The sequence below is a fragment of the Dendrobates tinctorius genome, unplaced genomic scaffold (assembly GCF_039654945.1).
Source record: "Dendrobates tinctorius isolate UK_male_01 unplaced genomic scaffold, ASM3965494v1 ptg000192l, whole genome shotgun sequence".
NCBI lineage: Eukaryota > Metazoa > Chordata > Amphibia > Anura > Dendrobatidae > Dendrobates > Dendrobates tinctorius.
This window is the reverse complement of record NW_027361859.1, coordinates 13107462-13231403: the sequence shown is the minus strand read 5'-3', so window position 1 is coordinate 13231403 and position 123942 is coordinate 13107462. Positions and strand designations below refer to the sequence as shown.

Below are 123942 nucleotides of genomic sequence, written 5' to 3'. Positions count from 1 at the left end.
ATTCTCACTAAATACATCATAAAAGTCCGCCAAATAGTCAGGAACATCATGCGACTGAGGAGAGGTGGAAAAAACCGGAGCCTCACTAAAGGCACACCGACAACCCCAACTCACCACAGACACAGATTTCCAATCCAAAACTGGATTATGAATTTGCAACCAGGGAAACCCCAGAACAACGGCATCATGCAGACCATGCAACACCAAAAATCTGCAATTTTCTTGATGGTCTGGGGCGACCCGCATGACCACCTGGGTCCAAAACTGAGGTTTATTTTTAGCCAAAGGAGTAGCATCAACCCCCCTCAAAGGGATAGGCGTCTGCAGAGGTGTCATCGGAAATCCACAACGTTTAGCAAAATCCAAGTCCATTAGGTTTAGCGCTGTTCCCGAATCCACAAAAGCCTTGGCGGAAAATGTGGACAGGGAGCAGATCAGAGTAATTGCCAGAAGAAACTTAGGTTGAACACCACCAACAGAAAACGTGTGTGCAAAGCGTTTCTCTCGTTTAGGACAAACAAATAATATGCGAGGCATCTCCACAGAAAAAACACAGCTTATTACGCCTTCTGAACTCCTGACGTTGCGCCTTAGACAAAACTCTATCACATTGCATAGGTTCAGACGTCTGTTCAACCGGTGGCAACACCTCTCGTGCAATCCTGCGTTCACGTAAACGCCGATCAACCTGGATGGCTAATGCCATAGAATCGTCCAGACCAGAGGGAACAGGAAATCCCACCATAGTATCTTTTACAGCTTCTGACAAACCCTTCCGAAAGAGAGCAGCCAAGGCATTATCATTCCAGGTAGTAAGGACCGCCCACTTTCGGAACTTTTGACAGTACAACTCTGTAGAATCTCGACCCTGGTTCAATGCCAACAGGGTCTTTTCAGCCTGATCAATAGCATTAGGTTCGTCATACAACAACCCCAAGGCTTGAAAGAATGCGTTCACATTAGTCAGAATAGGATCATCTGGTTTCAAAGAAAACGCCCAATCCTGGGGATCGCCACGCAGCAAAGAGATGACTATTTTAACCTGCTGCGCGGAGCTCCCTGACGAGTTAGGCTTCAAGGCAAAAAATAATTTACAATTATTTTTGAAACTCAAAAATTTAGATCGATCCCCAAAAAATACATCAGGTATAGGGATCTTTGGTTCAACAGCATGCGAACGAGCAAGATAGGCGGAAATTCCCCACACTTCCACAGCGAGCTGCTCCACATGATCAGATAATTGCCTTATCTCCATTGAGAGAAAAAAAATTCCCCCTGCGGCCTCAGAGATATAGAGGAAAGAATATACACACTTTTTTTTTTTTTTTTTTTAAACACAATTCTTTCCTGCAATTGAGTACCCTAGGATCTGCGGTATGGCGGGTGATTCTGTTATGATTGAGTCACCACAGGAGGCAAAAACAGAAATGCAAGCTAAGTCCAGAAAACCAGAGAGGTTATCAGCTATCGGATTGCAGACCCCTGAACCTATCAACACAAGTAGCAGTAGCCGTGGGGGGTTCCTACGATGCCCTAGACCCCTCGATCACAGCCGGAGAACTAGATAGCCTAAAGACAGAAAGGGAAATCTAAACTGCCCCAGAGCAGACCCCAAAGCAAAAGGCAGCCCCCGACAAATAATGACGGTGAAGCAAGAAGAAAGAACACAACACAGACAGAAAGATAGACTGAGCAAAGACGGGGCCAAAGCTAACTAGATAGGAAAGGACAGGAAGGCTGCTGTCTGCAATCCGTGAAAAACCCTATGAAAATAAGAGCCAACAGACTGACAGTGAAAAAGGCCCTGAAGACGCTAGGCTTCAAAAAGACTATGTCAGTACTCAGGAATATTCTGAAGACAGAGCAACAGGCAAAAGGAGATTCAGCTCACCCCAGCAGGGAATGGCAGAATCAGCAAAGCAAGGCAAAAAGCAAAACACAAATGCAAAAAGGCAAGGCAGCAAACTTAGCTTTAGAGGAGCAGGACTCAGACTGGTGTCCTAGAAGTCCACAGAGAAATCACCCGCAGGGCAGCAGGGCGTCGGCAGCCTTATATCCAGTCAGTGACTCCACTCAGCCAATCATCATCTTTAGGCTCAGGTGCCTGATAATCAGGCTCACTACCTTCCCTCACAAGAATAGGGAGTTCACCAGACCTCAGTGACGAAGGGGAAAATGAACTCACAACACCCTACTCCCACTTGCCTACTGGGAGAGACACAGTTCAGACTTCTGCTATCATTGGTCAAGCCGAGAGCAGGACCGGAACCAGAGTGACAGTGAATTTGCTCAGTACGTCTCCCATCCCTTTTTTTTTTTTCTTTTCAGGCTGGCTGAGGTAACAATCATGTATGCAAACAACCAAAACAGCAAGGCAGAGAGGCAACGCAGATAAGGCAGACAATGAAGGAAATCGTGACTAGGGTGTGTTTTTGGTGCTAGGACTTGTCAGATTGGTCACTATGTCCAAATCTGACAACCAACTGACCTTTATCTCAGCACGGAAACACTGGAGGGTTATAGGTAAGATGAATAATTTTCTTACCTAGTAGGAGGTGTACTTCTCCACCCTCGAGTGTTCCTGTCCAAGATTGGAGGTCTTCGCGGCTGGTCAGGTTCGAACTTTCTTCCTAGCTCCTCGTTGGACGTCAAATGTTATGGCACACAGAATGCGTGTGTTCTCATCTTAGGCCTCTTTCACACTTCAGTTTTTTACAATCAGTCACAATCCGCCATGTTTTGAAAAAAACGGATCCGCAATTTTTTTTTGAGGATCCGGTTTTTTCCCCATTGACTTGCATTATGGGCGGATTCTGACGGATTGCCGTCCGTTGCATCCGTTTTTTTTCCGGATCCGCCAAAAGTTGCTGTCCGTTATCATCCTCAAAGTTTTCAAAACGGAGCTTGCAACGTTTTTTTTTCTGGCGGATCCTCCAGACACTGTTTTAACCCGAAATTCTTTCTGGCTGCCGGACAAAAAAAAAATCTCTCTCTCTCTCTCAAGCGGTTTTCATGTTGAGAATGTTGGAAATGTTTGAATCAAAAATGTTATCTTCAAGAGGCTGTCTACTAGTAGGATAACATTTTGTCATTCCTGATGTTTGGCCTCGATAAAAAATAACACTCACCTCCTGTGGTAGGGCAGTTCCAGCGGCATTGGCACTTTCTTTCCCAGGGCACATGTGAGATGTTACATCACATGAGCCCTGCGCCCAGTTAGTGTCAGTTTCATTGTCCCCACCTTTGGAAGTATTGAACATCAACTGGAAGCCAGGCCTACAGCTGTTCTCTGATTTTCTCTTATTGTTTGTTATTTGTCGAAGGTTGGGACAGTAACACCATTAGTGATTGGGTGCAGTGCATACGTTACATAACAACCTCTCATGAGCCCCAGAAACGGAAGTGCAGACACTTCTCTAATGGCATTGGCACAGGAGGTGAGCGTACCGTATATACTTGTGTATTAGTTTTTCAGCCCCTTTTTTGGGCTGAAAAAGACCCTCTCAGCTTATACACGAGTCACACACCAGAGAGCCGGTGAGGGGAGGGGTAGCAGGAGACATGATACCTGGTGTCTAAATATCTGGCTCTGCTACATCTCAGTCCTGGCGTCTGCATCTCTTTTCCTGTCTTCTTTATGTGCTGGTCACATGGTACCGCTCATTAAAGTCATGAATATGGATGTGTATCCACTCCCATAAGGGTGGAGAGCATATTCATGACTTTAATGAGCGATACCATGTGACCAGCACAGGAAGAAGACTGGAAGAGAGTTGCAGATGCCGGGACTGAAATGTAGCAGAGCTAATTATGCAGACACCAGGAGAGTGAGTAGCACTGGGGGGAGGGTGAGCCATGCCATATTCACCTGTTCCACCACTGCACTCAGTCTCCCAAGTCCTCTGGCTGTGATGTTCAAGTCAGAGGGTGCCATGACATGTTCAGTACGCATCCTCTACCTGAACAGTCACTGCAGAGTCAGCAACGCTGAGGAGCAGCTGGCAGCGACAAGAGATGAGTGTGTAATTTAAAAAAAAATTGCAGCAGCATTATATGGGGTATATATTACTATGGAACATGTTATTGGCCACCATTAACCTTTCTGCAGCATTATATGGGGCCTATATTAATATGGAGCATGTTATGGAGCGACCATTAACCTTTGTGCAGCATTATATGGGGCCTATATTAATATGGAGCATGTTATGGGCCACCATTAACCTTTGTGCAGCATTATATGGGGTGTATATTAATATGGAGCATGTTATGGGCCACCCTTAACCTTTCTGCAGCAGTATATGGGGTGTATATTAATATGGAGCATGTTATGGGCCACCATTAACCTTTGTGAAGCATTATACGGGGCCTATATTAATATGGAGCATGTTACGAGCCACCATTAACCTTTATGCAGCATTCTATGGGGCCTATATTAATATGAAGCATGTTATGGGGCCACTATTAACCTTTGTGCTGCATTATATGGGGCATATATTAACCCCTTAATGACAGCCAATGTCTTTTTACTGACCTTAGATATAATAGAATATCCTCCCCATCCAGGTGACAATCCAGCAGTAGTGATGAGCGAATATACTTGCTGCTTGGGCGATCTCCGAGTATTTTGGCATGCTCTGAGATTTAGTTTCTGTCGCCTCAGCTGCATGATTTATGGCTGCTGGCCAGCCTGAATACATGAGGGAATTCCCTAACAAACAGGCATTCCTCACATGTATTCAGGCTGGCTAGCAGCTGTAAATCATCGACAGAAATTAAATCTCTGAGCACGCTACAGTACTCAGAGGCCACTCGAGCATGCTCGGGGAAACCCGAGCAATGAGTATACTCGCTCATCACTATACAGCAGCTGTCAACTGTACACTATAACTGACAACTTGCTGTATCACAAACTATCAGTGTTGGCACCATCCATATCTATTTAACCCCTTAGTTGTTGCTGTCAAAAGTGACTAAATCAAATAAGCAGTTAATAGATTGTGAAGGCTTCCGCTTTAATCTAATTGACACGAGATCATGATTGCGTGGTCCTGATGCTTGCCATATCAGTTCATGGCCAAATAGCTGCCTTAGAGTCTCCTGCCTATAGCGGTCAGTTCAGAAGTTAGTGACATTTAGGTGGTAAACAAACACTTTTTGATTCCTGCTATTCAACTTTGCATTAATTCCTGAAAATCACCTGAAGGGTTAATAAAGTACCTGACAGCAATTTTCAATATGTCAGGGGTGCTGTTTTTAAAATTGTATCACTTTTGGGGTTTCTCAATATATAGTACCCTAAAAGTCACTTTGAACCTGGATAGGTCCCTCAAAAATATATGTTTTGTAAATTTCCTTGAAAAAATGAAAAACTACATAAAGGCTAACAAAATAACTTAGTGTTTATAAATGGAGCTGATGTAAGGCAAACATGTGGGAAATGTTATTTTTGTGTGGTATGACTATCTGGATTAAAGGGATAATCATTCAAAGTTTGAAAATTGCAATTTTTTTACATTTTTCTTAAGTTTCTGATTTTTTTTTATAAATAAACTCAAAAGATATCAAGTTTCTGATATTTTTTTATAAATAAACTCAAAAGATATCAACCTAAATTTACCATTTTCATAAATTATAATGTGCCATGAAAAAATAATCTCAAAATCACTGGGATTTGTTGAATTCTTCCACAGTTATCACCACATAAAGTGACATTGGTCAGAATTTAAAAAATTGGCCCCATCACTAAGGAGCATGTTATGGACCACCATTAACTTTTGTGCAGCATTATATGGAGCGTATATTAATATGGAGCATATTATGGGGCCAACATTAACCTTTGTGCAGCATTATATGGGGCATATGTTAATATGGAGCATCTTATGGGCCACCATTAACCTTTGTGCAGCATTATATGGGGCGTATATTAATAAGGAGCATGTTACGCGGCCACCATTAACCTTTGTGCATCATTATATGATGCATATATTAATATTGAGCATCTTGTGGGCCACCATTAAACTTTGTACAGCATTATATGGGGCATATATATTAATATGGAGCATGTTATGGGCCACCATTAATTAACCTTTGTGCAGCATTATATGGGGCATATATATGTTTTCCCAGGTTTTTTTGTAGCAAAATTAGGGGCCTCGACTTATACTCGGGTCGGCTTATACTCTAGTATATACAGTGTTTATATTTTACCATGACCAAACATGAGGAATGAGAAGGAGTTGTCCAAGTAATGGACAACCCCTTTAAAGATCAAAAATCCCACATGAAAAAGCCATTATTATACCTAGAGTATGAAAAAATAATTGCTGGAAAATCATATTGTGTTGACCATCAAAAATAACTCATGGGGAGAAACGATATATGTTATTGACGGATTGTACAAAAACATAAGTCAGATAATTAAATGAGAAAGAGAAATTATTTTAGTACTTAATGTACGTTTAGCATGAAGAAAAAACTTGCTAATAGGTGAGTGTGTCTTATAGACTGGAGGCAGCTACAGATGAGAACGTTGAGGCAGCAAAGCCGTGTGTGTATGAGCGAGGTGTACGGAGCGGAGCCGTGTGTGTACGAGGTGTACAGAGCGGAGCCGTGTGTGTACGAGGTGTACAGAGCGGAGCCGTGTGTGTACGAGGTGTACAGAGCGGAGCCGTGTGTGTACGAGGTGTACAGAGCGGAGCCGTGTGTGTACGAGGTGTACAGAGCGGAGCCGTGTGTTTATGAGTGAGGTGTGCTGAATGGAGTGGAGCCGTGTGTGTATGAGGTGTACGGAGCAGAGCCGTGTGTGTACTAGGTGTTCGGAGGAGAGCCGTGTGTATATGAGCGAGGTGTACAGAGCGGAGCTGTGTGTGTACGAAGGCTACGGAGCTGAGCCGTGTGTGTACATGGTGTATGGAGCGGAGATGTGTACGAGGTGTACGGAGCGGAACCGTGTGTTTACGAGATGTACGGAGTGGAGCCGTGTGTGTACGGAGCGGAGCCGTGTGTGTACGAGGTGTACGGAATGGAGCCCTGTGTGTACAAAGTGTACGGCGCTGAGCTGAGTGTGTATGGAGTGGAGCCACATGTGTATGGAGCGGAGCCGTGTGTGTACCGGGTGTACGGAGCGGAGCCATGTGTATTGGGTGTACAGAGCGGAGCCGCGTGTGTATGGGGTGTACAAAACGGATCCCTGTGTGTACGGATCTGAGCCATGTGTGTACAGAGCAGAGCCATGTGTGTACGATGTGTATGGAGTTGAGCCGCGTGTGTACGAGGTGTATGGAGTAAAGCCACATGTGTACAAGGTTTACAGAGTGGATCCATGTGCGTACAAGGTGTACAGAGCGTGGCTGCGTGTGTACAAGGTGTACGGAGCAGAGCCACATGTGTACGAGGTTTACGGAGTGAAGCCATGTGTGTACTGAGTGGAGCTGTGTGTGTGCAAGGTGTACGGAGTGGAGCCGTGTGTGTACGAGGCATAGAAAGCGGAACTGTGTGTGTATGAGGTGTGCAGAGCCATGATTATACAAGGTGTATGGTGGGGAGCATTCATGCCTCCCAACCGTTCCGGATCCAGCAGGACAGCCCCAATTTTGATAGAGTCTGCCCCACTGCCCCAGCCGGGAGCTTACTTTTCCCGCGGACACAGGAGTACACGGCGAAGTCCCAAGGAGCACCTTAAAATTCGCACAAGACCTTCCACCGGAAGTGACGTGCTAGAAGCTGACCGGAAAGGAGGTAATTTCTGGAGGAGATTGTGATGGAACCATGGAGGCACTTCAGGGAACGCTTCAGATCCATCACCGTGTCCTCCTCCTCCAGCGTGGACAGCGGGATCGCCTTGGACTCGAGGATGTCGGCCATGTGAGCGGATCATGATATGTCCTGCACTACGAAGCTCAGGTGGGCACTACAATGGGAGCTGGGCTGCTATAGTATCTTTATAGAACCTTTCTCTCTCTCTGTTCTTTTTCTTTCTGTTCTTTCTCTCTCTAATCTATCTTTTCTTTCTCTCTCTCTTTCTTTCTGTTCTTTCTTTCCCCTCTTCCTTTCTCTGTTCTTTTTTTTTGCTCTGTATTTTTTTTCTTTCTTTCCCCTCTTTCTTTCTTTCTCTAATCTTTCGTTCTCTCTCTCTGTTCTATCTTTCTCTCTCTGTTCTCTTTCTTTCCCCTCTTTCTTTCTCTGTTCTTTCTTTCTCTCTTTCTTTCTCTCTGTTCTTTCCTCTTTCTTCTTTCTTTCCTCTCTTTCTCTCTCTGTCCTTTGTTTCTTTCTCTCTGTTCTTTCTTTTTCTATACTGTAGCCCCCTTCATATGGTATAATACAGCCCCAACAAAGAATATAATGTAGCCCCTTCAGAATATAATGCTACCCCCTCATAGGGTATCATGCTGCCCTCCCTTATATGGGGTATCATTCTGCTACCCTTATACGGAGTATCATGCTGCCCCCTCCTCATACGGGGTATATCATGCTGCACCCTCATACGGGTATCATGCTGTCACCCACCCATATGGGGTATCATAATCATGTAATCAGGGCTCACTATATAAATAATAAAAAACTATACTCACCTCTCCTCCTCGCTCCCACGCTGATTTCGGCGGCAACTCTGCTCTGAAGTCAGGAGCTGCGCTGCAGTCAGACCGGCACACAGCGGTGGCGTAATATCAATATTGGTATTTTTATATATAGATTATTTTTGGCAACAGGGCGGTCATCTGCTTAGGTTCTCTGGCTAGGGGCCCACTCAGAAGTTTCGTCCCCCCTGAACCAAAACCCTAGCTACGCCTCTGAGCAGAACTGTGTGTATATAAATGTGTGCATATGTAGCTGAGCTGTGTGCATGTAAATGTCCATATGTAGTAGAGCTGATTCCATGCTCTGTCCATGCCGCAGTGTTGTGTGTGTGTATATATGTGCGCTGTAGAGTGTTTATTACTGTCCATACTGTGAAGCTGTATTTAAATAAAACACATGATACAGAGAAACACTAACAATAAATTTAATTCTTCCATATTCTACCATAGTGCATTAAAATTTGTAATATTCAATCCAATAGTCTACAACATCATAGAAGATTTAATTAGTAGAGAAAATGTTTTTCCTTTTTTTCTGCTGTCTAAAATTAAAAATATATGCAGTTACTAATATCTATAATCTAAAAATCAATATTCAATGCACAGTTAATATTTCACATTGTTATACAGTGGGTGAAATAATTATTTTCATCGCCACATAATGTGGGATATTGTGAGACCTTGTGCCGGCACCAAATTAAATTGTAAATTCCAAATACGTGCCTGGAAGAGCCACAATGATACATTGAGCATCAAGGCAGATCTCTCTTTATTACAAAATCACTCATACATATAGACATTTCTAGGACATTCATTGTAGCAATATAATTGCCTCAGCTTATGTCTAAATATGTGCATACATACAGCTCATTGGCTAAGGATATACTGTATATAGTTTTGCCATGTGTAAATCCATGGCTGATGATATTCAACTGACAGATGAGATCAGTATATAATTTTTTTCCTCTTTGCTTACTGGTCTCATCTGTCAGTTGAATATCATCAGCCATGGATTTACACATGGCAAAACTAGCCCAGGTGTTCAATGATGATGTGGATACTATTCCTGATACACAAGGATTAAAATAACTTTTTTGGAAACTGGATAAGCTTTCTTGTTAGGAATTGAAAACTTGGTGGGACAACAATAATACTCTCAAGAAATATCTGGAGAAGGAAATGATTCCACGTGGACTACAGACAGGGCCGTATTTAGAGTTTATGCTGCCCTAGGCACTTTTAGTGCTGCCTTCCCCATTGGTGAGTATGACTAATCCAGACACTTTGGCAAAAATCGCTGATATGAAAGTAGCCATTCTCCCCAGTGCAGCCGCTTCCCCAGTGCAGCCATCTCCCCAGTGCAGACTCCACTCATTCTCCACCCGACTCATTCCCCACCAGCGCTCATTCTCCAAACCGGCGCTCATTCTCCACCCCCTCGGCGCTCATTGCCCCCCAGGCGCTCATCCCCCCCGGCACTCATTCTCCCCCACACCGCTCATTCTCCCACTGGCCCCCATTCTTCACCTGGCTCATTCCCCCCCCGGCCCCCATTCTCCACCTGGCTCATTCTCCCCCCGCCGTTCATTCTCCATCCGGTTCACCTGTGTCGTGGTTTGGTCCGTTCCCTGCTGCATGTGCATGTCTCTCTTTAGTTCTTCCTGTTTGTGTGCGTCAGCACGCAGTCACGTGGTACCGCTCCTTAAGGTCAAGAATATGGGCGCCATGCCTATGAGAGTGGAGTGGCGTCCATATTCATGATCTTAATGAGCGGTACCACGTGCACTCACACAGGAAGAACAGATATCGGCGCAGGACCATCGGAGCTCCAGCAGGCATCGCTGGAGGAGGTGAGTATGATGGGGCCGACCCCAGACTTAGAAAAAAAAAATAAAAAAAACTTGGTCAGGTGTCACCCTCCTGCAGAGTCCCGCCCTAGGCACGTGCCCATGAGTGCTTAATGGCAAATACGGCCCTGCGGATTTAAAAAATCCCCACATACATCTTATCAGATGAGTTCCTATCATCATGGAACAAAATTCTGTCAGAATTTTCATTTAAATTGATAGAGAGCAACTAAGACTACAAACCTTGAAAATGGACATTGACAAATTTAACGATGAGATTAATAAATTTAAAGGAGTCCTCTAAACTTAAACTAAAGAAGAAATTGGATGATAATCCCAATAACATGCAAAAGGCGATTTATTATGATCAAAAAGTCCAAACTTCTCAGAGATACCTGTGATTTCAAAAACAATAAAGTCTACAATTGGTCCACCAAGCCTACTGACTCACCTGGCGTAAAATCTATTTTTGAAGAATCGCACACCGAAACGCACTGATACAACTGACAGAAAAAGATACGTCTCATTCTCATCGTATTTCAACTCTACGGATTATGATGCTGATACTTCTGGGCATAGTGCTCGTACTACCAATGACCAAAAAACATTACAGGAGGAGGAGATGCATCAGGCTCAAGAGAAGATGCATAGAGAAGATATCCTCAACAAACAGAAAAGAATGCAACGGTTTTAGAAATGCCTTATGCAGTGTCATTGTACTTACTCCAACCGTTAACTGGTAAAAAGTATTTTTTCCATGACAAACAAACCACCAATGTTTTTCATGCATGTGATGTTGAAACCTTGGAAGCTAATGCAATGGTCACTTTATCTTCCCTGCAAAGTTCTTATGATACATTGGATTTAATCCAGGACCACAAAATCTCTGTCACTCCAAGAAATCTCGATGGTCACATTCAGCCACTAGTTATCAGGACTCCGGGGTACCTTTGTGATACTAATACTGTTTTACATGTGTTTGAATCATTTATGTGGCAACCTGATTATATTTTCACTACACTTGATGTGACTAATCTTTATTCATCTATTTCCGTGCAGCACCACATCAATAATTTCAGTACCGTATATACTCGTGTATAAGCCGAGATTTTAAGCCCATATTTTGGGGCTGAAAGTCCCCCTCTCGGCTTATACGCGAGTCATATACCGGGTGGGGGAGGGGGGGTGGGGGTGTCAGAGACCATACTCACCCCTCCTGGCATGTCTCTGGAGCTCCTGCTTCTCCCTCGGTCATCTGATTCCTGCGTTCAGCGGTCACGTGGTACCGCTTATTAAACTCATGAATATGCGCATATTTATGAGTTTAATGAGTGGTACCACGAGACTGCTGAACGCAGGAAGCAGACAACCGACGGAGAAGGAGGGGCTGCAGAGAAAACCGGGAGGGGGTGAGTATGACGGGGGCAGAGCAATATTCACCTTTCCCCTTCCATCGCCATGCACCGCAGTGTCTCCGGATCCTCTTACTGTGACATTCAGGTCAAAAGGCGCAATGACGTAGTCAATGCGCGCCCACTGCTGTCACTGCAGGGACCTGGGAGACACAGCGGTGGTTGGCGATGGAACGGGGACCGGTAAATATTGCCGGTGCCGGGGGCTCAGAACACCGGTACCTGGCCCCCCAGCGACGGAGAGGTATGTCATTTTTTTTTTAAATTGCGGCAGCAGCAAACAAGGGGTATTTATGGAGCATCTTATGGAGCAGCATTAACCCTTGTGCAGCAGCATATGAGGGGTATTTATGGAGCAGCATTAACCCTTGTGCAGCAGCATATTATGGGAGTATTCATGGAGCATCTTACGGGGCAGCATTAACCCTTGTGCAGCAGCATATCATGGGGGGTATTTATGGAGCATCTTATGGAGCAGCATTAACCCTTGTGCAGCAGCATATTATGGGGGTATTCATGGAGCATCTTATGGGGCAGCAATGACCCTTGTGCAGCAGCATATTATGGGGGGTATTTATGGAGCATCTTACGGGGCAGCATTAACCCTTGTGCAGCAGCATATTATGGGGGTATTTATGGAGCATCTTACGGGGCAGCATTAACCCTTGTGCAGCAGCATATTATGGGGGATATTTATGGAGCATCTTATGGGGCAGCATTAACCCTTGTGCAGCAGCATATGAGGGGTATTTATGGAGCAGCATTAACCCTTGTGCAGCAGCATATTATGGGAGTATTCATGGAGCATCTTACGGGGCAGCATTAACCCTTGTGCAGCAGCATATCATGGGGGGTATTTATGGAGCATCTTATGGAGCAGCATTAACCCTTGTGCAGCAGCATATTATGGGGGTATTCATGGAGCATCTTATGGGGCAGCAATGACCCTTGTGCAGCAGCATATTATGGGGGGTATTTATGGAGCATCTTACGGGGCAGCATTAACCCTTGTGCAGCAGCATATTATGGGGGTATTTATGGAGCATCTTACGGGGCAGCATTAACCCTTGTGCAGCAGCATATTATGGGGGATATTTATGGAGCATCTTATGGGGCAGCATTAACCCTTGTGCAGCAGCATATGAGGGGTATTTATGGAGCATATTATGGGGCAGCATTAACCCTTGTGCAGCAGCATATGGGGGGTATTTATGAAGCATCTTATCGGGCTGCATTAACCCTTGTGCAGCAGCATATGGGGGGTATTTATGGAGCATCTTATGGGGCAGCATTAACCCTTGTGCAGCAGCATATTATGGGGGTATTTATGGAGCATCTAATGGAGCAGCATTAACCCTTGAGCAGCAGCATATTATGGGGGTATTTATGGAGCATCTTATTGGGCAGCATTAACTCTTGTGCAGCAGCATATGGGGGTATCTATGGAGCATCTTCTTGGACCACCATTAACCCTAGGCTTATACATGAGTCAATAAGTTTTCCCAGCTTTTTGTGGCAAAATTAGGGGGGTCGGCTTATACACGGGTATATACGGTAAATATTCTATGAATTTGAGAGAATTCACTTTTTTGTCCTTGGATTATTTACTTAAAAATATTTTTTTTATGTTTGACCGTTAATTTTACTTATAGGTACTGGGAGCCCCAATGGCCTTGAAATTTTCCCCAATCCTCGCCATTCTCTTTATGGCATGTGGGGAAGAAATACATATCTTTACTATTGATAATCCTTGTTTTCATAATATCATCTGGTATGGTCGTTATGTGGATGACCTCCTCCTTGTTTGGCGTGGGGGGGCACACAATCTGTATTAGGATTTTTGGATTATTTAAATAACAATTGCTATCATTTAAAATTTACTCTTAATCAAGCATCTGAACAGGTAAATTTTCTGGATTTGCTACTGCACGGCAATTTAACCCCACAAAGGGTTAACACTTCTCTGTTCAGAAAGGAGAATGCAGGCAATACCACTCTTTTAGCCTCCAGTTCACACCCAGCGCACACCATTAAAGCGATTCCACATGGTGAATTCATCAGAAAGTCTCATCATCAAAGACAGATAGGCCTCTTTCACACATCAGTTTTTCGCCGTCAGGCGCGATCCGGCTTTTTTTGTAAAACCGGATCCGGCAAAATGCAATGCCGGATACAGTTTTTCCCCATTGACTTGCATTAGCGCCGGATCACGCCGGATGGCATTGCGTTTCATCCGTTTTTTGCTGGATCTGGCTACTTGTCTCATTCCGGCTTCTGGAAAAAACGGCTACTGTAACGTTTTTTGTATCCGGCGAAAAAGCCGGAAGCTCCGGATCCGACGCTTCCGGCTTTTTGCCACAATGAAAGTCTATGGGCGCCGGAATGCACCGGATCCGTTTTTTTAAGTCTGCGCATGCTCAGATCCAATTGGCCAGCCCCCAGGAAACAGATATAACCTGCTAGACGGATTCGGCATAAAAACGGATCCATTTCTACAGTTCTCCAAAATTTATGCCGGATCCGTTTTTTCTAAAAATAGCCGGATCCTGCCTGACGGCAAAAAACTGATGTGTGAAAGTAGCCTATGAGAAAGAGGTTACAAAATCTTCAATATCATTCCAGCCTTTAATGAAGTTTATAATAAAACACGCAAAGCTGTACTTCATGAAAACAAAATAAAATCCTCATCTACTAACATTAAAAGAACTGAATCTGTGATTACCTTCTTCACTCCTTACAGTGCTCAGTTTAATGAAATTCAAAAAATTATATTAAAATATTTCCCAATAGTAAATCACGCTGATACCCTGCGACAGATCCTTAATAATGGAGTCAGATGTGTGGCTTGGAGAGGTATGTCGCTTGCCAATATACTCTTCCCCAAGGTTCCTTCACACACCATTGATTCATTTATTAATTGCGACATCGTTCACTTAGTTTATTGTATAGAATGCAGCATCTGCAAGATGAGATACACTGCTCAAAAAATAAAGGGAACACTGAACACATCCTAGATGTGAATGATTGAAATATTCTCATTGAATACTTTGTTCTGCACAAAGTTGAATGCGCTGACAACAAAATCACACAAAAATCATCAATGGAAATCAAATTTATTAACCAATGGAGGCCTGGATTTGGAGTCACGCACAAAATTAAAGTGGAATATAATGTCCTTAAAACAAGTCAAAATGAGGCTCAGTAGTGTGTGTGGCCTCCATGTGCCTGGATGACCTCCCTACAACGCCTGAGCATGCTCCTGATGAGTTTGCGGTTGGTCTCCTGAGGGATCTCCTCCCAAACCTGGACTAAAGCATCCGCCAACTCTTGAACAGTCTGTGGTGCAACGTGACGTTGGTGGATGGAGCGAGACATGATGTCCCAGATGTGCTCAATCGGATTCAGGTCTGGAGGACGGACGGACCAATCCATAGCTTCAATGCCTTTATCTTGCAGGAACTGCTGACACACTCCAGCCACATGAGGTCTGGCATTGTCCTAAATTAGGAGGAACCAAGGGCCAACTGCACCAGCATATGGTCTCATAAGGGGTCTGATGATCTCATCTCGGTACCAAATGGCAGTCAGGCTACCTCTGGCAAGCACATGGAGGGCTGTGTGGCCCTCCAAAGAAATGCCACCCCACACCATTACTGACCCACTGCTAAACTAGTCATGCTGAAGGATGTTGCAGGCAGCAGATTGCTTTTCATGACATCTCTACACTCTCACATGTGCTCAGTGTGAACCTGCTTTCATCTGTGAAGATCACAGGGCACCAGTGGCGAATTTGCCAATCCTGGTGTTCTGTGGCAAATGCCAAGCATCCTGCATGGTGTTGGGCTGTGAGCACAACCCCCATATGTGGCCATCAGGCCCTCATACTGTACCATCCTCATGGAGTCGGTTTCTAATGTAACCATTTGTGCAGGCGCATGCAGATTTGTGGCCTACTGGAGGTCATTTTGCAGGGCTCTGGCAGTGCTCCTCCTGTTCCTCCTTGCACAAAGGCAGAGGTAGTGGTCCTACTGCTGGGTTGTTGCCCTCCTATGGCCCCCTCCAGGATTCCTTGTGTACTGGCCTGTCTCCTGGTAGCGCCTCCAGCCTCTGGACACTACGCTGACAGACATAGCAAGCCTTCTTGCCACAGATCGCATTGATGTGCCATCCTGGATGAGCTGCACTACCTGAGCCACTTTTGTGGGTTGTAGAGGCCGTCTCATGCTACCACGAGTGTGAAAGCACAACCAACATTCAAAAGTAACTAAAACATCAGCCAGAAAGCATTGGTACTGAGATGTGGTCTGTGGTCCCCACCTGCAGAACCACTCCTTTATTGAGTGTGTCTTGATAATTGCCAATAATTTCCATCTGTTGTCTATTCCATTTGCACAACAGCATGTGAAATTGATTGTCAATCAGTGTTGCTTCCTAAGTGGACAGTTTGATTTCACAGAAGTTTGATTTACTTGGAGTTTATATTCTGTTGTTTAAGTGTTCCCTTTATTTTTTTGAGCGGTGTATTTGGCAGTGTCATATCTCCCGACTCTGCAGATTGCATGCTGTCTTTGTAGGTCAGGACCAGATGGTATGGAGATGAATGAGGGAGACCGAAGTTCAAAAACAGACTTTCCTTTACTTAACAAGAACTTGATGAGAGGTACATACAGTGGGGAAAAAAAGTATTTAGTCAGTCAGCAATAGTGCAAGTTCCACCACTTAAAAAGATGAGCGGCGTCTGTAATTTACATCATAGGTAGACCTCAACTATGGGAGACAAACTGAGAAAAAAAAATCCAGAAAATCACATTGTCTGTTTTTTTTTCATTTTATTTGCATATTATGGTGGAAAATAAGTATTTGGTCAGAAACAAGCAATCAAGATTTCTGGCTCTCACAGACCTGTAACTTCTTCTTTAAGAGTCTCCTCTTTCCTCCACTCATTACTTGTAGTAATGGCACCTGTTTAAACTTGTTATGAGTATAAAAAGACACCTGTGCACACCCTCAAACAGTCTGACTCCAAACTCCACTATGGTGAAGACCAAAGAGCTGTCAAAGGACACCAGAAACAAAATTGTAGCCCTGCACCAGGCTGGGAAGACTGAATCTGCAATAGCCAACCAGCTTGGAGTGAAGAAATCAACTGTGGGAGCAATAACTAGAAAATGGAAGACATACAAGACCACTGATAATCTCCCTCGATCTGGTGCTCCACGCAAAATCCCACCCCGTGGGGTCAGAATGATCACAAGAACGGTGAGCAAAAATCCCAGAACCACGCGGGGGGACCTAGTGAATGAACTGCAGAGAGCTGGGACCAATGTAACAAGGCCTACCATAAGTAACACACTACGCCACCATGGACTCAGATCCTGCAGTGCCAGACGTGTCCCACTGCTTAAGCCTGTACATGTCCGGGCCCGTCTGAAGTTTGCTAGAGAGCATTTGGATGATCCAGAGGAGTTTTGGGAGAATGTCCTATGGTCTGATGAAACCAAACTGGAACTGTTTGGTAGAAACACAACTTGTCGTGTTTGGAGGAAAAAAAATACTGAGTTGCATCCATCAAACACCATACCTACTGTAAAGCATGGTGGTGGAAACATCATGCTTTGGGGCTGTTTCTCTGCAAAGGGGCCAGGACGACTGATCCGGGTACATGAAAGAATGAATGGGGCCATGTATCGTGAGATTTTGAGTGCAAACCTCCTTCCATCAGCAAGGGCATTGAAGATGAAACGTGGCTGGGTCTTTCAACATGACAATGATCCAAAGCACACCGCCAGGGCAACGAAGGAGTGGCTTCGTAAGAAGCATTTCAAGGTCCTGGAGTGGCCTAGCCAGTCTCCAGATCTCAACCCTATAGAAAACCTTTGGAGGGAGTTGAAAGTCCGTGTTGCCAAGCGAAAAGCCAAAAACATCACTGCTCTAGAGGAGATCTGCATGGAGGAATGGGCCAACATACCAACAACAGTGTGTGGCAACCTTGTGAAGACTTACAGAAAACGTTTGACCTCTGCAATTGCCAACAAAGGATATATCACAAAGTATTGAGATGAAATTTTGTTTCTGACCAAATACTTATTTTCCACCATAATATGCAAATAAAATGAAAAAAAAAACAGACAATGTGATTTTCTGGATTTTTTTTTCTCAGTTTGTCTCCCATAGTTGAGGTCTACCTATGATGTAAATTACAGACGCCTCTCATCTTTTTAAGTGGTGGAACTTGCACTATTGCTGACTGACTAAATACTTTTTTTCCCACTGTATATCAGTTAAGAGGCACTACACTTTATGAATGCTTCTTCTGCATTATGCAGAGTCAGGAACTTTCCGGTTACATTACATAACTTTTGTTATCAGCCACAATAGTTCAGCAAATCTGAGCTATTGACATCTTCCTGCTCTTTGTCTCTGCTATACTCCCTGCCTGGAATCTGAGTTCTCACTGCCAGTATATCTTTGCATTCCTTCAGAACGTACTATCTGATGTCTCCCTTCTGGCACACAACACCATATCAATTCAGGAGGACTGCAATCAGATAGACCAAAGGTCTGTATTTCTCACTTTCTATCTGACTCATCACAAGGAAATTGTTCTCCTGTGTGCCCATGTAGCTCAGAATGAGGTCTCCCACACAGTATGATGGCCCCCACACAGTATGATGGCCTCCACAGCACCTCACACAGTATTATGGCCACCACAACCTGCTACACAAAATAAGAACCCCCACTCAGTATGGAGGCATTTACAGTCCACCACAACCAGTATAATGGCACCTAGTAGGCACACATTTAGTATGAGAGTCCCAACAGCTCTTTTCTTAATATGATGCTCCCAAAATTCCTGATATTTGAAAAAAACAAAACAAAACACTACTCACCCAACCTGATGTGCTACTTTGGTCTGTGCAGTGTGAGTACTGAGGCTCCATACTACAGGTGTGATGTAGTGACGTCATTGTACCTGCAGTGCACGGAGTAGACTCAGAAGTGAAGGCTGAATGGTGGATCAGTAGCTTCTGAATCCCTGATTCACTATTCTATTCAATGGTATCACCATCATGAGAGTGTGGATATTGCTGAAATTGTGATGATGGGAAGGAGAGGGTGACCAGTACCGAGCCAGACCGAGCCCTGTCAATTCATAAGCATCATAGCAACCGAGTGGGCTACCATTTTGCATGATACACTATTGCCTATCCAACTATCGTATCGTAAATGGTAAATACCTCATAGATCCTGGGTTTATTAGTATCTGTGCCAAGAATGAGGCAGTGAGTATTTATTAATTAACTGTTCTTGGTCGGAAGTAGTCAGTGACGTGGATGGTACCATATTGTGCATGTAGGGGGCAGTACTGTTGGAACATTAGAAAGTGAGGGGATGCCAGTCCTGTGCAAACATCCTGTGTGTGTGTGGGAAGCCACTATTGTGGGAACAAAATATTGTGTGTGGGAGAAGATTATACTGTGTGTGTGGGGGGGTATGGTGGTGCTATGAGAAGACTGTGTATGGTGAGATGGAGGTACTGTAGGAACATTATACTGTGTGTAGGGGTATGGCGGCAGTGTGGAAATATCTTTTGTGTGAGAAATGCCAGTACTGTGGAAACATTATACTGTGTGAGCGGCATCTTATCTACTGCAAAAGGGGTGTAAAAAGGTGTGTCTTAAGAATCCCCAGAGCTATGCGGCATTTGTACAAAAAGACTGCCATCTGTTTTCCACACGGGATCCTGTGGGATCAATGGGAAGAGGGAGAGTTTCAGGAAGAGTCTAGATGGTACACAGGTCAGGTGACCTTGATGACGCAGTTTCCTGATATTATAAAGGCCATAGCCCCAAAGGCAGAACAGAGTTGGAGCCAAGCTAAGGAACAGGGTACCGGGGAAGAATCTGAGGTACTAAGCCATGGTAACGTGCCCGAGGCAGCTGGCTGTGGCGGCAGAACCCTGCTTAAAGGGTCATAATGGGGGCATTACACTGTGTGGGGCCAAGAAAGGGTCACTGTACTATGAGAACACTCCGTTTCCTCCCTTCCTGTCTCCCATAGTTGGGCCGTATGTATCTATTACAGGAAACAGAACAGAAACGTTATGATTCTTATAAAGTGGCAACAAAATCCCCAAACGAGTCTCCTCAGTGCTGAAGGGGTTAATATCCCCCGCGCCCAGTAATAAGGAATCTCCAGCACCTACCTCCACCCTCAGAGCTGCACAACACATACAGCTCTAGGAAAAATTAAGAAACCACTTTCAAATGTTCAGTTTGTCTGATTTTTCTCTTTATAGGTATATTTTTGAGTAAAATGTAAATTGTTCCTATAGTCTACAAACTTCTGACATCATGTTTCCGAATTTCCAAGCAATAAATTTAGGGTTTTTCTTCTGAAAAAGAGAAATGGCCAAAATTTAAAAAAACAAACAAACAAACAGTGCTTTCAGACCTCAAATAATGCAAAGAAAACAAGTTCATAATCATTTAGAAACAACAATCCTAAAGTTTTAACTCAGGAAGAGTTCAGAAATCAATATTTTGTGGCATAACCATGATTTTTAATCACAGCTTTCACGCGTCTTGGCATGCTTGCCACCAGTCTTTCACACTGCTTCTGGTGCAAAAATGTAAGCAGTTCTTCTTTGTTTGATGGCTTGTGACTATCCATCATCCTCTTGATTACATTCCAGAGGTTTTCAATGGGGTTCAGGTCTGGAGAATGGGCTGCCCATGAAAGGGATTTGATGTGGTGGTTTCTTAATGTTTGCCAGAGCTGTATATGGCTGTTCTGTGCACACAGGACCTGTGATTAGGTCACAGGAGGGGAGGAGTCAGGGGTCACATGATATCCGGAGGGCAGACGCTACATGGAGACTTCTCCTCAGTGGCATTCCCACCATTATTTCCCCTCACTACTGGCACAATTACACCGCGCTGACTTTTCTACACAGTGTTATGTGTGGAATGTAATGTGTGATTTCTCTGGAGACAAATAGACCCCACACGTGAGGGAATTATCACCAGTTACCAGATGGCTACTATATGGCTGCATATGATTGTGCTATCGACTCCATACCAGGAGTGAAAATGCCAAAATCCTGTTTATCTAACCACTTCCAGAGTTCGGCTAAGACTCCTATATGGCCATCCACCTCTCCAGTTACTGTGGGGATTTTTTGTTAAAAGGATGGAGGGTTTGTGTCTGTGAATCATGGTTCACCTTCCCTATCCTTTCCCCCTATACCTGACCTGTTTAACTAATTATCTGGAGCTAAATAGTTTTACAAACTCAACGTGAGATTGGATTATAATCTTATGAACATACCTCAGGGTGACGAATGGAAGACCGCATTCAATACACCTGAGGGTCATATGGAAAATTCGGTGATGCCATTCAGGGTAACCAATGCTCCGGCAGTCTTTGAAAACTTCATTAATTATATTTTTTGCTCACTGGTTGGTGGATTTGTGGTAATTTTCCTGGCTGATATATTGAGTTGCTCATGTACTCTGGAGGAGCATCGTGAGCATGTCAGACAGGTTCTCCAGGTTCTACGTGACAACTATTTATTTGCTGACTGGAGAAATGTCAATTTGTGGTACAGCAGGTCCAGTTCTCAGGACATTTGAGTTCTGCATTGAGGGTTTCGGATAGACCCCGTTAAGGTCCAAGAAATCCTTGATTGGTTTTAACCAAGTAACTTGAAAGCGCTACAGATATTTCTTGTAGTCGAGATATTGGGGGGCAAACAAGTGCAAAATAGGGTCTTAATCGATAACAAGATATAATGAAAATAGGGGGAGTATTATGATTACCTGATGGAGTTGCAACATGTCCAAACCATAAGACTGCTGCTGCAGGACACGGGTTGAAAGACCGAGCAGAATAGTTGATCCAGCTATAATGTGTCTGTACCTGCACTGCTGATGAAGACTATCGGATATGGAGATTTTCCTCAATAACGTTTATTTAAATAGGTTTTCAAAGTCAACGCATTTCAAAGTCACACAGGACCTCTTCCTCAGGACAAAACCAGATAACAGATAAACATGTCAAGCTTGGAACGTTTTATAGGCAGACTTTTTAAAAAAAAAAAAAAACACCAAACAAAGCACGACATGTCAAAGTTCATGAAAAAGTCCGTCAAACAAAGATAAATTATGGTTCATGAAAAAGCAAAACACAATTACTTACATACTTGAATTATATTAAAAAATACCTATCAACTAAGAGAGGTCACCTAAAAGAATGAATAAAAATGGTACCGGATTTTTCGGACTATAAGACGCACCTCAAGTTTTCATAAGGAAAATAGGGAAAAAATTATGTGTCAAATGGGGGTCCGTTCTGCAGTCCAAATTCATCTTACTGGGGGGGATTGGCAGTGCTGGTAGAGCCGGGTCACAGGAGGTATTCGGTGGTCCAGAGATGATCTGACTCTCATCCCAGGCTGGTGCGACAGGTTCGGTGGTGTGGGGGCTCCGCCGACATTTTGTGAAAGCCCAGAGCCCCTGCACATCCATTTCTACAATGAAGTGTCCTCTGGGAAAATGGCCGCCAGAAGCGGTGCATGCGCAGAATGAGATATTGGCACCGAGATCTCGTCTCCCGGCGCCCATTTTCCTGGATGCCACTGCATTGCAGCAATGGAAGTGCGGGGGCTCAGGGCTTTCACAAAATTTCGACGGAGCCCCCGCCGCACCAGCCTAGGATGGGAGTCAGATCATCACCCTGCAGCGTCGGACAACCGAACACCTCCTCTTCCCAGTCCAAGGCCGGCAGAATCGCCTGACTCCTGCTGCTGCCGTCACACTCCAGGTAAGTACATCTGGACTATAAGATGCACCCCCATTTTCCATCAAAATTTTATGGGGAAAAAGTGTGTCTTATAGTCTGAAAAATACGGTAAATTTGTGAAATTAATAAAAAAAAGTTCTTGCTATTAAATAAATCATTTATAAATGGTTTTGTTTTATGTAGGTAGTGAACTTAATGGAGTGTAGGTAACAGCAGGTTCGCAGGATGCAGTGATGAGACGCGAGACTGGATGAACTTTGAAAAGGAAACTCTTTATAGTTTAAAGCCGCTAGGGCAATATTAAGCAGCCAAAAAGGGGTAACAACAGTTGTCGACGCAGGGACTCAGTACAACCAAACACTATTTGGAAAGAACACGGCTAACCCGGCCGAGGCCGGTTACTATGGGGCCACGGTATGGCCGTCTACGAGTCCTTATACTCTATAATGTCACTTATCCGTCCTGACGTCCCTCGGCGTCTCTGTCGAAGCTGCGTTGCTGATGAAGCTGCTTTGGCGTCTTTGATGAGGCTGCTGTGGCGTCTTTGATGAGGCTGCCTTGGCGTCGCAGCCGCTGGGCCCATCTGCTGAAGATTTGGAGTAAGTAGTAGAGATGGTTAGCACTCGACTAAGAGGTGTGGATATACGGTGCTAGTGAGAAGGGAACTGGTAGTCCCGCTAGCATAAGTCAAATATAAAGTCACTGCACACGTGGATTTTTGCAAAAGTGGAAAATCTTTATTTCTATTGGACGGTGAAGAAGCGACAGCTTTTTTTGACGTTTCGGCCTCACAATGGCCTTTATCATATAGTCGCCCTTCGAGAAGAAAGATTGTAGTCATCGGTTAGATAGTTTCACTGTTAGACAATGTTTTTAGAGTAAATGGATTGTCCTTTGTAGCAAGTGGTCCTGGTTCAAGGGGATCCACAACTGTGTGAATGTGCCAAAAGCTAATTGCCTTTAAGATAAGTGATTCTAGAGGATACACAATTATGCCAGTGTGCCCAAGGTACATCGCAATCGTTGGTGGCAGTGGTGGATGCAGGCACGGCGGATCCACGACGGATCCACTGCACAGGCACGGCGATGCCTGCATCCACCACTGCCACCACCAGCCCAGACACTCTGCGGGGGGGTCCTCCTCCCTACAGGAGCAGCATCGGACTGAAAAAAAGAGGATTATTAGAAAATAATTTATTGAACCAGAAGGCGAATATGTAACCCAATGGTTAATAAGTAATAAGAATGAATGATAGCCTAGGGTGTTCCATTTCTCACTATGTAAGTGCGGACAAAACAAGAAAGTGATCAAATCTTTTATGTTTGTATGTGAAGATTATTCGAAGAGTGTGCGTTGGTTCCTGATCACGGCTGTTCTGGTAACAGGAGACATAAACCTAGTGAGCATGTATTGGTGTCAATCTACTATGGTGAAAGCTGATAGAATGTGTAGTGAATGGCAGCAAGGGACAATGAGGGAGGTGTTGAGGAGGTGAATCATGATATACAAAGAGCGTTGGCTACAGAACGGAGGATCTATTGGAGGAGCGCTCTGGATGCCGGAGACAACAAAAAACGGGGAATGAACTACACAAACAGGAATTGGTGGCAGGTGTGTAATATGTAATTTAGTATATATCGGGATATAAAAAAATAATTACACAATTTGATAAACAAATTATGTGTTATTATAGTAGAAATGTATTAAAACTGTATTATAAAGGTGACAATTGAATTTATGAATATATTAGAAGTATGTTAAAAATATTAAAATAATTAAGATCCCCAATGAATAGACCAATAAAATTTATGATGAAAATGAAAACAAAATGTTATAATAAATAATACAATTTATGAAGTCAAAAAGGTGGTCACAAAAATACATCAGTAATTTCACTGAGTTCATGTGGAGTAAGGGTGTTTACTTTATAAATCCAAAAGATTTATTTCCGATTTACTTGTCCAATGCGATTCTGAACCTGTGGGGGAATCTCCTCTATGGGGGATATTTTCAGTTGTTTGATATCTTTATTGTGGTGGTGCAGTGGCGTGAAAGCCCATGTTTGAGGAAACCCTTCTGAATATTGGAAGGATGTGAGTTCAGCCTTTTTGTGGAGGGGTTGGGTAATCCTTCCCACATATAAATTCTGGCATGAGCATAAAATCAAGTATATAAGAAACTGGTGGAACATGACATGGGACTTTTGATCGGGAAAATTTCACCTGTAGAATTAAGGGTAAATTTAGAGAAGCCATGGCAGATCACGTGACAACATAGGTAATTTTTCAGATCGCATTTAATGATTTTATTCAAAAGACACGCCACTATTAGCGAATCTTCCTTCTTCTTTTTTATATTTCTTGGTGTTAGGACATTTTTCAATGATGGAGCTCTTTGAAATGTCAAAAAGAGATGGCTAGGTAATGTTTTCCCCACTCCAGCTGTCTGACATGCTCATGATGCTCTTGCAGAGTACGTGAGTATGTCAATATATCATCCAGGTAAACTATCGCAAATCTACCCACCAGTGAGAAAAAAAAATATGAAATTTTCAAAGACTGCAGGAGCATAGGTTAATCTGAATCGGATCATGAAATTTTCAATATGACCCTCAGGTGTATTGAATGCAGTCTTCCATTCATCACCATTGCGTATACATATAAAAGTAATCATAAAAAATTAAAATAATTATAGTCACCCAGATCCTTTTTGATGTGCAATTTTATTCCATGGTAAAATGTGACATCAAACCATATTAGAGTGCAACATGCAGGTAGCAGAGGAGCTATGCGCGTCTACTGGTCAGGGTGTTACACCACTTCCTTTTAACAAGGATTAGGGAGTGATTAACTGAGCAGTGCAAAACATTTAAAGTGAATACAGTGAAAATAATGAATATAAAAAAATGAAAAGAAAAATAACAGATCATAGCCACACAGACAAATCCAATTTATCGTTGAGGCCAAGGAGACCTTGTGCATCACAATCCAAAATCCATTTTGCTTCTCTTTTTAGTAGTAATCTATTATGGTTACCACCTTGCACAGGATAATCAATGTGCTCAAATCCTGCAAATCTCAACACATTGGGGTCTGCCTTATGGATATCTCTTATATGTTTAATTAATTTCAAAGATCCTTTTCCTGTGCTAAGGCTGGATTCACACTTGCATTTTTTTTCGCTGCGTTTTTGCTTGTGCGCATGCGTTTTTTTCCTATACTTAACATGGGTGCGCATTGTCATGCGCTTGTACGCGTTTGTATGTGCATGCGTTTTTTTGTAGTGTGCGCCCGGGCGGACAAAATGCATCCTGTTGCATTTTTTTGTGCGTCCGACCCGTCTCAAAAAAACGCATGCGCACGAAATTCACCCAAAAACCCATTAAAGTCTATGGGAGCGCTGACTTGCGCATAGTCATGCGCACATCAGCACAAAAAAAGCATGTTTTTTTGCAAAAACCATGCCCAAAAAAACAAGAAAACGCATAAAAACGCATGATGCATTTTTTATGCGCGTTTGCACTGCGCACGCAGCGCAGCGCAAAAAAACGCAAGTGTGAAAGTAGCCTAACTGAACGGAAATGTTCTCTGAACCTGATGTGCATCGGTCTAATAGTCTTGTCAATATAAACAAATTGAGCCAGGGCAGTATATGACATAAAGCACTTGTTTTGAGCAGCACGTAATTAGTTTATCTTCCGTAATTGCACCTAGCCTCAGATTTTTCCTGTATGATGGAGATGACAGAAGGACCAATTCCCACAATGGAAATTGCCTCTTGGACTTCTTTCATTTAACCAGGTGATTTTATTTTTCTTATCCTGAAATCTTTTATGTGCCAACAAGTCATCCAGCGATCAGCCTAACTATGTCCCAGCGATCCCATCCATGTCGGATCGTTGGTGGGATCGCTGGGACATCGTTATGCGTAACGGGGCCTTAAGTCACAGCTTCTTCTATAAGCAATCAAGCGTTTGTTCTTTGCTACTACAGCTAAATCTTTATCTCCTTCTAACAAATGCCAATTCCTTTTTAGTGCTGATTTTATTACATTCATTTTGGGATTATGTTTAAAAGTAAAAATAAACCTTTTAATATCCATTTATTTTTTCCTTCCATTCCTCCGGGATCTTTTAACTAGATCCACATGGCTTTCCCCCTTAGCTCTTTCTCTAGCATAGTTTAATAATAATAATAATCTTTATTTATATAGCGCCAACATATTCTGCAGCGTTTTACAGTTTAACAGTTTCAAAACACAAGTCATAAGTAACAACGTTAACAATACAATAATTAAAGCAAAATAAGACGAAATAAGATGACCCTTCTCGTGAGAGCTTACAATCTACCATGAGGTGAGGGAGATACAAAGTACAGGGGTGTATTTACAATTGTATATTTACAATGAAGGTCCAGCCATCTTGAGGGAGTGAAGGATAGATGGAGATAGTGAATGGGCTACACACGCACACTCACACATAGAATGACTTTGATTAGTGAACGTGATAAGCCGCTCTGAACAAGTGTGTTTTGAGGGAGCGCCTAAAACTATGCAAATTGTGGTTAGCCCTAATTTCTTGGGGTAGAGCATTCCAGAGGATAGGAGCAGCACGGGAGAAGTCTTGGAGTCGGGAGTGGGAGGTACAGATTAGTGCAGAGATTAGTCGAAAGTCGTTTGCAGAGCGCAGCGATCAGTTAGGCCGATAGACAGAAATGAGGGAGGAGATGTAGGGGGGTGCCGCACCATGGAGAGCTTTGTGGGTGAGAATAAGTACTTTGAATTGGATCCTATAATGAATGGGCAGCCAGTGTATTGACTGACAAAGAGCGGACACGCCCGAGTACCGATTAGCCAGATGGACGACAATGGCTGCTGCATTAAGTATGGACTGGAGAGGGGATAGTCAAGTGACGGGGAGGCCAATTAATAGAGTGTTGCAGCAATCCAGGTGGGAGTGGATCAATGCTATAGTGAGGGTTTTTGTTGTTTCCATGGTGAGAAAAGGGCGGATTCTAGAGATGTTCTTTAGGTGTAAGCGGCAAGAGTGGGTAAGAGATTGTATATGGGATGTGAAGGAGAGATTGGTGTCAAACATAACACCCAGACAGCACGCCTGCTGCCGGGGAGTTATTGTGGTACCATGCATGGAGAGGGAAATGTCAGATTTAGGGAGGTTAGTAGATGGCAGGAGCAGAAGAAGTTCAGTTTTGGAGAGGTTGAGTTTCAGATAGAGAGTGGACATGATATTGGAGACTGCGGACAGTCACTGGCTTTCTGTAGTACAGCGGGGGTAAGGTCGGGGGAAGACGTATTAAGTTGTGTGTCATCAGCATAAAGATGGTACTGAAAGCCAAATCTGGTGATGGTCTGTCCAATTGGGGCTGTGTAGAGATTGAAGAGAAGGGGGCTAAGGATTGAGCCCTGAGGTACCCCAACAGCGAGAGGAAGAGGAGATGACGTGGAGCCAGAGAACAAAACACTGAAGGAGCGGTCAGATAGATAGGAAGAGAACCAGGAGAGAGCAGTGTCCTTAATGCCCAGTGACTGGATCCTAGAGAGTAGGAGATGGTGGTCAACAGTATCGAAAACTGCAGATAGGTCAAGAAGAATGAGCAGAGAGTGGTCACCGTTACGTTTTGCTGTCAGAAGGTCATTGGTCACTTTGAGTGCAGTTTCAGTCGAATGTAGGGGGCGGAAGCCGGACTGTGAAGGGTCTAGAAGGGAGTGAGTGGAGAGGTAACTGGTAAGGCGGGAGTAAATTAGGCGCTCCAAAAGTTTAGAGATGAAGGGGAGATAGGAGACTGGTCTGTAGTTGTTTGTGCAGGATGGGTCGAGAGCGGGTTTCTTTAGTAATGGAGTAACGATGGCGTGTTTGAAGGAGGATGGGAAAATGCCCGACGAGAGGGAGAGATTAAAGATTGTAGTTAGGTGGGTTGTGACGACTGGAGAGAGACTGGAGGAGATGTGAGGGAATGGGGCCGGTAGTGCATGTAGTCGGACGAGAAGAGAGGAGTCTGGAGACGACGACTTCTGTGATGGGATCAAATGTGGAAAGTGAGCCAGGAGAGATGCAGGAAGGGATGGGAGTCGCAGCACTTGGTGGTTGGGAGCAGATTTCCTGATGGATATTATCTATTTTTTCTGTAAAGTGGGAGGCCAGGTCATCAGCACAAATGTCTGTGATAGGGGCTTGTGCTTTTGGCCTGAGGAGGGAGTGAAAAGTGTCAAAAAGTTTCTTGGGGTTGTTGGCTAGTGAGATCAGGATGGTGAAGTAGGTCTGTTTGAGGTGAAGGGCAGCGTTATAGGTTCTTAACATAAATTTGAAGTGGATGAAGTCTTCTGGTGTGCGGGTTTTTCTCCATAGGCGTTCAGCACTCCTAGAGCATCACTGGAGAATTTGAGTTTGCGATGTGAGCCAGGGCTGTTTTACTCTGTGCTTGGAGGTTCTGAGGGTGAGGGGAGCTACTTGGTCAAGGATGCTTCTAAGAGTGTCATTGTAGTGATGAACAGCCAGATTAGGACAAGAAAAAGAGGAGAGTTTAATAATGGTGGCGGATAACCTCTTTTTAATAAGTCATCTGTCAGTTCATTCGCTTGTTTTATGAAACCTTCTTCAGTACTATTCATTTTCTCAGCCTCAGATACTGGCTGTATAGTAGACCTTTTTTGGTATGTTCCGGGTGTGCACTATTATAATGGAGCGACATATTAATGGCTTTGGATTTTTTATAGGTGCTGGTTATTATTCTACCTTCTACTATTTTAATATTCACATCGAAGAAATCTAAATTATTCTGTCCAAATTGTGAAGTAAATTTCATATTAGGCCGGGGTCACACTGCGTTTAGGCAGTCCATTAGACGGACTGCGATACACTGCGGCATAACGCAGTGTAACACAGTCCATTAACGCTGCCATTGCCCTCCATTGTCGGGCGCATCGCGACGCATGCCGTAAAGCGGCACGCGTTCGTGATGCAACGTAATTCCGTGACAGAGCCTCGGACGCGAGCTGCAGCGTCATGCATTATGCTATAGCGTTAACGCAGCCCGTCAACGCTATGCGTTGAACAGGCTGCCTTAACGCAGTATGAACCTGGCCTTATCCTTATTTTCCTCGTTCAAATATTTAATCAAATCATTAAACTCCCTTTCTGCACCAGCCCACACCAGAAATACATCATCGACGTACCGGTGGTACGCACGGAGGTATGTCAGGTGGGGGTTTTGCACTATAAATATATTTATTTAAAAAAAGTCTTGCAAGAACAAATTAATGAAACTGCAAGCATCTGGAGTCCCCATCGCTGTCCCAGTCATCTGGATGTACCAGCTACTCCCGAAAGAGAAGGCGTTATGGGATAATATAAAATTCACGCTTTCAAGGATGAATTCAATATAGTCATCTGTTTCAACATTTTTTTTAAAGAGATTTTTTTATTGCATCTATTCCTGCGAGTTGTGGAATTCGTGCGTACAAGCTCTCAACGTCAAATCAATCAAAGCCAATTTATAATCCTCTTGCCAATCTATATCGGACACAATTCTCAAAAACTCTCCAGTATCCTTGATGTAAGCAGGTACTATTTTCAGTAATGGTTTCAGATGCCAGCTTATAAATTTAGATAAAAGATTCGGTTATTGATCCAATCCCGGATACCATCAGGCGACCTGGTAGTAGCGTTGAGTCTTTGTGTATTTTAGGAATATAATACCAATGTGGCTTGAGTGGAAATTCAGGGAAGAGTTTCTCTGATTTTTTTAGACAATCGTACCTTCTCAATCTGAAATCTCATAAAAAATCTTTACATGTATTTGTGGGATCAGCACTTCACTTTTTATATGTGCTGCTATCTGATCGCTGTCTTTCTGCTTCCTTAATATATCGTTCCATTGGCATTAACACTACATTATTGCCTTTATCGGCTTTTCTAATAACAGTATCTTGACAGTTTTTTTTTTATCTCCTTCAGTGCTTGCTGCTCTTTTTTTGTTAAAATATCTGTTGTTTTTTTGTACAACACTGCCTGGGTGTCTTACCACTCTGTGAAAAAAAACATAAAAACAATTAACCCGATCAGTAAACACTGCAAATAGAAAAAAGTCAAGAACGCCAAAATTTTGTTTTTTTGGCTGGCACAATTCCACAAAAAATGCTGTAATGAGCGATCACAATTGTACTAATAAAAACATAATCTCATCCTACAAAAAATAAGGTATCATACAGCTCCATCAGACAAGAAATAAAAATGTTACGGGTCTCGAAAAATGGTGAAACTCGAAAAAATTTTCTTTGCAAACCTGATTTTTTTTTCTCCACTAAAATAAAAAAACTGGACATGTTTGGTATTTCCGCAATTGTTATGATGAGGAGAATCATATTGCAAGGTCATTTTTACCACAAAATGTACAACGTAAAAAAATTTACAAAAAGCAAAGTCAGAACTGTTTTTTCACAATTTCACCACACTTGGAATTTTTTCCTCATTTTCGAGTAAGCTGTGTTGTAAAATTAATGGTGTCATTCAAAAGTACAACTTGTCCCACAAAAAACATATGTCTATGTGGACAGAAAGATAAAAGTTATGGCTGTGGGAGGAAGGGAAGAAAAAATAGAAACAAAAAAACGAAAATGGGCTGCAGCGTGAAGGAGTTAAAGGGGTTGTCCGGGCTTTTCACATAATCTCAGTGCATATCTGGGCTGCAGAATGCTGACAATAAGTAATTTACCTTCTGTGGCCAGTTTGCAGGGTTTGCTAGATATCAGCTCTTGCTTGTAAGAAAAACGTCCAGGGGGGTGTGTTCTGGCATTGAAATGAGAACTGGTTGTTTCCTCCTACTAAAAACATGCCCTCTATAGCAACAACCCCACCCTCCATAGCAACAGGCCCTCCCCGACAACATGAACAAGCCTATCCCTCCTCAAACAGTAACAAATCCTCCCCCTCTAGCAGCCTCAGTGCAGAGAGCAGGACCACCCAGCTGCTCCTCCCCCAGACACACACTGAACAGTAATCTATGGAAAGTGAAACTAGTGAGGAGAAAACGACCAGTTCTCATTTCAATGCCAGAACACCCCCCCCGGACGTTTTTCTTACAAGCAAGAGATGATATCTAGCAAACGCTGCAAACTGGCCACAGAAGGTAAATTACTTATTGTCAGCATTCTGCAGCCCAGATATGCACTGAGATTATGTGAAAAGCCCGGACAACCCCTTTAATTGCGTATTTCTGCCACTTAAAGGGAAAGTTAGAAATTAGTTCTTGTGTCAGTTTAGTATTAAAATTTGTGTTCATGGCTTCTATTTGATGGGAGTTGACTTAACTTTAAAATTGCTAGTATGGCCAAATTCTCTGAATTTGTTTATTGTGGAGGAAAATAAGATCATTGGGTCTGAAACAAAGAGCAACAGGTCATCTGCGTATAGTGATAATAATCTTTATTTATACAGCGCCAACATATTCCGCAACACTTTACAATTCAACAGTTCATATACAAGTCATAAGTAACAACATTAAAGATAATACAATGATTAAATTAAAGATAATGATGACCCTGCTCGTGAAAGCTTACAATCTAATGAGGTGGGGAGACACAAAATACAGGGGCTTATTTACAATGATGGTCCAGCCATCTTGAAGGAATGGGGAAAAAGGATGCATCAGGTTGTCATCAGCCAGTATGTGTGGTGCTTTTGGGTGCAGTGGAATTTGATTGAACGTGATAGGCTGCTGCAAACAGATGTTTTTAGGGAGCGCCTAAAACTGTATAAGTTGTGGTAAGTCCTGATTTCTTGGGGTTGAGCATTCTAGAGGATTGGTGCAACTCGTGAGAAGTCTTGGAGCCGGGAGTGGGATGTACGGATTAGTGCGGATTTTAGTCGAAAGTCGCTTCCAGAGCGTAATAAACAGAAATGAAGGAGGAAATGTAGGGGGGTGCCGCACTGTGGAGAGCTTTTTGGGTAAGAACAAGTAGTTTAAATTGGATCCTGTAATGTACGGGAAGCCAGTGCAATGACTGGCACAGAGCAGAGGCGTTTGCGTACCGATTAGCGTAAGGTCAGGGGATAACGTGTATAGTTGTGTGTCATCAGCATAAAGATGGTATTGAGCTAATTTATAGTGGTGTGAGCCTACAGTAACTCCACTAATTTCTGGATTTTTACATCATGTTACCACAAAATGTTCCATCACTAATGTGTATAGGATAGATAACACTGTGTTACCAAGGTTTTGTCCCGCTGAAAATTTTGAATGTTCCTGATCGATTTTTTCATGCCGATTTCAGAAATGACTTCAGATTTTTTATATCACGTAAGGTTTTTGAGAAATAATACGAAATATTATAATATTCTGTTATAATTCTAAAAACTCATATATGAACTTTTTCTGAAACATTTATATTCTGAATTTTCCACTGAAATAACAAATCCTTTACGAATAGTTTTCGGTTAAAACATTTCCAACATTCTGAACATGAGAAAGGCTTCTCCCCTGTGTGACTTCTCTGAAGATTATTAAGAATTGATTTCTATGTAAATCATTTCCCACATTAAGAACATGAAAAAGTTTTCTCCCCTGTGTGAATTCTTTGGTGACTAAGAAGAGATGATTTCTTGACAAAACATTTCCAACATTCTGAACATGAAAAAGGCTTCTCCCCTGTGTGAATTCTCTGATGAGTATTAAGATCTGATTTCTGAACAAAACATTTCCCACATTCTGAACATGAAAAAGGCTTCTCCCCTGTGTGAATTCTCTGGTGGCCATCAAGGTGCGTTTTCCGTTTAAAACATTTCCCACATTCTGAACATGAAAAAGGCTTCTCCCCTGTGTGACTTCTCTGGTGGTTATTAAGAGCCGATTTATGATTAAAACATTTTTCACATTCTGAACATGAAAAAGGTTTATCCCCTGTGTGAGTTCTCCGATGATTATTAAGATTTGATTTATGAACAAAACATTTCCCACATTCTGAACAGGAAAAAGGCTTCTCCCCTGTGTGAGTTTTCCTATGATTATTAAGATGTGATTTCTGAACAAAACATTTCCCACATTCTGAACAGAAAAAAGGCTTCTCCCCTGTGTGGGTTCTCTGGTGGATATAAAGGAGCGTTTTCCTGTTAAAACATTTCTCACATTCTGAACATGAAAAAGGTTTCTCCCCTGTGTGCATTCTTTGGTGTATAACAACATCTGATTTCCGGTTAAATCGTTTCCCACATTCTGAACATAAAAATGGCTTTTCTCCTGTGTGAATTCTCTCATGCCTAACAAGATCTGATTTCTGGTTAAAACATTTCCCACACTTGGAACAAGAAAATCTATTCTTCACTTCAATTGTATCCTGTGGGATCTCAAGATCATCCAATATAAAAACTGAAGATATCAGCTGTCCCTCTGATCTCCTGGTACAGTCATCTGCCAAGAAAAAAAACAATTATTATTTTTGAATAAAATATCTTTGAACTTTTTATTTTTTGATAATTTTTACTTAAACTGTTTGTAAAAAGGGCAAGTGATGTAAAAAAAAATAATTACTCCCCAATACAATGACAGTTCACAATCTAATAGAAAACCTCATAGGGTGAACCAGTTGAGCGTGATGTTCAACCGTTTGTTCATTCTTTCAAAAATTGGAATAAAAAGCCAACAAACAATGTAATGTTGGCAGAAATAATACCAATAAAAATGTCTACTTATCTCACAAAAAACAAATTCCCACTCGATATTATATGTCAGAGGAAAAACAGCGGTTTCCACATTCTTAGTGCCTCATAGAATCGTAGAGTTGGAAGGGACCTCCTGGGCCATCTGGTCCAACCCCCTGCTCAAAGCAGGATTCGCTAAATCATCCCAATCAGATGTCTGTCCAGCCTTTGTTTGAAGACTTCCATTGAAGGAGAACTCACCACTTCTCATGGCAGCCTGTTCCACTCATTGATCACTCTGTCAAAAAGTTTTTTCTAATATCTAATCTGTGTCTCCTCCCATTCAGTTTCATCCCATTGCTTCTAGTCTTTCCTTGTGCAAATGAGAATAAAGTTGATCCTTCTACAATGTGACAGCCCTTTAGATATTTGTAGACAGCTATTAAGTCTCCTCTCAGTCTTCTCTTTTGCAAACTAAACATTCCCAAATCCTGCAACCTTTCCTCATAAGACAGGGTTTGCAGACCGGTCACCATTCTGGTCGCTCTTTTCTGAACTTGCTCCAGTTTGTTGATGTCTTGAGATTCAACTTGACTTCTACAAACCAATCCAGCAATATCCTCACTCCCAAAGTTCATTCTGCAGGTGGCTCTGGTGATGGAGGAGACTTCAGAACCAGAAGCTCTGGGCAGGCAAGCTCTATCCATCTATCCACCGGGCTTCTGTTTGTGTCTCCTGTTGTGACTCAGGCCCGCTTACAGACTATTCTTTTGTCTTCTGATTTTGTATTTTTTCTGTCCTCATGGTTCTGACCCTGCTACCTGACTATTGTTCTTGCCATATAACACCATAGAACAACAGATAACACCATCGTCCAAGCCCTGGATCTCTGTGTAAGTCCATATCTACAGTTCTGCTCAAAAGTTTACATACCCCCACAGAATTTTTGCTTTCTTGGCCTTTTTTCAGAGAATATGAATGATAACACCAAAACTTTTTCTTCACTCATGGTTAGTGGTTGGGTGAAGCCATTTATTGTCAAACTACTGTGTTATGATTGAGTCACCGTAGGAGGCAGACACAAAAATAGAAGCCACGTCCAGAAAACCAGAGAAGTTGGCAACTATCAGATTGCAGACCCCTGAACCTATCAACACAACTAGCAGTAGCCGTGGGGGGTTCCTATGGTGCCCTAGACCCCTCGATCACAGCCGGAGAGCTAAATAGCCTAAAGACAGAAAAGGAAATCTAAACTGCCCCAGAGCAGACCCCAAAGTAAAAGGCAGCCCCCAACATATAATGACGGTGAAGCAAGATGAAAAAACACTCACACAGATAGAAAGATAGGCTGAGCAAACGATGGGGCCCAAGCTAACTAAACAGAACAGGAAAGGAAGGTTGCTGTCTGCAATCTGCCAAAACCCTATCAAAGACATAAGCCAACAAGCTGATATGGAAAAAGACCCTGAAGCAGCTAGGCTTCAAAAACTAAATCAGCACTCAGGTATTTTCAGAAGACAGAGCTAAAGGAATTCAGCTCACCCCAGCAGGGAATGGCAGAAATCCAGAAAAACAAAGCAAAACAAAGTCAAAGCACAAATGCAAAAAGCCGAGCAGAAAACTTAGCTTTAGAAGAGCAGGAATTCAGACTGGTCTCAAAGGATCCCACAGAGAAATCACCCGCAGGGCAGAAGGGCGTTGGCAGCCTTATATCCAGTCAGTAACTCCACTCAGCCAGTCATCATCATTAGGCTCAGGTGTTTGATAATCAGGCTCACCACCCCTCTTTACCAGAAGAGGGAGTTCCTCGGGCCTCAGTAGTGAAGGGGAAAATGAGCTCACAACACTACTGTGTTTTCTCTTTTAAATCATAATGACAGCCCAAAACATCCAAATGACCCTGATCAAAAGTTCACATACCCTTTTGATTTTGGCCTGAAAACATGCACAGAAGTTGACACAAATGGGTTTGAATGGCTACTAAAGGTAATATCCTCACCTGTGACCTGTTTGCTTGTAATCAGTGTGTGTGCATAAAAGCTGAGTGAGTTTCTGGGATCCAGACAGACTCTTGCTTCTTACATCCAGCCACTGACGTTTCTGGATTGTGAGTCAAGGGGAAAGGAAAAGAATAATCTGGGTCTACGGGAAAAGGTAGTTGACCTGTATAAAACAGGAAAATGATATATAAAGATATCCAAGGAATTGATAATACCAGTCAGCAGTGCTCAAACTGATTAACAAATGGAAAATCAGGGGCTCTGCAAAATAATACCACGGTCCGGTAGACCAACAAAAATGTCGTCCACAACTGCCAGGAAAATTGTTCAAGATGCAAAGAAAAACTCACAAAGAATATCAGCTGAAATACAGTACTCTCTGATAACTAGCAGTGTGGCTGTTTCAAGATGCACAATAAGGAGGCACGTGAAGAAAAATGAGCTGCTTGGGCAAATCGCCAGAAGAAAGCCATTACTGCGCAAATGCCACAAAGGATCTGACCTACAATACGCAAAATAGCACAGAGATAAGCCTCAAATCTTCTGGAACAAGGTAATTTTGAGTGATGAGACCAAAATTTTACTTTTTGGCCACAACCATAAAGGTTAAATTTGGAGAGAGGTCAACAAGGCCTATGATGAAAAGAACACCATTCCTACTGTAAAGCATGGAGGTGGATCGCTGATGTTTTGGGGATGTGTGACCTATAAAAGGCACAGGATACTTGGTCAGAGTTGAAGGAAAGATGAATGCAGCACGTTATCAGCAATTACTGGAGGCAAATTTGCACTCATCAGCCCAGAAGCTGCTTATGGGACATACTTGGACGTTCCAACATGACAATGATCCAAAACACAAGGCCAAGTCGACCTGTCATTGTCTACAGCAGAACAAATTGAAGGTTCTGCAGTGGCTCCTGACCTCAATTTCATTGAGCCACTCTGGGGAGATCTCAAGCGCGCTGCTCATGCTAGACAGCCCAGGAATTTATAGGAGCTGGAGGCTTTTTGCCAAGAAGAGTGGGCAGCTTTACCATCTGAGAAAATAAAGAACATCATCCACAACTACCACAAAAGACTTCAAGCTATCAAGAAATGGGGTATGTGAACTATTGCTCAGGGTCTTTTGGATGTTCTGGGTTGTCATTAAGATTTAAAAATAGAAAACACAGTAGTTTGACAATAAATGGCTTCGCCCAACCACTAACCATAAGTAGAGAAAAAGTTTTGGTGTTACCATTCATATTCTCTACACAACTGTTTGTAGAGAGGGTTAAAGGATGATGAGCCAGGCAATACATGGGACCTGGAAAGCATAGTAGAGAGTGCCAAACCTGTTTGTGGAAGCCATCTTTTGAGCTGTCAGTGACTACGAACAGTGGCCCAAATACATTGTGCTTACAAACTATTCCAGGAAGATCTGCATTCAAATAGCTAAATGGCGCTCCTTCCCCTCTTAACCCTGCCATGTTGCCAGACAGTAGTGTATAACCGTATACAGGGTATTGTCTGAAGCTGAAAAATAATTTGTAAAGTCAAGTTGTTTCCTATTATCCTTTGTGAAGAATTCCAAAGTTAACACCACATAAAGTGACATGTCAGTTTTGAAAAAATTAGGAACACAAAACTGGCAGCGGAAAGTAGTTAAATCAGAGTATTTTGAGCCGTAACTACTGTAGTGAAAAACAGTGACAATAGACAATAACACATCTACTGAAATGATCAAACTCAACAGTCTTCATTAGTAAAAAAAAAAAAAAAAAGTAGCTAGTGGAAAAACCTCTCTGGAGTAATTAGCGTATGGGGCTCGGTGGCTCTTGGCAATCTAAACTATCGTAAAGGGCCAATATTTTCTATCACATGAGTCTCAAGAAGAAAACAAGGGCGGGGGCGCAGACATAGGGCTTCACCTGGTATAAATCAATTAAAATATAAAAGTACTCTGGAGTACTCACCCTTTATGGGTTGTGTTCAGACACAACCACTCTCAACGTTTGTTGCAGTCATATAGCTGCAGAGCTCGTGCAGGTGGACAGCGTCCACTAGGTATCATAAGTTGAGGATCCAAGAAAAGCACTTCTGAGTACTTCTGTACTGTAACCTGAAGAAGAGGTGCGGTTTGTCACCTCGAAACGCGTAGTTTCTGTAGTACATATAATAAAGAACTTGAAAGATTTATATGGATTTCTGGAGAATTCTTATCACTAAAGCAGCGCGGATGCTCAGAAGTGCTTTTCTTGGATCCTCAACTTATGAGTCTCAAGAAGAAATATTAAACATTTAAAGAGAACTTTTTATAATAGTGCAGAGCTGATGTATCTTTCATTTAGATCTCAGGCACTTGGAAGAGGCAATGGAGACCTTTTTATAAAGACACCAGGGAGTTACAGACTCACATAAGTGAGGCAGACCAATCTCACAATAATCAAACTATCATACCAATGTATATTATTGTCACGGGTATGTCACGGGAAAACAGGAGATGAGGAAACTGGGCTCCTGCACTGCCTCTAGGACGAAAGGGGGGCCCTATCTGTCCTTAACTTGGGGGTACACTTGAAGATAGGGAGGCCCAAGTGACCGACCTGTCCCCATCTCCTGTTTAACCCTGAGCTAAACCCCCAACTCCCACCCAAGGAGGTCTACAGCAAAGGATATAATAAAATAGAAAACAACAGGGGTTAAAGTAGACAACTGCACACAGATAACTTAATAGACAATACACGTGTAGGATAAACACAACACTAATAACAAAGTAAACAACACGGTATACTTCACCAAACTCCTAGGTGAAGTCACGAGTAACAACAAATACTCCAACAATGGACCGGTTTGCAAGAGTTAATCAAATGCTATAATCGGCACCCAGGAACATTCTGGGCCATACTAAAAGGAAGAAGGCGTTCCCAGCAACCTCAGCCAGAAATCAAAAAGTTTACTCCTGCCAAGCTGGACATCAGTGAATGAAACAACGTCGACGCCCAACCTCAGGCTCAGCAACAGAAAAGTCTAAGACTGCACAACAGACTCCCCAGTGTGAACAGAGTCTGAAGCCGGCATGACAGTTCCCCGCCCTCTACGACAGACCCCAGGGCCCTCAGGATGCCATGGACCTGGTCTATCAGGTTGACGACGGTGAAAACCAGAAACTAGTCCATCATGATGAATATCCGTCGCAGGCACCCAAGTCCTTTCCTCCGGACCATAGCCACGCCAATGCACCAGATATTGTAGTGAACGGCGAACGATACGCGAGTCAACAATCCTGGATACCTCAAACTCTAAAGAGCCATCCACTAAAACTGGTGGCGGAGGAGTGGGAGTCACGCCCCCCCGAACCCACAAACTTCTTCAGAAGCGACTTCTGGAAAACATTATGAATCCTTTAAACTGCAGATAAGTCCAACCAGAAGGCCAGAGGGTTGACAACAGCCGAAATTCTGAACGGACCGATAAAACTGGGACCCAACTAAGTGATGGTAACTTGAGTTTGATGTTCCTAGTGGATAATCACACCAAATCACCCACATTTAGGTCCGGACCAGGCACACGTCTACAATCAAAGTAAATGCTGCTTAACTTCCCTCCACGTAGACGATAACGACGCACCCACCCGATCCTCCTCAGGAACCCGAGAAGAATACCCTTGACGAAGAATACAGAATTGAGAATGTAGGCCATAGACACAGAAAAAAGGGGACTCCCCAGAGGACTTATGACGATTGTCAGAGACAAAACAGCGCAAATTCTGTTCTAGATTTTGATTCATGCGCTCTGTTTGTCCATTCGACTGAGGATGAAAAGCAGACGAATGAAACAACTTGATCCCTAAGCAAAAACAGAAAGCTTTCCAGAACCTAGCAACAAACTGAGTACCCCTATCAGACACAATGTCAGACGGAACTCCATGGAGTCTGACTACTTCACGTATAAATATCTGAGCTAGAGTTTTGGCATTGGGTAAAGATGGTAGCACCAAAAAATGTGTCATTTTAGAAAAACGGTCAACCACCACCAAAATAACAGAGTTACCAGCAGAGGAAGGTAGAGTCATAATAAAATCCATGGAAATATCTGTCCACAGTTTGCTAGGCACACTAAGTGGAAACAACGTATAAGGAGAAAGAGAGTGCAAAGACTTGAAACAAGCACAAGAGGAACAGGCTGCTACATAGGAAGCGACGTCCCTCCGAATTTTTGGCCACCAAAACCGACGTGACAAAAGCTCCAAGTGCCCTTAAACCCTGGATGACCAGCCAAAACCACATCATGATGCTCCCCCAACACTTTAAGAAGGTAGGTGCAAAGGAACAAAAGACTTGTTAACCGGAAGATCTGGCGGTATGTCCTCCTGAGCCTCAGCTATCTCAACTTCTACCTCAGTGCTGAGGGCAGACTGCTGAGGGCAGACACTACCACACCCTTCTGGAAGATGGGAACCGGGTCCTCACGTAGTTCTCCACCATGGAAAATTTCTGGACAACGCATCAGCCTTAGTGTTTTTTGAATCGGGTCGGTAAGTAACAATAAAATTGAACCTGTTAAAGAACAGAGACCAGGGAGCCTGTCTAGGTGAAATAAGTAAAGAAGGATTGAGGTACGTATGATATACATGTGGCCAAAAAGATGGTCAAATAGATGACGAAATGTCACTCCAGGCCACATATACCTGCAGGACTAAATCGCGGACAACTGTACTGTATACAGAATATACAAGAAGGAAGGCACAACAGTCATAAATGTCCATTACAAAGAAATACTTTATTAATATAAATAAATAAAACATAGACCAAGAGTTGAACAAGGGGGGGGAGGGAAAACCAAAGATTATGGCATACAAATGGCACATACGGCCAGATACGTCACCTAAATGCTCCAGGAAACAGAAGTAATTAAATATATATAGGGGAAATATCCCATAAACACCTTAATGCAACGATGTTCCCCTGGCAGAGATATAATATGGATATGCATTGAATATACTGTCAAACTAAATAACCGTAAACATGGGATACCAGAACAAAGCAAAATAACGCATTAATAGCACAGATTATCCCTTGTGGGGACTGATGGAACGACATGTGAACATGAATGCAAGGTAATTAGTTGAATGTGCTGACAGTATCAGTAGCCATCTACATAACTTGGGGAATCATCAGCCTTGGCATAAAAAATGCAAACAAGGTCGCCATATAGGCGGTAGCATACGTTACCTGGAGAAGACAAGGAAACGTGAAGTGGCCGGACCCCGACGCGCGTTTCGGAGCGCTCGGCTCCTTCCTGAGGAACTTCCACTTCACGTTTCCTTGTCTTCTCCAGGTAACTTATGCTACCGCCTATATGGCGACCTTGTTTGCATTTTTTATGCCAAGGCTGATGATTCCCCAAGTTATGTAGATGGCTACTGATACTGTCAGCACATTCAACTAATTACCTTGCATTCATGTTCACATGTCGTTCCATCAGTCCCCACAAGGGATAATCTGTGCTATTAATGCGTTATTTTGCTTTGTTCTGGTATCCCATGTTTACGGTTATTTAGTTTGACAGTATTTTCAATGCATATCCATATTATATCTCTGCCAGGGGAACATCGTTGCATTAAGGTGTTTATGGGATATTTCCCCTATATATATTTAATTACTTCTGTTTCCTGGAGCATTTAGGTGACGTATCTGGCCGTATGTGCCATTTGTATGCCATAATCTTTGGTTTTCCCTCCCCCCCTTGTTCAACTCTTGGTCTATGTTTTATTTATTTATATTAATAAAGTATTTCTTTGTAATGGACATTTATGACTGTTGTGCCTTCCTTCTTGTATATTCTAGGTGAAATAAGGTTGCACTCTATCATGCTAAAGCATGTCAATATAGGATATATGAAACTTGAAAAGCAATACAGCTATAAAGTATTAGGAAAAAATATGAGACGCTTAGCATATAACTTGGCCAAATTATATCTTCCCATCAACAAATGTCAAGGTGGCCACTAGTCTGGATGTGCCAGTCAGTTTTTTGTCTCTTGTATATTAGCTTACTGACCGAGCACTCCTCCCTCCACCAGGTGGTGATTTTAACTGCAGCAGGTCCCTACTTACCCATAAATGCAGGCATTGCTGACAGAGGTGTCCACATTCACCCAGGAATTCAGATATTCTCCCTGAGCAGTTGCAACACCTGTTTAACATGCTCCAAGTGTGAATCGCGGTCAGGCGAATAAATGAGTATGTCATCCAAATACACACACAAACCTCAGGCTCAGCAACAAAAAAGTCTAAGACTGCACAACAGACTCCATACTGTGAACAGAGACTGAAGCCGGCATGACGGTTACATCCACAAAAACAAAGTACGTATGAGAGGAGAACTCCAACACTAAATAGGAGTTGCCCTCATTTATGGTGGACCATTGGGGCTAGTATGAGTCCTGACCAAAAGACTAGGGAAAGTATTAGCGCTCCTCATTTCAGAAAAGATTGTGCAGTAATCTGAATTCCTTAGGATAAAAAACAATGAAATTTATCACGTGGATTGAACCCATGAAACCAGTGCTGGAGCCATGCCAACACATCTCCTGTAGGCGGGAGTTAATGTATATCACAGCCATCAGCCATTCACATTTTAGAGATATATCATGGCTCAGATGTAATGTTTTTTTCCTGTAGTTTATCACAATCCTCCTTGAAGTTAGTTGGTTTTAACAAAAACAGAAAGTTAGGATAAAGGGACACTCTGCTGTTATTGCACAAAAATTCACACTTGTCCCTCACTGCACATTTACTGTTGTTTTTCAAAAAAGTGAAGTTTGATCATGAAAACTGGACTTGGTCTTGTAGGGACCATATAAGGACATTCATCAGCACAGAAGGGAGAGAAGGGAGATTCATCCAGTAAGATATCAGGGCTCAACAGCATCATTACCCTCCACTTTCTCTTACAGGCCCATCAAAATATTTTTCTTCAAGTGATTTTCTAACTTGTCAGCACATTCTACGTAAACTGTCATTTGGCTTTGTAGTTTACAGATCTGGGCAGGTAACGGTCAGCATCTTCTAATCGCAGGAGGTAGGTGGATCCTTCAGGATGCAAGTTCTATAGAAACGGGCTTTCAAAACCCAAAATCATTTTAACAGTTTTGGGTGGAGGAGAATGTTGTGGTCAAGAGGTAAAATGGTGATCACATGATTGTGGTATGGCCAGACTACACCAACGATAAAGTAGCCACAGCCGGTGACTGAGAAGAATCTGTGACTTCTCTGCATTTAGTGGTTACTACTCACCTGGGTAGTCATATGTAGGAATCTCCTCTTTACACCGCTCATCACCCCTCACATATGTCTCTGTAGTATTAATATGGATCAGATCTTCACCCTGAAACAAATATTGTAAAAGTCACAGACAGATGGAGAAGTCACATCTATGATCAGCTCTAATCCTGCCGTCTCCACCGCTCTCATTACACAAGTATAAACCATATAATACTGGTGGATAAAACAAGACTGAGCACAAGACCTTCACAGCCATCTACACATCATAGGGGAGATCTCATGACTAGAGATGAGTGAATGTGTTTGGAAAACGTTCACCATTCTTAAATTCGGCACGTACGCAGCACATTCGGATTCGTGTTCACTTTCACAAGCCTTTTTACTCAATGTCGGCAAAAGTCGGTCACGGTTCGTTAAATCTTCTCTTTTCCACTAATGCTTTTGTTATTACTTTGGCTAGGATAGTGGTGCTGTATGATGACCGGGGGGGGGGGGGGGGACGAGTGTGAATAGAGGAAGGGGTGTGTCTAGGTCAGAGGAGCATGTGGAGAGGTTACAGGAGCGGTGTGTACTTTTCTTTCTTCCCTTAACGGTGTTGATTCTGGCAACCAATCTGGGTGCAGAAACAATCCACAGCGTCATGATACAAGGTCTTCTGTGATTGGTTGCCGAAATCAAATGTCCCTGGCCATATAAAAAGTGGACATCTTGTTTTGCTGGTGCCATTTGCTCAGTGTCACTGTGCAGAGAGGTTGCTCCTGCGCTAGTGCTGGTGAAAGTTAACTTATCCTATGTGAAATTGATCTTTCAGCATTGAAGTAGATTGTGCAAAAACTGTGTGGCAGTCTCCGGAAGCCCCTTTAGCTACTCCAAATCGTTTGTGCTAAAACTGTGTTTCAGTGCAAATCAGAAGGTCAAATTTCCACTTAAAAACTGTTAGGGATAACAGTGTTGTTCAGGCACACTCTCTAAGAAAATAAATAGTGATTTTTAATTTAGTGACAGGTGACCGACAGCTGTGGGCCAAAGGTTGTGAAACAGCAGGGTACAAGTGAGGAAGGGTACTTACAACATAAGTGGGAAATAGCGAGGTCATGGTGGAAGGAGGAATAGACTTGGTGTTCAACGTGTACTTTGGTTAGGTGCTAATGTGAATGAAAACTCAAATGAACAAACACCATCAAGTCCTATCCAAAGACCACTGACAACATCTGTTACTACCTGGCCTACCCGACTCCCTTTCTTTGGCAGCCATACAGTGATACTGTTAGGCGTCGGTATCCTGCAGCGGCTCAACAGGAATCCAGAGCCTCACATTCTGCGGTCTCCCATTATCTATCGACCGCAGAGGAGTTTGCTCAGCATTCCCGGCGTTCTAGATGCTCTGCCCAGACCTGCTCTGTGGGTCTGGCTGTTGCTTCCACCTTTGGGTCAGCAATAGCAATGCAGGCTGCTCAGCAGCAAATCGCTCCAGAGGTTAAGTCCTTCTGTGGCTCCACTGAGCATGCTCACGAGACGATCTCCCATTGGAGATCGGGAGTCACATGTCCAGGCCCTGCTCCAGATCTGATTGGTCCATCTCAGGGATCTGGAAGCTTCCGGAAGGTCCTGGCTATAAAAAGGTTTGTATGGTCGCTCGGCCATGTGCTAGTATAGACTCTAGTGGCTATCTGTGTGAATGATGATGGATGCAAGAATCTGCAAATGACTCATTAACATCCCCTCCCTCTGATATTACGTGTGTGGATAGGGACTTAGTCTTAGAGTCAGCGCCAGTCAGTGGCACGCTACAGGCCACATTGCACATCTACACTAGTACTAGTGTCCGACAGTGCGCCCCCTCTTGGGCATTGTCGTACAGCGGCTGGTTCAGTCGCCGCACTACAGTCAGCAGCACTTGTGGGCGTCCGCGGTAGCGACGCTGCACACACAGTAGGTCTAGACGGACTCTGACCCTCTGCCTAGGGCCCAGCTCCTGTGACCCAGACCTGTGAGTCCAACAGGCTCAGCATTTATGTTAATGCCTGTGAAGCTAACAGAGAACGCCAAGTGCACACCGGGTGACGTTTAACCAGTGTGCGATATACCGCCATATTGTGCGTCTGCCATTATATAGCAGCAGTTTAACACCTCTGCACGGTGGACCCCGGGCGGCGATCGCACTTTCTAATATTTTATATTTAGTGCGTTCCGCCGTCCCTAACAAATACACCTGGTAGATGATGCTCAGAAAAAGCATATGCTCGAGTGGATGGCAAGCACTGCATCATGCGGACTCTCGTCCTCTTGATCCACCTTAGCATCACACAGTGTACAGTGCCTTGCAAAAGTATTCGGCCCCCTGGAACTTTTCAACCTTTTCCCGCATATCATGCTTCAAACATAAAGATGTAAATTTTTGGTGAAAAATCAACAAGTGGAACACAATTGTGAACTTGAACGAAATTTATTGGTTATTTTAAATTTTTGTGGAAATTCAAAAACTAAAAAGTGGGGCGTGCAATATTATTCGGCCCCTTTAACTTAATATTTTGTTGCGCCACCTTTTTTCTGTGATTACAGCTGCAAGTCGCTTGGGGTATGTCTCTATCAGTTTTGTACATTGATAGACAGAAATTCTTGCCCAATCTTCCTTGGCAAAAAGCTCGAGCTCAGTGAGGTTTGATGGAGATCGTTTGTGAACAGCAGTTTTCAGCTCTTTCCACAGATTCTTGATTGGATTCAAGTCTGGACTTTGACTTGGCCATTCTAACACCTTTACATTTGGTATCTATGTTTGAAGCGTGATATGTGGGAAAAGGTTGAAAAGTTCCAGGGGGCCAAATACTTTCGCAAGGCACGCCAATCACCATTGTTTCCCTCCGCGTCAAAAATTTCCAAACACCCAACTGACTGTGGGGAACCTCAGATGGGCTATTCCGAAAAGCTGTTCACACATTGTATTCCATGGGCATCAGATGTCTGCTCATAAGAATCACAGAATCCAGAGGAGGAAAGCATCTGCACCAATGCCCAAAATTTTTCCATGCTGGATCTAGGGCCATATGAAGTAGGGTCAGAGCAGAATCCAGACCCTCGTCACCAGACATTAACCGCCAAGTGTGGAGGTGATCCTGATGAGATACCAGAGGTGCATGTGGACTGTACTGTGGCGTCAGGGCAGGAAGAGGTGGAGGGTGACTCTCAGGGTGAGGAGTGAGAGAACAGAGAGGATGACAATGAGGTTGTAGATCCCACTTGGTGTGAACCCAGAGTTATGCAGCTGAGTAGGTCAGCAGAGGAGGTGGAGGAATATGAGGTTACATTGAGGCTTCCCACACAGACATGAAGTGACTTAACCATGACAAGCACTGCATCCTCAGCCCCAACTCTGCCTGTGGCCAGCATCGGTCGTGAGTGTGCAGTTGGCAGGGGCGGCAAGTTTCCTAGCCTGGTTGTTAAGTGATACCACATAGGATGACCCAACACATGTTATCTGTCAAATTTGCAAAAACAAAAATTCAGTAGAGGCTAAAACTGCAATAATTTGACAATTACAAGCATGAACCAGCACATTCACAATCAATAAGCCTTAGTGTGGGAATCTCACTGCGCTAAAATGCAGACTAGCAGGCCTCACCAATCACTGGTCATCCCATCAACCCCATCTGCTGATTCTTCCTCTTCCAACAACATTTCAAATGTTTGCACACAGATCCCAGGCTGCAAAAACTGCAATTGAATACCCACTACAGTCGGTGTGAGTGAGAGTTGAGCCGGTCAGCTGTTATGGAAGTAAATATGACTGCTGCTTTTGTGTCACCTATCAAAACACATGTTTCTCAGTCCACCATAACATCTCCATGTCATGATCCAGACCAGGTTTTGCGTCGTTTTTCGATGTTCCCGGTCTGGTCATTTCAGGGGTTAATATTTCTCAGCCTCTGTCTGGGTTCAGGTTTGCTATTTATTGCCACTGCTTCCTGCAGGCGATGTCAGTTATAGTTCTGCCTACGGTGTGAGCAGCTGACTCTGTTACACCCTGATTTGTCCTGCAGTTATTCTTGACTTGACCCGTGTCTGTGTTATTTCCTGCTCCCTATCCCGACTCTGTGTCCCTTTTGTGTCTGGACTTCTTGGTACTTAAACTCGGCTTGGACCCTGACCTGCTTTTGTCTCTTGTCTCTGGCATATCTGCTCTTGACCGTTACCAATCCCCTGGCTTGTCTCTGACCCGGAGTTTGCTTATTTCTTTGATACTGCACTACAGTCTAGGATTTGACCTGGTTTGTTTGACATTTCTGCTGCCACCTGGTGGTAGTTTCGCTCGTGCACGTCAGGTCTGCTTCATCTGTGTGCTGGACCTCTCTCCACTCTTTCGCCCCTAGCGGAGCTTCTACCTGCATTTGCAGCAGCATGATGTTATAACTGACCACTGACAGTTTTTTTTTTCTTTGCTTCGCTCCTTATGGATCCGCTGCACACTATTGCAGGTCAGATGTCAAATCTGACCCAAATGATGCAGGATTTGTCTGTGGAACATAGGGCTCTTGCTTCTTCTAACAACTAACTGGAGAGGGAGGTTTATGAGATGGTTAAATCTTTTCAGGGTTCTGTTTCCCAATCTGTTTGTAAGCACTCTGACATTATTGATGTTTCGCTGCACTCTCCTGAACCTACGGTCAGGCTCCCAGATACCTTCTCTGAGAAAAGGAGAAGTTCTGTACGTTCAGGGAGAGTTGTAATCTGCTGTTCTCTCTTAGACCCCGATCTTCTGGAGATGTGAGTCAGCAGGTGGGGATAATTATTTCCTTACTTCGGGAGGGACCTCAATCGTGGGCTCTCTCTTTAACTGCTACTGCCCCTGAACGTGTGTCTGTGGATAGGTTCTTTATGGTCCTAGGACTTATTTTTGACGAACCACACAGGGTCAGGATGGCAGAGGACGTGGTCTTGGGTCTCTCTCAGAGTAAACTCACTGCTGAACGGTATTGTTCTGAGTTTAGACGGTGGTCCACTGAGGTGTCTTGGGATGACTCGGCTTTGAGAGCTCAGTTCAGGAGAGGACTTTTGGATCATCTCAAGATTACTCTGGCCCTCCATCCGCCACGCAGTTCCCTGTAGGAGGCCATGAACCAGGCCATTCGTATGGAACGAAGATTACGGGAAAGAGTTATCCATCGAAAGATTCCAGTTATTACCCAAGTCAGAGGTCATGCCGTTTACGGAGACTATGGAGGTTGGTGCCACCAAACTCAAGGAGAACGAGAGGAAGCGACGACGTGATGGGAAATTATGTTTTATTTGACGAGATCTGGGACATTGGAAGAATGACTGCCCCTCTTGTCCATTGATTAACAAGCTTCCGAGTCTGGATGATTGTCAAGGAAGTCACCCAGACTCTCAGGTACCATTTTCATAATTTCAAAATATTTTGTTAAAAGTGGAACTGTGCTATGGAGGTGGTTACGCATCCACTTCAGCATTTGTGGACTGTGGATCTTCCATGAACTTCATTGACTCTACTCTGGTGTTCAAGTTAAAGTTAGGGACAGTTAGGCTAGAGACTCCCATCCATATCATTGCCATTGATAATAACATTTTGAGCCAACTGTGTCTTAAGTTTGTCTCTGAGGAGTTCCTCCTCAAGGTGGGTTCCTTGCACCAGGAACAAATTTCATGTTATGTTATGAATAATTTTTCTGCGGGACTGGTGTTGAGGTTCCCCTGGTTTCAGAGGCATAATCCTGTTTTAGACTGGGGATCTCATGATATTGTTAAATGGGGTCTTAATTGTTCCAAGGCTTGTCTTTCTACTGTGTTTATGTCTGCCATTAATCTCAAGGGTATTCCGGAGTACCTGAAAGATTTTGAGATGTTCTCTGAAAAAGAGGCTGAGGTCTTGCCACCACATCGTCCTTAGGATTGCACAAATAATCTTATTCCGGGTTCTAAATTGCCCCAAGCCCGTTTGTACAAACTTTCTGGCCCAGAACATACCGCTAAGAAAAACTATATCTCTGATAGACTACGTAAAGGCCACATCCATCCCTCTCTCTCATCTGTGGTCGCTGGATTCTTTTTTGTTAAGAAAAAAGATGGTGGTTTACGCCCTTGCCTCGATTTCCAGGAACTAAATAAAATTACGGTGAGAAATGTGTTATGAATCGGTCACCGAGGAGAAAAAGGCAAAACAAGCTAAGCCACAGAAAACCAGAGTGGTTAGTAACTATGCAGATTGCAGATCCCTGATCTTACCACACAACTAGCAGTAGCCGTGGAGCGTGCCTACGATGTTCCTAGACGCCTCGTCACGGCCGGAGGACTACATAAGCTTAAAGCAAGAAAAGGGAAAACTAACTGCCCCAGAGCAGACCCCAAAGGAATAGATAGCCCCCACACATGTATTGACGGTGAAACAAGATGAAGGCACAAACACAGGCAGGAAAATAGGCTGAGCAAATGATGGGGCCCAAACTAACTAGACAGGAAAGGAAAGGGAAGACACTGTCTGCAACCTGCAAAAAACCCTACAAAAATAATGTCCAACACTTCTGATAGCAAAATTAACCCTGAAGTCACTAGACTTCTCCCACTATATCAGCACTCTGAAATATTCTGAGACAGAGCAAAAAGAGACCGAACTAGTAAGGGACAAAAAGCCAATTGGCAAAATACTGATAAATAAGAGTGGAAATTCAGCTCAGCCCCCAGCCGGGCCTGGCAGACCACACAAAAACTGAATAGACCAACAAAATCAAGTGTGAACATTAGCAGAAAAACTTAGCTTTAGATGACTGGAACAGAGCTGAAAACCAAGAGCTGACAAGCCAGAAGGAATCACCAGCAACCGAATAGGGCATCGGCTGTCTTAAATCCAATCTGAGAATCCTGAGATCCAATCATCATCCTCATTCTCAGGTGGCAGATCTCCACCGATCAAACCAGCCGCACCACCTCCCGACACCACCAGAGGGAGTCCAGAAGGGGAACCAGAGAATGAACTCAACAGAAATGCCTACCCTCTCCCATTCATTCCAGATCTTTATAATCAATTTTCTGGGGCTAAGTGATTTTCCAAACTTAATCTCAGGGGAGCATACAACCTGATCCGCATTTGGGAAGGAGACGAGTGGAAAACAGCATTTCTCAACCCTGAGGGTCTGTTTGAAGATTTGGTCATGCCCTTCGGGCTCACAAACACGCCTGCAGTGTTTCAGAACTTCATGACTGATGTTTTTTCTGATTTTATCGGGCGCTTTATGGTTGTATACCTGGACAATATCCTGGTTTTCTCTCCCGACAATGAATCCCACATTGGTCATTTACTTGCTGTTCTTCATAGGTTATGGAGAAATTCTCTGTCTGCTAAACCCGAGAAATGTTCGTTTTGTGTTGAGGAGCTTTCCTTTCTGGGGTTCATCCTTTCTGCAAACGGGTTTCGGATGGATCCCGGAAAGATACAGGCCATTGTTGACTGGGTGCAGCCCAGAGACCTCAAGGGTCTGCAGCGTTTTCTGGGCTTTGCCAATTATTACCGAAAATTCATCAAGGGGTTTTTCTAAGGTGGTCAAGCCACTCACCGATCTCACTCACAAGGGGGCTGATCTCAAAGTCTGGTTACCCCAGGCTGTTGAAGCATTTATTACATTAAAGTGTTTTATGTCTGCTCCTGTATTGGTTCAGCCCAATCTGTCAGAACCATTCATCGTAGAGGTGGATGCATTGAAGGTGGGAGTGGGGGCATTGTCTCAGGGACCCGTTCCTTTGACGAATTTAAGACCATGTGCCTTTTTCTCCAGGAAGATTTCTTCTGCAGAGAGGAATTATGATGTTGGTAACCGGGAGTTATTGGCAATAAAATTGGCTGCTGAAGAATGGAGGCGCTTGGAGGGGGCAGTTCATCGGATCACGGTGATTACGAACCACAATAACCTGTCCTATGTAAGGAGGTCGACGAGATCGCGGGGAACCTGCATGTCGGGTCCGGAACCAAAAAGGCTGCATCCTCTGTTTCCGGGGGGAAGCCTGAGAGGGGTGAACCTTCCCCTGCTGCCTGGGGGAAGCCTGAGTGAGGCGGAGCTTCCTGCTGTCCCAGGAGGGCGGAGAGAGCTGGAAAAGGGCATGTAGCGTCGGAAGGGTAAGAGGAAAAAGCACGCAAAGGAGAGCGGTCTGGTGCCGGCACAGAGCAGTACAGAGGGCAGTGCAGAGAGCAGCGCACAGAGTGGTGAGCGGCGCGCTCTGCTTCCCCCACCTGAGAGGACTGACTTGGTGATGAGCCATATACAGTGGGGCAAAAAAGTATTTAGTCAGTCAGCAATAGTGCAAGTTCCACCACTTAAAAAGATGAGAGGCGTCTGTAATTTACATCATAGGTAGACCTCAACTATGGGAGACAAACTGAGAAAAAAAAAAATCCAGAAAATCACATTGTCTGTTTTGTTTTCATTTTATTTGCATATTATGGTGGAAAATAAGTATTTGGTCAGAAACAAGCAATCAAGATTTCTGGCTCTCACAGACCTGTAACTTCTTCTTTAAGAGTCTCCTCTTTCCTCCACTCATTACCTGTAGTAATGGCACTTGTTTAAACTTGTTATCAGTATAAAAAGACACCTGTGCACACCCTCAAACAGTCTGACTCCAAACTCCACTATGGTGAAGACCAAAGAGCTGTCAAAGGACACCAGAAACAAAATTGTAGCCCTGCACCAGGCTGGGAAGACTGAATCTGCAATAGCCAACCAGCTTGGAGTGAAGAAATCAACTGTGGGAGCAATAATTAGAAAATTGAAGACATACAAGACCACTGATAATCTCCCTCGATCTGGTGCTCCACGCAAAATCCCACCCCGTGGGGTCAGAATGATCACAAGAACGGTGAGCAAAAATCCCAGAACCACGCGGGGGGACCTAGTGAATGAACTGCAGAGAGCTGGGACCAATGTAACAAGGCCTACCATAAGTAACACACTACGCCACCATGGACTCAGATCCTGCAGTGCCAGACGTGTCCCACTGCTTAAGCCTGTACATGTCCGGGCCCGTCTGAAGTTTGCTAGAGAGGTAATTTGGATGATCCAGAGGAGTTTTGGGAGAATGTCCTATGGTCTGATGAAACCAAACTGGAACTGTTTGGTAGAAACACAACTTGTCGTGTTTGGAGGAAAAAGAATACTGAGTTGCATCCATCAAACACCATACCTACTGTAAAGCATGGTGGTGGAAACATCATGCTTTGGGGCTGTTTCTCTGCAAAGGGGCCAGGACGACTGATCCGGGTACATGAAAGAATGAATGGGGCCATGTATCGTGAGATTTTGAGTGCAAACCTCCTTCCATCAGCAAGGGCATTGAAGATGAAACGTGGCTGGGTCTTTCAACATGACAATGATCCAAAGCACACCGCCAGGGCAACGAAGGAGTGGCTTCGTAAGAAGCATTTCAAGGTCCTGGAGTGGCCTAGCCAGTCTCCAGATCTCAACCCTATAGAAAACCTTTGGAGGGAGTTGAAAGTCCGTGTTGCCAAGCGAAAAGCCAAAAACATCACTGCTCTAGAGGAGATCTGCATGGAGGAATGGGCCAACATACCAACAACAGTGTGTGGCAACCTTGTGAAGACTTACAGAAAACGTTTGACCTCTGTCATTGCCAACAAAGGATATATCACAAAGTATTGAGATGAAATTTTGTTTCTGACCAAATACTTATTTTCCACCATAATATGCAAATAAAATGAAAAAAAAACAGACAATGTGATTTTCTGGATTTTTTTTTCTGTTTGTCTCCCATAGTTGAGGTCTACCTATGATGTAAATTACAGACGCCTCTCATCTTTTTAAGTGGTGGAACTTGCACTATTGCTGACTGACTAAATACTTTTTTGCCCCACTGTAGAAGAAGCCCCCATTATCAACAGAAAGAGCCGTGAAGAGCAGAGCCATGTCAGCAGAGCAAAGCCGTGCCAGCAGAGAGCCGTGCAGAGCAGAGCCATGAGGAGCCGAGCCGGGTGTCACAGCAATCAGAGAGGAGTGCTCCGGCCGGGAGTACCAGCGCCAAGCAGACCAGCGTCGCCCGCCGCCAACAGCGGAGACCAGGGAGAGAGACATGCGAGATGTGTCCGGTGACAGCAAGAGAGTACCAGGTGCCATACACGACATGACAGTCAGTACCACACATGTGCTGCCCAAGAGAGAGACTACATATAGGACTGACACTTGCACTATGACGTGGACACACAATAGTTGTCCTGACCTTTGTGACCTTACTATGTCAGTTAAGACAGTTTTAGGAGCCAAGTTGGGCTCGTACAGGTCTGTGACCCGTGCCTTTAATAGCCACATCAGTATATGGACAAGAAGGGGCAGTGGAATGTACCGGAGACCCACCACTGCCGCCAGAAGACGGACCAATGACTACAGTACCACCCAGGAGGAGGCACTGCGCCCGCCGTTGCTATTGAGTGCGCAGCAGGAGCTGCAGTGTTAGGACTTCCTGATACTCGTTCTACCTAATTGTCGTGATTTGAACCATTGTATTGTACTGTGCCTTTAATACTGTTTAACTCTTTATCTACCTGCGTGGAGTATTTCCCCTGTAAATAAACCTGCTAACTAGTGATGAGCGAGTATATTCATTACTTGGGTTTTCCCGAGCATGCTCGGGTGTCCTCCGAGTATTTTGCGCTTCCTTGGAGATTTAGATTTCGCCGTCTCATCTGCATGATTTGCGACTGCTAGACAGCTTGAATACATATGTGGAATGCCTGTTTGTTAGGGAATTCCCACATGTATTCAGCCTGTCTACAAGTCGCAAATCATGCAGATTAGACGACGAAAACTAAATCTCCGAGCATGCCAAAATACTCGGAGGACACCCGAGCATGCTCGGGAAAACCCGAGCAATTAGTATACTCGCTCATCACTACTGTTAACTCTTGCTCTGCTTCCTGCGCATTGCTGCATACTGCGTTCATGCGATTTCTACACCTACATTGAGTCTGCCAAGCGGATAACTCCTAGACAGGCGAGGTGGTTGCTTTTTTTTTTTTTTTCACGTTTTCATTTTTCTATTACCTTTTGGCCTGGTTCCAAGAATTTCAAGGTGGATGCCTTATCTCGCAGTTTTGATCCGATATCACTCCCCGAACCTCCTTCCTCCATTCTTCAGCACAGGGTGGTTGTTGCTGGGGTATCCTCTGAATTGGAGCATGAAATTCAGGAGGCTCTGTCTCTTGCTCCTCTGTCTTTGCCTGATAATAAGCTCTTTGTCCCAGTCCAGTACCCGTGGAGGGTTCTCCTAGAGTTCCAAGACTCTGCTCTCAGTGGGCAGCCGGGGATCTCGGCCACCCGAAGAGCTAGTGCTAGACTGTTTTGGTGGTCCTCCATGACCTCTGATGTCATTAGGTTTGTGTCTACTTGTGATACCTGTGCTAAGAGCTCCCATAATCGGCCGGGAATTGGTGCCATTGCCAATTCCGGATAGACCTTGGACTCATTTCTCCATGGATACTATCACTGATCTCCATCCTTCCAATGGCAAAACTGTGATCTGGGTAGTGCTTGACAGATTTAGTAAACAGGTGCATTTTGTACCTTTGGCAGGACTGACTAATGCAGGAACACAATCTAAGTTGTTTGTTAAGCATGTTGTGTGGTTGCATGGCATGCCTTTGAGTGTGGTTTCTGATAGAGGGGTGCAATTTGTGTCCAAATTTTGGTGGGCATTTTGTAAAAGATTGGGTGTTTGCTTGTCCTTTTCATCGGTCTACCATCCCAAGACCAACGGTCAGACGGAGAGGTCCAGTCAGTCAGTTGAGCAGATTTTGCGGTGTCTTGCTACGTCTCAGCAGGATGATTGGTGTTCTTCGTTGCCAGTGGCTGAGTTTGTATTTAATAATCGGGTCAATCAGTCCACTGGCACCTCTCCATTCTTCTCTAACTATGGTTTTCACCCCCATTTTAGTGAACTTTCCAGGTTGGATTCAGGATATCCAGGGGCTGATTCGGCAGTTCATCGGTTGGGGGAGGGGTGGAGGGAGGTCCAGAAGAACGTTGGGGAGGCTCAGGGCAAACAAACATTTTGCTCATAAGCGACGGTCTGTAGGACCTATTTTCCTGGTAGGAGATAAAGTGTGGCTGTCTACCAAGAGCATACATCTGAAAGTTCCTTCTGCTAAGCCAAGTCCCAGGTTTATTGGTCCTCACTCTGTGTGTCCCCTTTGTGTCTGGACTTCTTGGTACTTGAAATCACCTTGGACTCTGACCTGCTTTTGTCTCTGGCATATCCGCTCATGACTGTTACTGATCCCCTGGCTTGTCTCTGACCCGGAGTTTGCTTATTCCTTTGGTACTGTGCTACAATCTAGGATATGACCTGGCTTGTTTAACTTCTCTGCTGCCACCTGGTGGTAGCTTCGCTCCTGCACAGAAGGTCTGCGTCATTTGTGTGCTGGACCTCTCTCCACTCTTTCGCCCCCTAGTAGAGCTAGCTTCTACCTGCATTTGCAGCAGCGTGATACTTCACTTGCACCTCACTCACAGTCCAGAAGTTTGTCCTGTTCTCTGTACTACGCCCTCTCTCAGCACAGCAGCCAGCTCTCGGTCCTGCAGTTGTGGTTACGTAAAAGAATGTTTCCTCCTACACATGACAAAGCTAAGAGCTTGAACTCCACCATCTCCAATATGTTGGCCACGGAAATGCTGCCTTTCCGCCTGGTGGAAACAGACGGTTTACAAAATTTGATGTCCGTCACAATCCCCCAGTACCAGTCACCATGACTTCTCAAAAAAAGCTGTGCCTGCGCTACACTAGCATGTTGCCGACAACATCACCCTTTCCCTGAAAAAAAATCTATATCTGCCAGAGTGCATTTCATCACTGACACCTTGACAAGAAACATGACACGGGGGTTACATCTCGCTGACTGGGCACTGGGTGACTCTGGTGGCTGTGGGAGCTTGCGTTCAAGGGGCTGCTCCACAAGTCTTTGAATCCCCAAGGCTTGCGGGACAGACCTCTGTATCTGTTCTAACATTTCCTCCACTGCTTCTGCCTCCGCCACCTCCTCTAGGGCCTCTACCTGTGCCCTCAATCTCTCCCTTAAACAGACACGTATTCCAACAGTGCAGATAGAATCTTCCCCACCTCTGTAGTGCGGAGCAATGGCTCAACGAAATCAGGCAGTATTTAAATTAATATGCCTAAGAGATCACAGTCACACAGCTCAAGAGTTGTGGACAGGTATACAAACTGAGTTAGAGCAATGGCTGTCTCCACTAAACCTGTAGTGAGGGAAGGCCGTTTGCGATAACGGTGCAAACCTGGTGGCGGTCCTACGCCGTGGAAAGCTCACACATGTGCCTTGCATGGCACACATCCTCAACCTGATGGTACAGCAATTTCTCCACCACTATCCCAGCCTGGATGCAATACTGCAGAAAGCACGGTCACTGTGTGCTCACTTACGACGACTGCACCCCGCAGGTCAACAACTTACATAGCTACAGAGGTCTTTCGGCTTACTGGTTAACCATTTGATTAGCGATGGTCTGACACTGTGGAATTCCACACTACATATGTTGCAATGGCTGTGGCAGCAGTGACAAGCCCTGGTGCAGTAAGTCCTTTTGCATAGCCTGGGCCAATGCAGTCCAGACATGGTGCAAATCACGCTTGTGGAGTGGGCACAGCTGAAGGACCCCTGCACCCTTCTGCACAGTTTTGAAATTTCTACGAAGATGGTTAGCACTGACGATGCCATTTTCAGCATCACTATTCCGAACACACTTTAAATAGTCTGGATGAGGAGGTGATGGTCCCAGAGGAAGAGTTGGAAGCAGAAGAGGATGCGGAAGGGATAACAATATCTCAAATCAAATGTCACACAGGCAGGTGCCATGGAAGGGCTGTTTACAGCAATCAAGGGGTCTCATGCTACCAAACTGTTAGTGAAGATGCAGAAACAGAGGAACAAATTGAGGAGGATGAGTTGATGGACGTGCAACAGTCAGGAGATGAAGAGGATAATGAGGATACGCTCTCTTTTCCATGGTTGGCGAGAGGGGACGGAGGAAGCAACTTTGAGTGTGGACCTCAGGGAAGCGACACAAAAGCGCCTTCTTGCTGTGTTATATTCAACACGATGCCTGTATTCTTAAGGGTTAGAAATAGTGCTGATTACTGGGTTGCCATTCTGTTAGATTCACGGTACAAGAGTAAATTTAGCCAGATGCTTTCCCCCCTGCAAAAGGATGCGCGCTTGCTCGAGTAATGAAATACGCTTGTAGACAATCTTAAGAGGGGTTTTCCCCAAGACAGCAGTAAAATATTCGTGGAGGGTAGGGGAAAAAGTAGGAAAAAAAGTCAGCTCACCAGTCTCATAAGAAATCCAATGTTTATCCATGCACGGAGCCGCCCTAATTAGAGATGTTATCCATAGCAAAGTCTGAAAAGAGAATGATCTCCAGCGTAGATTTTCATGGAATTAAAATAAGACCTGAATGGTCAAAACATGTCGAAACACATTCTCTTTTCACACTTTGCTAAAGACAGCAGTGAGGCACACAGTGTGCATCGCAGTTCTAGACCTAATCCCGAGAACCTTCAATGAGTCATACCGAAAACATTAGCATCAGCAGCAGCACTGTAAATGGCATAAGCACTTTCTGTGAGTTATTTAACACATTTTTTAGAGCAACCCCTGCACTAGCAGAACAACGTACAAGTCTGACACGTTGTGAATGACTGGAGAGGATGGTGCAGGAGTATCTGGACCTCAATATGAATGCCATCAGGGGGATTGGAATCTTTTACATTTTGTCTACAAAAATAGAATAGTGGCCTGCGCTTGACTGTCACACCTTGGAGGTTTTGTCATGCTTGGCAGCCAGCGCTCTCTCAGAACGTGTCTTTAGTGCTGCTGGTGGTGTACTGACGGATAAGCGCATCCGTCTGTCCCCTCAAACTGTCGACTGCCTAACTTTCATTTAAATGAAAAAGTCATCGATCTCCGATGACTTCTGAATCCCAGTTGCAGGTTGGGAAGACTAGGCGATGGTGTCATTTTTGCTGTCGTACATTGATTTCGTGTTATTGCAGTCTATGCCATCTCTGCGCTGTCTTCTGTGCCTGCTGTTGCTATTGCTGCTGATGTTACAAACAACTTTTTGAAATGTGGAGATTCCAAGTTAGGTCTCCATAAGGTGAGTTGCCTGTGGTTGAAAGTGTGTCAGAGACCCATTATACTATTTCTACTCTTTGGAAATTGATGCCACTTTCGTGCTGTGTGACAATTATTTTTTGAAATGCGAAGACTCCAAGGTGGGTCTCCATCTGGTGGGTTGCTTGTGTTAGTAGGTCTCCCAGACAGACAGGCCTGCACTTACTTTCAGTCAACTACGTATGTTACTTTCCTAAAATTTTACTAGCAATAGTGGTCTATAAAACTGATGTTTGTGCCATAAGAAAAAAATTGGAGATGTTGCATGAGGTGTGAGGTCTCCCAGTTAAGAAGGATTACACTGCTCTCTTATCCAACAGGTCCTCATTAAAACTTCAATTCCATGCTGTAATTCTGTGCCAGACCCTGATACCTCATGAATGGCCCATGGCTGACTGCTGCTGTGCCATTTGCAAATTCCTACTGTGAGTCAATTAATCCCACTTTTCCTAGCGTCTGCCCCTAATTTTAGCTGTTTGGGAAGCTTTTTGGCACCCCTTACGGTGTTGTTTATGCATGTATTTTTGTCTCCCATTGAATCTATTGGAGTTTGAGTACGTACAGCAAACTGTTCTGCGAACTGAGGTCCGTTCGGTGAAAGGTTCGCTCATCTCTACTCATGACAGCTTCTCTACATCTACCTGATGATCTTGAGAAACATTGGTATCTTCTTGTTTACAGTCCTGTGGAAGAAGAGGATGAGGACATCTCTCTGGTGTTGTCCTCTTACTGGATAGATCTGGAGGAAACACATACAGGGACTGAATTCATTCTTTAGATATATATAATTATAATCCATGTGTATTTAGTCCTGTCTATTACCTGTTGATGTGAGGGGCTGGGGAACCTCCATCATGACGTCCTTGTACACATCTTTGTGTCCTTCTAAATACTCCCACTCCATCGTCGAGAAATACACAGCGACATCCTGACACCTTATAGGAAACTAACACATACAATGATAAAGTCATCCCTCCAATCCCTTAAATAGCATTACTGTATAATGTCCCAGCTTTCCCAGCAGTGTCACCTCTCCAGTCAGCAGTTCAATCATCTTGTAGGTGAGTTCTAGGATCTTCTGGTCATTGATGTCCTTATGTATCAGGGGGTGAGGTGTAGGAGCTGTGATTGGTCTTAGGGGTCTTTCCCATCCCTCAGACACAGGGTCCTGACAGCGCTCACTAGAGGTCTTCTTCACTACTATGTAATCCTGGTTATGGAGAGACACATTAGTAAATCTCACTACAGACATTTCCAGAGTCCTCACCTCTCCAGTTCTGTCCATCTGTTATTCCCATAGATAAGAATGATGTAATGTGACGTCATCATAATCTCTCACCTCTCCAGTAAGCAGGAAGATTATCTCTAGGGTGAACTGTATTATCCTCTCCGCCATCTTGTCTCTGTCCATATCCATCTTTGATGGGTATATCAGGAAAACTCTCTTATATAGAAGATCTTCAATGAGAGGATCTGATATTGTAGAGACCTGAATGAGAAGATGAGCCGATGTAACATCATAAAAATCCTGTGTAATAATACAATTACTAGAGATAATAAGGGAAACGTATGAGACTTACTATTTTACAGTATTTAGTTTTCTTCTTTACATCTACTAATAAAACCTATATATTATAGGCCATAGACAACAAGCAGTTTCTTCCTCGGAGTCGGCAGCTGAATACGTTCCTCATAGACTCATCTTCCATAACACTAATTCTCGTCTCATTTACCGACACTGGAATCGGCATTAGCAATACTGCAGGAGATATTCATTACACGTGACAGGAGAAATAACTACTTCATGATGAGGACGACGACATCTTCATCTTCTACTACGGCTCTAGAAACATATTTGGCCAGAGTCCATCACTTATTCCATCACCATCGGCCGGTCCATATGAATGTTTCCCGTCTTCCCCGCACTGTAATCTTCTATCACGTTAGATCTCATGACTGATTCACACACAGAAGTTTGAGGCTTATATAAAAAAAATTTTGTTTGCACAAACACCATCCACAGAAATGATCTGATACCAAGTTCTCCATGTACAGTGATTTATGGGGTTTATTTCTGGACTTAGGTTTTTATACACTGCTCAAAAAAATAAAGGGAACACTTAAACAACAGAATATAATTCCAAGTGGATCAAACTTCTGTGAAATCAAACTGTCCACTTAGGAAGCAACAATGATTGACAATCAATTTCCCATGCTGTTGGAAACGCGATGACGTGGTTAATGCGCGCCGCACCCTCTGCTGCCTGAACGTCACTGACAGAGGACGCAGCAGACAGCGGCAAGCAGCGATGGAATGAGGACAGGTGAATATCTCAGGTGCCGGATAATGAGCCAGTGGCGACCCTGGCACCTGGCCCCCAGCGACGGAGAGGTGAGTATGTCTTTTTTTTTTTTATTTGCAGCAGCAGCATATGGGGCATAATCTATGGAGCATCTTATGGAGGCAGCATATGGGAGCATAATCTATGGAGCATCTTATGGGGCAGCATATGGGGCATATTCTATAGAGCAGCATATGGGGACAATCTATGGAGCATCTTATGGGGCCATAACCTTTATGGAGCAGCATATGGGGCATATTCTATGGAGCATCTTATGAGGCCATAACTTTATGAAGCAGCATATGGGGCATATTATTCTATGGAACATCTTATGGGGCCATCATTAACTTTATGGAGCATTATATGGGGTGTATTTTGTATGGAGCATCTTATGGGGCCATCATGAACTGTATGGAGCATAATATGGGCTCCTGATTCAATATGGATATTCAAAAACATTTAACCTACTGATGTCTCAATTAATTTTACTTTTATTGGTATCTATTTTTATTTTTTGAAATTTACCAGTAGCTGCTGCATTTTCCACCCTAGGCTTATATGCGAGTCCATAAGTTTTCCCAGTTTTTTGTGTCAAAATTGGGGGGGGGGTCGGCTTATACACAAATATATACGGTATATGTATTTTAAAGAAACAGACTCTAAAGGTTCAAATGGAGGACCTGTCAGGGCATCAAGGACCAGGTTTAGGTCCCAAGGAGGTAAATGAGCAATGTGTACAGTGTCGCTATGCTCACATGCTGGAATAAACCGTGAAACGAATTTATGACTGGCAATATTATAACTATATAGGGCTCCCAAAACTGATATCTGAACCTTTAATGTGCTAACCGAAAGGCCCAACTCCCGACCCCGCTGCAGAAACTCAAGGATTGCAGAAATTGGTACCTCATTAGAGAAGGGGCCAGTATGGAAATCAAGGAATTTGCACTACACCCTACTGTATATCTTATTTGTGGATTCCTTTCTACTTTGAAGAAGAGTGTTAATCAGGTTGTCAGAAAACCCCCTTAACTTCAACAGCTGCCTCTCAAGTTCCATGCCCCGGCTTGTCCCACTCCTTCCTGACCAAATCCTTCACCGCTGTGATGACTGGAAATGCTCATCTCTTTTTTTGCGAGAGGCCCGCAAACATGATCTCCTGCGTAGTCCTGGCCTCTTTTGCATCTGAAATCCCCATGGTATTTCTGATTTTACCAGGTTGTCAATGCTCTCTCTGGGGAAACAGGATCTTCCTTCCTCATCAGATGATGATGTTGAATAAGAACAAGCGGACCTAACCTGGTCACTATAGGAAGAGGAGCTAGAGACTGGAGGCGGAGGTACAGCATGAGCTGTAGGTGGCACAGATTTCTTGCTCCATACACTCTTCTCAGTGGAGTCACCCTCTCGGGAGTGCCCACTTCTGCTCTTGGACTTGCTGTGGATCTGCACTTCCACCACCTGTGGGTGCACCTCGGAATCTCCTGGAGAGGACACCTTGTGGGCACTACAGCAGCACGCCGCCGCCGGATTTTATACATACCATCCGCCCATCCAGCTCTCCACGCCGAGATACACCTTCCCTGGATCCGCAGACGTGAATCCTTAGCACTTCTGGTTCAGGAATGCTAACTGGCCATTGCGCATTCACGGGGATCGAAACCCGGAAGTACAGCTAATGCCCGCACCCTGTCCCCCCAGGATGAGTGTCGGCTGTTCCAGACCGCACCATGTGCCATGTGAGCCAGGGCGGCCTCTCCCGGACCCTGGCCTCACGCCATTCATCGCTAGACAAGGGGGAAGTCTGACAGGCAGGGCTCCCCCGACGCTGCTTCTGGTGCCAGAGACCCTGCCATTCCCGCAGAGACTGCACAGGCAGCTGCAAAAAGGACCAAGTAACCTCTTTTTTTGGAGGTTCCCATAAGAACAGGAAACCAACTGAGGAGGCAAGGAGGACCGCCCCTTTTTTATCTGTACGTTTCCTGTTCCTATGGGCGGATCCCCTCTCTCAAGTGGGTACTGTCATGGCGAGAAGAAAATAAACTTTTCTCTACATAGGAAGAACTTGATAAGAAGCATATAAATCAGCAGGCACATCACTTTATGAATGCTTCTTCTGCATTATGTAGAGTCAGAAACATTTCAGTTACATGTGGCGGAACATAACTTTTGCTACAACCTACAACAGTCCAGCAAACCATTATGGGAAGACCCATCATCCCCTGTGGGGACCATACCGACTGAGATGTGTTGCCCCTCAGAGGTACACTCAGCTTCCAGTTGATCTGTCAGGACCTCACTGGCTGAGATGCTTCTTTACGCAGGGTCGGACTTGCACGGTGAACCCAGAGTGCAGGGTGGACCCATGCATTGAAACCTGCTAGCATACAGGGCCAGCAGCTGCCTAGGGCCCCCGCTGCTCCAGGGGCCCCCAGCCAGTGGCGTGTCGCTAATAGCGGCACACCACTCAGCTGCTATGGGGCCCCCGGTGCCAGAGGAGCAGCAGCGGGTGACAGGAAGCCAGCTGCTGCGGCAAAACCCTGTCCCTGCTGCTAAAGAGAAATTAATATTTACCCTTCCCCATGCACATGGAGAGGGGTGAATATTCATTTCACTTTAATAGTGGGAAGTGTTAGCCGCAGACTGCAGCTAACACTGCCCGCTATCAAGTCTGACAGAACAGGGCCCCCGCTCCCCCAGTCCATGCAGCCGCTATGGGGCCAAAAGTCAGGGGGGCCCAGCGCCAACGTCCCCCCAGTGCTGGCCGCATTCAACTGTATCGGCATCATAGAAAGCAATAATAGAGGAGAGAGAGTCAGCTGACGCTCCCTCTCTCATCATCCCCCTCTGCCTCTGACAAAGCAGGTGCACGATAACGTCACCTCATCGCGTACTCGCTGCCAGGTAAGACGCCTGATTATTTTCTGCAGTGATGCTGTCTCTGCGTTAGCGTTCACCCTATCCTCAGGCCCCTGTATCTCTGTGCTCTCGTTCTGTTCTGTCTGCGCTGCCTCCGGTAGCCTCCCTGCTCCGTGTCCACCTCCTGCCTTGCCCTGTGTCTCGGTCTTGTCCTGTGTGCCTCTCTGGCTCATCACCCCCGACTACCTGTCTGGTCGCTCTGTGTTCTCTTAGCCCCTGTCTGTACTGTGCTCATCTTCCTCTCTCTCTCCTGCAGCCTCCAGCCTCCGTTAGTCTCCAGTGCTCCTGGTCCCACTTGCCTCTATTGCTCCTTGGTTCCTGAAGTCCTCTGTGCATCTGGGTTCCGTATTCCTCGCCACTGTCTCTCTGATACCTAGCCCTGGTCGCCCCTTTGGCTCCGGTTCCATCTCTCGTGGGCCTGCCCCTACCGCTCCCTGTATAGGGGGTGGTTCCACCTGGCCCGCTTGCCCTCGGGGGCTCTGGAGCCGTGACCCAGAGGGTCCACTTCTAGGTTCCACCGTATTCCCACACCGTAACTGCATAATCAGGCCATGGATCCCGCTGGAGCCGCAGCTGCTCAGAAAGTTAGTGTTTCTACGGGAGAATCAAATGCGCATAATGTCCTTTATGAAATCTATGGACTCGCGCCTTTCTGCCCTCCAATCCTCTGATCTGGGGAACGCTTCTCAGCTGGAGGGCTTACAACAGGAGCTGGCCCAGCAGCGAGACACCCAGACGCAAATTCTTAGCTACATGGCTTCAGTGGACGCTCAATTTCTCTCCTTGCAGTCGGCTACCTCGGCGTCTTCTCCCGTCGCGGTTTCTCACCCTCCACCGCGCTTGGCCAAACTGCCCCGGTATAACGGTGACGCCAAACTGCATCGGGGTTTCCTGAACCAGTGTCATCTCCATTTTGAATTGTTGCCCCAACAATACCCCACTGACCGGGCTAAGGTGGCCTTCATAATTTCTCATTTAGAGGGGGACGCTTTGGCGTGGGTAAATCCCTTTTGGGAGCGTGATGATCCCGTGGTTACCCAGCTGGCCGTTTTCTGGACACCTTTCGGCGGGTGTTCGACGAACCAGGTCGTCTAGCCTCCACTACGGAGTCCCTGTTCAGTCTTTGTCAGGGTTCGCAAACCGTGGGCCAGTATGCCATCCAGTTTCGGACTCTGTCGTCCGACTTAGGTTGGAACAATGAGGCGTTGGTAGGAGCCTTTTGTCGGGGTCTTTTGGGTCGTATAAAGGACGAGCTTGCTGGTTGCGACACCCCCACCGCTCTGGAGGATCTAATTTCTCTGGCCACCCGGATTGATCTCCGGTTCCAAGAACGGGCCCGTGAGAGAAGACTTTCTCGCCCAATGCCATCTGCTCGCAGACCACCCAGTCCTCGACCCAGGGCTTCTACTTCTGCCCCCGCACTGGAGCCGATGCAAGTGGACCGTATGAAGCTCTCAGAACAGTGCCGTAGGGAAAGAAGTACCCAGGGCCTCTGTTTCTATTGCGGCAGTGGGTCCCATTTGCTTCGCTCCTGTCCGGAACGTCCGGAAAACTTCTCCGCCTAGGTCAGGTAAGAGAGGCCTCCCTAGGTGCGTGTGATACCTCTCAATCCCTCACTTTGTCTGTATTCCTGCATGTCGGTGGTAAGCGAGTTTCTTTGGCGGCCTATGTGGATTCGGGTGCCACTGGAAATTTTATTAGGCTCGATGAGGTCACCAAATTGTCAGTCCCCGTTAGGACCCTTGAAAATCCTCAGGTCCTCGCGTCCATGGATGGCAGACCTTTGCTAGAGACCGTTACGTTAGTAACACAAGAAGTAGAGTTGCAGATGGAGGCCCTGCACAAGGAGAGAATTACGCTCTATGTCTTGGCTGGTATCTCTCATTCCGTCCTTCTCGGCCTTCCTTGGCTGCGGCTCCACGAGCCTACCTTGGATTGGCATAATGGCAATGTTTTGCGCTGGGGGGGGGGGGGGGGGGGGAGTTCTGTCGGGCTCGGTGTCTGCTGTCGGTGCGTCCTGTAGGTATTTCCCGTCCTCTCCCTGTCCTCTCTGGTCTGCCGTCTGCGTACAGTTCCTTCTCAGATGTCTTCGACAAGAAAGAAGCTGAAGTCCTTCCTCCACACCGTCCCTACGATTGCCCCACTGAGCTCGTCCCTGGTACCACGCCTCCTCATGGAAGGATTTACCCTCTCTCCCTGGCGGAGTCCCAGGCCATGTCCGAATATGTCCAAGACAACCTAGCCCGAGGCTTCATTCGGAAATCTTCCTACTCTGCTGGAGCAGGCTTCTTCTTTGTAAAAAAGGATGGGTCCCTTCGTCCGTGTATTGACTATTGTGGCCTAAACCGTATCACGGTGAAGAACAAATATCCACTGCCACTTATCTCTGAGCTTTTTGACCGCTTGAGGGGAGCAAGAGTCTTTACCAAGGTCGATCTGCGAGGAGCCTATAACCTTGTTCGCATACGTTCAGGAGATGAGTGGAACACCGCATTCAACACACGAGACGGCCACTATGAGTATTTAGTCATGCCGTTTGGCCTCTGCAACGCGCCTGCGGTTTTCCAGGAGCTCATTAACGATATCTTCCGAGATCTCCTATACTCCTGTGTCGTATTCTACTTAGACAACATCTTGATCTTCTCTCCAGACCTGTCCACTCATCGCCGAGACGTCCGCCAAGTCCTCCAACGCCTCAGGGAGAATCACCTCTTTGTCAAGTTGGAGAAATGAATCTTTGAGCAATCTTTGTTGCCCTTTCTTGGTTAGAAATGGATCCTGAGAAGGTCTCTGCTGTCCTTGATTGGCCACGTCCCCTTGGAGTGAAAGCGATCCAGCGTTTTTTGGGATTTGCCAATTATTATAGGCAATTTATTCCCCATTTCTCTACTCTGACTAACCCAATTTCTGCTCTCGTCCGCAAGGGGGTCAATCCTAACCACTGGCCCATGGACGCTGAGGTCGCTTTCGAGGCTCTGAAACAAGAATTCGCAAAATCTCCTGTGCTCCACCGTCCTGATGCCAATAGGCCGTTCGTCCTCGAGGTGGACGCATCTTCAGTTGGAGCAGGAGCAGTCCTTCTGCAGAAATCCTCCTCTGGTCGCCTAGTCACCTGCGGATTCTTTTCTAAAGCCTTCTCCGCCCCTGAACGAAATTATTCCATTGGAGATAGAGAGCTGCTAGCAATAAAGCTAGCCCTCAAGGAGTGGCGCCATCTCCTCGAAGGGGACGTCCATCCGTTCATCATATTCACGGATCATAAAAATTTGGAGTATATTCAGTCCACCCAAAGGCTCAACCCACGGCAGGCCAGGTGGTCTTTGTTCTTTGGGCGTTTCGATTTTGAACTCCACTTCCGACCAGGGAATAAGAACATTAAGGCTGACGCCCTATCCCGGTCATTTTTGCCTATGGACAGCGAAGATGGACCTACGCATATTATCAACCCGGCCAAAATTCTTACCGTGGCTCCACTAAGCCTATTCACTCCACCACCGGGTAAAACCTTTGTTCCAAGTGGGGACAGACTGAAAGTCTTACATTGGAGTCATTCCTCGAAGTTTTCCGGGCATGCTGGAACCAAGAAGACCCTCTATCTTGTCTCCCGCCATTATTGGTGGCCCTCACTTCACCGAGATGTGCTGGAATTCATCGCCTCCCGTCCCTCCTGTGCCAGAAACAAAGTCCCTAGACAATGTCCTTCAGGTCTCCTACACCCGTTGCCTGTGCCTTCGGCCCCATGGACCCACATTGCTATGGACTTTATCACCGATTTACCTCCTTCCTCTAAATGCTCTGTGATCTTGGTGGTCGTAGATCGGTTTTCCAAAATGGCCCACTTCGTTCCTTTACCAAGTCTTCCTACTGCCCCTGAGTTGGCGAAGATTTTCTTGCTCCACATCTTCCGACTCCATGGCTTTCCTCAGCATGTTGTCTCGGACTGATGAGTTGAGTTCACTTCCCGTTTTTGGTGAGCTCTCTGCGGATTGATGAAGATCACTCTAGATTTCTCCTCAGCTTATCATCCTCCGTCGAACGGACAAGTAGAGCGAGTCAACCAAGCTCTAACATCCTATCTCCGGCATTTTTCCAATGCCCACCAGGATGACTGGGTCCCTCTTCTTCCATGGGCTGAATTCGCCTACAACAATCATCCCAGTGAAGCCTCCTCCAAGTCTCCCTTTTTCGTAGTTTTTGGACAACATCCCGGCATTCCCCTTCCCGTTTCCCCCACCTCGGGTGTACCGGCAGCGGACTCCATGTCCGCGGACTTCTCTCAGATTTGGAGAGAGACCAAGGAGGCTCTTGAAAGAGCCAGTTGCAGAATGAAGCGGTATGCAGATAAAAAACGTTTGGAAGCTCCTCCATACCGTCCGGGAGATAAAGACTGGCTGTCCTCACAATACATCAGGCAAAAAATCCCCTCCTATAAGTTAGGTCCGCGTTACATTGGCCCCTTTGAAGTCGTAAATCGCATCAACAACGTGGCCTACAAGTTGAAATTGCCCGCCTCGCTTCGAAACCCTAACGTCTTTCACGTATCACTCCTCAAACCGGCAGTATTTAATCGCTTCCACTCAGCTCCTTCCCTAACCCCCCAACCAGGTAGTGCTGACAATACCTTTGAGGTGAAGGATATACTTGCTATGTAGACAGTTAGAGGGCAAACCTTGTTCTTGGTCGATTGGAGAGGTTTTGGTCCAGAAGAGAGGTCTTGGGAACCCCGAGAGAATATTAATGCTCCTCGTACTATGAAAAGATTTCTCTCCAGCGTTAGAAAGAGGGAGAGTAAAGGGGGGGGGGGGTACTGTCACGCTCCCCGCCTCTAATACTTACCGGCGTGGCCCCGCTGATCTGCGCACCTCCCGGCGCGCTCCTGCTCCATGTCGCATCCCCACTCCAGACATCCGGGGTCTCCGTCGTCGGCCCTGCGCCTGTCATCTCCCCTGGCGCTCGGACCTCTGGGAGCTGTGACGCAGTGGCTCTGCCCCCAACATGGCAGCGCCCACCGACTATTTCAGCAAGGCATCTTGCCAGGTAAGATGCCTGATTATCTTCTGCGGTGATGCTGTCTCTGCGTTAGCGTTCACCCTATCCTCAAGCCCCTGTATCTCTGTGCTCTCGTTCTGTTCTGTCTGCGCTGCCTCCGGTAGCTTCCCTGCTCCGTGTCCACCTCCTGCCTTGCCCTGTGTCTCTGTCTTGTCCTGTGCGCCTCTCTGGCTCATCATCCCCAGCTACCTGTCTGGTCGCTCTGTGTTCTCTTAGCCCCTGTCTGTACTGTGCTCATCTTCCTCTCTCTCTCCTGCAGCCTCCAGCCTCTGTTAGTCTCCAGTGCTCCCGGTCCCGCTTGCCTCTATTGCTCCTTGGTTCCTGAAGTCCTCTGTGCATCTGGGTTCCATATTCCTCGCCACTGTCTCTCTGATACCTAGCCCTGGTCGCCCCTTTGGCTCCGGCTGTTGCGGTTCCATCCCTCGTGGGCCTGCCCCTAATGCTCCCTGTATAGGGGGTGGTTTCATCTGGCCCGCTCACCCTCGGGGGCTCTGAAGCCATGACCCAGAGGGTCCACTTCTAGGTTTCACCGTATTCCCACACCGTAACAGGTGCCTTTGTGTGCATGCGTACTCAACCCATAATCCCCGCATTGATGAAGGCCTCTCTTCAGTATCGGCGTGTGCCGATGATGCCATGGAGACATTTCCTCCCCTGACACACGCCAGAGATGAGTGCCTGAATCGATTCAGTACGAATCCTCACTAGTACTCTGAAGTAGACCATTCAATGAGGGCCACACACTCCTTGCTGTTGCACTGCATCTTCAGCTCTCTGTAGAACTCATGTCCCAGTATGGTGACACTGTAGCCAAATGTTTCCTTAAATTCTATTTGTCTATGATAAGGAATCTTTCCTTAACTTAATCCCGTTTATTTAGGCCTTCTGCTTTCCCTTGGAAAATTTCTACACCAAGTAGGCCTCCTGGCCTGAGCTAAGGACCTAGTCCTGTTCTTGTCTCCACCATGCTTCCTGCCTGGAATCCGGATTCCCACTGCCATTATATATTTGCTTTCCCTCAGAACATACTATCTGATGTCTCCCTCCTGGCACACAACACCATATCAATATCAATTCAAGTCTGCAACCAGATAGACCAATGGTCTGTATTTAAACCAGGGGAAGAGTCTTGAGGAGATCATTTGCATATTCCCAGTGCCTTCTGGGATAAGTGAAGAGTCTCCGCGAGCTCAACGATCACTGGGTTTTGGCCGTTGCAGCTGAAAAGAGGAAATCGGAAAACCAGGGGAAGAGTCTTGAGGAGATCATTTGCATATTCCCAGTGCCTTCTGGGATAAGTGAAGAGTCTCCGCGAGCTCAACGATCACTGGGTTTTGGCCGTTGCAGCTGAAAAGAGGAAATCGGAAAACCAGGGGAAGAGTCTTGAGGAGATCATTTGCATATTCCCAGTGCCTTCTGGGATAAGTGAAGAGTCTCCGCGAGCTCAACGATCACTGGGTTTTGGCCGTTGCAGCTGAAAAGAGGAAATCGGAAAACCAGGGGAAGAGTCTTGAGGAGATCATTTGCATATTCCCAGTGCCTTCTGGGATAAGTGAAGAGTCTCCGCGAGCTCAACGATCACTGGGTTTTGGCCGTTGCAGCTGAAAAGAGGAAATCGGAAAACCAGGGGAAGAGTCTTGAGGAGATCATTTGCATATTCCCAGTGCCTTCTGGGATAAGTGAAGAGTCTCCGCGAGCTCAACGATCACTGGGTTTTGGCCGTTGCAGCTGAAAAGAGGAAATCGGAAAACCAGGGGAAGAGTCTTGAGGAGATCATTTGCATATTCCCAGTGCCTTCTGGGATAAGTGAAGAGTCTCCGCGAGCTCAACGATCACTGGGTTTTGGCCGTTGCAGCTGAAAAGAGGAAATCGGAAAACCAGGGGAAGAGTCTTGAGGAGATCATTTGCATATTCCCAGTGCCTTCTGGGATAAGTGAAGAGTCTCCGCGAGCTCAACGATCACTGGGTTTTGGCCGTTGCAGCTGAAAAGAGGAAATCGGAAAACCAGGGGAAGAGTCTTGAGGAGATCATTTGCATATTCCCAGTGCCTTCTGGGATAAGTGAAGAGTCTCCGCGAGCTCAACGATCACTGGGTTTTGGCCGTTGCAGCTGAAAAGAGGAAATCGGAAAACCAGGGGAAGAGTCTTGAGGAGATCATTTGCATATTCCCAGTGCCTTCTGGGATAAGTGAAGAGTCTCCGCGAGCTCAACGATCACTGGGTTTTGGCCGTTGCAGCTGAAAAGAGGAAATCGGAAAACCAGGGGAAGAGTCTTGAGGAGATCATTTGCATATTCCCAGTGCCTTCTGGGATAAGTGAAGAGTCTCCGCGAGCTCAACGATCACTGGGTTTTGGCCGTTGCAGCTGAAAAGAGGAAATCGGAAAACCAGGGGAAGAGTCTTGAGGAGATCATTTGCATATTCCCAGTGCCTTCTGGGATAAGTGAAGAGTCTCCGCGAGCTCAACGATCACTGGGTTTTGGCCGTTGCAGCTGAAAAGAGGAAATCGGAAAACCAGGGGAAGAGTCTTGAGGAGATCATTTGCATATTCCCAGTGCCTTCTGGGATAAGTGAAGAGTCTCCGCGAGCTCAACGATCACGGCGCGCGAATTTGGGCTCATCTTTCATCGTTTTTAAGAAATCTCAAGATGGAAGAGGCCAGGAGCCATTTGGTGAGCTGCATTTCTTGCTACATGTTCACAGACTTACCAGTGGAAAAGCCAAACTTCACATGCCACAAATGCAAGCTTGTGTCCCTGTTGGAGGAAAAGTTGCAAAATCTCGAAGAGAGGTTAGCTACGTTGAAGATCATTAAGGAAGGTGAAGAGTTCTTGGACAGAGCAGAATTATCTCTTCATGTTACAGAAAGAGAAGAAATTCGAAGTGCACCTGAAGAAACAGAGGAATGGAGACATGTGACCCAGAGAAGCAGGAGGATCAGGAGGCAGTCAGCACCCATACTGCTCAGAAACCAGTACCAGGCTCTCACGCAGGAAAACAATGAAGAAATACATCAGGATAAGACTTTGCCAACAAGCAGCAACCTTGTACGCCTTCAGAGTCCTCCTGGATGGAGAAAGAAAAATGTTGTGAAGAAGAAACGGAGAGTGGTGGTCATGGGGGATTCCCTGTTGAGAGGAACTGAGGCCGCTATCTGCAGACCGGATATAACTTCAAGAGAAATGTGTTGTCTTCCAGGTGCAAAAATTAAAGATGTGTCTGACAGGATATCAGGACTCTTCAGACCTAGAGATGACTACCCATTCCTGCTACTACATGTGGGGACAAATGACACTGCAAGAAACGACCTGGAAACCATCTGCAGAGACTTTGAAGACTTAGGCAAGAAAGTGAAAGAACTGGGAGCGCAGGTGGTCTTCTCTTCCATCCTCCCAGTGGATGGCCATGGAACAAGGAGGTGGAATAAGATTCTGCAGGTGAACAACTGGCTACGTCGATGGTGCCGTCAGCAACGATTTGGATTTCTGGATCACGGAGTGAACTACTTATACGATGGACTACTTGCTAGAGATGGGGTGCACCTTACGAAGACTGGAAAGCATGTATTTGGAAGTCGCCTTGCTACACTTGTAAGGAGAGCTTTAAACTAGAACAACATGGGAAGGGAAGCAAAAGACCAGAAAAAGCCATACACCTGACAAATGCTATTGAGAACTCTATTAGAAGTGGAAAGGAAGAACAAAGACGAAAGAATCTAATTAATAAAAATATTGGAGAAAGAGAAACCAATCACAAACTAAAATGTTTCTATACTAATGCACAAAGCATGGGCAACAAACAAGGAGAATTGGAACTACTAACACAGGAAAAGAAATATGATGTCATTGGAATCACTGAAACTTGGTGGGACAATACACATGATTGGAATACAAGACTAGAAGGATACAACTTATTTGCAAGAAACAGACTTGATAAACGAGGAGGGGGTGTCGCATTGTATGTTAGTAACGCGTATATCTGCACAGAGATTGAAGCTTCAGAGACTGGGAGTTCTGTGGAAACTGTTTGGGTAAGAATACAAGGACAGAACAATGGAAAGGACACCATTGTAGGCATTTACTACAGGCCGCCTGTGCAAGCTGAAGCTATGGATGAACTCTTTATGCATCAAATGGCCAAGTTCTCCAAAAAATATGACATAGTTGTCATGGGAGATTTCAACTATCCAGACATTTGTTGGGAATCTCTCTCAGGCAAAACTAACAGGTCAAGGAAATTCTTATCCTCTCTTGCTGACAACTTTATCTTCCAAAAGGTAAGGGAGAAAACAAGGGGAACTGCTACCTTGGATCTAATCCTTATAAACAGGGAGGAAATGGTTGAGGAGGTAAAAGTGGCTGGGACCCTAGGAGGTAGCGACCATGCTATTTTAGAATTTTGGATAACTAGAGGCGGAAGACCTGTGAAGACTCAGACGTCAAGGTTAGATTTCAGAAAGGCAGATTTTAAGGGATTCAGAAAGAGAATTGGAGGGATCCAATGGCTGGATATCCTTAAAGACAAAAATGTCCAGGAAGGATGGGAAATCTTGAAAAATGAAATTCTCAAAGCACAGTTGTTAACAATTCCGAAAAGAGGGAAGAATAGGAAGCAGTTAAGGAAACCAGGATGGATGAACACAGAACTTAAGCACATGCTAAAAAGGAAGAAAAAAATGTTTATAAAATGGAAAGAGGGAGGCATATCTAAAGAAGAATATAATGCTGTCTGCAGAACCTGCAGGGCACAAATCAGATTATCTAAAGCTGAAAATGAATTGAGGCTTGCAAGAGATGTCAAAAGCAATAATAAAGGATTTTGGGGATATGTCAAAAGTAAAAGAAAAGTCAAAGATGCTATAGGATTTTTACAGGATGAAAATGATGAATTGGTAAGACAGGATGTTGAGAAGGCTGAACTTTTAAATTCCTATTTTGCATCTGTTTTCTCTCAGAAAGGAAATGTAACATCAACTGTTATTCACTGTCCTATTAAGGGAATAGAAGAATCCAGGATATCTATAAACAGAAAGATAGTGAGGAAACACTTAGCTAGCCTAAATGAATTCAAGTCTCCAGGTCCAGATGAATTACACCCCAGAGTACTGAAGGAGATAGCAGAAGAAATTTTTGAACCCCTCTCTATAATCTTTGAAAATTCTTGGAGAACAGGAGAAGTGCCAGAAGACTGGAGAAGAGCAAATGTTGTTCCTATCTTCAAAAAGGGGAAGAAGGTGGACCCAGGTAACTATAGGCCGGTGAGTCTGACTTCTATACCAGGAAAGATCTTTGAACAAATTATTAAACAACATGTATGTCAATACCTGGATAAGAATGAAGTGATTAAACAGAGTCAGCATGGGTTTGTAACTAATAAGTCATGTCAGACTAACTTAATTTCCTTCTATGACGGTATCACTGATTGGGTGGATCAAGGAAATGCTGTAGATATAGTATATCTTGACTTCAGCAAAGCATTTGACAAAGTCTCTCATACAATCCTTATTGAAAAAATGATTAAGTATGGAATGGACAAGGCAACTGTTAGGTGGATTCATAACTGGCTTAGTGATCGGACCCAAAGAGTGGTCGTAAATGGCTGCACATCCAGTTGGAAGAATGTCTCAAGTGGGGTACCACAGGGCTCTGTCCTGGGCCCTGTATTGTTCAACATCTTTATCAACGATTTAGATGAAGGAATTGAGGGTAAACTGATTAAATTTGCTGATGACACAAAGCTAGGAGGGATAGCTAATACTAGAGAAGAGAGAGAGAGGATTCAAAAAGATTTAAATAAACTGGAGAAGTGGGCAGCAACTAACAGAATGGTTTTTAACAGGGAGAAATGCAAAGTACTACATCTGGGCAATAAAAATGGAAAAAGCATATATAGAATGGGAGGAATAGGGCTAAGTGACAGCACATGTGAAAAAGACTTGGGTATACTAATAGATCACAGACTGAATATGAGTCAACAGTGTGATGCAGCAGCAAAAAAGGCAAATGCAATTCTAGGATGTATTAACAGAAGCATACAGTCTAGATCACGTGAAGTCATTATTTCCCTCTACTCCTCTTTGGTCAGACCTCATCTGGAATATTGTGTCCAGTTTTGGGCACCACATTTTAAAAAAGACATCAACAAACTGGAGCAAGTTCAGAAAAGAGCGACCAGAATGGTGACCGGTCGCAAACCCTGTCTTATGAGGAAAGGTTGCAGGATTTGGGAATGTTTAGTTTGCAAAAGAGAAGACTGAGAGGAGACTTAATAGCTGTCTACAAATATCTAAAGGGCTGTCACATTGTAGAAGGATCAACTTTATTCTCATTTGCACAAGGAAAGACTAGAAGCAATGGGATGAAACTGAATGGGAGGAGACACAGATTAGATATTAGAAAAAACTTTTTGACAGTTAGAGTGATCAATGAGTGGAACAGGCTGCCACGAGAAGTGGTGAGTTCTCCTTCAATGGAAGTCTTCAAACAGAGGCTGGACAGACATCTGACTGGGATGATTTAGCGAATCCTGCTTTGAGCAGGGGGTTGGACCAGATGGCCCAGGAGGTCCCTTCCAACTCTACGATTCTATGATTCTTATCATTTACTTATCCCTATCTGACTCATCACTGATATAGAAGGGTTAATGTTTTGCCTTTAACCCCTTTCCTACAATGAACGTAATATTCCGTCCATGTGACCAGGGACCTAATTCCCATGGACGGAATATTACGTCATAGTGATCAGCGGTGCCCACGTGGTGAGCGCCGCTGATCGCGGCCTTCTGGGATAAGTGAAGAGTCTCCGCGAGCTCAACGATCACTGGGTTTTGGCCGTTGCAGCTGAAAAGAGGAAATCGGAAAACCAGGGGAAGAGTCTTGAGGAGATCATTTGCATATTCCCAGTGCCTTCTGGGATAAGTGAAGAGTCTCCGCGAGCTCAACGATCACTGGGTTTTGGCCGTTGCAGCTGAAAAGAGGAAATCGGAAAACCAGGGGAAGAGTCTTGAGGAGATCATTTGCATATTCCCAGTGCCTTCTGGGATAAGTGAAGAGTCTCCGCGAGCTCAACGATCACTGGGTTTTGGCCGTTGCAGCTGAAAAGAGGAAATCGGAAAACCAGGGGAAGAGTCTTGAGGAGATCATTTGCATATTCCCAGTGCCTTCTGGGATAAGTGAAGAGTCTCCGCGAGCTCAACGATCACTGGGTTTTGGCCGTTGCAGCTGAAAAGAGGAAATCGGAAAACCAGGGGAAGAGTCTTGAGGAGATCATTTGCATATTCCCAGTGCCTTCTGGGATAAGTGAAGAGTCTCCGCGAGCTCAACGATCACTGGGTTTTGGCCGTTGCAGCTGAAAAGAGGAAATCGGAAAACCAGGGGAAGAGTCTTGAGGAGATCATTTGCATATTCCCAGTGCCTTCTGGGATAAGTGAAGAGTCTCCGCGAGCTCAACGATCACTGGGTTTTGGCCGTTGCAGCTGAAAAGAGGAAATCGGAAAACCAGGGGAAGAGTCTTGAGGAGATCATTTGCATATTCCCAGTGCCTTCTGGGATAAGTGAAGAGTCTCCGCGAGCTCAACGATCACTGGGTTTTGGCCGTTGCAGCTGAAAAGAGGAAATCGGAAAACCAGGGGAAGAGTCTTGAGGAGATCATTTGCATATTCCCAGTGCCTTCTGGGATAAGTGAAGAGTCTCCGCGAGCTCAACGATCACTGGGTTTTGGCCGTTGCAGCTGAAAAGAGGAAATCGGAAAACCAGGGGAAGAGTCTTGAGGAGATCATTTGCATATTCCCAGTGCCTTCTGGGATAAGTGAAGAGTCTCCGCGAGCTCAACGATCACTGGGTTTTGGCCGTTGCAGCTGAAAAGAGGAAATCGGAAAACCAGGGGAAGAGTCTTGAGGAGATCATTTGCATATTCCCAGTGCCTTCTGGGATAAGTGAAGAGTCTCCGCGAGCTCAACGATCACGGCGCGCGAATTTGGGCTCATCTTTCATCGTTTTTAAGAAATCTCAAGATGGAAGAGGCCAGGAGCCATTTGGTGAGCTGCATTTCTTGCTACATGTTCACAGACTTACCAGTGGAAAAGCCAAACTTCACATGCCACAAATGCAAGCTTGTGTCCCTGTTGGAGGAAAAGTTGCAAAATCTCGAAGAGAGGTTAGCTACGTTGAAGATCATTAAGGAAGGTGAAGAGTTCTTGGACAGAGCAGAATTATCTCTTCATGTTACAGAAAGAGAAGAAATTCGAAGTGCACCTGAAGAAACAGAGGAATGGAGACATGTGACCCAGAGAAGCAGGAGGATCAGGAGGCAGTCAGCACCCATACTGCTCAGAAACCAGTACCAGGCTCTCACGCAGGAAAACAATGAAGAAATACATCAGGATAAGACTTTGCCAACAAGCAGCAACCTTGTACGCCTTCAGAGTCCTCCTGGATGGAGAAAGAAAAATGTTGTGAAGAAGAAACGGAGAGTGGTGGTCATGGGGGATTCCCTGTTGAGAGGAACTGAGGCCGCTATCTGCAGACCGGATATAACTTCAAGAGAAATGTGTTGTCTTCCAGGTGCAAAAATTAAAGATGTGTCTGACAGGATATCAGGACTCTTCAGACCTACAGATGACTACCCATTCCTGCTACTACATGTGGGGACAAATGACACTGCAAGAAACGACCTGGAAACCATCTGCAGAGACTTTGAAGACTTAGGCAAGAAAGTGAAAGAACTGGGAGCGCAGGTGGTCTTCTCTTCCATCCTCCCAGTGGATGGCCATGGAACAAGGAGGTGGAATAAGATTCTGCAGGTGAACAACTGGCTACGTCGATGGTGCCGTCAGCAACGATTTGGATTTCTGGATCACGGAGTGAACTACTTATACGATGGACTACTTGCTAGAGATGGGGTGCACCTTACGAAGACTGGAAAGCATGTATTTGGAAGTCGCCTTGCTACACTTGTAAGGAGAGCTTTAAACTAGAACAACATGGGAAGGGAAGCAAAAGACCAGAAAAAGCCATACACCTGACAAATGCTATTGAGAACTCTATTAGAAGTGGAAAGGAAGAACAAAGACGAAAGAATCTAATTAATAAAAATATTGGAGAAAGAGAAACCAATCACAAACTAAAATGTTTCTATACTAATGCACAAAGCATGGGCAACAAACAAGGAGAATTGGAACTACTAACACAGGAAAAGAAATATGATGTCATTGGAATCACTGAAACTTGGTGGGACAATACACATGATTGGAATACAAGACTAGAAGGATACAACTTATTTGCAAGAAACAGACTTGATAAACGAGGAGGGGGTGTCGCATTGTATGTTAGTAACGCGTATATCTGCACAGAGATTGAAGCTTCAGAGACTGGGAGTTCTGTGGAAACTGTTTGGGTAAGAATACAAGGACAGAACAATGGAAAGGACACCATTGTAGGCATTTACTACAGGCCGCCTGTGCAAGCTGAAGCTATGGATGAACTCTTTATGCATCAAATGGCCAAGTTCTCCAAAAAATATGACATAGTTGTCATGGGAGATTTCAACTATCCAGACATTTGTTGGGAATCTCTCTCAGGCAAAACTAACAGGTCAAGGAAATTCTTATCCTCTCTTGCTGACAACTTTATCTTCCAAAAGGTAAGGGAGAAAACAAGGGGAACTGCTACCTTGGATCTAATCCTTATAAACAGGGAGGAAATGGTTGAGGAGGTAAAAGTGGCTGGGACCCTAGGAGGTAGCGACCATGCTATTTTAGAATTTTGGATAACTAGAGGCGGAAGACCTGTGAAGACTCAGACGTCAAGGTTAGATTTCAGAAAGGCAGATTTTAAGGGATTCAGAAAGAGAATTGGAGGGATCCAATGGCTGGATATCCTTAAAGACAAAAATGTCCAGGAAGGATGGGAAATCTTGAAAAATGAAATTCTCAAAGCACAGTTGTTAACAATTCCGAAAAGAGGGAAGAATAGGAAGCAGTTAAGGAAACCAGGATGGATGAACACAGAACTTAAGCACATGCTAAAAAGGAAGAAAAAAATGTTTATAAAATGGAAAGAGGGAGGCATATCTAAAGAAGAATATAATGCTGTCTGCAGAACCTGCAGGGCACAAATCAGATTATCTAAAGCTGAAAATGAATTGAGGCTTGCAAGAGATGTCAAAAGCAATAATAAAGGATTTTGGGGATATGTCAAAAGTAAAAGAAAAGTCAAAGATGCTATAGGATTTTTACAGGATGAAAATGATGAATTGGTAAGACAGGATGTTGAGAAGGCTGAACTTTTAAATTCCTATTTTGCATCTGTTTTCTCTCAGAAAGGAAATGTAACATCAACTGTTATTCACTGTCCTATTAAGGGAATAGAAGAATCCAGGATATCTATAAACAGAAAGATAGTGAGGAAACACTTAGCTAGCCTAAATGAATTCAAGTCTCCAGGTCCAGATGAATTACACCCCAGAGTACTGAAGGAGATAGCAGAAGAAATTTTTGAACCCCTCTCTATAATCTTTGAAAATTCTTGGAGAACAGGAGAAGTGCCAGAAGACTGGAGAAGAGCAAATGTTGTTCCTATCTTCAAAAAGGGGAAGAAGGTGGACCCAGGTAACTATAGGCCGGTGAGTCTGACTTCTATACCAGGAAAGATCTTTGAACAAATTATTAAACAACATGTATGTCAATACCTGGATAAGAATGAAGTGATTAAACAGAGTCAGCATGGGTTTGTAACTAATAAGTCATGTCAGACTAACTTAATTTCCTTCTATGACGGTATCACTGATTGGGTGGATCAAGGAAATGCTGTAGATATAGTATATCTTGACTTCAGCAAAGCATTTGACAAAGTCTCTCATACAATCCTTATTGAAAAAATGATTAAGTATGGAATGGACAAGGCAACTGTTAGGTGGATTCATAACTGGCTTAGTGATCGGACCCAAAGAGTGGTCGTAAATGGCTGCACATCCAGTTGGAAGAATGTCTCAAGTGGGGTACCACAGGGCTCTGTCCTGGGCCCTGTATTGTTCAACATCTTTATCAACGATTTAGATGAAGGAATTGAGGGTAAACTGATTAAATTTGCTGATGACACAAAGCTAGGAGGGATAGCTAATACTAGAGAAGAGAGAGAGAGGATTCAAAAAGATTTAAATAAACTGGAGAAGTGGGCAGCAACTAACAGAATGGTTTTTAACAGGGAGAAATGCAAAGTACTACATCTGGGCAATAAAAATGGAAAAAGCATATATAGAATGGGAGGAATAGGGCTAAGTGACAGCACATGTGAAAAAGACTTGGGTATACTAATAGATCACAGACTGAATATGAGTCAACAGTGTGATGCAGCAGCAAAAAAGGCAAATGCAATTCTAGGATGTATTAACAGAAGCATACAGTCTAGATCACGTGAAGTCATTATTTCCCTCTACTCCTCTTTGGTCAGACCTCATCTGGAATATTGTGTCCAGTTTTGGGCACCACATTTTAAAAAAGACATCAACAAACTGGAGCAAGTTCAGAAAAGAGCGACCAGAATGGTGACCGGTCGCAAACCCTGTCTTATGAGGAAAGGTTGCAGGATTTGGGAATGTTTAGTTTGCAAAAGAGAAGACTGAGAGGAGACTTAATAGCTGTCTACAAATATCTAAAGGGCTGTCACATTGTAGAAGGATCAACTTTATTCTCATTTGCACAAGGAAAGACTAGAAGCAATGGGATGAAACTGAATGGGAGGAGACACAGATTAGATATTAGAAAAAACTTTTTGACAGTTAGAGTGATCAATGAGTGGAACAGGCTGCCACGAGAAGTGGTGAGTTCTCCTTCAATGGAAGTCTTCAAACAGAGGCTGGACAGACATCTGACTGGGATGATTTAGCGAATCCTGCTTTGAGCAGGGGGTTGGACCAGATGGCCCAGGAGGTCCCTTCCAACTCTACGATTCTATGATTCTTATCATTTACTTATCCCTATCTGACTCATCACTGATATAGAAGGGTTAATGTTTTGCCTTTAACCCCTTTCCTACAATGAACGTAATATTCCGTCCATGTGACCAGGGACCTAATTCCCATGGACGGAATATTACGTCATAGTGATCAGCGGTGCCCACGTGGTGAGCGCCGCTGATCGCGGCCGGGTGTCAGCTGATTATCACAGCTGACACCTGGCACAATGTGTCAGGGGCGGTCACGGACCGCCCCCGACACATTAACCCCTGGCACACCGCGATCAAACACGATCGCGGTGTACCGGGGGTTAAAGGGAAGCATCGGCGGGGAGGGGGCTCCCTCCGTGCTTCCCTGAGCCCCCCACAGCAGTGCAATGTGCAGCGCTGCTGCGGGTGTCTCCTTCCCTGCAGGTCACCGGATCCAAAATGGCGACGGGGGACCTTCGGGGGCCTGCAGGGAGCTGGCTTCCTCATGCCTGCAAAGCTCAGGCAAGGAGGAAGCCTGTGTAGTGCCTGTGACAGATTGCTGATCTGTCACAGTGATCTGTGATGTGACAGATCAGCGATCTGTCACGGGACAGTGATGTCCCACCTGGGACAATGTAATAAAGTTAAAAAAAAAAAAAAGTAAAAATAATTTATTTTTTTTAAAAAAAAAAAAATAAAAAAAAAAAATCGCTAAATAAATTTAAAAAAAAATTCCCAAATAAATTTTTTTTAAAAAAAAAAAAACCACAGTAAAAGTACACATATTTGGTATCGACGCATCCGTAACGACCCACCCTATAAAACTGTCCCATTAGTTAACCCCTTTAGCGAACCCCTTAAAAAATAAAAACGAAGCAAAAAATAATGATTTATTATCATACCGCCAAACAAAAAGTGCAATGACGCGCGATCAAAAAGACGCATATAAATATCCATGGTACCGCTGAAAACGTCATCTTGTCCCGCAAAAAATGAGCTGCAACACAGCATCATCAGCGAAAAAATAAAAAAGTTATAGCTCGCAGAATAAAGAGATGCAAAAATAATTATTTTTTATATAAAATAGTTTTAATTGCATAAAAGCGCCAAAACATAAAAAAAGACATAAATGAGGCATCGCTGTAACCGGACTGACCCGAAGAATAAAACCGCCTTATCAAATTTACTGCACGCGGAACGGTGTAAACGCACCCCCCAAAATAAATTCATGAAATGCTGGTTTTTGTTCATTCCGCGTCCCAAAAATCGGAATAAAAAGCGATCAAAAGATGTCACGTGCCTGAAAATGATACTAATAAAAACGTCAACTCGTCCCGCAAAAAATTAGACCTCACATGACTCGGTGTGTCAAAATATGGAAAAATTATAGCTCTCAATATGTGGTGATGCAAAAACTATTTTTACAATAAAAAGCGTCTTTTAGCGCGTGACAGCTGCCAAACATAAAAACCCGCCATAAATAGTAAATCAAACCCCCCTTAGTTAGGGAAAAATAATAAAATTAAAAAAAAATGTATTTATTTCCATTTTCCCATTAGGGTTAGGGCTGAGATTAGGGTTAGGGGTGTGTTGGGGTTAGGGTTGGAGTTATAATTGGGGGGTTTCCACTGTTTGTGCACATCAGGTGCTCTACAAACGCGACATGGCATCTGATCTCAATTCCAGCCAATTCTGCGTTGAAAAAAGTCAAATGGTGCTCCTTCCCTTCCAAGCTCTGCCATGCGTCCAAACAGTGTTTTACCCCCACATATGGGGTATCAGCCTACTCAGGACAAATTTCAAAACAACTTTTGGGGTCCAATTTCTCCTGTTACCCTTAAGAAAATAAAAAATTGGGGGCAAAAATATCATTTTTGTGGAAAAAAATATGATTTTTTTATTTTCATGCCCGGGCGTTATAAAATTCTCTGAAGCACTTGGGGTTTCAAAGTGCTCACCACACATCTAGATAAGTTCCGTGGGGGTCTAGTTTCCAAAATGGGGTCACTTGTGGGGGGTTTGAATAGTTTAGGCACATCAGAGGCTCTCCAAACGCACATGACACCCGCAGACCATTCCATCAAAGTCTGCATTCCAAAACGTCACTACTTCCCTTCCGAGCCCCGACGTGTGCCCATACAGTAGTTTTCTCCCACATATGGGGTGTCAGCGTACTCAGGACAAATTGGACAACGACTTTTGGGGTCCAATTTCTCCCGGTACCCTTGGGAAAATAAAAAGATTGGGGACTAAAAGATCATGTTTGTGGAAAAAATACGATCTTTTTTATTTTCACGCCCGGGCGTTATAAACTTCTGTGAAGCCCTTGGGGGTTCAAAGTGCTCACCCGGGGGGGGCATGGCCTGGACTCTGAGCATGTAGGAGGCAAGAGCTCTAAGCTCCCACAGTCACACACTAAAGCAACAAAAAAGCGTGCAAAGGGTTAACAAAAAAAAACCCATACTGGACCCTATTCTATTCCTGAAACTCTGGTGCACATTCTGAGGCTAAAACTAGGACCCTGGTCCAAAGGAGACGGAAGATATGAACTTTTAAAAGTTTGGGACAGTAGTGGTGTAGGGGAAACAGAGGGACATCACCCTCCCACCATCTGCCTTCCTGGAAGTGACTGGAGTGCTACTGTGGGCTGTATATAAGCCAGGACTGATCTGGAGGCTCATCGCCAGTACTAAGGACAATAAGGACTTTATTTGGAATCCTCCCGGTAAGGCACAACTTGATTCTAACTGACTGCAATGTTTTTTGCCTGCGGGGTGTAGAGGATAATGGCACTGCTGTGGCGGAGGGATACGGAACTATGCACAATCTGCCCTCTGGATTTCTGACTGAGTGCCGCCGAAATCAGGAAGTTCCACGGCCAGGGTGAGGAGAGCGGGGGCAGAGGAGATGATCTGGACCGACACACCGAGGATATAAGCAGAGGACAGTGGCGGGGACTACTTTCTTGTCACAGAGCAGAGAGGCGGAGGGGTACCACTGGACCCATTGAACAGACATCAGAACGGCTAAGAACAGCGTTCCACAGCCACAATGAGGACCGGACAGGGGGCGCCTCTGAAGACAGCAGAGGTGAGGCACATCCGAGTTTGGGCCACTAGATCCGGCTGCTGATTAGTGCTCACAGCCGCAATAGACTTCAATGGGAAGTAGATCCGACCGCTCCCAGCTTCCAGCCTGTCAGCACTGAGCAGACCTGACGTCACAGGCCCTGCAGCGTTCAGTCAGCGGTCTCCCCTGTGACAGGCACAGATACTCCCACGAACTGTACAACACAGCAGAGACCTAACCACAGGGGTACTGGGGAAAGGACACAAGCATCTGGGAGGCACTCTTTATCCCCATATAGCGTCCCTAGGGATTGTTCACTGGCTGCTTTCAGCATATGACCGGCGCAGGCATACAATATAACAGAGTCTGCAGTTCATGGCTGGTGGTCCTGGTGCCTGGTATCCATCTGACCAGTGAATTATAACAGATTACCTTTATTTCAACTGAGGATCAGAGATACAGTGGGCTGCTGATATTGATACTGCAGAATTGTGTGACTTTAGTCGCTCTCACTGAGGGTCTCTCAGTTAACTCCTTTGGGAAACTTGCTTTTTGACCATTTTTCTTAACTTGTTTGATTGAATAATTTAAAGGGGTCATAGATCTGATGTCTGGGAAGGGTTTGTGGCAAACCAAGATGCAGTCAGGTAGGGGCAGAGCTTCCAATAGCCCACACAGGGTCACGAGGCACAATTTTGGGGCACACTCTAAATCATACAACGATATCTCTAACTTGTTAAGCCCGATAAAATCTAGGTCACCCCTGAAAGGAGACGAGCCAAAAACGCCTTATCTAAAAAAATCTCAGAACCCTGCATCTGCCAAAGTTGCAAAAGGGGGATCAGGTACTAATAGCTCATTGACCAAAACCCTATCTAAAACACAACCTGAAACGCCTCAAAAATATAAAAAAAATTTAGGGGGCAACATTAAACCCCCCCCTCCAATTGAGACTCTTACGGAGGAAATGGACACTTCCAAATCAAACAAAAGGAAGGGACCAGGCGATCAGGGAAACACTGGGAGTCTCTCATCTGAGGACTCCGACAGTGTCTCAGCTGACTATACTCCAAACACAAACCCTGAAAGGCAGAAGCCTAGGAGGGATAATGGAGGTCCATTCCCTTCGTTTGAGGTTCCTCCTCCATCCATTAACCTGGGGGAATACAAGGGGTCCAACAAACAAGCCACTGAAGGATTCATGGCGGATCTCTTCCAGTCCTTCAGTGATGCCCTAAAAATAGGGTTTGAGACTCAGGCCAAGGCCCTACAGGAAACTTGCAGAAATCTTAGCCAAAAGGTTGAGAAATATGAGGTAAAGATGGTACAGGCGGAGAGGGATATAGTTTACCTCTCAAAGGAGAATTCACTCCTCAAAAAGGAGGTTATTTCCCTTAAAAACAAATTGACGGATCTGGAAGACCGAAGCAGGAGAAATAACTTAAAGATACGAGGTATCCCTGAGTCGGTCTCCCAGCCAGATCTCTCTGATTACACCAAAAATTTGTTTAAAAAATTATCGCCAAAATTGACAGAATTAGAAGTCAATATCGATCATATACACCGCCTCCTACGTCCCAAAGGGGTCCCACAGGAAAAGCCCAGGGACACTATCCTCAGGGTCCATTTCTTTGAAACCAAGGAGAAGGTTTTAAAATCTTTGCGAGAGAGAGGTTCACCTCCTGAGCCTTATAAGGATCTTAAGATTTTCCAAGACTTTTCCAAAGAGACTATGGACGCACGACGCTCCTTCAGAGATCTGACCTCTAAACTTAGGGAACTTAGAGCGTCATATAGATGGGGTTTCCCTACCAAGCTTTTAGTCTGGTATAAAGATAAACACTACCCCATCTATACTCCACACGAGAGTCAGAAGTTTCTTAAATTCCTGATGGATGAGCCATCCTTTAGAGATACGGATTAGGATTGATCTTTGTCTTATGTTTGAATTTATTTGGGGGTCACTATTATTTCCTTTTCCTGAGCATGAATATTAGTACCCGTAATTACAGTTTATCGTCACTGTGGGAACTTGCCACTTAATTTTTTTCTCGTTTTTCCCCTGATCTACAGTAAGGTGAGACACCAACCAGTTTGGAGTCCTCCAGGAGAACTCTCAAGTTCTTAATTTTTTTTTTCTGTATTTCATTGTTCTATTTGTTTCCCTTTCCTGTTTTGATATTGCATTCTAACGATGAAAATTTTATCATACAATGTTAGGGGGCTCAACAGTCCGAATAAGAGGTATGCGGTATGGAAGGAGATCAACCAAACCCGGGCCGAATTGGTATGCCTTCAGGAGGTTAAACTGGCTTCCGATCGACACCCGATCTTCCAGCACAAGAACTTCCCACACATGTACAAGTCACTCTCCACAAAGAAAAAGTCTGGGGTCATCACATTGGTAGGTGGCACCGTTCCTTTTCAGCTCATCAAAGAAATACCAGACTCCTTGGGCAGGTTTCATATACTCATATGCTTACTCCATGAAAGGCCATGTACAATAGTGAATGTATACGCACCCATCAAGGGACACATTCGTTTCTTGAACAAGCTTATCACAAAAATCGACAAAGTTAAAACAGGCGAACTCATCTTATTGGGCGACTTTAATATTGTCCCAGATAGCAGCATTGATTCATCCTCTTTAGTTCGCCACAAGGTCCCAGCTTTAAAAAACTGGTTAATTCAAAATGAGCTTTATGATGCTTTCTGCTGCTTGAATACATCGTCACGTGAGTATTCTCACTTTTCAGATGTACATAAGACAGCATCCAGGATAGATCTTCTACTTACTAACATATTTACTCTGTCCAAAATTAAGGACATTCACTTCATGCAGAAGTCCATTTCGGATCATACCCCGGGCTTCTCATTGACTTCCTTGTGGGTCCTCCCCCTGACAAACCATTCCGCTGGAAGCTTAACTCAGCTTTGCTATATATACCAGAGTACAAACAAGAGATAGAAAACGCTCTCTTAAACTACTTCAAGGAAAACGTACCTGGTGAAGTAGATCAGTTCACGGTCTGGAACGCCCATAAAGCGGTCCTGAGGGGGTGTCTTATGCAAATTCTTTCTAAATATAAGAAGAGAAATAGGGAAAATATTAAAAACCTACAGGCCCAAATTAATGATCTAGAGAAAAACAAACTTAAAAGTTCCTTCCCAGACCGTCCAGGCTGAGATTTTGAGACTTAGACAGAGTTTGAGATCTGATATCTACCAGGAATATGATGCAGTCATCAAAGCATCTAGGTACAAATAGTGTGCGTCTCTTAACAAGCCTACCAGGTTTATGATGAGGAAATTAAAGAGAAAGAATTAAAAGGAGAATAAATAAGATAGTATCTCCATCGGGTGACTCCAAAACTCACCCTAGGGACATTGTCAACTCGTTTGCAGAATTCTTTAAAAATCTCTATAACCTGAAAGATGACCCCCAAACACCGGTGGTTAACTCGAATTTTGTAGATTCTTTTCTACAGAGTATCGATCTACCAAGAGGCGATGAGCTGGACTTGAATTATGTCAATAGCCCCTTTACAGAGAGAGAAATTGTTGACGTTATCAAGAAACTGCAGTCCCAAAAATCACCAGGGCCGGATGGCTTCTCTGGAGACTATAAATCCTTTTCAAAAGTTCTGGCTCTACAGCTGGCTTCCGTCTTTGATCTGGCGTCCTCTCGGGGTTCCTTCCCAAAGGAGATGTTAGAGGCAACAATTATCATGATTCCAAAGGAGGGGGGGGACCCCCAGAGGATACAGAGCTATAGGCCAATATCGCTCATAAATAGCGATATTAAAATCTACTCAAAGATCTTTGCAAACCGATTAAAAAACACCCTTCCACGTCTGTTGGCGGATGATCAAATAGGCTTTACAGAGGGCCGCCAGGCCTCAGACGGAACTAGAAGGGTGTTGAATCTGATAAATTTAGCGAACAACTTGAGAACCCAAACTGCTTTTCTGGCACTGGACGCCGAGAAGGCGTTTGATAGACTAAACTGGCTTTACTTAAAAGCAACTCTCGCTAGATTTGGCTTTGACGAGAAGTTTCTATCAACAGTCTTCGCCTTGTACTCGGGTCCTAGTGCCAGGATTTATGAAAACAATTTCCTCTCCGACCCGTTCGACATTATCAATGGCACGAGACAGGGGTGCCCCCTGTCCCCCCTTCTATCTGTGCTTGCTATAGAGCCCATAGCCGAAAAAATAACAAACAATGATCCCAAAATTTTATACATATTTAGGACTTTACCAGTTAGCTTTCCGCGCCAAGCCGTTGATAAAGCTCAAGAGCTCATCCGACTATTTATTTGGAAAGGTAAAAAGCAAGAATATCTGCAGACTTGATGTACAAAACAAAAAACATGGGGGCACAGGACTGCACAACATATACGCTTATTATCAGGCCTCGCTCATCAAACAGAGCTGGCACTGGTTTACTGAAAACATGACGCATCCAGCTTGGTATGGCTTGGAGAGAGATGCTAGTGATAGAGGTTCCTTGCAAAAGCTTTTATTTCACTTCCTTCTTCAAAAGCCCAGTGCGAACTCATCTCATCCTATATTCCGACCGATAATCTCAGCCTGGAGGGATCTCATTAAGCCGACTAAAAATATCAAAAAAGCAGAGCAAATCTTAACGTTGCCTCTATCTTCATTGGCACTGATGGATGATCTCCCGATACCGGAGGTTCGGGGGAAATCTGGAATTAAAAGGGTGGGGGATGTTTTTAGAGGAGTGGAGTTCCTGAAATTCGGTGAGATCAGGGTTAAATATAATTTACCGTCATCTGAGCTGGTCTTTTAAACCATGTTGAAAGACAGAATTTGGAAATTCATAAAAGGGAAGACTTTGAATTATGAAATGCTATCTTCACTATTGTGCAACCTTAAAAATAAAAACCTCTGGAGTCTGTGTAATTTGTATAGATCTGTTGTCAAAGACCTAACGAGCCACAAAAACATATGCATGAAGAGATGGGAGTCCAATTTTGGTGATGATATCCGTCTCGAGAACTGGAACGATGCCATCAAAAACACTTACAATTCCAACATATCAATGGGCCTTCATGAGAGTTATTTCAAATTGTTAAATAGGTGGTACTATACCCCAACGAGGTTATCGTATTTTAACACAGAGCTATCTTCCTTGTGCTGGAGAGATTGTGGACACCAAGGGAACCTCTACCATATTTTCTGGGGTTGTTCAAAAATCAAAAACTTCTGGCTTCAAGTCACACAGCACATTAACCTTATTGCCATTTCAAAGCACTATCTGTACTTCCTTCAGGAAATACACATCTAGTTATTATTACTATCCAAGTCTGACCCCTCTATAGAATAATAACATACACCACTTATTAGTATCCAGGTCTTACCCATCTATAGAATAATAATATACACCGCTAATTATTATTAGTATCCAAGTCTGATCCCTCTATAGAATAATAATATATACTATTATTATTGGTATCCAAGTCTGATCCATCTATAGAATAATATACACTGCTTATTATTATTAGTATCCAAGTCTGACCCCTCTATAGAATAATAATATACACTATTATTATTATTCACAAATGGAGATTCAGTGGCGCTTGTGTATGAGTGTAATTCCAGCAGCAAACACTAAGACACCTGTCACAAGGGTGTCAAAGAAATAAGGTAAAATAACTAATAATATTAGTGTGCGCTTGGAACACTCAAAGAAGAGGGAAATCTAAATTGGGTGGTTATAGAAAAAAAAAAAAACCTCTTATAAGTGCTCTTTATGTAGCTGGATAATAGCGAGAAAATAGCAATTAGTAATAGTCAATTGTAAGACCTCAGAAGAAGTGCTTAAGGGAAAAAGAATATATATAGATGCTGGTGGCAATCTTAGTTCCAACCTGAACAATCACAAACTAAAAAGGCATGAGTGAGGGTAAAAACCTGAAATCACTGAACAGGTTATATCCTGCAGGGTAATTCTCCCTGATAGTAGCAAAAAAAAAAGTCAAAGTCAAATTGGAGCCTGTGAACGGCTGTGCAGAGTAGCCGCAATAGTAAATGCACAAGTCAGAGAGCGGTACCTGTAAAGATAATGCGATGCGAAGTCCTCACTCCAGTAAGCGGTGCAGGTTAAAATAGCGCTTTTTGCTCCACCGCTTGGAAAAGGAGTGGGGGGTTTTGTACACAGGGGTATAGACGAGTTACAGGGGCTGCCCCGGCCGGTGGCAGCCTCCTGTCAGTGTAGAGAAGACATGGAGAAGACATGAGCGCCCTCTCGTGTTCCCGGCATCTGTGAGCTTCTCCAGGTATACAGGACCTTCGTGATGTGAGTCAGCACATGACCAGGTCGGTTTCACTTGCTGGTGGTTGCGACGGGGACCAATGGACTTTCCAACATGTTTCAAAGACTAACTGTGTGTTATTATTGTGATGCTTATTTTTTGTTCTTAAACCTATAAAAAACTGACGAATAAGAATCCAACTTCTGAGCAGAACCTGGTCTGAATGGATCTAATGTGGAGCTGGGAACCAGCGAAGCCGCATTCTGTCCACAGCCGTTACGTCACTGTTCACACCACACAGAGACCCCAAAACAGTCTCCACAGTGCTGAAGGGGTTAATGTCCCCCCCATGCCCAGTAATGGGAAATCTCCTGCACCTACCTCCACCTGCAGAGCAGCACTCCACATATATGGCTGCTCTGTGCGCACAGGACCTGTGATGAGGTCACAGGAGGGGAGGAGTCAGGGGTCACATGATCAGGGGCCTCAGTGTATACAGGACTCTGCTGTGCTGGTTGTCATGGTGCTGGATGAGGGGAAGTTTCTGTGTGGGGTCAGGAGGGGTTTACAGGGTGGATGTAGCAGAGCTGTGTGTGTACGAGGTGTACAGAGCAGAGCCGTGTGTGTACGAGGTGTACGGAGCGGAGCCGCGTGTGTACGAGGTGTACGGAGCAGAGCCGCGTGTGTACGAGGTGTACGGAGCGGAGCCGCGTGTGTACGAGGTGTACGGAGCGGAGCCGCGTGTGTACGAGGTGTACGGAGCGGAGCCGTGTGTGTACGAGGTGTACGGAGCGGAGGAGCGTGTGTACGAGGTGTACGGAGCGGAGCCGTGTGTGTACGAGGTGTACGAGGTGTACGGAGCGGAGGAGCGTGTGTACGAGGTGTACGGAGCGGAGGCGCGTGTGTACGAGGTGTACGGAGCGGAGGCGCGTGTGTACGAGGTGTACGGAGCGGAGCCGTGTGTGTACGAGGTGTACGGAGCGGAGGCGCGTGTGTACGAGGTGTACGGAGCGGAGGCGCGTGTGTACGAGGTGTACGGAGCGGAGCCGCGTGTGTACGAGGTGTACGGAGCGGAGGCGCGTGTGTACGAGGTGTACGGAGCGGAGGCGCGTGTGTACGAGGTGTACGGAGCGGAGGCGCGTGTGTACGAGGTGCACGGAGCGGAGGCGCGTGTGTACGAGGTGTACAGAGCGGAGCCGCGTGTGTACGAGGTGTACGGAGCGGAGCCGCGTGTGTACGAGGTGTACGGAGCGGAGCCGTGTGTGTACGGAGCGGAGCCGCGTGTGTACGAGGTGTACGGAGCAGAGCCGTGTGTGTACGAGGTGTACGGAGCGGAGCCGTGTGTGTACGAGGTGTACGGAGAGGAGCCGCGTGTGTACGAGGTGTACGGAGCGGAGCCGTGTGTGTATCACGTGTACGGAGCAGAGCCGCGTGTGTACGAGGTGTACGGAGCAGAGCCGCGTGTGTACGAGGTGTACGGAGCGGAGCCGTGTGTGTACGAGGTGTATGGAGAGGAGCCGCGTGTGTACGAGGTGTACGGAGCGGAGCCGTGTGTATCACGTGTACGGAGCAGAGTCGTGTGTGTACGAGGTGTACGGAGCGGAGCCGTGTGTGTACGAGGTGTACGGAGAGGAGCCGCGTGTGTACGAGGTGTACAGAGCGGAGCCGCGTGTGTACGAGGTGTACGGAGCGGAGCCGGGTGTGTACGAGGTGAGCGGAGCGGAGCCGTGTGTGTACAGTCATGGCCAAAAGTTTAGAGAATGACACAAATATTATATTTTCACATGATCTGCTGCCCTCTGGTTTTTATGTGTGTTTGTCAGATGTTTTTATCACATACAGAAATATAATTGCAATCATATTATGAGTAACAAAAGGTTATATTGACAGTTAGAATGAGTTAATGCAGCAAGTCAATATTTGCAGTGTTGACCCTTCTTCTTCAGGACCTCAGCAATTCTCCCTGGCATTCTCTCAATCAACTTCTGGATCATCTCCTGACTGATAGCAGTCCATTCTTGCAAAATCAATGCTTTTATTTTGTCTGAATTTGAAGGTTTTTGTTTGTCCACCCGTCTCTTGATGATTGACCACAAGTTCTCAATGGGATTAAGATCTGGGAAGTTTCCAGGCCATGGTCCCAAAATCTCTATGTTTTGTTCCCTGAGCCATTTAGTTATCACCTTTGCTTTATGGCAAGGTGCTCCATCATGTTGAAAAAGGCATTGTTGATAGCCAAACTGCTCTTGGATGGTTGGGAGAAGTTGCTCTTGGAGGACATTCTGGTACCATTCTTTATTCATGGCTGTGTTTTTAGGCAAGACTGAGAGAGAGCCCATTCCCTTGGCTGAGAAGCAACCCCACACATGAATGGTTTCAGGATGCTTGACAGTTGGTATGAGACAAGACTGGTGGTAGCGCTCACCTGGTCTTCTCCGAATAAGCCGTTTTCCAGATGTCCCAAACAATCGAAAAGGGGATTCATCAGAGAAAATGACTTTACCCCAGTCCTCAGCAGTCCACTCCCTGTACCTCTTGCAGAATATCAGTCTGTCCATGATGTTTTTTCTGGAGAGAAGTGGCTTCTTTGCTGCCCTCCTTGAGACCAGGCCTTGCTCCAAGAGTCTCAGCCTCACAGTGTGTGCAGATGCACTCACACCTGCCTGCTGCCATTCCTGAGCAAGCTCTGCACTGCTGGTAGCCCAATCCCGCAGCTGAAACACTTTTAAGAGACGGTCCTGGCGCTTGCTGGTCTTTCTTGGGCGCCCTGGAGCCTTTTTGGCAACAAGGGAACCTCTCTCCTTGAAGTTCTTGATGATGCGATAGATTGTTGACTGAGGTGCAATCTTTCTAGCTGCGATACTCTTCCCTGTTAGGCCATTTTTGTGCAGTGCAATGATGACTGCGCGTGTTTCTTTAGAGATAACCATGGTTAACAGAAGAGAAACAATGATGCCAAGCACCAGCCTTCTTTTAAAGTGTCCAGTGGTGTCATTCTTACTTAATCATGACAGATTGATCTCCAGCCCTGTCCTCATCAACACCCACACCTGTGTTAATGGAGCAATCACTGAAACGATGTTAGCTGGTCCTTTTAAGGCAGGGCTGCAATGATGTTGAAATGTGTTTTGGGGGATAAAGTTCATTTTCTAGGCAAATATTGACTTTGCAAGTAATTGCTGTTAAGCTGTTCACTCTTTATAACATTCTGGAGTATATGCAAATTGCCATTAGAAAAGATGAAGCAGTAGACTGTAAAAATTAATATTTGTGTCATTCTCTAAACTTTTGGCCATGACTGTACGAGGTGCACGGAGCAGAGCTGTGTGTGTACGAGGTGTACGGAGTGGAGCCGTGTGTGTACGAGGTGTACGGAGCAGAGCCGCGTGTATACGAGGTGTACGGAGCGGAGGCGCGTGTGTACGAGGTGTACGGAGCGGAGGCGCGTGTGTACGAGGTGTACAGAGCGGAGCCGTGTGTGTACGAGGTGTACGGAGCGGAGCCGCGTGTGTACGAGGTGTACGGAGCGGAGCCGCGTGTGTACGAGGTGTACGGAGCGGAGGCGCGTGTGTACGAGGTGTACGGAGCGGAGGCGCGTGTGTACGAGGTGTACGGAGCGGAGGCGCGTGTGTACGAGGTGTACGGAGCGGAGGCGCGTGTGTACGAGGTGTACGGAGCGGAGGCGCGTGTGTACGAGGTGCACGGAGCGGAGGCGCGTGTGTACGAGGTGCACGGAGCGGAGGCGCGTGTGTACGAGGTGTACGGAGCGGAGGCGCGTGTGTACGAGGTGTACTGAGCGGAGCCGCGTGTGTACGAGGTGTACGGAGCGGAGCCGCGTGTGTACGAGGTGTACGGAGCGGAGCCGTGTGTACGAGGTGTACGGAGCAGAGCCGTGTGTGTACGGAGCGGAGCCGCGTGTGTACGAGGTGTACGGAGCAGAGCCGTGTGTGTACGAGGTGTACGGAGCGGAGCCGTGTGTGTACGAGGTGTACGGAGAGGAGCCGCGTGTGTACGAGGTGTACGGAGCGGAGCCGTGTGTGTATCACGTGTACGGAGCAGAGCCGCGTGTGTACGAGGTGTACGGAGCAGAGCCGCGTGTGTACGAGGTGTACGGAGCGGAGCCGTGTGTGTACGAGGTGTATGGAGAGGAGCCGCGTGTGTACGAGGTGTACGGAGCGGAGCCGTGTGTATCACGTGTACGGAGCAGAGTCGTGTGTGTACGAGGTGTACGGAGCGGAGCCGCGTGTGTACGAGGTGTACGGAGCGGAGCCGCGTGTGTACGAGGTGTACGGAGCGGAGCCGGGTGTGTACGAGGTGAGCGGAGCCGTGTGTGTACGAGGTGTACGGAGCAGAGTCGTGTGTGTACGAGGTGTACGGAGCGGAGCCGTGTGTGTACGAGGTGTACGGAGAGGAGCCGCGTGTGTACGAGGTGTACGGAGCGGAGCCGCGTGTGTACGAGGTGTACGGAGCGGAGCCGGGTGTGTACGAGGTGAGCGGAGCCGTGTGTGTACGAGGTGTACGGAGCGAAGCTGTGTGTGTACGAGGTGTACGGAGCAGAGCCGTGTGTGTACGAGGTGTACGGAGCAGAGCCGTGTGTGTACGAGGTGTACGGAGCAGAGCCGTGTGTGTACGAGGTGTACGGAGCAGAGCCGTGTGTGTACGAGGTGTACGGAGCGGAGCCGCGTGTATACGAGGTGTACGGAGCGGAGCCGTGTGTGTACGAGGTGTACGGAGCGGAGCCGCGTGTATACCAGGTGTATGGAGCGGAGCCGTGTGTGTACCAGGTGAGCCGTGTGTGTACGAGGTGTACGGAGCGGAGCCGTGTGTGTACGAGGTGTACGGAGCGGAGCCGTGTGTGTACGAGGTGTACGGAGCAGAGCCGTGTGTGTACGAGGTATACGGAGCGGAGCCGTGTGTGTATGAGGTGTACAGAGCAGAGCCGCGTGTCTACGAGGTGTACGGAGCGGAGCTGTGTGTGTACGAGGTGTACGGAGCGGAGCCGGGTGTGAAGATCTAGAGTTGTGTGTGTTAGTAATCACCTAGGCAGGTTAGCGATGCAACAAGTTTTATTTGTATCCATACAAGCATTTCAGTAAGTCCAGGTAGATGACCCCAATGTAATGCCCCCAGTCCACGGGATCAGCAACAAGTCAGTAAAAATAGTCCATGGGATAATTCCTAGGGGAATATAGATCTCACGACCGAAGCCCGAGAACTTAGTTCCAAGTTCGATAGTCCATTCATGGGTTCCAGGAGCGGCCTTAACTCTGCTCTTTTCGCTTCAGATCCCCAGACACAACTGCTCTCCCCCATCAAATCTCTCAACTCTACGCCCAACCCCTTAACCAATGTACAATGAATTCACAGCCAGTGAAGTCTCCGGCCAGTCTGCAGTGGTGTGAACCCAAGTGGCCCCCCTGCCGAGAGAAAGAAAGGCACATATTCCCCCACCAGATAAGGTCATTGCATGTAAATACAACATAACTTGAGGTAACTAGTCATCTGTGCTGGGAAAGTATTTCAGTTCCTCACACCGGGTGTGTACGAGGTGTACGGAGCGGAGCTGTGTGTGTACGAGGTGTACGGAGCGGAGCCGCGTGTATACGAGGTATACGAAGCGGAGCTGTGTGTGTATGAGGTGTACGGATCGGAGCCGTGGGTTACGAGGTGTACGGAGCGGAGCCGCATGTGTACGAGGTGTACGGAGCGGAGCCGTGTGTGTACGAGGTGTACGGAGCAGAGCCGTGTGTGTACGAGGTGTACGGAGCAGAGCCGTGTGTGTACGAGGTGTACGGAGCGGAGCCGTGTGTGTACGAGGTGTACGGAGCGGAGCCGTGTGTGTACGAGGTGTACGGAGCGGAGCCGTGTGTGTACGAGGTGTACGGAGCGGAGCCGTGTGTGTGTATGTGGTGTACAGAGCAGAGCCGCGTGTCTACGAGGTGTACGGAGCGGAGCCGTGTGTGTACGAGGTGTACGGAGCGGAGTCGGGAGTGTACGAGGTGTACGGAGCGGAGCCGTGTGTCTACGAGGTGTACAGAGCAGAGCCGCGTGTCTACGAGGTGTACGGAGCGGAGCCGTGTGTCTGTATGAGGTGTACGGAGCAGAGCCGCATGTCTACGAGGTGTACTGAGCGGATCTGTGTGTGTACGAGGTGTACGGAGCGGAGCCGGGTGTGTACGAGGTGTACGGAGCAGAGCCGCGTTTATACGAGGTGTACGGAGCAGAGCCACGTGTATACGAGGTGCACGGAGCGGAGCCGTGTGTGTACGAGGTGGACGGAGTGGAGCCGTGTCTGTATGAGGTGTATGGAGCAGAGCCGCATGTCTACGAGGTGTACGGACCGGATCTGTGTGTGTACGAGGTGTACGGAGCGGAGCCGGGTGTGTACGAGGTGTACAGAGCAGAGTCGCGTGTCTACGAGGTGAGCGGAGCCTTGCGTGTACGAGGTGAGCGGAGCCGTGTGTGTACGAGGTGTACGGAGCAGAGCCGCGTGTGTACGAGGTGTACGGAGCGGAGCCGGGTGTGCACGAGGTGTACGGAGCGGAGCCGCGTGTGTACGAGGTGTATGGAGCGGAGCTGTGTGTGTACGAGGTGTACGGAGCAGAGCCGTGGTCTATACGAGGTGTACGGTGCGGAGCTGTGTGTGTACGAGGTGTACGGAGCAGAGCCGCGTGTATACGAGGTGTACAGAGCGGAGCTGTGTGTACGAGGTGTACAGAGCGGAGCCGTGTGTGTACGAGGTGTACGGAGCAGAGCCGCGTGTATACGCGGTGTACGGAGCGGAGCCGCGTGTGTACGAGGTGTACGGAGAGGAGCCGTGTGTGTACGAGGTGTACGGAGCAGAGCCGCGTGTCTACAAGGTGTACGGAGCGGAGCCGCGTGTGTACGAGGTGTACGGAGCGGAGCCGCGTGTGTACGAGGTGTACGGAGCGTAGCCACGTGTGTATGAGGTGTACGGAGCGGAGCCGCGTGTGGACGAGGTGTACAGAGCGGAGCTGTGTGTGTACGAGGTGTACGGAGTAGAGCCGCGTGTATACGAGGTGTACGGAGAGGAGCCGCGTGTATACGCGGTGTACGGAGCAGAGCTTTGTGTGTACGAGGTGTATGGAGCACAGCCGCATGTCTACGAGGTGTACGGAGCGGAGCTGTGTGTGTACGAGGTGTACGGAGCGGAGCCGCGTGTATACGAGGTGTACGGAGCGGAGCCGCGTGTATACGAGGTGTACGGAGCGGAGCCGCGTGTATACGAGGTGTACGGAGCGGAGCCGTGTGTGTACGAGGTGTATGGAGCAGAGCCGCGTGTCTACGAGGTGTACGGAGCGGAGCCGTGTGTGTACGAGGTGTACGGAGCGGAGCCGTTTGTGTACGAGGTGTACGGAGCTGAGCTGCGTGTGTATGAGGCGTACAGAGCGGAGCCGCGTGTGTACAAGGTGTACGGAGCGGAGCCGAGTGTGTACGAACTGTACGGAGCGGAGCCGCGTGTGTGCGAGGTGTACGGAGAGGAGCAGCGTGTGTACGAGGTGTACGGAGCGGAGCCATGTGTGTATGAGGTGTACAGAACGGAGCTGCATGTGTGCGAGTAGTACGGAGCGGAGCCGCGTGTGTACGAGGTGTACGGAGCAGAGCCGTGTGTGTACGAGGTGTACAGAGCGGAGCCGTGTGTGTACGAGGTGTACGGAGCGGAGCCGTGTGTGTACGAGGTGTACGGAGCGGAGCCGTGTGTGTACGAGGTGTACGGAGCGGAGTCTTGTGTGTACAAGGTGTACGGAGTGGAGTCGTGTGTTTACGAGGTGTACAGAGCGGAGCCGTGTGTACGAGGTGTACGGAGCGGAGCTGCGTGTGTACGAGGTGTACGGAGCAGAGCCGCGTGTCTACGAGGTGTACGGAGCGTAGCTGTGTACGAGGTGTACGGAGCGGAGCCGTGTGTGTACGAGGTGTACGGAGTGGAGCCGTGTGTGTACGAGGTATATGGGGCGGAGCCGTGTGTACGAGGTGTACGGAGCGAAGCCGTGTGTACGAGTTGTACGGAGCAGAGCCGTTTGTGTACGAGGTGTACGGAGCTGAGCTGCGTGTGTATGTGGCGTACAGAGCGGAGCCGTGTGTGTACAAGGCATATGGAGTGGGGTTGCCTCTGAACGACATTTGCGGAGACGAGCCATGTGAGTGGTGTGTGTACAGCATGTAGGGACTAGAGCCATGTGAGTGGAGCAGCACATGTTCAGCGTGTACGTATATTGGCTTCGCTGTTGATCATGCTAATGTGTTTGGAGATCCTTCTCCTGAATTCCTGGATTGTTTTTCCAATGTATAGCTTTGGACAGAGCATTCTCCTATGTAAATAACTCCTTTTGTCCTTTATTCTATCACTGATATTGAATTTCCGATTGTCATGGAGTTTCGTAAATTCTTAAATACTGGAAAGATATTTGCAAAAGTGGCAAGAATTGCCGGGATAAGAGCCCATTTGTAATTTATCAGGTCAATTACCCTGAGCTTGTGGTGTCTTATTGATGTAAAATGGCCTCTCCGATAGGACACTGATGGATATGAGCCAATTGCATCTTTCAAGTCAGGATCTGCCTGCATCAAAGGCCAGTACCTGCGCAGTATATTTATAGCTTCTGGAGTTTGGTCATTATAGGTGTTATGAATGAATCACCGAGGAGGAAAAAACAAAAAGCAAGCTAAGCCCAGAAAACCGGAGAGGTTGGTAACTAGCGGATTACAGACCCCTGATCCTATCCACAACAACTAGCAGTAGCCGTGGAGCGTGCCTCCGGTGATCCTAGACGCCTCGTCACGGCCGGAGAACTAAATAAGCCTAAAGAAAGAAAGGGAAAATCTCAACTGCCCCAGAGCAGACCCCAAAGCAATAGACAGCCCCCAACATGTATTGTCGGTGAAACAAGATGAAAACACAGACACAGGTAGAAAGATAGGCTGATCAAACGATGGGGCCCTCGCTAACTAGAAAGGACACGTTATGGATCTTAAACGTAACAGGAAGAGCCAATCGAAAAGAAACCGGATTAAGAATCTCCAAAATCTTGTAAGGTCCAATAAATCTTGGCTTGAACTTTGGAGAAGCCACCTTCATAGAGATATTCTTTGATGACAACCAAACCATATCACCCACTTTAAACCGGGGACCAATGGTCCTATGCCGGTTAGAAAACCGCTGGGCCTTTTTCTGGGAGAGAGACAACTTATCCACTACTTGGTCCCTTGAGTCGGCCAATTGCATCTTTCAAGTCAGGATCTGCCTGCAACAAAGGCCAGTACCTGCACAGTATATTTATAGCTTCTGGAGTTTGGTCATTATAGGTGTTATGAATGAGTCACCGAGGAGGAAAAAACAAAAAGCAAGCTAAGCCCAGAAAACCGGAGAGGTTGGTAACTAGCAAATTGCAGACCCCTGATCCTATCCAACCCTGCCAAAAAGAATGTCCAACACGTCTGATAGAAAAAGGCCCTGAAGTCGCTAGACTTCAAATCACTATATTAGCACTCAGGTATATTCTGAAGACAGAGCAAAAGAGATCAACTGATCAGAGACAAAATGGAGATTCAGCCCAGTCCCAGCCAGGGCTGGCTGAACACAAGTAAACCAGACAAAAACTCATATGAACAATAGCAGAGAAAACTTAGCTTTAGGAAGGCAGGAACCAAACTGGAAACCAGGAGCCAGAGTCAGGAAAAATCACCAGCAAGAAACTAGGGAGTCGGCTGCCTTAAATCCAATCAGAAACTCCTGATGTCCAATCGCAGTCCTCCTCCTCCTCAGGTGGCCGGTCTTTGCCATTTAGATCAGCTTCATTACCTCCCTTCACCAACAGAGGGAGTCCAGATAGAGAACTCACTACTCCTCTGTCAGCACAGCCAGCTCCATAACCCTCACCAGAAGCCAGAGGCCAACCCGAAAATGAGCTCACAACAATAGGTCCCTATGGATCTAATGATAGAATTTTCCTTTTCTTTTTTGTCTCTTGAGTCCAATAAAGTAACTCGCTTTGTTGATTTTACTTTATTAAATGCCTTATAAATAACATTTTTCAGGTAACTTCTAGCTGTAAATATTTTAAAAAAGGTTATGTCACCCTCTACTGAAACTTTCATTTTCTGAACCGTTTTGGTGAGGCCTCAAATACTGTCCCACTTGTATTTCTGCTTTTAGCGTTGGGGTGACAGCTGTTCCAGTGGTGAAAACTGTTTGCAACCATTGCTTTCTTAGAATATCCATGCAGGTATAGCCATCATCCTGAATACAGTTCATCAAATCTAGGAAATTGATGCATTTGTTTCCAATTTCATGTGTAAAGAACTTGCCAATTTTATTCCCATTCAAACCTGTAACAATTAGAAAACAACTGGACATCACCATCCCAAAGGATAAGAACATCGTCGATGTACCTAACCCCAAAGAAAGTGTGATTAATGTAAAAAAGTAATTCAATCAAAGAAAAAAGAAACATCCGGTTCTGTCCCTGAGGAAGAAATACCCGCAAAGTCACTTATGACCGCTAACAGTGTGACACCTGTAACCCTTGCTGAACGGGTGCTCTATCCATGTGAAGAAAAAACATGAACTATCATAGTAGAAAAAGACAGCAGGATGGCACTCACCGTTCTCTTGAAATGATTCACTTTATTTCATGCTAATAAAGCACAGGCAATGGCACGGGAGAAATGCAAAAAGACGGACGACAGCCGTTTCGTGCACAATGCACTTCAACCTGTTGAAGTGCATTGTGCACGAAACGGCTGTCGTCCGTCTTTTTGCATTTCTCCTGTGCCATTGCCTGTGCTTTATTAACATGAAATAAAGTGAATCATTTCAAGAGAACGGTGAGTGCCACCCTGCTGTCTTTTTCTACTAAAAAAGTAATTACTTGCCAAAAACAATTTTATCTTCCCACTACCCTAAAAATACATTTGCAAAAGTCAGTGCACAAGAAGTACCCATGGCGGTGCCTTTCATAGAGTGGTAAAAAATCACTGTCAAAGGTAAAAAAAATTGTGGTTCAAAATGAACCTTAAAAGTGATATTACCAAATCATTATGTGCACTGAATTGCTTGACTTTAGTGGAAAGTAATTATGTAACCGCTGTGATGCCAAGTTCATGACCAATATTAGAATATAAGGGTGTGTGCAGACGCTGCGGAATCCGCTGCGGATTAATCTGCACGGATTTTGCAAAAACCGCAGATAAACCGCAGGTCAAAAGACCTGCGGATTATCTGCGGTTTTGCCTGCGGTTTGGTCCTGCGGATTCACCATCTCCAAAATGGTGGAGATAGGAACCCGCTGCGGATTCCGCAGAAAGAATTGACATGTCACTTCTTTCTGCGGTTTCAAAACCGCAGCAAATCCACGCGGATTTGTCCGCAACGTCTACACAGCGTTTTTTTTTTACCATTCATTTGAATGGTACTGTACACCGCAGCTAAAACTGCTGCGGGTCCGCAGCATGTGCACATACCCTAAGGCCTCAACATCGACTCTCGTGAGAATAGTGTCTTTGATATAAGAGGATAAAGAAACCACCGGAGCAATAGGCGGAGGAGGGCATGACTTTGGGATGGGCGGATCTTTTAACTCCTGCAGTTTTGCGTGTATAGCGGTGTAGATTTTAAGCAAGAGTTTGTGCCTGGTGTGCCACTGTGAGGAGGATGGGACTTATTTAGGTGAGGTATCCCTGTCTTCTTTTGTGAGGATGGTGGGGCTGGTCTCTCTCTGTGAGGGAGGTGAGGTTTATATAGAGGAGGCAAATTTGTCTTTCTACCTCTTTCTTTCCCCAGATGAAATGGAGAAGACATCAGGCATCACTGCAGATTCAGGGAAGTATAATACTGGGGTTTTATCACTTCACATTATAGCTAGCTCCTACATCATGTATGGGATTAATATTACCTCAGAAATTCATGTATCCACCATGTTCTCTCATGGCTGCAGTTGTCAGGGAGAGTAATACTGGGGTCATCACTTCACATTACAGATGATAGAATCACATTCACCTCAGACATTGTGTAGTTTCAGCTTCTACATCATGTATGGGATCAATATTACCTCAGAGTTCCCTCATGTCTGCAGTGTTAGGGAGAATAATACTGGGGTCATCACTTCACATTACAGATTATTTTAGGAGCAGATTCATCTCAGACATCATGTATTGGTGTATTATCATCTCCTACATCATATATGGGATTAATATTACCTCAGAGATTCATGTGGCCACCATGTTCACTCAAGTGGCTGCTACAGGTTTACAGGGTCTGCCATTAACATGGTGGAGCTGGGTTTACTGGACCCTGGTGAAAGGAGAGCAGTTGGGGGATGGTATATGTATGAGAGGACAGAGCATGGACACACACATTGTCTGCCATTAGTTCTGTGGGCACATGTGCTGGAGATAAGGGAGAGAGGGGAAGAGTTGGGGGATGGTGTGTTTGAGGATACTGGCCTTGCTGTGCTGATTATTTCCTCTCCCCTTCCCATTTATGGAGTCTTGTGACCTCATCTTTGCTATATGCTGATCATTTTGTGTGTACAGATTCAGTGGAACCAGGTTGCTTTCACAATATATGTGGTATCTTTGTAAAGGCTCCGTCCAAATGTCCTGTATACTTATCATGGATACATACCTGAGGTACATGTTATCACTTCTCACTCTGCTATATGCGGATCATGTTGTGTGTATAAAGATACTGTGTATACAGGTTTTCCTTGCTGTACATATAATCTGGACCTGACTTCCAGCTTAGTTCTTTCTTTCTGTAGTTATGGCAGCTTTTAGTGCTCTTATGTGGCACGCTGTCCTGCCTCATATATCCATCCTGTTTCTGTATGCTGTCCCCCTCATATTTTACAGGATCGGTGTACACCCACCAAGTTTTTATTTTATATTACCTAAGATGGTGGATAGCACATGCCTGAGTGGATTACCCGGAGCTTTAATATGTACACTCACTGGCCACTTTATTAGGTACACCATGCTAGTAACGGGTTGGACCCCCTTTTGCCTTCAGAACTGCCTCAATTCTTCGTGGCAGAGATTCAACAAGGTGCTGGAAGCATTCCTCAGAGATTTTGGACCATATTGACATGATGGCATCACACAGTTGGCGCAGATTTGTCGGCTGCACATCCCTGATGCGAATCTCCCGTTCCACCACATCCCAAAGATGCTCTATTGGATTGAGATCTGGTGACTGAGGAGGCCATTTGAGTACAGTGAACTCATTGTCATGTTCAAGAAACCAATCTGAGATGAATCGAGCTTTATGACATGGCGCATTATCCTGCTGAAAGTAGCCATCAGATGCCTGTTCTTAGCTGAGAGGAGTGGTACCCAGTGTGGTCTTCTGCTGCTGTAGCCCATCTGCCTCAAAGTTCGACGCACTGTGCGTTCAGAGATGCTCTTCTGCCTACCTTGGTTGTAACGGGTGGCAATTTGAGTCACTGTTGCCTTTCTATCAGCTCGAACCAGTATGCCCATTCTCCTCTGACCTCTGGCATCAACAAGGCATTTCCGGCCACAGAACTGCCGCTCACTGGATTTTTTTTCTTTTTCGGACCATTCTCTGTAAACCCTAGAGATGGTTGTGCGTGAAAATCCCAGTAGATCAGCAGTTTCTGAAATACTCAGACCAGCCCTTCTGGCACCAACAATCATGCCACGTTCAAAGGCACTCAAATCACCTTTCTTCCCCATACTGATGCTCGGTTTGAACTGCAGGAGATTGTCTTGACCATGTCTACATGCCTAAATGCACTGAGTTGCCGCCATGTGATTGGCTGATTAGAAATTAAGTCTTAACACACAGTTGGACAGGTGTACCTAATAAAGTGGCCAGTGAGTGTATATAAGTGAGTATGAAACACCATGTCAGCACATACAGTGCCTTTCGAAAGTATTCGGCCCCCTGGAACTTTTCAACCTTTTCCCACATTTCATGCTTCAAACATAAAGATACCAAATGTAAATTTTTTGGTGAAGAATCAACAACAAGTGGGACATAATTGTGAAGTTGAACGAAATTTATTGGTTATTTAAAATTTTTGTGCAAAGTCAAAAACTGAAAAGTGGGGCGTGCAATATTATTCGGCCCCTTTACTTTCAGTGCAGCAAACTCACTCCAGAAGTTCATTGTGCCCACTCACCACCGTCATGTGATGAGTTATTAGTGCTCACTCACTGCCCGCCATGTGCCGAGTTATTAGTGCCCCACTCACCACCCTGCCCTGTGCTGAGTTACTCCTCAAATATTTATTTTATATATGATGAAATATACACTCACTGGCCACTTTATTAGGTACACCTGTCCAACTGTGTGTTAAGACTTAATTTCTAATCAGCCAATCACATGGCGGCAACTCAGTGCATTTAGGCATGTAGACATGGTCAAGACAATCTCCTGCAGTTCAAACCGAGCATCAGTATGGGGAAGAAAGGTGATTTGAGTGCCTTTGAACGTGGCATGATTGTTGGTGCCAGAAGGGCTGGTCTGAGAATTTCAGAAACTGCTGATCTACTGGGATTTTCACGCACAACCATCTCTAGGGTTTACAGAGAATGGTCCGAAAAAGAAAAAAAATCCAGTGAGCGGCAGTTCTGTGGCCGGAAATGCCATGTTGATGCCAGAGGTCAGAGGAGAATGGGCAGACTGGTTCAAGCTGATAGAAAGGCAACAGTGACTCAAATTGCCACCCGTTACAACCAAGGTAGGCAGAAGAGCATCTCTGAACGCACAGTGCGTCGAACTTTGAGGCAGATGGGCTACAGCAGCAGAAGACCACACTGGGTACCACTCCTCTCAGCTAAGAACAGGAAACTGAGGCTACAATTTGCACAAGCTCATCGAAATTGGACAGTAGAAGATTGGAAAAACGTTGCCTGGTCTGATGAGTCTCAATTTCTGCTGCGACATTCGGATGGTAGGGTCAGAATTTGGCGTAAACAACATGAAAGCATGGATCCATCCTGCCTTGTATCAACGGTTCAGGCTGGTGGTGGTGGTGTCATGGTGTGGGGAATTTTTTCTGGGCACTCTTTGGGCCCCTTGGTACCAATTGAGCATCGTTGCAACGCCACAGCCTACCTGAGTATTGTTGCTGACCATGTCCATCCCTTTATGACCACAATGTACCCAACATCTGATGGCTACTTTCAGCAGGATAATGCGCCATGTCATAAATCTCGAATCATCTCAGATTGGTTTCTTGAACATGACAATGAGTTTACTGTACTCAAATGGCCTCCTCAGTCACCAGATCTCAATCCAATAGAGCATCTTTGGGATGTGGTGGAACGGGAGATTCGCATCAGGGATGTGCAGCCGACAAATCTGCGCCAACTGTGTGATGCCATCATGTCAATATGGTCCAAAATCTCTGAGGAATGCTTCCAGCACCTTGTTGAATCTCTGCCACGAAGAATTGAGGCAGTTCTGAAGGCAAAAGGGGGTCCAACCCCTTACTAGCATGGTGTACCTAATAAAGTGGCCAGTGAGTGTATATATATATTATAATGTAGCCGTGGTGTCGATCACCAGCTCCTCCTCACTATGCTCCTGCTCCATCGGCATCAAGGACACCGTTCTCTCCTGGTTTTCCTCCTATCTCTCTGACAACTCCTTTACTGTATCTTTTGCTGGCTCCTCTTCCCCACATCTTCCACTTACTGTTGGGGTTCCTCAAGGATCAGTCCTAGGCCCCCTCCTCTTCTCTTTGTACACTGCCCCTATTGGCCAAACAACAGTAGATTTGGTTTCCAGTACCATCTCTCTGCTGATGACACCCAATTATATGCTTCTTCTCCTGACATCACGCCTGCCTTTTTAGAAAACACCAGCGATTGTCTAACCTCATGTCCTCACTATATCTGTCTTGGGGTCATACTTGACTCCGAGCTTTCCTTTGCCCCCCACATCCGATCATTGGCTCGCTCTTGTTATCTGTACCTCAAAAACATTTCTAGAATTCGACCTTTTCTTACTTTTGATTCCGCAAAAACTCTTACTGTTTCTCTTATTCATTCTCGTCTCGACTATTGTAACTCTCTTCTAATCTAATCTTCTTACCAAACTCTATCCCCTCCAAACTGTCCTGAATGCTGCAGCCAGGATCATATTCCTCGCCAATCGTTAAACCGATGCCTCTACCTTGTGCCAGTCCTTACACTGGCTACCCATCCACTCCAGAATCCAGTACAAACTTATTACCCTCACCCACAAAGCACTCCATGGCTCAGCACCACCCTACATCTCCTCCCTCGTCTCAGTCTACCACCCTACCCGCGCCCTCCGTTCTGCTGATGACCTGAGGCTAGCATCCTCAATAATCAGAACCCTCCACTCCCGTCTCCAAGACTATACACATGCTGTGCCAATTCTTTGGAAAGCACTTCCCAGGTCAATACGATTAGTCCCCATTCCCTACAATTTTAAGCGTGCCCTGAAAACGCATTTATTCAGACTGGCCTATCGCCTCAACACATTAACCTAATCTATCCCTGTGTGGCACAGGCAAAAGTTTTACCATAACCAGGTTCCCCGCATCATGTTCCCACATGCCTTATGCATCCATTAGTTTTCTGTGTCTGTACTGTTACACACTTAACATTACGGCTGGTCCAAACAATCAGGGCAACTGTTACCACCCACCTTTCGTGTCTACCTCTTTCCTCATAGATTGTAAGCTTGCGAGCAGGGCCCTCATTCCTCTTGGTATCTGTTATGATCTATGTGACTATTGTTATGCTGTAATGTCTATCGTCTGTACAAGTCCCCTCTGAAATGTAAAGTGCTGCGGAATATGTCGGCGCTATAGAAATAAAATTATTATTATTATTTAATGTGTATATATATAATATATATAAGTTTTGAAGAGTATTTTGTTTTAAAACGATGTGTAAAGGACAGAGAACTGCTGTATGTAAAAGCTCATATTAAAATTGCATTGCTACGGATGTCATACATATGTTGCGTTTAAAAATCGCACAGAAATCGCATAGCACTTGTCTGTTTTTATGGTCCGGAAATCGGACCCTTTTTTCTCACATATGGGTATGAGCCCTAAGAGAGGTATTCATACACGTAGGGACCCATCAGTTTTTTTGGAGACCACCTTGACGTTGGTTGATGGGTGTCATGATCTCAGTGCGGGTTTGACTCGCACACGTGGGGTTAATGTCTGGAACCAGTGCTGATGACTGGCATTTCTGGGGTTAAAGGTTGTGATCCCGGTGCAGGCTTACCTGCACACCTGGGGCTATGATTGTGGCCTCTCCCTGGTTCTGGGGGAGGCTTCTTATAGCCTCAGGACGCTCCCATCCCTGTCAGTTATACTTTCGCCCTTGGCATTGTGTGGTGACCCCTGAGTGTGTTTGCGCTGTGTTCTGGTTACTTGATTCTCTGTGTATGACTCGGTCTGTTCCCTGGATATCGCTTTGGATTCTGCCTGGTACCTTATATGTCTGTTTGGTTTTGATCTCTGCTTGGCCCTGATTATCCGCTCTGTCTCCTCCCTGGTACTGTACTGTGATCCTGTGTATGACCTTTGGCTTTGTCTGACCTCCCATCTGTTTATCCCTCCTGTACCTCGCTGGTCTGTACTGTGCATGACTTCTGCTTTGTCATAATCTGAGTTCTCTGGACCCTGACACTGTTAGTTGAAGCACGCTTTGTCACCTCTGCTGCCCTGCTCCCCAGGTAACTCTTAGCACTGCTTCTGTACTCAGGACACGCGCACTGGCTCTATGAGCAAGTGTAGTGCGGTGTCTTTGACATTATAACTGACCATTTCAGTGTTTTGTTGTTTTTTTTTTTCTGAAGAGAAAAAAAAAAAAAAAGGTGTGTGTTATCCTCATGGATCCCATACAAGCCTTGTCTGATCAGGTCAAGCACCTGACCCAAATGTTCCATAAGCTCAATGTGGAACAACGCACGATGGCCCAGACCCAGCAACAGTTGGTGGTTACTGAGCAGGAGGCTGTCGATGCAGGGGCTTCTAGTTCTGGGGGTAGGGATGTGTCATTAGCGTCCCCCGAATCTCCGGTCAAATTGCCAGACCTTTTCTCAGGGCACAAAAAGGAGTTCAGGTCTTTCAGAGAAGGATGCAAGCTTTTTTTTCTCTAAGGCCCCGCTCCTCCGGGGATGAGTTCCAGAGGGTGGGGATCATTATTTCCCTACTTCGGGGGGCTCCGCAAGCATGGGCTTTCTCTCTGTCTTCCTCAGCTCCTGAACGTATGTCAGTGAACGCATTCTTTGAGGCCCTCGGGCACATTTATGATGAACCTGACCAAGTGCGAATGGCAGAGGATATGTTGATGAGTGTCTGTCAGGGGAAACACTCAGCTGAGTGGTTTTGTTCTGAGTTCCGCCGCTGGGCGGCAGAGGTCTCTTGGAGCGACGCCGCACTCCGAGGACTCTTTCGCAGAGGCTTGTCCGAGCGGCTGCAGGATGCCTTGGCGTTACATCCCCCACCTAACTCTCTCGAGGACGCCATGACCCAGGCCGTCCGGATGGACCGCAGGCTGCGGGCCAGAGGGGTGATGCAGGTGGATACTCCATTATTCCCCAGTGGAAAGGAGACTGCCCCTGAGCCCATGGATGTAGGCGCCCTCTCCCTGAAGGATACGGAGAGGAAACGCCGGAAGGACAAGCTAGTTATGCTTTTACTGTGGTAAAACGGGACATTGGAAAAGGGAGTACCCGAATTGCCCGTCTTCAAACCCGGTCGGCGGGAAATGACTAGGTCTGGGTAGTCAACGGGGAGGCTGCTCAGACCCTCAGGTACCATTTTCCTCATTTTCTAAAGTTTTACTGCCTGTGGAACTATTTGTGGACGGTAGTTATTTTTCCTCTACAGCCTTCGTGGACTGCGGATCATCTATTAACCTCATTGACTCCCAATTGGTCACACACTGCAAGATAGGGACAGTTAGGCTCAAGGTTCCGATCAAGGTGATGGCCATTGACTCATCTCCCCTCACTAAGGAGGGAATTCGCTTTATGTCTGATGTGTTTTCGCTCAGAGTGGGCGCTATTCATGTGGAAAACATAAGTTGTTTTGTGCTGGACAATCTACCTGCAGGGTTGGTGTTGGGCATGCCCTGGTTACAACGCCATAACCCAGTTATTAACTGGAAAACGGGGGAGATTGTTCAATGGGGGTTTAATGATTTGGAGTTATGTGATAAATCCGCACTGCTGGTTGAACCAGTTAAATCTGTGTCTGTATCATCTGTCGAGCTGGAAGGTATTCCGGAATGCCTGAAGGACTTCGAAGATGTATTCTCCGAAAGCGAGGCCGAGACGTTACCGCCACATAGACCCTTTGACTGCGCTATTGAGCTGGTCCCGGGGGCTAAATTACCCAAAGCCCGTCTGCTTAATTTGTCTGGTCCTGAGCGCTTGGCTATGAAGGAGTACATTACTGAAAGTCTGCGCAAAGGACACATACGTCCTTCAGTCTCACCTGTGGCGGCAGGTTTCTTTTTTGTAAAGAAAAAAGATGGCGGGTTACGTCCCTGACTTGACTTTCGGGAGCTTAATCAAATTACTGTACGGAATACGTACCCCCTTCCGTTGATTCCCGATTTATGTAACCAACTATCAGGGGCAAAGTGGTTTTCTAAACTTGATCTTCGGAGGGCATATAATTTGATAAGAGTCCGGGAGGGGGATGAATGGAAAACCGCGTTCCTCACGACCGAGGGACTATTTGAAAATTTAGTCATGCCGTTTGGTCTTACCAACGCCCCTGCCATATTTCAGAATTTCATCAACATGGTATTCTCGGATCTCATTGGTCGTTTTGTCGTTATCTACTTAGATGATATTTTGATATATTCCCCCGACAAGTATTCTCATTTGGAACATGTACGAACTGTGCTCCAAAGGCTTAGAGAAAATCATTTGTATGCCAAATTGGAGAAATGTGTATTCTGTGTACAAGAGTTGTCCTTTTTGGGGTTAATTGTATCCGGTGAGGGTTTTCGCATGGACCCCAAGAAGGTGCAGGCCATTGCGGATTGGGTGCAACCCCGAGATCTTAAGGGTCTTCAGCGCTTCTTGGGGTTCGCCAATTATTACCGCAAATTTATCCGGGGGTTTTCGCAAGTGGTCAAACCTCTCACGGATCTAACATGCAAAGGTGCGGATGTGAGAAATTGGTCCTCGCTCGCAAAAGAGGCCTTTGCAACGCTGAAAAAATGTTTTATGTCTGCTCCTGTGTTAGTGCAGCCAGATCCGTCCAAACCATTTGTCGTGGAAGTGGACGCCTCTGAGGTGGGGGTGGGGGCGGTGTTGTCCCAAGGGCCTGCCACTCTAACCAACCTCAGGCCATGTGCTTTCTTTTCCAAGAAGTTCTCTGCTGCGGAAAGAAATTACGACGTAGGCAATAGAGAGCTTCTTGCGGTCAAATTGGCGTTTGAAGAATGGAGGCACTTTTTGGGGGGGCCAGTCACCCGGTTACGGTGATCACGGATCACAAAAATTTGTCGTACATTGAGTCTGCTAAAAGACTAACGCCCAGACAGGCCCGTTGGTCACTTTTTTTTTTCCCGTTTTCAGTTTACGATTACATTTCGTCCAGGGTCTAAGAATGTCAAGGCTGACGTCTTATCACGCAGTTTTCAGCCGGTGTCGCCCCCTGAGCCACCGTCCTCCATTCTTCACCCTGGGGTTGTGATAGCAGAGGTCTCATCTGAATTGGAACGGGAGATTCTGGGGGCCCAGTCGCAGGCCTCGGCTGCCAAGCCGGAGGGGAAGTTGTTTGTCCCAGAGCAACTTCGCCTGAAACTCTTGCAGGAGTTCCATGAATCCAAGCTGAGTGCTCACCCTGGTATTTCAGCCACACGTCTGGCGGTGGCTAGGATCTTTTGGTGGCCTACCCTTGGTTCGGACATTAAAAAATTCATTGCTGGTTGTGGGGTCTGCGCTCGTTCTAAAAGCTCTCATAGCCGGCCGGCAGGGGAGCTGATACCCTTGGCAGTGCCCGAAAGGCCATGGACTCACTTATCCATGGATTTTGTTACCAATCTCCCTCCATCTAAGGGTAATACAGTGGTATGGGTAGTGGTGGACAGGTTTTCTAAGCAGGCTCATTTCGTACCCCTGTCTGCACTACCGTCAGCTGAGACGTTGTCCAGGTTGTTTGTGCAGCATGTGATCCGGTTGCATGGGGTACCCCTGAATGTGGTGCCTGATCGTGGTGTGCAGTTTGTGGCTAAGTTTTGGCATGCTTTCTGCAAAAAATTAGGTATGTCTCTGTCCTTTTCGTCTGCATACCATCCTGAGAGCAATGGGCAGACGGAGCGCACTAACCAGTCCCTGGAACAGATCCTCAGGTGTCTAACCTCTGCTAGACAGAATGACTGGTGTGATGCACTGCCGTTGGCTGAATTTGCCTTCAATAGTCGGGTGAGTCAATCCACTGGTAGGTCCCCTTTCTTGCTTAACTATGGGTTCAGTCCTCATTTTGGTGAGTTTTCTCGTCTGGATTCGGGGTGTCCCAGGGCTGAGGACTCTGTTCAGCGGTTAAAAGATACATGGGCAGAAGTCCAGCAGCGTATATCTAGGTCTCAAGGCAGGTATAAGTTTTTCGCGGACAGGAAACGAACACCTGGTCCCATGTTTCGGGTGGGAGAGAAAGTTTGGCTCTCCACGCGAAACATTAAGTTAAAGATTCCGTCAGCCAAGTTGGGACCCAAATTCATTGGCCCGTACAAGATTGTGGAAAAAATCAATCCAGTGGCGTATAGGCTGTGCCTTCCACCCTCTTTCAAGATCCCTAACGTCTTCCACAAATCTCTACTGAAACCTTTTGAAACAGTACGGGGAGACTCCGAGTCTGCTGCTCCTCCGGTTTTGGTCGAGGGGCAGGTGGAGTACGAGGTTGGTCATATCGTAGATTCCAGGTTGGTACGGCGGTCGGTACAGTACCTGGTTCATTGGAAGGGGTATGGACCGGAGGACAGGTCCTGGGTACCGGCCCGGTTGATGCATGCTGATCGCCTGGTGCGGGCTTTCCATGCTAAGTACCCGGGCAAGCCTGGGGGTCCAGAGGCCCCCCGTTGAGAGGGGGGTACTGTCATGATCTCAGTGCGGGTTTGACTCGCACACGTGGGGTTAATGTCTGGAACCAGTGCTGATGACTGGCATTTCTGGGGTTAAAGGTTGTGATCCCGGTGCAGGCTTACCTGCACACCTGGGGCTATGATTGTGGCCTCTTCCTGGTTCTGGGGGAGGCTTCTTATAGCCTCAGGACGCTCCCATCCCTGTCAGTTATACTTTCGCCCTTGGCATTGTGTCGTGACCCCTGAGTGTGTTTGTGCTGTGTTCTGGTTACTTGATTCTCTATGTATGACTCGTCTGTTCCCTGGTTATCACTTTGGATTCTGCCTGGTACCTTATATGTCTGTTTGGTTTTGATCTCTGCTTGGCCCTGATTATCCGCTCTGTCTCCTCCCTGGTACTGTACTGTGATCCTGTGTATGACCTTTGGCTTTGTCTGACCTCCCGTCTGTTTATCCCTCCTGTACCTCGCTGGTCTGTACTGTGCATGACTTCTGCTTTGCCATAATCTGAGTTCTCTGGACCCTGACACTATTAGTTGAAGCACGCCTGGTCACCTCTGCTGCCCTGCTCCCCAGGTAACTCTTAGCACTGCTTCTGTACTCAGGACACACGCACTGGCTCTATGAGCAAGTGTAGTGCGGTGTCTTTGACAATGGGCAGACATAACTTGGCCAAACTGTGTTCAAAGTGTCTCATTTTTTTCTAGTTTTCAGAAGGTATATAGCTATTCATATTTCATATGTTTCACATCGACATGCTTTTGCACGATAGAGTGTAACTTTTTTGTTTAGTATGATTCACATGACACTCCCGAGGGATCCATTCACTATAATGAGGCAGCAGAGTCACTCTGCACTCCGTCTGGCCTCTGTTCAGCATTGCCCTTCTTTTCAGAAGTGCACAAAACTGTGGTCGACCGCACTTTTATACTCGCCTAAAAAGACAGACATCGCTAAATCACAGGTCAGACGGCGTCCACAGTACCTCCATCTACTTCATTATAGGGAATCTTCCGCAAGGGGTTCCATCTGATCACGTATTTCAGAGATTTACATGGAATCCCTGGTGTTAGGCCGGAGTCACACTAGTGAATAAATCGGACGAATGCAATGCGATAAAAAAATCACATTGCTTTCGTCCCAATATTCTATGGTTTAGCTCCCATCATCCGATTTTTTTTTATCGGATCTGTTCCTCGGACCGAAACAATCGCAGCATGCTGCGATTGTCAGCGATTTTCGGATCGGATTCGCCAAGGCAAGTCTATGGGGCGATTAAAAATCGGATTCAAAACGGACCACACGTGTGACTTGTGATTAAATCGCAACACTTCTCCTGGTCAACAGGAAATAGCATCAGGCATTGGCAGGAAGCTTTGGGATGCAAATTTCACTTGCAGCATAAAAAAACCCCAGGAAGAACGCCTCCACGGAGTCCTCCATCATGTCCACGCCAGTCAATGTGGAAATGCTGATAGTTCTGGTCCAGGAGAGGCCAGAACTATGGGACCAGAGAGATTCCCACTATGCTGACCGGACACGCAGGGAGGCAGCGTGGAGAAGAATCTGTGCCCAGATGTTCAGTGGCTATGCGGCAAGACCTCGGGAGGAGCAGGAGCAAATTAGTAAGTTAAATAATGTGGACACATAATCAAAAACCCTAATGTAATATGCTCAATGTAGGTTACAAGATGTGGCGTCATTGCTCACATATCTTTACCAAATTCCTACGCCATTTAATGTGTGCATATTTTCAACTTCTAAATTACACCTCCCTGACTGGTGGCCCCATGACAATTTTTGGTCCTAAAAATTTAAATACTTAGCTAATTGTTCTGCCACCAAATGCAGTGCTCTCCTTGTTTTTTTGTCCGTATCTTAGCCAGTATATAACTTTTGTTTTTTGACTCAAAATATAATAGATGTTTGCATCATTACCACAGGTTTTTCTACATTTTCTTTGAAATTCGGTTGTTTAGAAGGTCCTTTGTAGTAGGCCTCAACCTGTTACTTATTTTGGTAGTATTGGTGTCTAGCCATCAGAAATATTCATATAGGTTTCAAAATGTGTGCCTAAGCATATGTAAACCGTTGATAACATAGCCATGTGTGGTCTTAGGAAATCCTGTGTTTTGTTTTACATTGTAGTGACTGATGTGACGAGGCGTTGCCGCAGCTGTAGGGACACATATAGGAGGGAAAGACAGCTGAGGGCCCGCCGGAACCACAAAGAGGAAATACCTCTACTTTGACCGCCTACATTTCCTTGCTCCTGTGATTGATCTGAGACCGTAAGTGCAAGGTTTAATGTAGTACTTTGTATTTTCGCTATGCAAACTCTAAATATTTTTTTTTTTAATTGTAGCACCGAGTCATACCTCACAGAGAGGGAGATGGGTTCCGACTCTGAGGTGGTGATTGATCCAGAGTCGGATGTTGCTGCAGGGTCAGGCCCATCTGCAGGACTTCCCAGAGTCACACCACCACCACTAAGGTCACCACCACCAGACCAGAATCTAGTAGCTAGCCAGGCAGCACAGCATGATGACCAGAGCAACAGTAGCAGCCCCACCATGCCTCTGGATCCCTCTCCACAGCCTTCTGCCCTACCACGACGAGGCAGGCTCAGGAGAGAAGGAGCACCTTTGGGAACAAGGATGCAGGTTGACCGAGGTGTCTTGGACTACTTGTCCACAGCTGCTCATGATGATGGGGAGGAGGCTTATGGGTGCAGTCTGGCACAGTACTTGAGGGCAATTTCCCGTGGATACAGGCTGCGTACCAGAGGGGCTCTCCAAATCATTTTGGATGCCAGCACACCACCCAATAATCCCCGCACTGTGTTTCGTTTCTGGAGAGGTGGCAGCTGTCAGATGAAAATCAAATTGATAGGCTGGTTGGACTTGATGTGACAAGTCAACCATCCTTGAAACCTGTTCCTCCTCACGGGTGCCAACACCTCCGCCTCAGCCTGCACACATCCCCAATGTGGCTCCACAGGTCCAATATATGGGCCAGGGCGCACATGCCCAATATGGCCACTTTAGCGTACCCAATGTTGGAGGGTGGCCCCAACATGGGTATGTTAGACATGGCCATATTGGGGGATATGGGCAATTAGGGCAGCCCTACCAAGACTACCCCCACCAATTTCAAAGTTACCCCTACCCAAACCCCCAAATAGATCCTGCCAGGATGCAACAGATGGCACAGCCAACTGGCAGTGCACAGGGGGACAGAGATGTGGCCCAGCAACCAAGGGCAAATGTCCAAACAGGACCCCCACCTTCACCACCCCAACCTACCATGACTTGTAGGTTTTCCTTTTGGCCTTTTTTTGAGGTTGTCTGTTTTATACAAGATGTTTCTTTTTTGTGTCTGAATGTTAACTACTAATGTGCTGCTAACATTATGCCATATGGCATTAATATGGTTATTTGCTTTTGGCATTCCCAAAAAACAAAAACAAGTAATAAACTTGTTAACATTCACAATGTGTGCCTGTTCCTGTTCATACATGTTCTGTAATGTGTTAGATAGATCTACTAAAAATTAAGAAACTGGGTCTGAGCAGTAAAAGTAAATTAATGTGCATGCAAAATGTAATTGCATATGAACACATGACCTTTACACAGAGAAAAACAAAAACAAAACACAAAACAAATATCCTGGAATAAAAAAGTAAAAAAATATATTGCAAAAATTGCATGAAGGTAGTAATAATAAAGGTATTTAGTTAACATAATTTTGATTAAAATAATGTAGAAGCCATCCCGCCACGTCACGGCAACCCTTGTGGGACAGTCCTAACTCTTGTATTTAAAACCTTTCCACTTGTCAAGTGACGTAAATGTGAACAAGGACAGAGGGGCTGAGCCACCAGTAATAGTATAGGCCAGACAGGATTCAGTCAGGGTTGCCGTGACGTGGCGGGATGGCTTCTACATTATTTTGATCAAAATTATGTTAACTAAATACCCTTATTATTACTATTATTACTACCTTCATGCAATTTTTGCAATATATTTTTTTACTTTTTTATTCCAGGATATTTGTTTTGTGTTTTGTTTTTGTTTTTCTCTGTGTAAAGGTCATGTGTTCATATGCAATTACATTTTGCATGCACATTAATTTACTTTTTCTGCTCAGACCCAGTTTCTCAATTGTTTCATTGTGCATTCTGTGCATATAAGGGTGTGACCGCCCTGTTTCTGAGTTGGAAAATCCATCCTGTCTGGCCTATACTATTACTGGTGGCTAGTCCCTCTGTCCTTGTTCACATTTACGTCACTTGACAAGTGGAAAGGTTTTAAATACAAGAGTTAGGACTGTCCCACAAGGGTTGCCGTGACGTGGCGGGATGGCTTCTACATTATTTTGATCAAAATTATGTTAACTAAATACCCTTATTATTACTATTATTACTACCTTGATGCAATTTTTGCAATATATTTTTTTACTTTTTTATTCCAGGATATTTGTTTTGTGTTTTGTTTTTGTTTTTCTCTACTAAAAATTAGTCAGAAAAAAACACAAAAGGCCAAGCAAAAAATCTTTATGAGAACACAACACAACCAAACCACTACATAGATAAGGCATCATCTTGCCAGGGAGTAGCACCCTGAGGTGTTAGAAATTAAATAGTGAACACATCACGTACTTTGAGTCCGGAAATTGGACAACGGGGTGGGTTTACATGTGTCCTAGGCCTAGACACATTTGCAGACTCAACTTCAGCATCATCATGTGAGGGGCAGTCATGAATTCTTGTGGAGTTATGTAGGACCACACAGGCTTTAATAACTTAATTGACATTTGCTTCACTCAGCTGAATGGCGGACTGTAGGACCCTCCATTTTGCCGAAAGAATACCAAAGGCGCACTCCACCAGTCGCCGAGCACGTGATAGGCGCAAGTTAAATATTCAACGCCGGCGGTCAAAGGTTCGTCGTGGATATGGCCTCATGACATGTCTGGTCAATTAAAACGCCTCATCTGCTACAAGAACATAAGGCACCGGTTCCAGATTTGAGTCTGGAAGCTGACATGGTGGTGGTAGATCAAGCTCATTATTACGCAGACGCCGACCCATAATGGAAGAATTGAAGACTCTGGAGTCTACAGTTCTTCCATAGGCCCCAATATCTACAATTATAAATCTGTAGTGAGTGTTGACCAGAGACAACAATACTACAGAAAAATATTGTTTAGAATTATAGAATTGGGACCCTGAGTTCGGCGGCTTACGCACACGGACGTGCTTCCCATCCAGGGCTCCAATACATTGTGGAAACTGGCACGTGGCCTCAAATCCATGGGAGATATGCAACCAGTCTGCCATTTTGGACTCTGGCATTACCACATGATGGAGTCTGGACCAGATTTCGGAGCATGCAGACCGTACAATGCCAGAGATTGTGGATTTCCCATTTAAAAATTCTAAATGCAGACCAGCATATGAAAGGCCAGTTGAAAGGAAGCTAAAAAATAAAAAAAAAACATGAGTACACAGCCCAACAAACAACAGATAAAGCTTAAAACACATTTAGGCTATGGTCCCACGTAGCGTTTTAAAACGCACAATGAAAACCGGACTCCTTCCCAGAAATCGCGTTTTTTTTTTTTCAGCGCGATTTCACCGCGATTCTGTTCGTGATTTTCCTGCAATTTTCTCAAGCACTTTCCAGGCGATTTGAAGCATCACTTGGAAAGTGATTGACAGGTTGGTCACACTCATCAAACATAGTGTTTGACAAGTGTGACCAGCTTTTTACTATTGAGGCCGCCTATGCGGCTTCAATAGTAAAAGATAAAATGTTAAAAATGATAAAAAAAATAAAAAATCGGGGTATATTTACCTTCCGACGTCCCACGCTGCATTCCCGGGCCTCAGCGTTCCCAGCGATGCCTTGCGAGACCTGTGATGATGTTGGTCTTGCGTTACTATAGCGATCTCGCAAGACCGCTAGAGTCACGCGAGACTACGTCATCACAGGACCGTGCCGCAAGGCATTACTGGGAACGCTTAGGCCGGGAATGCAGCGCGGGACGTCGGAAGGTAAATATACCCCGATTTTTTATTCTTTATTCTTTTTTTTACATGGGTATGGTACCCAGGGCCTGGAGGACAGTCTCCTCTCCTCCACACCGTGGGTACCAACCGCACATGAGTCGCTTAGTTTCCCGCATGGTGGGCATAGCAACATGCGGGAAATAAGCGATTCTCATGCATTCCTATGGGTGCGGAATCGCGGCAATTCTTTGCGATTCCACACAAAAGAATGATCATGCTGCGATTTTTTCCGCGATGCGTTTCCGCCACGGAAAAAAGCGCAGCATTAGCACAGCATGTGCGGAATGCCATAGGAGGAATGCATGGGGTGCGTCATGTACAAGATTTTTAAACGTTTTCGCAGCGGTTTCACACCGAAAATCGCGGCAAAAACGCTTAAAAATCGCATTGTGGGCACACAGCCTTAAAGTCTATGAATTCTAAAGTAGGCATGATCAACATTAAATTACATGCCATGGCTTGGTTCAGTAATACACAAGCATATAATATTTATTTGGAAATGTGCTAGAAAAAATGTGATAAAAAATGGCAATAATAAATAAGATTCAAGGTCTGATAAGGAAATATGCTGCTATACACATCATCAACATATTGCTTTAAGACATACCGTAAGGTGAGGAGAAGCCGCTCCTCTGCAGAAATAGCTTTGCGCATCCTCGTGCCCTGAAACGTGATACCAGGGTGCACAGTCTCAAGCAAAAGATCAAATGTAGCAAGGCTCATCCGACAATATTGAAAGAACTTCTCCGGATGGCTACGCAGAGATATATAGAGACGATGGAAATGGCCTTTAGATATCCTGCGTACCAAAAGCGGATGGACCCACATTCGTCTACGCCACCTCGGATCGACAATCACAGGGTATTGCTCCCCAAAACGTCGGGATTTAACCCAATAGAAAAGAACACGCCCAGTGGTGTTAAAAGTCAGCCTGTCTGTCATGTTTAGCACAAAGCAGAGATAAATCCAAGCACTGACTGTATGGCAAAGGTAGCAGGCTCACACCTGTTGTAGAGCCCATAAATATAGGGCGGGATGATTTTTTAAATTAGTTTCAGGCCTAAAAACCGTTATTTGTCCATTTTGTAAGGCTCCGAAAAAAAAATCGCCAGACGGATGTCAAACGGATGCTTAGATGCGAATAAAATCGGATCAACGATGAAAAATCGGATCACAGACGGATCACTGGTCAAGAAACCTTGGTGCGATTTCGGAACGTAAAAATCGGACAGATTTTTTTATCGTTTAGTGTGACTCCAGCCTTAGGGCTCAGGGCAGGATAAATGTGAGCCGAGCCTTGCTACGATCTTTGGTAGGCAGAATGAACACATCAACAGCAGGTGCAGATTTGGTTTAATTTATTTTTTTATGCCGTTCCTTGTGCGGTATAAGTGATTAGACGACTTTATCCTTCCGGATGATTCGATTACAGTGATATCAGATTTATATTGTTTTTTTTCTGTTTGGATGCTGTCACACACTAAAAGATGCCTTTTTTTTGTTGCAAAAACAAGTTTTTGCATCACCATATTTAGATAGCTATAATTTTCCTTTATTTCTGCCAACAGAGTAATGTGAGGTCTTGTTTTTTGCGGGATAAGTTGAGGTTTTTATTGGTACCATTTTCGGGTACAGGACATTTTTTGATTGCTTTCTATTTCGATTTTTGGGAGCGAACAAAAACCATGAAGTCAGGAATAGCTTTTTTTTTTTTTTTATGCCATAACACGTGTGGTAAAATTGATAAGGCAGATTTTATTCGTTGGGTCAGTACGATTACAGTGATACCCCATTTATATTGTTTTTTATGTTTTGACGCTTTTACACAATAAATACTAATTTATGGAAAAAACATTTTTACCCGACACTGCCGCCGTTGGTTCGGACCGGAGCGTTCAGCTACATAGAAAGACATGCAGCCACACACTCAGGTCCCGAGTGGTGGCAGTAGTGCCGGGTATTGAGGCGAGAGACTCGCGCGAGTTATTTGCATTACACTCGCAAGTGTGACCCCGGCCTTAGGGCTCATTCCCACTTGTGATTAAATCAGACAAATGCATTCTGATGATCGGACTGAATTCGGAACATTGTTATTCTATGATTGTGTGTTCATCTGCGTGTTTTTTTCCAGCTTGGATCGGATCACAGTCGGACTGGAAAATAGTTACAGCATGCTGCGATTGTAATTGGAAATCAGATCCCATTCCGCAATAGAAGTCAATGGGTGCGAGAAAAGAATCCCACAGCACTTGGACTATGCGAGTGCTGTGCAATTTTTACACACCGAACGCATTTGAAAAGCCAGGAATTCATATGCTGCGTACAGGAAAATCACACTGACAGGTTATATACACGTAGAATACATAAGATATATAGATATCAGTGACACACACACACTTTTATATATATATATATATATATACACTGCTCAAAAAATAAGGGGAACATTTAAACAACAGAACTGCAAGTAAATCAAACTTCTGTGAAATCAAAGTGTCCACTTAGGAAGCAACACTGACTGACAATCAATTTCACATGCTGTTGTGCAAATGGCATAGACAAGAGATTGGATTGAAATTATTGGCAATTATCAAGACACCCTCAATAAAGGAGTGGTTCTGCAGGTGGGGACCACAGGCCACATCTCAGTACCAATGCTTTCTGGCTGATGTTTTGGTCACTTTTGAATGTTGGTTGTGCTTCTACAACCCACACAAATGACTCAGGTAGTGCAGCTCTTCCAGGATGGCACATCAATGCGAGCTGTGGCAAGAAGGTTTGCTGTGTTTGTCAGCATAGTGTCCAGAGGCTGGAGGCGCTACCAGGAGACAGGCCAGTACAGCAGGATATGTGGAGGGGGCCGTAGGACAACAACCCAGCAGCATATATGTATGCTCCGTACATATACAGGACCAGCGACCCATGAATCCATCCGCTCCTCTCTAGTCCCAACTGTCCCGGATACAGCGGACAGTCCCGGATTTGGGTCTACACCCTGCAGGCGTCTGGTGAATTTCCCTCACTACAACCGCCCCTCTGACATCTCCTCCTGCCGGGGGAGAAAGAAGTGGAAAATGGGCATGGATTGGGCAGTGGCAAAAATTTGTCACTATGCGCTGCATGATCTGTGCCTCTTACTGTTGTTCAAAAGTTGAGAGGTGTGCACAGTTACTTTGAGTAACGCTGGTGGATGTGTACCCACTATGCCATGGGCCGGGCTTACTCTGGTGGGGTGTAAAGGATGTCCACTAGGTCTTTACTAGAGCTACTGGTGGAGAATAGGCTTGACAGCAAGTGGACACCAGGTACTACTCTAGGGTAGTCCCCAGGACTGCAGCAGCTGATGGAAGAGCCAGAAACACAAACTAAGCACCAACAGAGTGAACTGCCTACGTACCAACATTCAGCAGAGAGCAGTGGGTGGAGCTGCCTAATTTAGGACCTGCTGGCATGGGATAGACTGGGGAACCTAATTTCTGAAGGACACAGCAGGGTTAGATTCCTGTAGAGACTAGCCAATCCACCTCCCAAATCCAAATGGAAGCAACATGCTGAGAAGCTGCGAGGTGATCATAGAGAGGCGCTGAGAGGGAATGTGAGATACCACCATAATACCTGGTTAGGAGCCCACTCTGATGTTTCATCCCCCTGAGCTGAACCCCTCGCTGCGCCTCTGAACAAATGTCATTATATCTTCACAACCAGGACTGCCAACTTAGTGCTCCAAAAGCAAAATAGTGAATCTCCCCATTGGAGCCCGGCCGGCTGTGTGCAGTCATTTCTGACCTCAGGTTTTGGGAGAAATTTCTGTATAAATTGTGGCTCCATTTTACTCTTTCTGAAATTGAAAAATTTGGACCTAAAACAACATTTTAGTGGAAAAAATAACTTTTCTTTTCCACGACCTAGAAATATGAATATCCATGATGCAATTGTGGGATCAACCAGCCCCCCACTCCAGATGGATTCCATGAGGAATGTCAATCTGAAATGGGGTCACTTTGGCGGTGGTGGTGGGGGGGTTGCTGCTCTGGCAGCTGCACATTATTCCAGGCCAATTTGCACCCCAAGAATCAAACAGTGATTCTTCGCTCCCGAGCAGCGGAAGCGAGATCTCCTGCCACATTCTGGGGTCGCCTCATTCTTAACAAATTGCTTTAAAAATTGTGCAGCGCCCTATAAGATATTCCTGCCCACAGCGCCCCCATCCAGCGAGTGTTTGAAAAAGGTCATTACACCGAAACATCACGATGCTCAGGTCCAAGGAGCACGATCACATTTATCATTGCTGCGCACTGTGTACAACATCAATGAAGGGAGCAGCGGAGATTCTCTTAATACTGGGATCCCACTCCACATGCTCCTTACACTCAGCAAGTGTCTGCACTGCGGACTATATACCTGAAGCATCACACACGGCTCCGCACTGTGCGCAGCATGCACCCAGCACTTCGGTTATATACGTTCCGCTCCTTGCATGCATGGCTCCGCTCTGTATTTCACCGTACGTGCACACAGCTCTGCTCGGAACACCTACAGTTCTGCTCCGTACACCTCTTACACATGCGGCTCCGTTCCATACACTTCGTACACACGCGGCTCCACTCCGTACACTTCATACACACTTGTCTCCACTCCGTACACCTCGTACACAGGCGGCTCCTCTCCCTACACCTCATACGCACAGGGCTCCGCTCCGTACACCTCGTACACACGGCTCCGCTCCGTACACCTCGTACACACACGGCTCTGCTCTGTACACATCGTACACAGGCAGCTCTGCTCCTTACACCTCATACACACACGGCTCTGCTCCGTACAGCTCGTACACACACGGCTCCGCTCCGTACACCTCGTACACACGCGGCTCTGCTCCGTACACCTCGAACAAACACGGCTCCTCTCCGTACACCTCGTACACACGCGGCTCCGCTCCGTACACCTCGTACACATACTGCTCTGCTCCGTACACCTCGTACACATACTGCTCTGCTCCGTACACCTCACACACATGCGGCTCCGCTCCGTACACCTCGTACACACACGGCTACGCTCCGTACACCTCGTACACACGCGGCTCTGCTCCGTACACCTCGTACACACGGGGCTCTGCACCGTACACCTCGTACACACGCGGCTCTGCTCCGTACACCTCGTACACACGCGGCTCTGCTCCGTACACCTCGTACACACGGCTCCGCTCCGTACACCTCGTACACATACGGCTCTGCTCTGTACACCTCGTACACACAGCTCTGCTCCGTACACACACGGCTCCACTCCGTACATCTTGTACACACACTGCTCTGCTCCGTACACCTCGTACATACACTGCTCTGCTCCGTACACCTCGCTCACACGGCTCCGCTATGTACACCTCGTACACACACGGCTCCGCTCTGTACACCTCGTACACACACGGCTCCGCTCCGCACACCTCGTACACAGGCGGCTCCG

General features: G+C 45.6%; 1 protein-coding gene across 2 annotated transcripts; it reads right to left on the bottom strand.

The window, feature by feature from the left end:
* Positions 1 to 32057: 32057 nt before the first annotated feature.
* Positions 32058 to 90760, bottom strand: LOC141055903 (uncharacterized). 2 transcript variants are annotated; one of them, XM_073552620.1, is made up of 8 exons: positions 90714 to 90760; positions 87057 to 87131; positions 60095 to 60244; positions 59786 to 59965; positions 59578 to 59701; positions 59397 to 59494; positions 43569 to 43659; positions 32058 to 34059 (listed from the first exon to the last, which is right to left on the bottom strand). In XM_073552620.1, the coding sequence occupies exons 3-8, from the start codon at positions 60170 to 60172 to the stop codon at positions 33191 to 33193; spliced, it is 1440 nt and encodes a 479-aa protein (XP_073408721.1). In that variant the 5' UTR covers positions 60173 to 60244; positions 87057 to 87131; positions 90714 to 90760; the 3' UTR covers positions 32058 to 33190. The 2 variants fall into 2 exon arrangements, with proteins under 2 accessions (XP_073408721.1, XP_073408720.1); XM_073552619.1 differs by lacking the exon at positions 90714 to 90760 and adding an exon at positions 90132 to 90666.
* Positions 90761 to 123942: the final 33182 nt, after the last annotated feature.

Coding starts and splice junctions, on each gene's coding strand:
- LOC141055903 (XM_073552620.1), bottom strand. CDS start 60,172: ATGGATATGGACAGAGACAAGATGGCGGAGAGGATAATACAGTTCACC. Junction 59,702..59,785: donor TTGAACTGCTGACTGGAGAG/GTGACACTGCTG, acceptor TGTATGTGTTAG/TTTCCTATAAGGTGTCAGGA. Junction 43,660..59,396: donor ATGTTTCTCAAGATCATCAG/GTAGATGTAGAG, acceptor TATTTGTTTCAG/GGTGAAGATCTGATCCATAT.